Source organism: Entelurus aequoreus, linkage group LG02 (genome assembly GCF_033978785.1).
Source record: "Entelurus aequoreus isolate RoL-2023_Sb linkage group LG02, RoL_Eaeq_v1.1, whole genome shotgun sequence".
In the NCBI taxonomy this organism is placed as follows: Eukaryota; Metazoa; Chordata; class Actinopteri; order Syngnathiformes; family Syngnathidae; genus Entelurus; species Entelurus aequoreus.
The window spans coordinates 14,977,811-15,121,989 of NC_084732.1; the positions used below are offsets into that span (position 1 = coordinate 14,977,811).

At 38.9% G+C, this 144,179-nt stretch overlaps 5 protein-coding genes and 1 non-coding gene across 9 annotated transcripts in view; 3 read left to right on the forward strand and 3 right to left on the reverse strand.

Annotated features, from left to right (window-relative positions):
- The window catches only part of slc9a5 (solute carrier family 9 member A5), a 35,766-nt gene extending 33,776 nt beyond the window's left edge, over positions 1-1,990 (forward strand). Inside the window, exons 15-16 of the mRNA XM_062022822.1 lie at positions 966-1,085; positions 1,144-1,990. Coding sequence (XP_061878806.1) covers positions 966-1,085; positions 1,144-1,685 — 662 coding nt within the window. The 3' untranslated portion in view covers positions 1,686-1,990. The remainder of the gene's footprint in view (positions 1-965; positions 1,086-1,143) is intronic.
- An 18,334-nt stretch (positions 1,991-20,324) lies between these two features.
- Positions 20,325-84,710, forward strand: plekhg4 (pleckstrin homology domain containing, family G (with RhoGef domain) member 4). Of its 3 annotated transcripts, none has more exons than XM_062022848.1 (22): positions 20,325-20,482; positions 32,557-32,754; positions 37,211-40,598; positions 42,585-42,824; positions 45,629-45,752; positions 45,832-45,949; positions 46,041-46,127; positions 49,378-49,494; positions 49,586-49,684; positions 49,878-50,165; positions 53,421-53,543; positions 53,726-53,917; positions 69,952-70,727; positions 70,789-71,038; positions 73,235-73,324; positions 73,404-73,628; positions 73,701-73,871; positions 82,007-82,187; positions 82,267-82,383; positions 82,449-82,718; positions 82,793-82,938; positions 84,424-84,710. In XM_062022848.1, exons 1-22 carry the CDS (start codon positions 20,480-20,482, stop codon positions 84,460-84,462), a joined length of 7,242 nt encoding a protein of 2,413 aa, XP_061878832.1. In that variant the 5' UTR covers positions 20,325-20,479; the 3' UTR covers positions 84,463-84,710. The 3 variants fall into 3 exon arrangements, with proteins under 3 accessions (XP_061878832.1, XP_061878818.1, XP_061878826.1); XM_062022834.1 differs by lacking the exon at positions 20,325-20,482 and adding an exon at positions 29,266-29,374; XM_062022842.1 differs by lacking the exon at positions 20,325-20,482 and adding an exon at positions 29,266-29,374 and having other exon boundaries at positions 42,588-42,824.
- A 193-nt stretch (positions 84,711-84,903) lies between these two features.
- LOC133630962 (isocitrate dehydrogenase [NAD] subunit alpha, mitochondrial-like) lies at positions 84,904-92,790 on the reverse strand. 2 transcript variants are annotated; one of them, XM_062022860.1, is made up of 11 exons: positions 92,514-92,790; positions 91,123-91,185; positions 90,929-91,027; positions 90,748-90,862; positions 88,431-88,618; positions 88,191-88,324; positions 88,018-88,120; positions 87,891-87,955; positions 87,729-87,813; positions 87,510-87,662; positions 84,904-85,247 (listed from the first exon to the last, which is right to left on the reverse strand). In XM_062022860.1, the coding sequence occupies exons 1-11, from the start codon at positions 92,538-92,540 to the stop codon at positions 85,167-85,169; spliced, it is 1,113 nt and encodes a 370-aa protein (XP_061878844.1). In that variant the 5' UTR covers positions 92,541-92,790; the 3' UTR covers positions 84,904-85,166. The 2 variants fall into 2 exon arrangements, with proteins under 2 accessions (XP_061878844.1, XP_061878853.1); XM_062022869.1 differs by having other exon boundaries at positions 90,929-91,012; positions 92,514-92,787.
- Positions 92,791-92,996: 206 nt separating this feature from the next.
- On the forward strand, positions 92,997-93,068 carry trnaq-cug (transfer RNA glutamine (anticodon CUG)). The gene has a single exon. It is a non-coding gene; the product is annotated as a tRNA-Gln (tRNA).
- Positions 93,069-96,311: 3,243 nt separating this feature from the next.
- hsd11b2 (hydroxysteroid (11-beta) dehydrogenase 2) lies at positions 96,312-110,810 on the reverse strand. The gene is made up of 5 exons (XM_062022881.1): positions 110,443-110,810; positions 100,319-100,531; positions 99,986-100,171; positions 99,737-99,874; positions 96,312-97,429 (listed from the first exon to the last, which is right to left on the reverse strand). The coding sequence occupies exons 1-5, from the start codon at positions 110,714-110,716 to the stop codon at positions 97,020-97,022; spliced, it is 1,221 nt and encodes a 406-aa protein (XP_061878865.1). The 5' UTR covers positions 110,717-110,810; the 3' UTR covers positions 96,312-97,019.
- LOC133630980 (myb-binding protein 1A-like protein) lies at positions 97,776-99,728 on the reverse strand. Its single transcript, XM_062022890.1, has 2 exons — positions 98,261-99,728; positions 97,776-98,016 (listed from the first exon to the last, which is right to left on the reverse strand). The coding sequence occupies exons 1-2, from the start codon at positions 98,715-98,717 to the stop codon at positions 97,913-97,915; spliced, it is 561 nt and encodes a 186-aa protein (XP_061878874.1). The 5' UTR covers positions 98,718-99,728; the 3' UTR covers positions 97,776-97,912.
- Positions 110,811-144,179: the final 33,369 nt, after the last annotated feature.

Genomic DNA, 144,179 nt, shown 5'->3' on the forward strand with positions numbered 1-144,179 from the left:
TACAGATATATACTATCATATATACTATCATCATAATACAGTCATCACACAAGATAATCACATTGAATTATTTACATTATTTACAATCAGGAGTGTGGAGGGGGGGTGGGGTGGGGGGGGGGGTGGGGATATGGACATCAAGTAGTGGACATAGAGAGAGAGAGAGAGAGAGAGAGAGATCAGAAGGCATAAGAAAAAGGATCTGCATTTGATTGTTTACATTTGATTATTAGCAATCCGGGGAGGGTGTTAGTTTAGGGTTGTAGCTGCCTGGAGGTGAACTTTTATAGCGGTTTTGAAGGAGGATAGAGATGCCCTTTCTTTTATACCTGTTGGGAGCGCATTCCACATTGATGTGGCATAGAAAGAGAATGAGTTAAGACCTTTGTTAGTTCGGAATCTGGGTTTAACGTGGTTAGTGGAGCACTCCCTGGTGTTGTGGTTATGGCGGTCATTTACGTTAAGGAAGTAGTTTGACATGTACTTCGGTATCAGGGAGGTGTAGCGGATTTTATAGACTAGGCTCAGTGCAAGTTGTTTAACTCTGTCCTCCACCTTGAGCCAGCCCACTTTAGAGAAGTGGGTAGGAGTGAGGTGGGATCTGGGGTGGAGGTCTAGAAGTAACATAACATACAGTTTGAACAGTTACACTGTGCTTGAATATTTAATGAAATGATGTGGATGACCGCAGTTTGAGATTCACTGAGTTAACAGCACAAATGTTTGGGGGTCTGGATGACATCACCAGTCAGAAGATGTATTTTAAAATAACTCAAAAACACTAACGGCAGACACCATTTTTTTACGGCACAAACAAATTCATATTTGCAATGTAAAACTACTGTGTGTGTGTGTGTGTGTGTGTGTGTGTGTGTGTGTGTGTGTGTGTGTGTGTGTGTGTGTGTGTGTGTGTGTGTGTGTGTGTGTGTGTGTGTGTGTGTGTGTGTGTGTGTGTGCGCGCACAGATCCTGTGGTGGTTCCTGTGGAGTCGGAGGAGGAGAAAGGCGAAGCTGACAAGGAGGAAGACGTCGGTATCACCTTCATCGCTGGAAAAGTGGAAACGCCCAAACACCGACCTTTCTCAGGTACGCACACACCACTCGGACTCCATCGTCGTGGAAGATGACGCTTGTCTTTCCTCAGTTTCAATGTCCCCGCCCACCATTGGAGACAGCCATTTGCCGTGGAAAGGGGGCGTGTCCTCGCCCCCTCCCTGCGTGTCCCTGGAGGCCACCAAGGTGATCCCAGTGGACCTCCAGCAGGCTTGGAATCAGAGCATCTCTTCCCTGGAGAGCATCTCCTCCCCGCCCGCCCCCGCCGAGCCCTTCCACCCGCGCATCGCCGCCCTACCCAGGCCGAGAGCCGCCCGTCCCGCCTCCTACACCCCGCCCAGTAGCACATGGGTCGGCCCCGCCTCCAAGGCGCCCACGCTGGCCTCCTTCCGTTTCTCTGACAAAAGCAGAGAGGAGGAGGAAGAGGAGGCCGAAGACGAAGCGTCGCAGGAGATGAAGCCGCTCATGTCACCTCTGAGACCTCCCAGCACCGCGCCGCCCCCGCCGCCCTTACCGGGTCCCGCCTCCGGTTCAGGGAGGCGGAGGAAACCATGTGTGTACCTGAGGAGCCTGGTGACTGCGCCGCCTAGTGGCACCGACGAGCCGCACACCCGAGGCCCCACCCAGCTTTAGGCGCATCAGAACACAGCAACACAAACATAAAGCAGCTTTATCTGTGTGCTTATTCGCTCAAGTAGTCATGTGATCACCTTTACTATGACCACATGTCAGGTATGTGACTGCTGAAACACTACACGAGTCACATCTATAGCCGTATCTATTTTAATATTGTCAAATAAACACTTCAGAGTGTGTGTGAACTCCATTAACATGATGATTGACACCGGATATGCATGGCTCTTTGAAGGTAGCCGTTCCTTTTAAAGGACTGGCTCGTTATTATAGTTCTTTTTTATCCTTCTTAGCAACAAAACAATCATCAGTAGCTATTATAAGATAAGATGTAAATCAGAATAATTTAAATTTACACAAATATTACTGTATTGGAATTAGGGATGTCCGATAATGGCTTTTTTGCCGATATCCGATATTGTCCAACTCTTTAATTACCGATACCGATATCAACCGATATCAATATATACAGTCGTGGAATTAACACATTATTATGCCTAATTTGGACAACCAGGTATGGTGAAGATAAGGTCATTTTTTTTAAATTAATAAAATAAAATAAGATAAATAAAAAATTTTGAATAAAAAAGAAAGTAAAACAATATAAAAACAATTACATAGAAACTAGTAATTAATGAAAATGAGTAAAATAACTGTTAAAGGTTAGTACTATTAGTGGACCAGCAGCACGCACAATCATGTGTGCTTACGGACTGTATCCCTTGCAGACTGTATTGATATATATTGATATGTAATGTAGGAACCAGAATATTAATAACAGAAAGAAACAACCCTTTTGTGTGAATGAGTGTAAATGGGGGAGGGAGGTTTTTTGGGTTGGTGCACTAATTGTAAGTGTATCTTGTGTTTTTTATGTTGATTTAATAAAATAATTTAAAAAAGATGCCGATAATAATAAAAACGATACCGATATATTCCGATATCACATTTTAAAGCATTTATCGGCCGATAACATCTCTAATTGGAATGAATTATTCTGAATGTTGGCTTTTTTATATAATAATAATAATAGATTTTATGTGTATAAAGCTCTTTACATTGAGTAAACAACCTCAAAGTGCTACGGTGTATTAAAAAAAAAAATATATAATAAAAATTAAAACTAGAACAGTCAAATAGCTAGAACTAGTATGCATATATCTAAAAAAAAAAAGGCTTTTTTTAAAAAAAGAATGGTTTTTAAGCCTTTTTTAAAAGCATCCACAGTCTGTGGTGCCCTCAGGTGGTCAGGGAGAGCGGCGGAGCAGAAAGCCCGGTCTCCCATTGTTCGTAGCTTTGGTGGAGGAGGTTAGTCTGTCCGGAGCTGTGCGAATATGTATTATTTTTGTTTTTACTGTAAATAACTTAAGGATGCTTTAATGATGAAATCACTATTTCAAATGTTCCCTAACCCAGTGGTTCCAAGTACCAACATTAAAAATACAGTAGCATAGTAGGCCTTAGTATTCATTAAGAACAAGGCAGAGGTTGTATTAAACAAGTATATTAAAAAATGTTTGGCCACTGTAACATCATACACAGTTTGAACAGTAACGATGTGTTTAAGTATCTAATTACGTGATTATTTGGTACCACAGCTAAGAATCACTGACCTAACCTAATACAGATACAAATACACAAAAAAGTAAGAATAATATGTAAATAAAACTAGAACACAAATCCGGACCTAATAAAAATGTAAATACAAAATTATACTACCCTATCTGGTGTGTGTAAAGAAAAAGAAAAAACAAGGCCAGCAACACGCGTGTCCTTCTTATAATTTTAATATAAACTGCACAATGTGCAATTTTTTAACAGGAAGTGATGCACCTAAATAGACACAGCTGTGATCAATCAATTGATATAATAAATCAAGAACAACTTCAAAAAGGAAAGTGCAGAAATAATAGACATAATGGAAAATTGTACAAAATAAATCAAAGACTCATCATATGAAAATAAAGTAATACAAAAATAAAAAATGTTTTATTATATTGGTTGTCCGCACATTTTTTATTTTTGTATTACTTAATTTTCCTATGATACTGTACTGAGTCTTTGATTTACTTTGTACAATTTTACATTTTGTCTATTATTTGTGCACTTTCATTTTTGAAGTTATTCTTGATTTATTATATCAATTGATTTGACCACAGCTGTGACTATTTAAGTGCATCACTTCCTGTTAAAAAAAATTGCACACTGACAAAGACCTTGTCTAAACCGCTCTGTGTTTGGTAGATTCTGTACAGTTTCTAGTAAAATTATAAGAAGGACACGAGTGTTGCTGGCCTTGCTTTTTCATTAAGCACACTTTTTTTTCCCGTGCACCTCTTTATTTTTAGTTTTATTATGTTTTTTGGAGAGTGTGTGTTTTTCCTGTATTTTGTACGCTTGACCTCCACACCAAAACAATGAACCATAAACGTGAATCCAAATAAAAAATCAAGTAAATAAAAATTAAAAAATACCTATTTCATTTATTTTTTTTATTTTTATTTTTTATTTCAGCTAATGACATAAAGAAGTACAAGTTGACAAAACATAATAATATAAATTAATATAGTGCATGATTGTCCAGTTTTGCCTGAAAGGGAGTGGGAAGAAGATAATTTATTTAATCCCACCCCCAGTTCTCCATTCAGTGATTATCCACATGAGTTTCACTCTTACTTTGTTCAAGGATTATCATCTTGTATCATATTTCAAATAAATAAATATTTCAAAAAGTGTATTTTTAGTCCAGTTGCCAGTCGGGTTACATATTGTATTCACATGTGCATAAAAACAGCTCCCGGACTAACAGCGAATCGATTCTCATCGTTCACTTAAAAAGAACCGTTCAAAAGACTCAACTCGTTCATGAACGTCACATCTTTCATTGACACCTGCATGCGTCCTCCGCTGGTCAACGCAATCCAGTCTCGCGATTCTTGTCGTGAAGGCAAATCGAGGCGCATTAAAAAAAAAAAAGAACAAAAATAAGATGATAATCCTTCTTAACATTCTGGGAGTGAAACGGGTTCTGTTTCACGTATCAGGATTAGCCGGCTCACCCTCCATTTAACCTGGATTGGATTTCAATTGAACGAGACCACCCAAGCCCGGACCAAACTATGTTGCCAAGGTAACCACGTAACATTTAAAAAAATACGTCTTTTAAAAAAACACCACTATTGTGAAATAACACATTAATATTGGGCAATAATTGAAATTGCTTCAGCATGTTAAATAAATGGAACCTTAAAAGTAAGCAAAGGCAACACCCATGTATTAATGTTTATTTTTTATTGATAATTACTATAATTATTAGTCTTATTAGTAATATAATTTTACATGAAACGTATGTTTTGACATCAGCTCAGCTAGCATCTTGTTCGCTAGCTTTAGCTGCTAGCATGGAGCTAAACGCAATGTCTGACAAAAGCTGTAAATTACCCAAAATAGGTGAGGGTGGACCTACGTCACTTCCGCCTACCAATGCCCTAGCAACCGGGAATTCGTTGAAAACAAACCAGCTCACGGCGAACACAGCATTGACAGAAAAAGCATTTAACAAGCGTTGTGGCTTGGAAGTCGGCGTTAAATCCTTCATTTACGCATTTTTACTTATTCGCATATCGTGTGAAAAAACGAAAATGTATCATTTGCGTCAGACTCGTCTCAGTGAACTTTAAAGCTTCTCAGGCTTAGCTTAGCTTGCTAGGTAGCTTAGCCTGCGCGCTACTAAGAAAGAGACGCGGAAGTTATCAACAACAAGTGTTAGTGTATAACATATTGAGAGATTTGAGGGCTACATGTATTGTTTAAGTACAACAAAGAAGAGTTTAAACAGAGAAGGGGGAGGTGGCAAAATAACATAATAAGGAAAGTAATACCAAGATTACGGGTAAATAATACTGGAATGTCCGGCAAAAAACCCCAAAAGAAAGCAGACTGACCCCTAGTAGCCTGGTCCTTGTAAGTTGTAGCCTTATGAAGGCACAGTACAGCAGGCGATTAATGTACAAAATATATGTCTTTGTATTGAAAAGTCTTGCAGACAGCATTTTGCGACTGTCTTGAAAAGTTGATTAAATGGCAACATGAAAATTATAGGGTTTATTGGTTTTTAAAAACCCAACTGTTAAGTGCAAATTTAAACGAAAACGGTTTTCGAAAATAGCTAGCTAGGCTATAGAATATATAGTATATACCGCATGTTATTTTTGTACAACAACAACTTAAGCTGTCGAACGTTATAAGGTACAAATTCAACAAGTACAACATTAGCACGGACGGTATAGCCAAGTTGTGGTTAAGAAGGTGGATTTTTGTTCCTTATATTTACCAGAAACGAAGTGATCCGAACACACAACCCGGGACTTTGGGGGACTCCAGTGAGAACCGTCCTCGTTTTCCCGGTGTAAAGCTGCGAGCCATTTGTCTCGTCTCTGTGGGCTTTTATCACGCTTTGGCAGAACAAAATACAACCTTTGTTTTCCCTGTTTCCAGTTGTGGTTAGCACAACCAAAAACAACACAGTTTTTCGGCATTTTGGAGGCAGAATGACGGGTTTAACCAGCGTAGGTCAACATGTTAAAGAGTAATGGCAACAGTTTGTTTTCAACGGCAGTCTGGTTGCTATGGCTCGAAGAACCCGTATGTAGCTCAGTTGCCCAGATGTCGGCCCTCACCTATTGGATTAATTTGGCGTTAATGCACGCGTTGGTAATTTTACATATCTGTTTGTTTAAACTAAACGCGTCTATTGAGTTTAGATGCGGCTGCTAAGGTTGTAATTAGCGCGCTGGCTCTCTATGTGCTAATGTGAAACATGTCAGGGATGAAATTAGCTTATCTTTGTTGTTTGGAAACATTTAGGAGAAACTATCAGTCAACTGAAGCTAGCAAGTTGTAAGTAAGCTTTCATCTACCATAGTTTTGTCCACTTGAGACTGTGTTGTAGTTTAAAAAGAGCTCAGCATTTTTGTTAAATGAAGTGAATTATATTTATATAGCGCTTTTCTCTAGCGACTCAAAGCGCTTTACATAGTGAAACCCATTATCTAAGTTACAATTAAACCAGTGTGTGTGGCACTGGGAGCAGGTGGGTAAAGTGTCTTGCCCAAGGACACAACGGCAGTGATGAGGATGGCGGAAGCGGGGCTCGAACTTGGAACCTTCCAGTTGCTGGCACAATCGCTCTACCAACCGAACCACGCCGATGAGAGAGACAACGATGTAGGCATGTATGTATTTTTTTATTTGTATTTAATTGATATACATATAAACAGTATTATCGGACATGTCTTATTAAGACGATTCCAATGATGCAAGTATCATTTCCCTGATATAAATAATAACTAGAGATGTTCCGATAATGGCTTTTTTGCCAATATCCGATATTCCAATATTGTCCAACTCTTAATTACAGATTCCGATATCAACCGATACCGATATATACAGTCGTGTAATTAACACATTATTATGCCTAATTTTGTTGTGATGCCCCGCTGGATGCATTAAACAATGTAACAAAATCTTCCAAAATAAATCAACTCAAGTTATGGAAAAAAATGCCAACATGGCACTGCCATATTTATTATTGAAGTCGCAAAGTGCATAATTTTTTTTTAACATGCCTCAAAACAGCAGCTTGGAATTTGGGACATGCTCTCCCTGAGCATGAGGCTGTTGAGTTGGGCGGGTTTGGGGGTGGGGCGGGGTTGAGGCGGGGGGAGGGGTAGGGGGTAGCGGGGGTGTATATTGTAGAGTCCCGGAAGAGTTAGTGCTGCAAGGGATTCTGGGTATTTGTTCTGTTGTGTTTATGTTGTGTTACGGTGCGGATGTTCTCCCGAAATGTGTTTGTCATTCTTGTTTGGTGTGGGTTCACAGTGTGGCGCATATTTGTAACAATGTTAAAGTTGTTTATACGGCTACCCTCAGACCTGTATGGCTGTTGACCAAATATGCATTGCATTCACTTGTGTGTGTGAAAAGCCGTAGGTATTATGTGATTGGGCCGGCACGCAAAGGCAGTGCCTTTAAGGTTTATTGGCGCTCTGTACTTCTCCCTACGTCCGTGTACCACTCCGTACAGCGGCGTTTTAAAAAGTCACACATTTTACTTTTTGAAACCGATACCGATAATTTCCGATATTACATTTTAAAGCATTTATCGGCCGATAATATCAGCATCCCGATATTATCGGACATCTCTAATAATAACAAAGTTATGTATTATTAGAACCGGTGTAAATGCACTCAGTTCTGGTCAACTTCTTCATACAAAGTCAATGGAGCTCAAGATTTTAAGTGTGACATTTTTAAATCCGACTTTCAAAATGTCAAAACTGAATAATGTTAAGCACAGTTGCGGTGTATTTTTATGTGATCCAATCCATGAAATTCGCATTGTAAGTGATGGGAATGATAACTGTGTTATGACATTTTAATATTGTTCCAAAATCTATTTTTGGATTGATTTTCATAGGCATATTCGTTCTGCTTTCACTTGGCTTATTATTATCAATTTACCTAATTGCCCCTCGTATGACGTCACGAAAACCTAACCATACGATATCAAGCATACTGTGAACATACTTGGACAATAATATCCTTATTATTAAAACATTATTTTTTATGCAGCATTCTTGAATCTGAGTGATACAACACTGCCATCTAGTGGCGTAAAGCGGCCATCAGCAAAAATAATTGTTAGTGCTGTTATGGCGGCCTCTGCTGGGCGACTAGTGCAACATTCTCAAGAGTTGATAACACTAAAGGGTGTCCAAGGTTTTGCCCGTTGGCCGTTTGCTGCCCACAGCTATTTTTAAACGGCCTACAGCACATTCTAGAAATAAAATTACAAAAAAAAAATATACGAAGTGGAAAAGAAGGGCGAAAAGGTGTAATTTAAAGATAAAAAGTTGAAATGTTGACACTGATAACACAAAGCTGCCATACAGGCGGTTTTTTCTTTAAAACTGTCATTTCTCAAAAAATAATAATAAATCAAAATCAACGTTGCTAATATTGACTATTCAATGCACCAATTAAATCAAGTATTCCACTTTGAAATAGTTTTTGGGAAAAATATTGCATATTTTGTGTGTTTGCCATATAAAAACAAAGGGTTTCTTTGACCAAAAGGGCATACAACATTAAACAAAATGACAAAGTTGATTTATTAAAATATTACTTAAAAAACTATTTAAAACAATAAGAATAATTATAATCTGGACGATCTAGAGCAGTGGTTCTTAACCTTGTTGAAGGTACCGAACCCCACCAGTTTCATATGCGCATTCACCGAACCCTTCTTTAGTGAAAAATAAAATGTTGTTTTTTGTCAAATTCAAGACAAAGTTATATGTTTTTGGTAACACTTTAGTATGGGGAACATATTCTAAGTAACAAAGACTTAATTTAGAATTTATTTGGTTAGGGTTAGGGCCAGGGTTGGAGGGTTAGGGTTATAATAAGGCCATGCCGAATAAGGCATTAATAAGTACTTAATAATGACTAGTTAAGAGCCAATATGTTACTAATTTGCATGTTAATAAGCAGCTAATTAATGGTGAATATGTTCCCCATACTAAAGTGTTACCATGTTTTTTTACCGGTGCATAAAATGAACCGTGCATGAACATCACCTTGTTCAAACAACAAAACCAACACAGTGCATAAACTCACAACAACTTACACACCTGCAAATCAGTCTGACTTCTGCTGTTGGCATATCCGTAATACGCCGATAGGGAAAAGTTTTTATTTACACGATGAGTCGGGTGTGTTTTGACCTCCGCCGAACCCCTGAGGCCGATTCACCAAACCCCTAGGGTTTGATCGAACCCAGGTTAAAAACCACTGATCTAGAGATTCAAGCATTGAAAGTAAAAAATATACATTTATGTATGACCTTTTTTTTTTAACACTTTTATGAGTGGGCCCTTTTTGAATTCTCGAGACCTTTAAGTGTATTTTATTAAATTTTTTTCATTCGTCATTGCTTAAAAAAAAACCATAAAACAATTAGAATCTGGAAGTTGATCTTGAGATTCAAGCATTGAAAGTTAAAAAAATATATATGTATGACTTATTTTGAACACTTTTATGAGTGGGCCCTTTTTAGATCCTGAGACCGTTTAGCATGATTTTTTTTTAAAAACCTGACATTATTTAAAAAAATAATAATAATTAAAAAAAAAATAAAAAATATATATATATATATATATATATATATATATATATATATATATATATATATATATATATATATATATATATATATATATATATATATATATATATATATAATCTGAAAGTTGATCTCAACATTCAAGCATTGAAGGTAAAAAATATACATATATTACTTATTTTTAACACTTTTATGAGTGGACCGTGTTTGGATCCTTGAGACCATTTAGTGTGATTTTTTTTTTAAAACACATCATTACTTGAAAAATAATAATTAATCAAAATGGATGTTATTAATTATTGACCTATTAAAGGGTCCAATTACTTCATCTCAAATATTGCATATTTTGTTGGTGTTTTTGCCATTAGAAAGAGGGTTTTCATTGACATTTTTATTAAAAAAAAGTTTATATCGAAGGATACATCTGAAGTTGATTAAGAGATTATTTAAGTGTTGAAAGTGAAAAAATAATATAGTTATATGACTTACTTTTAAAACTTTTATGACTGAGACCATTTTGGGTCACCAACCTTGAGGGGAGCTCGAAGGTGTTAAACATCTATATATTGTGTTAGTTTTAAAATAGAAACATATCTAAATGACCCCCGCATCTTTTGATTTATTTTTAGTGAGCGGCCCTCCGTGTAAAAAGTTTGGACACCCCTGTGATAACGTGACAATTTTTGTCTCATTACTTGATGTAAATGTGGATAGATGCTGTTACTGAGGCCGCCCCTCCTTTGCAGAATAAGTAGGTCTAGTTCTGACTATATTCTTTTTCCATTGGGGTTAAAATATGTGTTCCATTTTCCTCTGTCTCTTAGGAATGTTCAGGATCATGTTGATGTTTTGCTAAGGACACACACAAAATAGCCATACTTTAAAAGACGCTTGTCAGCTTCTTGTCATTCTTCTGCTGACCTGCAGGAGTCAGTCTCTGCACTCTGTGTGGCAGTGGCTCCTGATTGGTCCGCTTCAAATGGTCCTGTGAGGTGGAAACATTCTTGTGAGATGAGCCGTGCTTCATCACGCAACAACAGTATATATCCACCTCCGCCTTTTTATAGACGTCATGTCAGCTGGCACAGCAAGTGTCCCAGCAGCGAGGCATGCTGGGTAATGGACCACTCTGAAAAAGGTTACGCAAGCCATGCCATGAAAGGGGGTTTATAGATCATACACACACAGGAGCTCAGCAGTTTCTGAAGGGGGTCTGAAGGTGTCCAGGGTGAGAGGTTCTTCATGACACACTCTGCTAATTGACTTGTATTCTTCTTCATTAGCGTCCGGCCTGTCAATCATCTTGAAAGCCCAAGCTCATTTACATGGCACTTAGCAACTTTGCCACACAAAAAACTACCAATGTGGTGACTTTCCCCATTCGTCAAAAAAACGTAAGTTGATGCGAAAGCTGACGTGCCGCGAGAAAACAAAAAGAAGGAGAAGAAGAAGGCATACGTGCAATTACTGCTATCATTGCCAAAGCTCCAAAAACAACCAAAGAAACGAAAATTTTTGTCTGAGGAGACAAAAAAAGAAAAACAGCACCTACCCGGATGAAAGGACAGTCAGGATCAACATTGCCCCGGCTTTCACTCGCTTGCGTGAGCTCAAAGACGAGGAATTCCAAACCAATGCTGCCTACGGTCTGTTCCTGCTGGACTAGTAAATGGCTTTCGATGCTAAAATCAAAATGATTATGCTAATGTTAGCTATCGGAAATTTGCATGGTAGCATTAAAAAGCCACCAGTGTGATAGTTTCACGACTACTTACTTCGAGAAAAATCTCCCGCCGGTCTTTCTCTGCTTCGGACCTGCATCCGCCCCGATGCATTCTTGGTAGTCGCGTCATGTTTTTAGCGCAATCCAAGATCATTTCTTGATAGTGTCTGCTATTTAACAGCAGCATAGCCATCAGTGACGTAATATTTGTGCCAATATTACAGCGGACATCCGCTATATGTGGTCTTCTTCTGGCAAAACACTATCATTTTGCTCCACTGGTGCCGTCAAAATCAACCAAAACCGAAAGTTCTTAAGTGGGGATTTAAAAGCAGGTACAAGGAACATAGACAAGAAGTCAAATCATGGACTGGGTTTAGGGGTGCAAACGTGGTCCAGGAAGTCAATGATTGGACTGGGTTTAGGAGCAGGAACATAGACAAGAAGTCAAATCATGGACTGGGTTTAGGGGTGCAAACGTGGTCCAGGAAGTCAATGATTGGACTGGGTTTAGGAGCAGGAACATAGACAAGAAGTCAAATCATGGACTGGGCTTAGGGGTGCAAACGTGGTCCAGGAAGTCAAAGATTGGACTTTAGGACCAGGAACCTGGATGCTTGTTGTGTCTATGAGGATGAACAAAAGAATTAGTGTCAGGTTTATTTCTGATGGAACTATTAAAAGATCTGCTCTGCTTTCTAAAGAATGTCCTCTTCACTCCTGCCAACACAGTGCGAGTGCGTGTGTGTGTGTGTGTCTTCTTGTATTTCTACCCTTCTTGAGACATCAAGAAGGAAAAGTACCTTCCATATGAGGACCGGTGAACACGTTAGGTCATAAATCATGGTCCCAATACGGAACACCTTTGCATCTAATAGAGGCTTTGCAGTCACGTGATTTTATCACGTGACTTTGTGTTATGCCGCCATCTTGCCGGTCAACCGGTCAGCTCGTTCCTACGTGTTCGTACAGATTCAGTTTGATTTCTGCGCTACATTTTCACCGATTTCATCCGAATTATGGCTGATTTGCTATCCAATGAAGTTGTGCATTTGGATGAAGAGTCCAAGAAACGTTACCGAGAGAAGTTGAACCTTGTTGGCACAACGGATCCGTACCTTTTACCGAGAAGCATGCTAAAATCACCTGAGCATTTTGCAACAGCCGACCTGCCTGATCTCTCATATCCAGACATTTATAATTACCTCGTCGATTCACCATCTCCGTACACTGGAAAGGACCTTAAGGCATACAAGAGTCTGGATGCCTACAAGTATTTTACAGCAGGTTTTGTGCATGATGGGCTGATATGGCAGATTCCAAACAAGAATCGATTTCTTCTCATGACCAAGGTAAGGAAAAAGCACACACAGAAGAGCCTACTGTCTGTTTACAAATCCGCGTGGCAGTAACAGTGTGATTGTGGTGAATAGTTTGTTTACATACCTGATTTGAAGTGTTCATTGCATATCCTTGTGTAAATCGTAGGTTTCCATTGTTCACAACAAATCGCCGCGATCCATTTATCGCCTTTTTTGATGTTTGCCGGGAATCTATAGAAGCTAAGATTTGGTTTATCGCCTCGTCTATTGCTACATCCAACAGCACAGCAGGTTTCCGGCATTTCCCAGCTCAAATAGCAGCAGATCTAACAAGAAAGCGTGTGTGAGTCGTTGACCGGCACTGAACTGGTGACCGGGAAGATGGCCGCCAAGCTAATGGGCGTGGCTGATGACGTCAGCTGCAAAGCCTCTATAGAGAATGTCTCATTTGCACCCCTGGTGGTGAAATCTATCAAAATGAGGGTGGTCCCAAAAAGGAGGGATTTTTCAAATTGACCGTGTGTCGGTTTTAAAAGTGCTCCCCCTCTTGCCAACATATGAAATAACAAGTGTGTGTAAGAAATTGAAATGCTCCCCCTTTTGCCAAAATTAATTTTAAAAAATTAAATAAATATGTATATAGAGACATACTGTAAAAACAAAGTAAATAATGAAGATTAAAAAACAATTACAAACAAAAAAATTAAAATTAAGTAAAAGCAGTCTTTTTCTCACAATGTGTCGACCTGCTTCTTATAAAATTGGGAATAACTTCTCATGATCTCTGTTTCTGTAATATTGCAATATTTTTTCGTAAAATTATTTCTTTTTTTAATGTAAAATTATTACTTTTTAATGCAAAATGGTGACATTTGTCATATAAAATTCAGACTTTTATCACAATATTGCCATTTTTGTTGTTCTTGTAAAATTGTGACATATTTTGAGTAAAAGTATGACTTTTGTCATAATTTTGTCGAGTAAAATTCCAATTATTATTATAGTAGTGCCAAAATTTCAAAGTTTTCTTATAAAATTGTGACTTTTGTCGAGTAAAATTTGGACTCTTTTCATAAAATTGCCAACATTTTAAGCTTTTCTTGTAAATAGCGACTGTTATTGAGTAAAATTCCAACTTTTATCACAAATGTTCAGTTTTTCTTGTATAATTTTGACTTGCGTTGAGTAAAATGACGACTTTTATTATAATACTGGCAAAATTCTAAGTTTTTCATGTGAAATTGTGACCTTTTTCTTGTGAAATTCCAACAAATTTTTCACAACAAGCGTTTTTATATCTGCATAGTATGTATATATTATTAATGTTGTAAATACAAATCTTTATATATCTAGAAAGGGTGGTCCTAAAGAGGCAGGCATTTTTCAGAGGTCTCAAGAAGGTAACAGATACAAGAATATGTGTGTGTGTGTGTGTGTGTGAGTGTGTGTGTGTGTGTGTGTGTGTGTGTGTGTGTGTTTGCGTGTGTGTGTGTGTGTGTGAGTGAGGGAGAGAGGGAGAAAAAGGGGGCCTCGCTGTCTGAGGGCGCAGACTGATATTTTGTCAAGCAGCTTCTGTGTGAACACATGCTGGATTTTCTCTCTGACCTCTATCTAGGTGTGCGTGTGTCTGTGTGAACTTGGCTGCCTCATGCTCAGATTCATCTTGGAATATCTCTAGTGTGGACCAGTGAGTGCCGTGGGTAAGTTGTTGTTTTTGTCGTTGGTCACAGTGAAGTGTGTAACATCAGTTTTGCACGCTCGCATTCCATGTTTCCACTCGCCGGTCGTGTTTTATGTGGGATTGTTCCAGAAAAGTCCTCAGGAATTCCGGTGCGTGTGAGTCGGTGGAGGTGCTTGTGCTGTTAAACAAAGCTGCTTATCAAGACATGAAGGAATTCCTTCAGCATAACTCACTGATGCTGGAATTCTTATCATTGGTCTTTTTCAGAGCAGTCTGAAGAACCGTTTGAATGTCAGCATCAGACTTGAAGATGAGGATATGTGTGCAGGTTTTCTCCGTGTCAACATGTTATACCTTATATGCTATATCAGTGAAAATATTTCTCACGCTCTCCTGCACACACACACACACACACACACTCACACACACACACACACACACACACACACACACACACACACACACACACACACACACACACACACACACACACACACACACACAGGCATGCTCAGCTAGGTTTGTAAAGAATGCGAGGAGGCCAGTTAGCTGGAGGGGGCGGAACTTGTGCAGGTGGCTGCTTGTCGGTGTGTGTGTGTGTGTGTGTGTGTTTGTGTGTGAGATGACTGAGCGGCAGAGCTGATGGATGTTAACTCACAGAGTTCAAAGGTCAACAGGACATGGTGGATCATTAGAAAAGAGCAGGATGTTCTTCAGGTGTGTCCTCGTTGGAATGTTTGCTTGCTTGGCCGTGTTCTTCTTGGAGAACGTTCCCTCCACCGTTTGCTGCGTGTGTATGTTTTCTCTTCGACAAGGGGCTCCTGAAATGCTCAACATGTCTCAACATTGTCATCAAAATGTCGTCTGAGCGAAGGCGCTTCACTCTGAGCAGTGTTTCAGACACGGAAAACACCTCTTGTCATTTTTATTTAGATCTTAGATCACATTAAACAGTCACGGACTGGGTTTAGGTATAGAAAGATGAACAAGGAAGTCAAATCTGGGTTTAGGAGTACAGTAGAAACATGGACGAGAAAGTCATAACTTGGATTCGGTTTAGTTCAGGACCAGAAGATGAATGCATGCACTGGGTTTAGGAGCAGGAACATAGACCAGGCAAATTATGGACTGGGTTTAGGAGTATAAACATGGATTTAGGAGCAGGAACATAGACCAGAAAGTCAAAATAAGGACTGGGTTTAAGACTAGGAGCATAGACCAGAAGATGAAGGCTTAACCTGGGTTTAGGAGCAGGAACATGGACCATCCATCCATTCATCTTCAACCGCTTATCCGGAATCGGGTCGCGGAGACAACAGCTCCAGCAGGGACCCCCAGACTTCCTTATCCAGAGCAACATTAGCAACTTCCTTCTGGGGGATCCGGAAGCGTTTCCAGGCCAGAGAGGAGATGTAATCCCCCCATCTGGTCCTTGGCCTGCCCCGCGGTCTCCTACCAGTGGGACGTGCAACGTGGACCTGCTTAGGGGGACGCTCGTGAAGCATCCGCACGAGATGCCCGAACCACCTAAGCTGGCTCCTTTCCAAGCGAAGGAGCAGCGGCTCTCTCGGGTGACTGAACTTCTCACCCTATCTGGGGACGGCGTGGCGAAGTTGGTAGAGTGGCCGTGCCAGCAATCGGAGGGTTGCTGGTTACTGGGGTTCAATCCCCACCTTCTACCATCCTAGTCACGTCCGTTGTGTCCTTGGGCAAGACACTTCACCCTTGCTCCTGATGGCTGCTGGTTAGCGCCTTGCATGGCAGCTCCCGCCATCAGTGTGTGAATGTGTGTGTGAATGGGTGAATGTGGAAATACTGTCAAAAGCGCTTTGAGTACCTTGAAGGTAGAAAAGCGCTATACAAGTACAACCCATTTATCATTTATTTATCATCTCTAAGGGAGATGCCAGCCACCCTTCTGAGGAAACTCATTTTGTCCGCTTGTATTTAGGAGCAGGAACATAGACTAGAAAGTCAAAATGAGGACTGGGTTTAGGAATAGGAGCATAGACCAGAAGATGAAGGCTTAACCTGGGTTTAGGGGCAGGAACATGGACCTGCAACTCAAAACTTGGACGAGGTTTAGGAGCAGAAACATCGACCTGCAATTTAAAACTTGGACTGGGTTTAGGAGCAAGAACATGGACAAGGAAGTCAAAAATATAGACTGGGTTTAGGAGTATGAACATGGACAAATAAGTCAAACCTTGGACTAGTTTCAACAGTATGAACATGGACAAATAAGTCAAACCTTGGAATAGTTTCAACAGTAGGAACATGGACAAAGAAGTTCAATCTTGGATTTGTTTTAGGAATATGAACATTGCCTCCGAAGTCCAAGCTTGGACTGGGTTTAGGAATAGGAACATGTACCAGGAAGTCAAAACTTGGACTCTGTTTAGGAGTAGGAACATGGATCAGAAAATCAAAGCTTAGACTGAGTAGGATTAAGAGTAGGAACATGGACCAGGTGGTCAAAGCTTGGACTCGTTTTAAGAGTAGGAAAATGGACATGCAAGTCAAAGCTTGGAGTGGGTGTAGAAGCAGGAACATAGACCAGAAATTCAAAGCTTAGACTGGGTTTAGGTACAGGTACATAGACCAGGAAGTCAACGCTTGGACTGGGATTAATAGTATGAACATGGACCGGGATGTTAAAATGTTTTCAGAAATGTCCTAGAGATTAGTGGGAAGACTTCAAATGATGGATCAAGTCTTGATCCTCTTCATGTACAGCTGCAGAGCCTCCTCCATCGTGAAGATTCTCTTCTGTCAATTGTGTGAATGACCTTGTGTCTCCTGAGCTTTCAGCCTGATTAGACTGTCTTGACCTTTGACCTCATAGTATTAAAGCAGACCCTGTTGAAGAGGAACGGCACAGATCCTACTTAAAGATCAAAGGACATATTGTCTGAAGCTGATTGTGCTCCTCATCCAGGTATGAAATATCAGATGTCAGGTTCATACATGCTAAATGAAGTTAAGCTACTGACATGTTGCAAACTTTCTACACTGAACGGAAACATTGGCCTGCTGGTGGCGTTGTTGAAGAGTTGTAAGGCAGCGCACCAGAATGTTCCTGAAAGAATGCAGTCTGCACTCTGACAGGAAGTGTTCCGAGGGCTGGCGTTGAGAAGGGGCAAAGTGAGGACAAGCGTTTAATACAAAATGTCAGCCATTGAAACGTAAGTACATTGTGACTGTGCCAGTGGCCTCTTTTTTCCTGCTGTGACCGAGTGAAAGCTAGCACCCCTTTTCTTCTAGCACTCATGACTCCCGGAGGCCACACAGCCGGCACTCTCTTCTCGCTCTCATGTTCTGAAATGATTAGAATACCACATGAACTCGACTAGCACTAGCCTTTCAGCTACCAACTAAATGGACATACCATCCATTGCAGTCAGAAGTCATGACTAAGAGGTCATTTCGATAAACCCCATCCAAACTTGAAAGGGTGAGACCCCTGCCAACCTTTGACCTCTACAGGTGGTCTACTTTGAGTAACCCGTTGTCCCTTACAGGACCTGTCCACTGGGCCTTGTTAGACATGCAGTTGAGTCATTGTGTTTGACATCACTGAGTTCTTGTTCCCAGCTTACAACAGAAGGTCACTTTCTGCATTTTGAATACGTAATGCTAATGAACCTCTGTGAAAAAGGGATTTTCTACTGGGGGTCAGAGATCATCTCTCTTGCCCACACGAGCCGTGTTAGTGCGTGGTTTACTTTACTGATACTCACCTCACACACCGCATTGTAATGTTAGCACTAGGGTTGTACGGTATACCGGTAGCAGTATAGTACCGCGATACTAACGAATCATATTCGGTACTATACCGCCTCTGAAAAGTACCGGTCTGCCACCCCCGTCGTCGTCGTCGCTGGTTTAGGAGCAGACGAGCATTTTCGGCGGCGCACAATCACGGAGTACTTACAAACTGACACAGTGTGTACACAGAAAAGGGAGAACGAACACATTTTGGCTTAAAAACTAAAGAGAAAGCTGAAGTTATAACACTGAAACGCCCTCAGGAAGAGGTGCTTTAAGACATGGCTAGCTAGCTAGTGGCTAAAGACCATCCCCAGTCGGCAGTGTTTTAGCTACTTCTAAATCACTTATCCTCGTCTCCATGGTGACAAATAGAGTACGTTTCTTACAAGTATCATCCCTGCAGGACGAGGAATAGCTAAACATGCTTCACTACACTCCGTAGCTCACCGGCGTCCCAATGTAAACAAACGCCATTGGTAGATCTGCACTTAACATCCACTGTAATGATACCAAGTACAGGAGCGTATCTAGTCGATACTAATGTGATTACGTCAATATTTCTTGGCATCACAACTAGATATGTCCAATAATGTTGGCCTGCCGATATTATTGGCCGATAAATGCTTTAAAATGTAATATCGAAAATTATCGGTATCGTTTTTTAAATTATCGGTATCGTTTTATTTATTTATTTATTTAAATTTTTTTTATTAAATCAACATAAAAAACACAAGAGACACTTACAATTAGTGCACCAACCCAAAAAAACCTCCCTCCCACATTCACACTCATTCACACAAAAGGGTTGTTTCTTTCTGTTATTAATATTCTGGTTCCTACATTGTATATCAATATATATCAATACAGTCTGCAAGGGATACAGTCCGTAAGCACACATGATTGTGCGTGCTGCTGGTCCACTAATAGTACTAACCTTTAACAGTTAATTTTACTCATTTTCATTAATTACTAGTTTTTATGTAACTGTTTTTATATTTTTTTACTTAATTTTTTATTCAAGAAAATGTTTTTAATTTATTTATCTTATTTTATTTGATTAATTTTTAAAAAAAGGACCTTATCTTCACCATACCTGGTTGTCCAAATTAGGCATAATAATGTGTTAATTCCACGACTGTATATATCGGTATCGGTTGATATCGGTATTGGTAATTAAGAGTTGGACAATATTGGAATATCGGATATCGGCAAAAAAGCCATTATCGGACATCCCTAATCACAACATCTTCTTTTGGTTTTTTAAAATTTATATTATGTTTATAAACTCAGGAAATATGTCCCTGGACACACGAGGACTTTGAATATGACCAATGTATGATCCTGTAACTACAAATTTGTGGTATCATCCAAAACTAATGTAAAGTATCAAAACAACAGAAGAATAAGTGATTATTACATTTTAACAGAAGTGTAGATAAAACATGTTCAAAGAGAAAGTAAGCAGATATTAACAGTAAATGAACAAGTAGTTTAAATATTTCATAATGTTGACAAAATAATAGAATGATAAATGACACAATATGTTACTGCCTACGTCAGCAGACAAATTAGGAGACTTTTTTTATTTACTTACTACTAAAAGACAATTGTCCTGTATGTTCACTATTTTATTTAAGAACAAACTTGCAATAAGAAACTTATGTTTAATGTACCCTAAGATTTTTTATTAAAATAAAGGCAATATTTGCAATTTTTTGTGGTCCCCTTTATTTACAAAAGTATCGAAAAGTACCGAAAAGTATCGAAATAATTTTGGTACTGGTACCAAAATATTGGTATCGGGACAACACTAGTTAGCACATATAGAAGAGTCCTAGGCAGTAGGCGTGGCTATGAGAAGGGGGTTGTACCAAATAATGACTGACAGCTGGGGGGGCAGAGCTTCCCATGTGAGAGTACAAGGGAACTACAGCAGAGTCAGACATGAATGGACACACACAAGATAAGACATGCTGTTGTCCAAATGGAATACACAACTCCTGACCGGACTATGTAGCTCTTTAATGGAATACACTGGAATGCAGGACTCCTTTGCGGAATACATAACTAGTAACCGGATTACACAACAACCGAGGACATGCTACTTGCACCATGGTATAGGATCTCTTTCTCTCTCACACACACACACATCTGTCACCAACTCCCTCTGGCTTTGACCACATGTAGAGCAGTTGTGTGTGTTTGCTAAAACCATTTGCTGTGTTGGGGGAGGTGCATGCTTCCCACCAAGGGGTAGTCCTCCCAACATTGGTCTACATGTGTGTAAAAATGTGCAGATGTGTGAATTAGTACTGTTGCAGCTTTTTCCATGTTGATATTTGACTTCATGACACGTGATATGAAAATATGTACACTTTGGTCTTTGCAATATTCCCATGGTCTTCATGCTGTCCTCACAGTGGCCTCATCGTCACCCTACTTGTTTGTTTTGCGTCGGTGTGAACACAGGAAGGGATGCTGCTGATTGGCGTCGTTATCAGTTTGTGGGCGAAGCCTTGTAGTAAGTCATTAAGGCTCATGTACATCTGGAACATGTCAGTGGAAGTCGTCGGTGACAGCAAGCAGACGTAAAAAATAAGATAAACTTCCATCAAATTACACAGTGTTGGTAAACAGTGATCGGTAGGTGTGCTGAGCCATGTGCTGGGACTAAATGGGGAGGTATGGACGATACTCATGATACTGAAGGACGATACAGCAATCAAAGCAGAGGACTTTTTCAGCCTTCTCGCCAAAGAGTTATCATGCGGTGTCATCTCCTGGCTTTACTTTGACAAACGAAGTGGCTCGGGTGCTTTCGCTTGGCATGCAGGGTAAAGATCTTGTCCCAACATGTAGACTTTTGTCTTCACAAGCACCTTGTCCACTGCAACCTGCTTTCATGTGCTCCAACATGTTCAAACCTCACACACACGAGGCTTGGAACTCTTTTCCAGCTGTTACTTTTGGACCTTCAGTAACCTAAACACAGTCCTCCGTTTTTTTATAGTCCCGCAGTGGAAACATTCTTATAGATTAGAGCATCACAAGTAGCAGCTCAACAAAATGAAGAAAACACGTGAACGGGACCAGACGGAAACTTTTGAGGGGACTTGAAGGAGCGGAGACATTTGTGTACATCTGTCTCACATTTAACACTTTGTGTGGGCCTAAAGGTCAGGGGACAGAACCTATAGAGTTGTTCATGGCTCCTCAAGACTGGGACTTGTTGAGGACTGGACTCTGTCCATGATCCTGTAAGCTGACACCACCCTTCATTTTCTCCTCCCCCATGCCCCCAGTCTGTCTGGGAAAGCACTCACACCTGAAGGACTCCCTTGGGAGTCCTAAAGTGACTGACCCAGTTCAACCTTGCTGCATGGATTGATGTTGACATTTTGACACAAGGAGTATGTACTGTGGAACCTTGACCACAGTCGCATGACCTCTTGTCAAAGGCCTAATACTGATTTGGTTATTTTGCATCCTCCTGTAGACCGCCAGCAACCCGTCCCCAGATGGACACGTTAGGTTCCACAATGCACAGATGAGCTCTGCCTGGTGGCAATCATCTCTGTCTGTTCACTGAAATCAAATTAGATGTTTTAGCGCGCACTCGCACTATTAGGCCATCTGCATATCGCCCTCCGTCTGTTTGACCCGCACTGAGCATTCAAGCCATGGCCCGTGTGCAATTTCTCTGGCTTTTTGGAATATTATTTACAGTAAGCAGCTCAACATTGTCATTATAGGGTCGCCAGATTGCTGATGTAAGTATTTTCGAGAGGAACGATTGCATTAATTAAATGATATTACACTCAAAAGGAGTGTTAGGTTATTGTAGGTTGTTGTATTTGATTCATATTGTGAATTGTTAATCATTATTAAACCGCAAGAAGCGATCGCATTACAGTCATTCTGTGACTCCGTTTCAGGGAATCGTGCGAGGTCCTCGACCACCGGTTTTAATTGTGCCAAAAAGAGGGGAAATGAATTAATGCACTTACACTGGCTAAAGCAGGCCTGGGCAATTATTTTGATGGGGGGGGGGGGCAAATTTAGAGGAAAACATGTGTCTTGATTTTCAGGAACACAATAATGTCTGATTGAATGCTAAAAACGTTATGACAGACTGCCTTAAAAACGGAATGGAATTTTTTTTTTTTAATTATTGAATGAGACACCCAGAATGTACATGAAAATAAAAAATGTGGGATTTACAATATTAACTATGAAGGATAAAACACTGAATATTGACACGATATGAACGTCGCACCCCCTCTCGATCGACATATTTTACAATCAAGCGAAACCCAACAAAAATGCAACAAACAGCGAAATATAAACGCGAAGGGTAAAAAAAAAACGACAATCTGATGTATCTAATACATCACTAAGCTTTAGAACTTACTAAACCTACTCAGTGGCCTAGTGGTTAGAGTGTCTGCCCTGAGATCGGTATGTTGTGAGTTCAAACCCCGGCCGAGTCATACCAAAGACTATAAAAATGGGACTCATTACCTCCCTGCTTGGCATTCAGCATCAAGGGTTGGAATTGGGGGTTAAATCACCAAAAATGATTCCCGGGCGCGGCCCCATTGCTCCCCTCACCTCCCAGGGGGTGAACAAGGGGATAGGTCAAATGCAGAGGACAAATTTCACCACACCTAGTGTGTGTGTGACAATCATTGGTACTTTAACTTAACTTTAACTTTGTTGTAAAAATCTCCTTCCACATTTCAGGCTGGCCGCTCTGAAAACACTCTGTGGAAACGCTCCACACCCACACTGCTTAGTGCCTCATCTGAGCTGCTGTAACTTAGATTACCACAGTAACTAGTATATCATGCAAAAGCGCAGATTCCAACCATTGAAATATTTTGTATAGTTCAAGACCTACGGTCATTTGAAAACATCACTGCACATCATAATGGCAGCGACAGTTTCAATCTTAAAGATGTAAAAAAAATTTTTGGGAATGTCTGGTGGGCCAGATAGAAAATCTTAACGGGCAACATGCGGCCCCCAGGCCTTAATTTGCCCAGGTCTGGGATAAAGAGTGCCGTACCTAAATTGTTAAATGGGCCCAGTCATGGTACGTTTAGCTTTGTGTGACTACACCCTCAGACAGAATCATCTCCCCACTTTATAGCTTGTTAGCACTAGCGGGGGACAGATGGTGGTCCTCCCCCTGCTGCTGACTTTCTCCCAAAGGTGTGACAACCAAGAAGAAGATGACAAAAAGATGGTGGGTGAAGGCTCTTTGTGGCTTTTGCTGCATTAAAAACACCCCTTGGATCCATTTTGTAGATATTGTGCCACACTTATTTTTATAAAACCCAAAACCAGTAAAGTTGGCACGTTGTGTAAATCGTAAATAAAAACAGAATACAATGATTTGCAAATCCTTTTCAACTTATATTCAATTGAATAGACTGCAAAGACAAGATACTTAACGTTCGAACTGGAAAACTTTATTTTTTTGCAATTATTTGATGCCTGCAACATGTTTCAAAAAAGCTGGCGCAAGTGGCAAAAAAGATTGAGAAAGTTGAGAAATGCTCATCAAACACTTATTTGGAACATCCCACAGGTGAACAGGCTAATTGGGAACAGGTGGTTGCCATGATTGAGTATAAAAGCAACTTCCATGAAATGCTCAGTCATTCACAAACAAGGATGGGGCGAGGGTCACCACTTTGTGAACAAATGCGTTAGCAAATTGTCGAACTGTTTAAGAACAACATTTCTCAACTAGCTATTGCAAGGAATTTAGGGATTTCTCCATCTACGGTCTGTAATATCATCAAAAGGTTCAGTGAATCTGGAGAAATCACTGCACGTAAGCGATGATATTACGGACCTCCGATCCTTCAGGCGGTATTGCATCAAAAAGCGACATCAGTGTGTAAAGGATATCATCAAATGGGCTCAGGAACACATTTTAGAAAACCACTGTCAGTAACTACAGTTGGTCGCTACATCTGTTAGTGCAAGTTAAAACTCTACTATGCAAAGCCAAAGCCATTTATCAACAACACCCAGAAACACAGCCTGCTTCGCTGGGCCCGAGCTTATCTAAGATGGACTGATGCAAAATGGAAAAGAGTTGTGTGGTGTGACGAGTCCACATTTCAAATTGTTTTTGGAAACTGTAGTCGTCTTGTCCTCCGGACCAAAGAGGAAAAGAACCATCCGGATTGTTCTAGGCGCAAAGTTCAAAGCCACCATCTGTGATGGTATGGGGGTGTATTAGTGCCAAAGGCATGGGTAACTTACACATCTGTGAAGGCACCATTAATGCTGAAAGGTACATACAGGTTTTGGAGCAATATATGTTGCCATCCAAGCAACGTTATCATGGACGCCCCTGCTTATTTCAGCAAGACAACGCCAAGCCACATGTTACAACAGCGTGGCTTCATAGTAAAAGAGTGCGGGTACGAGACTGGCCTGCCTGTAGTCCAGACCTGTCTCCCATTGATAATGTGTGGCGCAATATGAAGCCTGAAATACCACAACAGAGACCCCCGGACTGTTGAACAACTTAAGCTGTACATCAAGCAAGAATGGGAAAGAATTCCACCTGAAAAGCTTCAAAAATTGGTCTCGTCAGTTCCCAAACGTTCACTGAGTGTTGTTAAAAGGAAAGGCCATGTAACACAGTGGTAAAAATGCCCCTGTGCCAACTTTTTTGCAATGTGTTGCTGCCATTAAATTCTAAGTTAAGGATTATTTGCTACAAAAAAATAAGTTTCTCAGTTCGAACATTACATATCTTGTCTTTGCAGTCTATTCAATTGAATATAAGTTGAAAAGGATTTGCAAATCATTGTATTCTGTTTTTTATTTACGAATTACACAACGTGCCAACTTCACTGGTTTCGGGTTTTGTATCATCAAGCACGTTCACACTGGCAGGTGTGACCTTCTTGAGGCGCTGCAGCACTTGTTAGGTGTATAAACAGTAAGAACAGGTCTGGTCGAATATGAGAGGACATATTTATTGACACATTCAGAATGCCACATGACTACAGTGACATGAACTTGCTCCCGCTTGCCCTCATCTTTATCTCAGCGTTTGTCAGGGCATGTAAGCTTGTGTTGGACTGAAACAATAACACATTGTCTGCTTCTCTTGGCCCAAAGGTGTCAGGATGTCTTATATTGTTGCCATGGTGATGAGCGGTTACCCAACAGCTGGCTGCTTATGTCACTGGGCCGGGCCGGGCAGGGTCAGAGGTCGTTTATCCTCAAATGACTGGTCAGTGGAAAGGTCTCAACTCCGGTGGCGTAGGTAGGTTAAACATAGCTGACCATCGTGTGTGTGCGCCGACACAGGAAGAGAACTGGTTATTCCGAGAGTCGGTGAATCACGCGTCGTGCGTCTGCTTCCTTTGACTATTCATTCGAAACCAGCTGAACCAGAACAACGGCTCGATGGGATCAGTTTGACGAAAGAACCAAAACATTAGCCTTCACATTTCACACCGCCGCAATTTTTGCCTACGTGACGATTGCTGATAATTATTGACTTTCATGACCATCACGTTTGCATTTTCTGCTCATTGTTAGTCATTTAATGTAGGCTGTCAGGCTGTGTCATCACCGCACACTTTCATAAAAGCCATTTAGCAGGCAGGCTTTTTACCTCACAAAGCGGATACTGACTCCTCATCCATCTCACCCTGCATTACAATGATTAATACTTCATAAACGCACGTTCCTCTTTGGTGACTAAGTAGGTGACAATGGAACTCGTTTAAGCCCTTCAAACTGGCTGACTCTCGCCGACATAAGCGGTTGTCGACATAACCGAAGATGGGCATAGCTTGCACATTTCCTTGTGACTTTGGTCTGAGACATAAGGAGAATGAGAGATTATAAAAGACCCTATGGCAGTTTGTTGCTCCATTTGTTTTCTCTTTTTTTTTTTTTTTAATAATAATTGAAAAAAAAAAATATATATATAAATATATATATATATAAATAAATAAAATGAAAATAAAAATAAAATAAAATAAGTAAATAATAAAAATAAAAATAAATAAATGTTCCATTTGTTTTGATTCTTATGTTTTTAAAGGATATTTTACACAGTTATCTATGGGTGTCTTAGAATAGTCAACTACTCGACAATCCCGTCGGCCCTGTTGGGACACCCAGAATGTACACGAAAATAAAGAATGTGGGTTTCACAATATTAACTATGAACGATGAAACACTGAATATTGACAAGATATGAATGTCACACCCCTCTCGATAGACATGTTTTGCAACCAAGCGAAATGCAACAAAAATGCAACAAACAGCGAAATATGAACGCGAAGGGTAAAAAAACCCCTCAAAAAACACCTACAATCTGATACATCACTAAGCTTTAGAACTTTGTTTTAAACATCTCCTTCCACGTCTGTCCCTGACACCCGCATTTCAGGCTGGCCGCTCTGGAAACACTCTGTGGAAACGCTCCCCACCCACACTGCTTGGTGCCTCGTCTGAGCTGCTGTAACTTAGATGACCATAGTAACTAGTATATCGTGCAAAGGTGCAGATTCCAACCATTGAATTACGGCGTGGCGAAGTTGGTAGAGTGGCTGTGCCAGCAATCGGAGTGTTGCTGGTTACTGGTTACTGGGGTTCAATTCCCACCTTCTACCTTCCTAGTCGCGTCCGTTGTGTCCTTGGGCAAGACACTTCACCCTTTGCCTCTGATGGGTGCTGGTTAGCGCCTTGCATGGCAGCTCCCGCCATCAGTGTGTGAATGCGTGTGTGAATGGGTAAGTGTGGAAATACTGTCAAAGCGCTTTGAGTACCTTGAAGGTAGAAAAGCGCTATACAAGTATAACCCATTTATCATTTATTTATTTACTTACGGTCATTTGAAAACACCACTGCACATCACAATGGCAGCTACAGTTTCCATCCTAAAGATCTAAAAAAAATATTTGGGAATGTCTGGTATACATTCTTTGTTTTTCCTATTTATTTATGTCATGTAATTCTGTGCTACTTAACCAGTTTATTTACTGTGCTGTTAATACCCATCTTGACTAACAGGGTTAATAAAAGTGCCACTGACAAAAATGAATATCTTCATATGTATATATATATATATTGAATATCGAGTTCAAGTAAAAATATATCGAGATATGCCCAGCCCTACCCTCTGGCCACATTTGGTCTGATTGTCTGCTATTAAAACAACATATTTTTGATATGCTGTAATCCTGACATACTGTTGAATATTGATGGATAAATGATGCTTCAGTGATTGTATGGCACACTCACTAGCTGTATTGACACTGCTCTGATACTGTGTTGGTGTTTCATAATGGTCATCTGCCATCCGCTGGTTTTTTAAAAATCACTATACGAAGGTAGTGCTGAGTTCAATCCCGGGCTCGAGATCTTTCTGTGTGGAGTTTGCATGTTCTCCCCGTGACTGCGTGGGTTCCCTCCGGGTACTCCGGCTTCCTCCCACCTCCAAAGACATGCACCTGGGGATAGGTTGATTGGCAACACTAAATTGAATGTCCGCCTTCCGCCCGAATGCAGCTGAGATAGGCTCCAGCACCACCCGGAACCCCAAAAAGGGACAAGCGGTAGAAAATGGATGGATGGATGTCTGATGGGCCAGATAGAAAAGCTCAACGGGCCGCATGCGGCCCCCGGGCCTAAATTTGCCCAGGTCTGGGCTAAAGAGTGCCATACCTAAAATGTTAAGTGAGCCCAGTCACTGTACATTTAGCTTCGTGTGACTACACTCTTAGACAGAATCATTTCTCCACAAGTCCCTTGTTGGGACTTGCCGGATATTAGACCCGGCGTTTGCCGCCGGGGTGTAGCCTCTACTAGTTTGCTCGGGCAGGAAGTCGTTTTTGATTGATTGATTTGATTGATTGATTGTACTCACCTCTTCCCTCTCGCATCGATAATGATCTTTGCTTCTGCTGTTTCAGCCACTGAAACGTTGTTAGTAAGTTTACTTCTTCCAGATAGTCACGTCTAATTGTTTTCTCTGCATTCTGTCAGAGCCGAAGTCGATCCAAGCGAGGCCGATCCAAGGACCGTACTTATATACCCTCCCGTTTTTGACGGAAAATTATGTTTTTTGTCCTTATTTCCGCAAGTCTTACCGGCCCTGTTTTTCCCCGGGATTTTGCTCTTCACAAAAAGTAGCCTACTACCACTAGTGCAGCGATCCGGTCCGCTCGACTTAACCCTTGGCAAAACTTGGGACGGGCTCGTCTAAACAGCATGGAGAGTTGCATTTTACGTGATTCATTCAAATCAACAACACGAGAGAGAGAGAGAAGGATGGACTTAAAGACGGTGGAAAAGACATACAGTATCTACCAAAAATCCTGACTTTGTATGAACGTCTTCACAAAAAGCATATTTGAGGAAGATACAGGCAGCTGCTCACACTGCACCATTCTTTGTTACGTTTGTCATGATCCACTGCCAGGATCATGTTTGTTTAGTTTTCGATTCCCTCACTTCCTGTTTTGAGCACCCCTGGGTTTGTGTTTTAGTTGCCATGACTGCAGATTGTTTTCACCTGCCTCTGATCAGTGTTCGGAACGCTCACCTGCTCCTGGGCACTAATCAGAGAGCTACTTATTCCCGCTGTTCGCCACACTCAGTCTGGCTGCCTTGTTTGCTGTAAGCAACAGTTACGTTGGATGATTTCTTGTTTCCTTGCTCAAGATTCCTGTGCGAAGTTTTTCCCTTAGCTCCCCGTGCGATTGGCACACGTCTCTTTTGTTGGTTTCCTGTATTTTTGTATGATTTATGAGGATAAATCATTGTCTCATCTGCACCTTGCCTCCGGAGTTCCTGCTGCATCTTGGGAGAACAATCCACACAGTAATATGCGACTCAACCGTGACAACGTTAAAGAAGAAACGACGTAACCAAGCTTGAAAAATGTCTATAAGCGCCGTGGTGGAGTCCAGAATTGTTTTTATTTTCATTTATGGAATATTACAATGTTCGCACTCTGTAAGCCTAATATTATACCTGCTACTGTTGGATATGTGTCAGAGTGGATAGCGCTGTGGTTAACGACAGTCTCTTGTGATGCAAGAGACATAGGTCGAGTATGTCTACTCTAGGGTGTATATATCATTTATTTGTTATTTTTGTAACAGCAAATTGTGCTGAAAATGAAAATCATTTATTTTTACCAAGTTTTCTAAGAAATATTTCAGAATTGCAAATATTCACAGGTATGCCAAGGCCCTCACTAAATTAGCCAATATCTATCGTAGTTATTGGATCGGTTCGCAGCCGAGTGTGAAGCAACTGGGATGAGAATAAGCACCTCCAAGTCCGAGTCCATGGTTCTCACCCGGAAAAGGGTGGACTGCCATCTCCGTTGGGGAGGAGACCTTGCCCCATGTGGAGGAGTTCAAGTACCTCGGAGTCTTGTTCACGAGAGAGGGAAGAGTGGATCGTGAGATCGACAGGCGGATCGGTGCGGCGTCTTCAGTAATGCGGACGCTGTATCGATCCGTTGTGGTGAAGAAGGAGCTGAGCCGGAAGGCAAAGCTCTCAATTTACCGGTCGATCTACGTTCCCATCCTCACCTATGGTCATGAGCTTTGGGTTATGACCGAAAGGACAAGATCACGGGTACAAGCGGCCGATGTTGAGTTTCCTCCGCCGGGTGGCGGGACTCTCCCTTAGAGATAGGGTGAGAAGCTCTGCCATCCGGGAGGAGCTCAAAGTAAAGCCGCTGCTCCTCAACATCGAGAGGAGCCAGATGAGGTGGTTCGGGCATCTGGTCAGGATGCCACCCGAACGCCTCCCTAGGGAGGTGTGTAGGGCACATCCGACCGGTAGGAGGCCACGGGGAAGACCCAGAACACGTTGGGAAGGCTATGTCTCCCGGCGGGCCTGGGAATGCCTCAGGATCCCCCGGGAGGAGCTGGACGAAGTGGCTGGGGAGAGGAAATTCTAGGCTTCCCTGCTTAGGCTGCTGCCCACGCGACCCGATCCCGGATAAGCGGAAGAAGATGGATGGATCTATCGTAGTTATTGGTTTATCTGACAGCTTTAGACTTTTTGAGGTGGAAAAAGTCGCAAATTATATCTGTTGACTTGTGCGGTTCTCCATTGTCTGTGCTCTTGCTAAACAACATGTAGCAAACATGCTAAAAAAAATGATTGGTTTGCAATGTCAAAATTAGGTTTGACTATGAAAATCCTTAGTCAAAGACAGCCCCAATCTTATCCGACATGACTACTCTGGTAATTTCGACAATGACAATAAAGCTTTCTTACATAGGCAAATCTAGGTTAACACTGCCATGCTTTTATTTTGAAGCTTACTTGGCCCTGAACAGGAAGTTGCATCTGCTGTTGTTTCATTTACTTTTTCAAATGTTCTTGTAATCAGACCCTGTTTTCGGTATATGTTTTCCAACATACCGAAAATATTTGTACCTCGGTAAAAATTCCATCTAATACACCGAAAATATGGACTGATCAAAAGAAAATTTGAAAAAGTACACTACCGTTCAAAAGTTTGGGGTCACATTGAAATGTCCTTATTTTTGAAGGAAAAGCACTGTACTTTTCAATGAAGATAACTTTAAACTAGTCTTAACTTTAAAGAAATACACTCTATACATTGCTAATGTGGTAAATGACTATTCTAGCTGCAAATGTCTGGTTTTTGGTGCAATATCTACATAGGTGTATAGAGGCCCATTTCCAGCAACTGTCACTCCAGTGTTCTAATGGTACAATGTGTTTGCTCATTGGCTCAGAAGGCTAATTGATGATTAGAAAACCCTTGTGCAATCATGTTTACACATCTGAAAACAGTTTAGCTCGTTACAGAAGCTACAAAACTGACCTTCCTTTGAGCAGATTGAGTTTCTGGAGCATCACATTTGTGGGGTCAATTAAACGCTCAAAATGGCCAGAAAAAGAGAACTTTCATCTGAAACTCGACAGTCTATTCTTGTTCTTAGAAATAAAGGCTATTCCACAAAATTGTTTGGGTGACCCCAAACTTTTGAACGGTAGTGTAGATTAATAATGTGTATTAATAATGAACCTGGTTGTTTCGTGCTGCTTAGTGATAATGATGGTGGATTTTTTCCATAGAAATTATATCTTTGGGTCTAAAATTTGATGTTGACAAAAACGTCCGACCATTTAATGTAGGTTTATTGTATAATAACAGGACTTGATTAGTTGGTCCACATAAACTGACTGCCTTAAACAGTTTGAATGGTGAATGGGTTATACTTGTACAGCGCTTTTCTACCTTCAAGGTACTCATAGCGCTTCGACACAATTTCGACATTCACCCATTCACACACACTGATGGCCGGAGCTGCCATGCAAGGCCCTAACCACGATCTTTCTCAAGGACACAACGGACGTGACTCACATGGCAGAAGCCGGGCATCAAACTAGGAACCCTCCGGTTGGTGGCAAGGCCACTCTACCAACCGAGCCACGCTGTCCCCAAACTACAAGTTCACGAGCCACTATATTTTCAATAAGAGTGCTTTTATTCACTCATGATGTTTGTCACGATCCTCCAGGATTGATTGACTGCTGATTGATGACTCTGTAGAAGAAAAAAAACACGGCTGCACAGACACTGGGCTCATTATAAAAATGTGTCATGTCGAGGCGGGGGAGTGGGGGTCAGGCTGATATTTATACTCAACTGGCCTCCACTGGCTTTAGACCAGTAGATCCGATTACATCCCCGCCCCGTTGTCTCCATGGCTACCGGTCCTCTTGGGGGTCTGCCGGAGCCGTCAAGAGTCCAAACAGGTGTTGGACAACCTAAACGAGAAACGTGATGTCATGGCAGGTTGCAAAGTGTGGCGTCATGCTGCATGCAAGACTCAACAACTGCACGGGTGGCACGCCATAGTACCTAGTCCTAGTCGGAGGTCTGAAATGTCCTCCTTCCCCAACCAAGGCTGACTGGTCAGTGGGATTATGTGGCCTTCTTGAGGTGTGTTTGAATAACAAAGACCAGGCATGGCCAGGTCATGTGACAGTTGTTGATAAAGCACACACTCTAGGTACAGGCGATAGTCCACATGAGCTTAAGTAGCAACACAACTGTGAGGGTCCCGCTCGGCTCATGAACTCAGAGACATAAAAAAATCCACATGCACATGTCTGCCTTCTTTGTCGTCCCCCCGTAGGACTCTGAATCTTTGGACCACTGCATCCAGACTGCTCTGGCCACCCTCTTCCCGCCATTCCAGGCCACGTCTCCGACTGTCCTCGGTCAGGTCCTGAGTGTGGTGGAGAGTTGTTACCGCGGCGACGGCGTCCGCTACCTGATCCACTTCCTGCTCCCTGCCAAGCACTTCCTGCAAAGACTTCAACATGATGCCTGTGTAAGTATTATGCAACGATATCAGCATTTCACATCATAATTGATGTGATCAAAATGATTAAAATCTGATTTAAAACGTACTTATACTCACTCTGAAATCTTTGAACTAGGTTTTATTTTCAAATAAATAAATAAAACAACGGTATAAGTAGAAGAAACATTAAATAACGTTCTGGTTTCTTAAGAGACATATTCTTGTTATTTGAATGTTCAAATTAGAGATAGGATTTATGGCTCTTTGAAGGCCTTAGGAAGTTTAAAGTTAAAGTACCAATGATTGTCACACACACACTAGGTGTGGTGAGATTATCCTCTGCATTTGACCCCATCACCCTCACCCCCTGGGAGGTGAGGGGAGCAGTGAGCAGCAGCGGTGGCCGCACCCGGGAATCATTTTGGTGATTTAACCCCTCAATTCCAACCCTTGATGCTGAGTGCCAAGCAGGGAAGTAATGAGTCCCATTTGTATAGTCCGTGGTAGGACTCGACCGGGGTTTGAACTCACGACCTACCATGAGCAGAACCGTTCAAAAGACCGGCTCGTTATTATTGTTTTTTTTTTTTCAATGGTTTAATTTTTTTTTTTCAATTAAGGAAACAATCACTGGTAGCAGTTGTAGGAAAAGGTGAGAAGAATAATTCTAATTAAAATAATTTACATTTTGACACATATTAATCTATTGGTGGAAATTATTCTAAAATATTGACTGTAATTTTATTTTTGTTTTGTTTTTATTGTAAATATTACTTAAGTTGGTGCAATAATCCCCATGCCTTGACAGTGACATCACTATTTTGAATTTTCCCTCGCCAAAAAAAAAAGTTTTAACAATACACCAAAAATAAACAAATAATAAGTAAGTATATACTGTAGTTAAAGTAAGTAAGAATAATATGCATCTGGGATGTAACGGTATCAAAATCTTAAGGTACGATAAGCCCATGGTACGATATTTTTGTGGTATACGTCCACAAAAAAAGACTTGTTATGTTATAGTGTGTAAAATGAAGTGGCAAGAATGTTTAGGTTAAACACACTTGATGTAATTAAACACAAACATAATGCTCAAATGTTCTACCAAATTTTCTGGCCTATAAAGCGCATCGGTAAATTTTTTTATTTTATTTTTATTTTATTTTTTATTTTTTTATTTTTTTTATTTTTTTTATTTTTTTTATTTTTTATATATTTTTTTAAGAATTTATTAATCAATCCGACAAAACAATACACAACAATACCATAATATAATGCAATCCAATTTCAAAACCAAACCCGACCCAGCAACAATCAGAATAGCAATAAACAGAGCAATTGAGAGGACACACAAACATGACACAAAACAATCTAAAAGTAGTGAAACCAAAATGAATAATATCAACAACTGTATCAATATAAGTAAAAACACAGCAGTGATTAAAAATCCCTCATTGACATTATCATTACAGACATTAATTTAAAAAAAAAAAGAAAAAAAAAGGAACAATAGTGGTAAATTTTAGGGAATTTTTTTTTATTTTACTACAAGGTTGCGGAGTGTGTTTATATAAATTTTCGACCATTCTTCAAAAAGGGCATTGATGGACTCTGTGCAGGCCAGTGTAGATTAACTACGATCAAAGTATTGGACAGGACGTCGGAAATGTGTAAATAAAGTTGTACTTTATATAAGAAAAAAATGGGCTTACAAAACGGTACACAACGATCCTTTTATCTTGTTATCATCTGTCGTTCATTCATTCACCTGTAGGCTCGTAATGCTCAATCTCAACAACCACAATGCACCTGCTCCCGGTCTTTTTTTACATCCGGTTTGCCGCAATGAATTGTGGAACATGCAGTATCTTAGTTAACCTTTTCTTAGGCTATGAAGTAGAAAACAACTCAATTCAGTGTCAGTGTTTCTCAAATAATCAATATCAAATACATGTATAAATCAAATCAATTTCCTTTTAACTCTTTTTAACTGTAAATAATAATAGATTAATTTATCAGCAATTAAATCAAGTATGCAAATTATGAATGATCATCACACATGAGCTATACAACCCATAAGCATAACAGCCAATCAAGTTCATCCACACCAGATTCTGTCATCCATGTCTTTAAGGACCTTGCTTTGTGCACTGGTGCACAGTCATGTTGGAAGAGGAAGGGGCCCGCTCCAAACTGTTCCCACAAGTTTGGGAGCATGGAATTGTCCAAAATGTTTTTGGTATCCTGGAGCATTCAAAGTTCCTTTCACACAAAAACAACCCCACACCATAATTCCTCCTCCTCCTGGAAGGTCACAGGAAATGTGGAGCTCTGTAGCAACTGACTGCGCAGAAAGTCGGCGACCTCTTTGCACTATGCGCTTCAGCATCCGCTGACCCCTCTCTGTCAGTTTACATGGCTTACCACTTTGTGGCTGAGTTGCTGTTGTTCCCAAACTCTTCCATTTTCTTATAATAAAGCCGACAGTTGACTTTGAGACACTTGTGATTTAGGGCTATATAAATAAATATTGATTGATTGATTGACTTTGGAATATTTAGGAGCGAGGAAATTTCACGACTGGATTTGTTGCACAGGTGGCATCCTATGACAGTTCCATGCTGGAAATCACTGAGGTCCTGGGAGCGGCCCATTCTTTCACAAGTGTTTGTAGAAACAGTCTCCATGCCTAAGTGCTTCATTTTATACACCTGTGGCCGGGCCAAGTGATCAGGACACCTGATTCTGATCATTTGAATAGGTTTACCTCTATTATCAACAATACAATTGTTTCAAATGCAACAATACATATATGTAATAATAACTTGAAAAGCAAAAGGAAGCAGATAAATGGGGGGGAAGAAAGAGAAGCAAACTGTATTAACCTTGTAGATTGTTATAGTAACAATAGGTTACGCTTTGTCAGTGTAGTATGTGTAACCCAGTTTCCCCTAGGGGAACAATGTTAATATATGTTTGATGAAACGTAATTATACGGTTTTACCATGATTAAAGTTTGAAAAGGTAACTGTCAGTAACCTACTCAGTGGCCTAGTGGTTAGAGTGTCCGCCCTGAGATCGGTAGGTTGTGAGTTGAAACCCCGGCCGAGTCACACCAAAGACTATAAAAATGGGACCCATTACCTCCCTGCTTGGCATTCAGCATCAAGGGTTGGGATTGGGGGTTAAATCACCAAAAATTATTCCCGGGCGCGGCCACCGCTGCTGCCCACTGCTCCCCTCACCTCCCAGGGGGTGATCAAAGGTGATGGGTCAAATGCAGAGAATAATTTCGCCACACCTAGTGTGTGTGTGTGACAATCATTGGTAATTTAACTTTAACTTTACGGCGGGTTACCATCAATACCTATATTTGTTACATCTGAGTACACACACACACACACACACACACACACACACACACACACACACACACACGAGATTGGAGATGAAGTGTGTAACATGAACAGTGATCATGTTTAGAGATGTCCGATAATATCAGACTGCCGATATTATCGGCCGATAAATGCTTTAAAATGTAACATTGGAAAACAGAGCAGTTGCGTCTCCCAGTCATACTTGCCAACCCTCCCGATTTTCCCGGGAGACTCACGAATTTCAGTGCCCCTCCCGAAAATCTCCTGGGGCAACCATTCTCCCGAATTTCTCCCGATTTCCACTCAGACAAAGGCAATGCATTTGCGTGCCGGCCCAATCACATAATATCTATGGCTTTTCACACACACAAGTGAATGCAAAGCATACTTGGTCAACAGCCATACAGGTCACACTAAGGATGGCCGTATAAACAACTTTAACACTGTTACAAATATGCGCCACACTGTGAACCCACACCAAACAAGAATGACAAACACATTTCGAGAGAACGTCCGCACCGTAACACAACATAAACACAACAGAACAAATACCCAGAACCCCTTCCAGCACTAACTCTTCCGGGACGCTACAATATACACCCCCGCTACCCCCTATCCCCCCCACCTCAACCCTGCCCACCTCAACCTCCTCATGCTCTCTCAGGGAGAGCATGTCCCAAATTCCAAGCTGCTGTTTTGAGGCATGTTAAAAAATATAATGCACTTTGTGACTTCAATAATAAACATGGCAGTGCCATGTTGGCATTTTTTTCCATAACTTGAGTTGATTTATGTTGGAAAACCTTGTAACGTTGTTTAATGCATCCAGTGTGGCATCACAACAAAATTAGGCATAATAATGTGTTAATTCCACGACTGTATATATCGGTATCGGTTGATATCGGAATCGGTAAATAAGAGTTGGACAATATCGGAATATTGGATATCGGCAAAAAAGCCATTATCGGACATCTCTAATCATGTTCATTCATCTTCTGATGTTCCCTCACCTTTCTTCTAGTCATGTGACCAAGTATTGTCAGCTGGTATCAAATGATGTCTTAAAGTCTCATGTTTGACGTTTTTCTAATCTGTCCCTCCCTCAGTCTCAGTTTGGTGGCCTGTTGTTTCGTCACGAGGGCTGGCCTCTGTGCCTCCATGAGAAGATAGTGGTTCAGCTCAGTCCTCTGGATCGCCACCACCTACGCCCGGGAGACTTCTACCTGCAGCTCTCTCCTTCGGCACAAGCCGCCGTCTCCAGCCCCCGCCTGCAGGTGTGCAGCGTGTCTGACGGCGGCCATCATGTGGAGCGACAGGAAGTGCCGGCGCTAAGCCCGCGGTCCGTCTTCAGCATGGCCTGGCTGGACTCCGTCAACAGGGACAGGGAGCAGCGAGGGATGCCCAGACTGGAGCGCTGCCTCCTGTCCACTCAAGGAGACGTCTTCAGGGTCCCCTGGGAGGACGTGGTCCATCCACAGTTCATCCACCGGCCCCGGACCGCCCCGGCCCTGGCCAGAGAGGAGTTCAGCAACCGGTCACGTGACCTCCCAGGACAGCGAGTCGAGCTACAAACGGACCAATCAGCTGCCTCCAGTGAGGGGGAGGAGTCTGAGGGCGAGTATGTGGAGCTTACAGAACTTCAGCTGCCTCGCTTCTCCCCACAAAAAGGTTCCTTGACACAATCCATCAGCCTGCAGCACCAAGCCAGACGCAGCACACGTACACACACCACCAACACAAGTGATCACACACACAAGCACAACGCCACAAGTGATCACAAACACACTACCGACACAAACACACACTCTCCGACAAGTGATTGCACACACAAACACAATGCCACAAGTGATCACACACACACTACCGACACAAACAAACACTCTCCGACAAGTGATTGCACACACAAACACAATGCCACAAGTGATCACACACACACTACCGACACAAACAAACACTCTCCGACAAGTGATCACACACACACTGCCGACACAGACACACACACTCATGCAAGTGATTTCACACACACTGCTATGGTTGGTCACACAAACACACACTCACATACAAGTGATCAAACAAAGACACACACTGCTAAAAGTGCTGACACAAACACATACACAGCTCCAAGGAGTCACAAAAACACACATTCTCCTACAAGTGATCACACAAACACACGCATCGCGGACACACACACAGTCACCAGTGGTCACACAAACGCACCCATTAATACAAATGATCACACAAACACACCTTCTCCTACAAGTGATCACACTTACACAAACACTGCTACAAGTGGACATACACACATTGCTGACACAAACACACACATTGGTACAAGTGATCACACAAATACACACACTGCTACAAGTGGACGTACACACACTTCTGACACAAACGAACACTTTGCTGCAAGTGATCACACAAACACACACACTGCGGAGACAAACAAACACATTTCTACAAGTGATCGCGCAAACACACACGCTGCTACAAGTGGACGTACACACACTGCGGACACAAACATACACACTGCTGCAAGTGATCACGCAGACACACACACTGCTACAAGTGACCACGCTTACACAAACACTGCTACAAGTGGACGTACACACATTGCTGACACAAACACACACTTTTGTACAAGTGATCACACAAATACACACACTGCTACAAGTGGACGTACACACATTGCTGACACAAGCAAACACACTTCTGCAAGTGATCACACATACACACACACTGCGGACACAAACAAACACATTTCTACAAGTGATCACGCAAACACACACGCTGCTACAAGTGGACGTACACACACTGCGGACACAAACAAACACATTGCTGCAAGTGATCACGCAGACACACACACTGCTACAAGTGACCACGCTTACACAAACACTGCTACAAGTGGACGTACACACATTGCTGACACAAACACACACATTAATACAAATGATCCCACAAACACACCTTCTCCTACAAGTGATCACACTTACACACACACTGCGACAAGTGGACGTACAAACATCGCTGACACAGACAAACACATTGCTACGAGTGATCACGCAAACACACACACTGCTACGAGTGGACGTACACACACTGTTGACACAAACAAACACTTTACTGCTAGTGATCACACAAACACACCTTCTCCTACAAGTGATCACACTTACACAGACACCGCTACGGGTGATAACACAAACGCACACTATTCTACAAGTGATCACACAAACACACACACTCCTACCACTGATCACACAAACACAGCTTCTCCTACAAGTGATCATACTTGCATAAATACACACTATTCTTCAGGTGATCACACAAACACTGCTAAAAGTGGACATACACACAATGCTGACACAAACAATTGCATTGCTGCAAGTGATCACACGAACACACACAGTGTGGACACACACTCTGCTACGAGTGATCACACACACACTGCTAAAAGTGGACATACACTCACTGCTGACACAAACAATTGCATTGCTACAAGTGATCACACGCACTTATCCTCCCTGCCGGGTGTTCAAGCCTGCAGTAGAGCAAGCGTGCTCCCGCCCCTCTCCAGCTGTCAATCACAGGATGCGACCCCTGCTCGCCATCCAAACACGGGTGCTCCAACAGGAAGGCGTGGCGAGGGCAGAGAGGCGGAAGCTCAAATGTCAGTTGATGCTGGTAAAGAAGAGCGAGAAGAACGTTCAGTGGCTGCTGGGAAGGAGGAGGAGAAGGTCCCGGAAAGAGAGGAGAGACAAGATGGAGAAGGAGCAGTAATGGTGGAGCTAGAAGAGGAAGTTGAGCTTATAATAGTGCAGCACAATCAAGCAATTACACGCAATGAAGAAGGAAAGCAGGAAGTCAAAGGAGGAGAAGGTACAGAGAGAGCGAGTGGACCAATGTTCTCAACTGAGGAAACTCTTGATGAACACATAACTGGACAGCCCATACATGCTGAGGACTCTTATTCTGAAAAGCTCACAGAACACATACACACCAAGGACTCTTGTTCTGAAAAGGCGACGGAGCAAACACACGCTGAGGAAAAGATTACTGAACCCACGCACACTGAAAAAAATTGTTATTCTGAAAAGAATATAGCGCACATATACCCTAAGCACTCTTATTGTGAAAAGCCAACAGAGCACATAATCACGGGGGGCTCTTATTCTGAAAAGCTTCCAGAACCCCCCCACAACGAGGACTCTGACAGCTGTGTGGAACGCGCAAATGTCGACGGCCCTTATTCTGAAATCCGTTCTTCGCCCATCACGGAACGCGTGCCCACTGGAGACTCTTACACTGAAAAGCTTCAGCACTCTTGTTGTGGAGGGCTCCCCGTACACGTACAGAGTGAGGACTCTTATTCGGAAGATGCGACGGCGGCGTCGACTTTAGAGTCAAACTTGAGCACGTCCCAGACGGTTTCCATGACGACAACACCAGTATCTCCCCAACCTCAGCAACACCGAGAAGAGGTGGTGGAGGGCATTAATGGTACAGTAATATCTACATTATTATCTATCTATTCATTATCTACCTAGAGTGGGGGTGTCCAAACTTTTTCCACCAAGGGCCACATACTAAAAATATCAATATTTTTTTATTAAAACAAAACAAAAAAAAACATGATAAATATGGATATCTATATTGAAAGACACAACTTTTTGTCAGCATTCTGTTATAGGTGACTAAGTATATTATTATGAATTATAAGTTTTAATTTTTTTTAGCTTTTTCTTATTACGTTCCGTTATTTTTTTTCATACATTTTTACAATAGTTTTTTTCCCCTGTAAAATACAATGATGATATTACAATTGTGTAACTGCATAACCTTGTGACTAGTGTGTCAAAAATTCTGCCTGTATGAAAATATTAATGTTTTAATTTGTAAGTCAGTGGAATCAATTTTTTAAATTGATTAACTAAACTTTGTTTATACATTTATTTTCTTTTATTATATTTGAGAGCTTCCAATATTTTAGATCAAGGGCATCTGAACTTTTTCCACCACAGTCTGCATACTTAAAAGTCAAAGTAGGCAGGGGTCATTCTGATATTTTTGTATTTAAAAAAAAAACACCCAGATTTTATACAATATATATTTAAAGGTGCCATATGTAATAATTTCATATCAAGTCATCGTTAAAAGGCCCTGATATGTCAAAAGGCTTTAATAAATAATGTTATTTTCGAATACTTCTATAACTGATCACAGTAGTTCAGCCAGGATATGCTCATTTCAAAATTTGAATTTTTAAATGGCCACATTATTACACATGGCACCTTTTAAAGACAAAACTTTGTCAGCTTTGTGTTATAGGTGAGGGGTTCTCAATCTTTTTGCCCTTGGGTCTCAATTTTTCCACTGCAGAGGGTCCCAGGGCCCACCCACTGAATTGATAATTTTACTCTTGATTTTAATCATATTCAATAGTTCATTGATTGATTGATTGAAACTTTTATTAGTAGATTGCACAGTACAGTACATATTCCGTACAATTGACCACTAAATGGTAACACCCGAATAAGTTTTTCAACTTGTTTAAGTCGGGGTCCACGTTAATCATGGTACAAATATATACTATCAGCATAATACAGTCATCACACAAGTTAATCATCAGAGTATATACATTGAATTATTTACATTGTTTACAATCCAGGGGGTAGGATGTGGAGGGGGTTGGGGCTGGGGGTATACTTGGGTTTTATGGGTTATACTTGTATAGCACTTTTTTACCTAACATCTATATCTAACTATATCTATTTACTGTTTACAACCTTTTCAAATGATATGAAAATATGTTTTAATCACAGTTTATCTAACGTATAAACCTTGGGCTTAGGTCAGACTGATTTGAAAAATAAGTACTTACCAAACATATTGCATAAGATGGGACTCAAAAATAACTCAAGAAAAGTAAATGTACATAGAATTATGTTGTGCTAAAATAAATAAACTAACTTAATAATAAAAATATTTCTTAACTAAGCGGTCAATAAAATTTAAGTGATAAAGAAAATACAGCTTCACCGCTTTAGTCCTAGTTTTTGCACTTAAGAAACATCGCTATGACTTTAGCTCCAGACTTCTTCTGTTTGTTTGAGATTGTCTTTACTGCCACAAGTGGTGGAAAAGTGAATTACAACTGAGTTCCGCTGCGGTCTATACAAACCACAGCTGAGAAGCCTATATCATCTTTTGTCTGCCCTTCAAGGGGTTCAACACTATTATAGGTGACTTAAGTATATTATTATTAATTATTAGTTTGAAAATGTCAGCTCTTTCCTCATTACATTGCGATTTGTTTTGCTCTTTTTTATGACATTTTCACAGTTGTTTTTTTTCCAACTATTGGCTGCGGGCCAACAAAACTTGGTCTGCGGGCGATGAATGACCCCAGGCCGCACTATGGACACCCCTGATCTAGTGTGATGAAATGCTGTGGCAGGACTTTACTAAGAACGTGTTGTCTTTCAGCAGGTTTTCTGTCGACTGATTCCAGTCCAGCAAAACCTCAAGAAACATCCGACTTGTCGGTACCGGACGAGTCAGCTGTTCCCACATCCCACATCAAAGTCAGCCAGACCTCAGAGTCCTCCCAGTCCTCTGGATCCTCCAGCCTGGTTGGGTTCTCTGAGAGTTCATCTTATTCGTGTAGATCCTTCCAGTCTGCCTTCAGCAGGTTGCTGTTAAAGTCTGGAGTTGTTTGTTTGCCTGGTAAGAACACCAGTTCTTATTGTGGAACCAACTCTTGATTAAGGTTGATGTATCTCGCCTGAATTGTCTTAGTTAATCTTCTGTCTTCAGTCTAGGGGGTTATTCCAGGTAGGAGGTTCAACAAAATCTGAGTCTAAACCCGATATCCAAGTTGATTTACTATAGGCGTGGAAACTTGGGTTCCAGAACAGCTGATTTGAATTATTTCAACCAATCCTGAGTATGTTGACTCTGAGTTAAGACCACCATAATCAATAGAGCACTAATTCTACGATACACCATATAAATTGGCCGGACACAAAAGGTGTTAATTTGTGTATATGGTAGGAATTAAAACTTTAAAAAAAAAAAATTATACAGTAAAATAATATTGGAGTGAAGTGAGAGATAATTACTGTCCGACTCAAAGCAAAAGTTTGAATAAAGTAGTTTATTGAAAAGTGTAGGATGGAAATGGAATAAAATATTTTAATTTAGGTGCAATTCCACGGGTAGAAAACGCAAATAGAGGCTGCCGAAAATATCTATTTGCTTTAATTATATTTGACATGTAAAGTTGATGCAAGTGCAAAGTAAATATTGTTTTTTTCTAACTCTGCACTTACTGTTACACCAATTTGCTTATCATGAATATTACGTACTCTTCCAGTCCATATCTTTTTGAAAGTTCTTTTACTTGTAAGTAATAAAGCTCACGGTTTCTTAACCTTTTTGACCTTTGGGCCCAACTTTTCCACTACAGAGAGGCCTGGGGCCTACTCAAATATTAACACTGAATTAGTCATTTTACTGATGATTTTAATCATATTCAATAATTATATCTGACCTACTTACAGTTTACAACCTTGTCAAATGACATGAAACTATGTTTTGATCAAAGATTATTATGTATTTAACACATAAACTTTAGGCTTAGGTCAGACTAATCCAAAAAATAAGTACTGACCAAATATATTGCATAAGAAGGGACTCATAAATAACTGGCAAGAAATATATGTGTATCCAATTATGTAGCGCTGAAATAAATAAACTAAACTAATAATACATATATTTCTTAACTAAACTGTCAACAAATTTAAGTGCTAATGGAATTACAGCTTTACCACTTGAGTCATATTTTTTGCTCTTTTACCTCCAGACTTACTCTGTTTGTTTGATATTATCATTACTGCCACTAGTGGTGGAAAAGTGTATTACAACAGAGGTCCCCTGTGGCCCCTACCGACCACATCTGAGAAACAGATATTTTTTAGGCGGCCCTCTGGGGGGCACTCACGGCCAAACAATGGGTTAAGAAACACTGCTATAACTCATATATATATAAGTTATATTTACAATAATTTAAAAAAAAATTCAAATGTAATATTTTGTCTGTTTTAGTAATCATTACATTTTAAAACTTACAATATTTAGTTTATTTATGTTGTAAAAAAAATATATATATATATACTGTATACATACCGGTATACATATATAGATATTACAATAACAAAACTAAATAATGTAAGTCTAACACATATATATACACTACCGTTCAAAAGTTTGGGGTTACCCAAACAATTTTGTGGAATAGCCTTCATTTCTAAGAACAAGAATAAACTGTCGAGTTTCAGATGAAAGTTCTCTTTTTCTGGCCATTTTGAGCGTTTAATTGACCCCACAAATGTGATGCTCCAGAAACTCAAACTGCTCAAAGGAAGGTCCGTTGTGTAGCTTCTGTAACGAGCTAAACTGTTTTCAGATGTGTGAACATGATTGCACAAGGGTTTTCTAATCATCAATTAGCCTTCTGAGCCAATGAGCAAACACATTGTACCATTAGAACACTGGAGTGATAGTTTCTGGAAATGGGCCTCTATACACCTATGTAGATATTGCACCAAAAACCAGACATTTTCAGCTAGAATAGTCATTTACCACATTAGCAATGTATAGAGTGTATTTCTTTAAAGTTAAGACTAGTTTAAAGTTATCTTCATTGAAAAGTACAGTGTTTTTCCTTAAAAAATAAGGACATTTCAATGTGACCCCAAACTTTTGAACGGTAGTGTATATATATATATATATATATATATATATATATATATATATATATATATATATATATATATATATATATATATATATGTGTATATATATATATATATATATATATATATATATATATATATATATATATATATATATATATATGTGTATATATATATATATATATATATATATATATATATATATATATATATATATATATATATATATATATATATATATATATAATATATATATATTTTTTTTTACAATAATGAAAACACTAAATAATGTAAGTTGTTTTAATTCAAACAAATCCAAATAATAGTGAATATCTAAAATTTATTGATTAACAAGATGTTTTTTTAGCGGTCTTATATAAAGTTGATATAATAGTAGATGATATATTTAACTAACCATGGCCTCAAAATTCTCTCCCGACATGAATCTTATGGAATTAATTTAGTTTTAATATCTTCTGGTTACAAAATAAGACACGTCATGTTCAGCAAGAGGAAAGAGACATAGAAAACTTTTTATATGATTATTTGTTTGTTTGTTTGTTTGTAAGTCACCATGGTAACTAACTCTGAATTTGATTACCTCACGTTCATTTTCCTCTTCTCAGGGTGTACACACTCAGAGTTTTCACTTAACCTGTTTTCTGGAGAACCTCCTGTGTGACCTTTACATGACATGCATGTTCATAAGGCTTCAACTGCTCCCCCTTGTGGCCAAGGCTGGAAACGTCCTCATGAGTTTTTCTGCCCACACAGGAAGCAGAAGTCGGGGTGGCCGCGCTCTGGTGACAGTGTGCGCCGGGGACGCGGTCTGGTCCAAACCGGAATGCGACGGCTTTGAGTTGCTCCGCCTTCTGCGCTACTACACCTCCACGCTCAGGTACCGCTTGAATTCTTTCCGCCTTCGTCGCCGCCGCCGTGACGTGACGCTACGTCTTTTCCCTGCGCCGTCTTGACAGCGACGGCGTACGAGCTTTGGGTCTGACCGTGCTGGTGGACGCCCGGAAGGCCGCGCCTGTGCCCGCGCCTGTGTCCGCGCCTGTGTCCGCCCTCTTCTCTGCCCTCAGGTCCATGCAGGTAAGACGGAGACATGTGAGATAACTTGACTAGATCTGTGTAACAGCTTTTGTGTGTGTGTGTCTGTGTGTGTCTGTGTGTGTGTGTCTAGGAGGACGTCCCAGGCTCTGTCCACACTGTCTTACTGCTCATCAACAAGGACACGTCTCTGCATGTGGACAAAGCTGCAGGCCCACAGGTGACATTTGACGCCCACTTTTGTGCACGCGTAAAACAATGATCATCCCGCACAGTCCAGACCTGCGTAGGCCACGACGAATTGGAGTTAAGGCGGGCTAAAAGCCAGCAGGCTGTCAACTCACTGTCCAGCACAGCTCTTAAGGCACCAGAGAGAACGGTTTACACTACATAATAAGGGTGTGAATCTTTGGGCACCTAACGATTTGATACAATTCCGATTCCTGGTGTGAAGATTCGATTCAGAATCGATTCTCGCAATGTATTATTTGTCCATTAATTGTAATGAAATAAAAACTTTTTAAGGCTACAGGTTAGAAAAGCTCATTTTGGTTGCATGGAGATGGCCTAAAATGTATTTTTAAATACGGATTGTTTTAATTGTGTGAATGCTCCAAAGCATTCTTCTTCTTCTTCTTTTTTAGTCTTCTTCTTCTCCTCCTCCTCCTCCTTCTCCTCCTCCTCTTCCTCCTCGTCCTTTTTTATTCTTCTTCTTCATTCTTCTTCTTCTTTTTTATTCTTCTTCTTCTTCTCCTTCTCTTTCTTCTTCTTCTTCTTTTTTATTTTTCTTCTTCTTCATTCTTCTTATTCTCCTCCTCCTTCTCTTTCTTCTTCTTCTTCTTCTTCTTTTTTATTCTTCTTCTTCTTCATTCTTCTTCATTCTTATTCTTCTTCTTTTTTATTCTTCTTCTTCTTCTTCTTCTTTTTTATTCTTCTTCTTCTTCATTCTTCTTCTTATTCTTCTTCATTCTTCTTCTTCTTCTTTTTTATTCTTCTTCTTCTTCTTCATCTTCTTCTTTTTTCTTCTTCTTCTTCTTCTTCTTCTTCTTCATTATTCTGCTTCTTCTTCATTATTTTTCTTCTTCTTCATTATTCTTCTTCTTCTTCATTATTCTTCTTCATTCTTCTTCTTCTTCTTCTTCTTCTTCTTCTTCATTCTTCTTCTTCTACTTCATTATTATTCTTCATCTTCATTATTCTGCTTCTTCTTCATTCTTCTTCTTCTTCATTGTTCTTCTTCTTTTTCTTCATTCTTCTTCTTCATTCTTCTTCTTCTTCTTCTTCATTCTTCATCTTCTTCTTCTTTTTTATTCTTCTTCTTCTTCTTCATTCTTTGTCTTCTTCTTCATTCTTCTTCATTCTTCTTCTTCTTCTTCTTCTTCTTTTTCATTCTTCTTCATTCTTCTTCTTCTTCATTCTTCTTCTCCTTCTTCTTCTTCATTATTATTCTTCATTATTTTGCTGCGTTCTAACTTCCACAATTTTCACCCGATTCAAACCGTTCCAACTTCAAACTGTTCAACCTATCCAGGAATCGCAGGCTTTCCCTTGACAGATTCCAAAAATTCCCAGATTTTCCAGAATTCCAGGTTTTCCGGGACATTTTTTCCCATTCAAAATGAATTGGCCAGTTTTCAAACTTCCACCATTTCCACATGTTTCAATCTATTCAAACCATTCCACCTTCAACATATTCCACCATTCTGGAAATTCAAACTTCTATTTTTCCAAGTTCAAAAAAATTCCAGGATTTTCCAGAATTCCTGGTTTTCCAAAGCCCTATTTCCACCCTTTTTTCTGGCTACTACTCCTTCCACATTTTTCAACGCATTACAACCGTTCCACCATCCAAACATTCCTTAATCAGGACGAAAAACAAAGTTGTTTTTTGAACTGGAAAAATTCCTGGTTTCTCCCGAAATTCTAGGAATTCCATAATACCATTTCTCAATTCAACATGTTACTACTTCAACATTTCTCCACCGATTTGAAAAATGTCAACACCAACCATTTCAACTCATTCAGACCATTCAAGTTTTTTACCTTTTTCAAAAAAATTCCCGCTTTTCCCGAAATTCCCAAATTTTTGGGAAATTCCAATTGAAATCAATGGGACATTCTTCAAACTTCCACAACTTCCACATTTTTTCATCTGATTCAAACTGTTCCAATGTCAAAATATTCAGCCTGTTCAGGAATTGTGGGCTCTACTTCAACAATTCTAAAAAAAAATTCCTGGATGTCCCATAATTCCTTTTTGTTTTTTTCATTTTCCCCATTTAAAGTTAATTGGCCATTTTTCTAACTTCCACAATTCCCACATTCTGCAAACCATTCAACCTTTAACACATTCCACCATTCTGAAAATTCAAACTACCCTTTTTCCAAGTTAACAAAAATGTACTACTTCAACAATTTTTGCCTGATTTTAACAATTCCAACACTAACCAATTCAGCTCAATCAGGACATTCACGCTAATAATCATTTTCCAAAAATCCCGCTTTTCCCAAAATTCCCAAATTTCCAGGAAGTTCCCATTGAAATTAATGGGACATTTTTCCAAGTTGCACAATTCCCCACATTTTTCAACCTATTCAAACCATTCCAACATTAACACATTCCACTCATCCTAGACATTCAAACTAACACTTTCCCAAGTTCCAAACCAAATTGCGGTTTTCCTGTAAATTCAAGCTCTTCAATATTCAAACCATTTCAGCGTTTAAACGATTTCAACATTTAAACCATTTCTACATTCATCCTACATCCCATTAGCATTTCAGTTCAGCGTCAGCTCTTCAACATTCAAACCATTCCAACATTCAAACCATTCCAACATTCATACTACATTCTGTCAGCATTTCACTTCAACTTCAACCTTGGAGCATTCACACGCAATTCCTTCAGGAATTTCCTCTTCTAGTTTTATTTTTATTTTTTATTTGTGTTAATCAGTCCCAACAAAATAATACACAATAATACAATAATAATACAATTCCAATTCCAAAAACCAACATACTATTCTGCAACATTCAGAATAGCAATCAACAGAGCAATTGAGAGGACACACAAACAAGACACAAAACAATCCAAAAGTAGTCAAACAAAAATGAATAATATCAACAACAGTATCAATATTATAAGAATTCCAACATAGCAGTGATTAGGAATCCCTCATTGATATTATCATCACAGCCATTTATTTAAAAATAAATAAATAAAAACATTTAAAAAATGAACAATTTTTAATTGTTAAAAAATGTTTCCATCCATTTTCTACCGCTTGTCCCTATCGATTTTTGAAAATTATGACTAAGAATTGCAATTCGGATGTGAATCTATGTATTTATTTTTTTACTACGTAGTACCGCATAGTCATCCTCCGTTACACATGTTTGTGAGTAAGTGCACAGCTTGTGTAATCAGTGTGTGTGTGTGTGTGTGTGTGTGTGTGTGTGTGTGTGTGCAGGTAGAGGTGTTAAACTCCCTCAAGGCTCTTCAGAAGCATGTGGACCTCCATCAGCTTCCTGTCCAGTTTGGAGGTTCTTTCTCCTTCAGTCACAGCAGTTGGCTGACCTTCAGATTGGTCAGTAAACACACACACACACACATGCACATGCACCCACACGGAAAGTGCACACTTACGCACAGATTGTGTTGTATTGATTGTCCATCAGAGAGTGGAGCAGCTGACCAATCAGTGTAAAAATGTCATCCGCCTGCTGCAGAAGAACATCAACATCATGGAGGCCACAGCCCTCCCTGCTGCTGCTGAGGTCCTGTGCGCTCGCTCACGCACACACACACACACACACACACACACACACACACACACACACACACACACACACACACACACACACACACACACACACACACACACACACACACACACACACACACACACACACATGTATAGACAAAAACACACACACAAGTTTGTTGTCATACTGATAGTTTTTCTCCCAGGATGCCGAGCAGCTGTTGTCCACCTACAAAGACATGATGTGCACCATCCTCCAAGACAGACAACTGGTCCAGCTGCAGCAAGAGGGCGGAGCCTCATTGTCACGCCTGCGCAGGGACGAGGCAGGCGTCGGCGTGACGAAGGACTACGTGGCGGCTGTGGACGCCGTGTCTCGTTTGTACGAGCAGGTGGACGAGCTGCTCCACCGCCTGGTGACCTTGTCCAACAGCAGGATTCAGGAGCTGCACTTCATTGTGGACTTCAAGGGTCTGGAGGAGGGCTTTGCTGAGGTGACCGCCGTACATGAGCTCGCCTTCTGCGACCTTAGCCCGCTATTTTTCTCTTAAGGCTGCGTTTAAGTTAGCTGCTCAGGTCCAGACCAAAGTAAAAAGACACAAGCCAGGCTGCCCCTCCCTCTTGGCAAAACATGCGCTTTGGGTAGTGCCCCATTTTGGCGCGAAGAAGGTGTGGAATATCAATGAATAAATGACGGGGCGTTTTATATGAAGTTTTTCCTTAAAAGTAGAGATGTCCGATAATATCAGCCTGCCAATATTATCGGCCGATAAATGCTTTAAAATGAAATATCGGAAATTATCGGTATCGTTTTTGTTATTATCAGTATCGTTTTTTAAATTTATTTTAATTTTAAATTTATTAAATCAACATAAAAAACACAAGATACACTTACAATAACAATAGGTTCCTTTGTACCTGTACAAAGGACTCTCTGTGGGAGTCCTTTATACAGGGTACATGCGGACCCTAATTAGTGCACCAACCAAAAAACCTCCCTCCCCCATTTACACTCATTCACACTCATTCACACAAAAGGGTTGTTTCTAGAGATGTCCGATAATATCGGCCGATAAATGCTTTAAAATGTAATATCGGAAATTATCAGTATCGTTTTTTTATTATCGGTATCGTTTTTTGTTTTTTTTAAATTTTTTTGTTTATAATTAAATCAACATAAAAAAAACAAGATACACTTACAATTAGTGCACCAACCCAAAAAAACTCCCTCCCCCATTTACACTCATTCACACAAAAGGGTTGTTTCTTTCTGTTATTAATATTCTGGTTCCTACATTATATATCAATATATATCAATACAGTCTGCAAGGGATACAGTCCATAAGCACACATGATTGTGCGTGCTGCTGCTCCACTAATAGTACTAACCTTTAACAGTTAATTTTACTCATTTTCATTAATTACTAGTTTATATGTAACTGTTTTTATATTGTTTTATTTTCTTTTTTATTCAAGAAAATGTTTTTAATTTGTTTATCTTATTTTATTTTATACTTTTTTTTAAAAAGGACCTTATCTTCACCCTACCTGGTTGTCCAAATTAGGCATAATAATGTGTTAATTCCACGACTGTATATATCGGTATCGGTTTATATCGGTATCGGTAATTAAGAGTTGGACAATATCGGAATATCGGATATCGGCAAAAAGCCATTATCGGACATCCCTACTTAAAAGTATTCCTAGCCCCTTCCTGCTCTGTCACTGATAAGAAAATAATTCCCCTAGTTATACACATTGTCTCCTGATGCACCGTTTTAGCGTTGGGCTGGTAATTTACGCGCAGTGATCAAATCCCAGTCGGGGTTGTGCAACTTTAATGTAAGCGTGCTAACTGCTCGCATGTTTCAAGCACCAAGTCATATTACTTTGAGGTATACGGCAGCAAAATTGGCTAAAAAAGTTAGCATGCTAAATTTAGCATGCCAGCATGCTAACAGCTGGCAAGAGTCAATTATAAAGTCCTACGACTCTGAGGTGTACAGCTGCAAAATTGGCTAAAAAAAGAGTTAGCATGCTAAAAGTTAGCGTGTTTCAAGTACCAAGTTATAGGACTCAGAGGTGTACAGCTGCAAAATTGGCTAAAACGTTAGCATGCTAATAATAAATAATATATGTTGTTTATTGATTATGTCATAGTTAGATCCATATCATACATGTAGTACATACCGTATTTTTCGGACTATAAGTCGCAGTTTTTTTCATAGTTTGGCCGGAGGTGCGACTTATACTCAGGAGCAACTTATGTGTGAAATTATTAACGCATTACCGTAAAATATCAAATAATATTATTTAGCTCATACACGTAAGAGACTAGATGTATAAGATTTCATGGGATTTAGCGATTAGGAGTGACAGATTGTTTGGTAAACGTATAGCATGTTGTATATGTTATAGTTATTTGAATGACTCTTACCATAATATGTTACGTTAACATACCAGGCACGTTCTCAGTTGGTTATTTATGCCTCATATAACGTACACTTATTCAGCCTGTTGTTCACTATTCTTTATTTATTTTAAATTGCCTTTCAAATGTCTATTCTTGGTGTTGGGTTTTATCAAATAAATTTCCCCCAAAAATGCGACTTATACTCTAGTGCGACTTATATGTTTTTTTCCTTCTTTATTGTGCATTTTCGTCCGGTGCGACTTATACTCCGGAGCGACTTATACTCCGAAGAATACGGTAATATACATACATATCTCCAGTAAATAGTCACATGCTCAATGGCAATATTATTATTTAACAAAAAAGAAAATCAAATTGAATCAAGAACATCAAATATAATTGAATTAAACATATCTCAAAAGGGTAATGGGAAGAAGTATACACTTTTTGAATCCCCCCTCTTTTAAATAATTACTTTAACTAATATCCAGTTGGCGTGCTAAAGTTAGCATGCCAGCATGCTAACTAACAGCTGGCATGAGTCAAGTACCAAGTTATATGACTAATGAGGTCCACAGCTGCAAAATTGGCTAAAAAAAATTAGCATGCTAAAAGTTAGCATGTTTCAAGTACCAAGTTATATGACTCTGAGGTGTACAGTGGCAAAATTGGCTTAAAAGCAGCTAACAGCTAGCATTTGTCAAGCACCAAGGTTTTTGACTCTGAAGTGTACGGCTGCAAAATTGGCTAACAAAGTTAGCATGTAAGACCTAGCACCTTTAAAGTACCACGTTTTTTGATTCCGAGGTGCACAGCTGAAAACTTGGCTAAAAAAAAGTTAGCATGCCAAAAGTTAACATGTTTCAAATACCAACTTACCTGTATATGACTCTGAGGTGTAAAGCTGCAAAATCGGCTAAAAAGTTAGCATGCTAAAGTTAGCATGGCCGCATGCTAACAGCTGCTAAAGTTAGCATGGCCGCATGCTAACAGCTTGCATGAGTCAAGTACCAAGTTATATGACTCTAATGAGGTCCACAGCTGCAAAATGGGCTAAAAAAAGTTAGCATACTAAAATTTAGCATGTTTAAAATACCAAGTTATATGACTCTGAGGTGCAAAATTGTCTTAAAAGCAGCTAACAGCTAGCATTTGTCAACTACCAAGGTATTTGAAACTGAAGTGTACGGCCGCAAAATTGGCTAACAAAGTTAAATTACATTTGTGATTTTGCACTAAAACATAAATTGTTGGACAATTTAAAAAGCAATAGAAAATAATGCGACAAGTGAGCAGTCTAATAGATATACTGTATCTCCTTTACGTTTTTTCTCAGGTGAGGTCGTGGATGGAGGAAGTGGGCGAGGTGCAACTCAAGAGTCTGAGCCAATCAGAGGACTCGCTGGACGCTCTGAACCAGAAACAGCTGGAGTTCAAAGACTTCTACTCCTCCGCATACGTACGTTGCTTCTTCTGGTGACTCACTTCACGATCAATAACTTCAAATGTATCGCATCAATGTGACGACTCATCAGAACAGGCGAAGCATAACGCCGTCTCCACCCTCACACGTGTGTGTGTGTGTGTGTGTGTGTGTGTGTGTGTGTGTGTGTGTGTGTGTGTGTGTGTGTGTGTGTGCAGGATCGCTGTAAACAAGGCCAGGTGTTACTGAGTCGTCTGGAGAATTGGGACCACGTCTCCTCAGCTGACCTCCATGTCTACGCCGTTAAAGTTCGCTCCTTCTGGGCTCAGCTTCAGGATTTCTCCCAGCGGGTCAACGCCACCGGCCGCAACATCGATAAGGCTGTCCGATTGTACGGCTTCCTGGACCAGGTACTGCATCCTCTTATTTTACCTGATGTCAGCAAGTAGTTTCTGTGCACAACGACCAGTATTTACAGCGCACAATAAGTCTTCTGCACAGTCTTCAAGTCCAAGCAGCGCAAAGTTGAATGCACACAACACAATTACAGTCGCACACATCAGTGGTTTGTTGGGACACTTTCAACTACAGATGTCCGATAATGGCTTTTTTGCCGATATCCGATATTGTCCAACTCTTAATTACCGATTCCGATATCAACCGATACCGATATATACAGTCGTGGTTTGTTGGGACACTTTCAACTACAGATGTCCGATAATGGCTTTTTTGCCGATATCCGATATTGTCCAACTCTTAATTACCGATTCCGATATCAACCGATACCGATATATACAGTCGTGGTTTGTTGGGACACTTTCAAGTAGAGATGTCCGATAATGGCTTTTTTGCCGATATCCGATATTGTCCAACTCTTAATTACCGATTCCGATATCAACCGATACCGATATATACAGTCGTGGTTTGTTGGGACACTTTCAACTACAGATGTCCGATAATGGCTTTTTTGCCGATATCCGATATTGTCCAACTCTTAATTACCGATTCCGATATCAACCGATACCGATATATACAGTCGTGGTTTGTTGGGACACTTTCAACTACAGATGTCCGATAATGGCTTTTTTGCCGATATCCGATATTGTCCAACTCTTAATTACCGATTCCGATATCAACCGATACCGATATATACAGTCGTGGTTTGTTGGGACACTTTCAAGTAGAGATGTCCGATAATGGCTTTTTTGCCGATATCCGATATTGTCCAACTCTTAATTACCGATTCCGATATCAACCGATACCGATATATACAGTCGTGGTTTGTTGGGACACTTTCAACTACAGATGTCCGATAATGGCTTTTTTGCCGATATCCGATATTGTCCAACTCTTAATTACCGATTCCGATATCAACCGATACCGATATATACAGTCGTGGTTTGTTGGGACACTTTCAACTACAGATGTCCGATAATGGCTTTTTTGCCGATATCCGATATTGTCCAACTCTTAATTACCGATTCCGATATCAACCGATACCGATATATACAGTCGTGGTTTGTTGGGACACTTTCAACTACAGATGTCCGATAATGGCTTTTTTGCCGATATCCGATATTGTCCAACTCTTAATTACCGATTCCGATATCAACCGATACCGATATATACAGTCGTGGTTTGTTGGGACACTTTCAACTACAGATGTCCGATAATGGCTTTTTTGCCGATATCCGATATTGTCCAACTCTTAATTACCGATTCCGATATCAACCGATACCGATATATACAGTCGTGGTTTGTTGGGACACTTTCAACTACAGATGTCCGATAATGGCTTTTTTGCCGATATCCGATATTGTCCAACTCTTAATTACCGATTCCGATATCAACCGATACCGATATATACAGTCGTGGTTTGTTGGGACACTTTCAACTACAGATGTCCGATAATGGCTTTTTTGCCGATATCCGATATTGTCCAACTCTTAATTACCGATTCCGATATCAACCGATACCGATATATACAGTCGTGGTTTGTTGGGACACTTTCAACTACAGATGTCCGATAATGGCTTTTTTGCCGATATCCGATATTGTCCAACTCTTAATTACCGATTCCGATATCAACCGATACCGATATATACAGTCGTGGTTTGTTGGGACACTTTCAAGTAGAGATGTCCGATAATGGCTTTTTTGCCGATATCCGATATTGTCCAACTCTTAATTACCGATTCCGATATCAACCGATACCGATATATACAGTCGTGGTTTGTTGGGACACTTTCAACTACAGATGTCCGATAATGGCTTTTTTGCCGATATCCGATATTGTCCAACTCTTAATTACCGATTCCGATATCAACCGATACCGATATATACAGTCGTGGTTTGTTGGGACACTTTCAACTACAGATGTCCGATAATGGCTTTTTTGCCGATATCCGATATTGTCCAACTCTTAATTACCGATTCCGATATCAACCGATACCGATATATACAGTCGTGGTTTGTTGGGACACTTTCAACTACAGATGTCCGATAATGGCTTTTTTGCCGATATCCGATATTGTCCAACTCTTAATTACCGATTCCGATATCAACCGATACCGATATATACAGTCGTGGTTTGTTGGGACACTTTCAACTACAGATGTCCGATAATGGCTTTTTTGCCGATATCCGATATTGTCCAACTCTTAATTACCGATTCCGATATCAACCGATACCGATATATACAGTCGTGGTTTGTTGGGACACTTTCAACTACAGATGTCCGATAATGGCTTTTTTGCCGATATCCGATATTGTCCAACTCTTAATTACCAATTCCGATATCAACTGATACCGATATATACAGTCGTGGTTTGTTGGGACACTTTCAAGTAGAGATGTCCGATAATGGCTTTTTTGCCGATATCCGATATTGTCCAACTCTTAATTACCAATTCCGATATCAACCGATACCGATATATACAGTCGTGGTTTGTTGGGACACTTTCAACTACAGATGTCCGATAATGGCTTTTTTGCCGATATCCGATATTGTCCAACTCTTAATTACCAATTCCGATATCAACCGATACCGATATATACAGTCATGGTTTGTTGGGACACTTTCAACTACAGATGTCCGATAATGGCTTTTTTGCCGATATCCGATATTGTCCAACTCTTAATTACCGATTCCGATATCAACCGATACCGATATATACAGTCGTGGTTTGTTGGGACACTTTCAACTACAGATGTCCGATAATGGCTTTTTTGCCGATATCCGATATTGTCCAACTCTTAATTACCAATTCCGATATCAACTGATACCGATATATACAGTCGTGGTTTGTTGGGACACTTTCAAGTAGAGATGTCCGATAATGGCTTTTTTGCCGATATCCGATATTGTCCAACTCTTAATTACCAATTCCGATATCAACCGATACCGATATATACAGTCGTGGTTTGTTGGGACACTTTCAACTACAGATGTCCGATAATGGCTTTTTTGCCGATATCCGATATTGTCCAACTCTTAATTACCAATTCCGATATCAACCGATACCGATATATACAGTCATGGTTTGTTGGGACACTTTCAACTACAGATGTCCGATAATGGCTTTTTTGCCGATATCCGATATTGTCCAACTCTTAATTACCAATTCCGATATCAACTGATACCGATATATACAGTCGTGGTTTGTTGGGACACTTTCAAGTAGAGATGTCCGATAATGGCTTTTTTGCCGATATCCGATATTGTCCAACTCTTAATTACCAATTCCGATATCAACCGATACCGATATATACAGTCGTGGTTTGTTGGGACACTTTCAACTACAGATGTCCGATAATGGCTTTTTTGCCGATATCCGATATTGTCCAACTCTTAATTACCAATTCCGATATCAACCGATACCGATATATACAGTCATGGTTTGTTGGGACACTTTCAACTACAGATGTCCGATAATGGCTTTTTTGCCGATATCCGATATTGTCCAACTCTTAATTACCGATTCCGATATCAACCGATACCGATATATACAGTCGTGGTTTGTTGGGACACTTTCAACTACAGATGTCCGATAATGGCTTTTTTGCCGATATCCGATATTGTCCAACTCTTAATTACCAATTCCGATATCAACTGATACCGATATATACAGTCGTGGTTTGTTGGGACACTTTCAACTACAGATGTCCGATAATGGCTTTTTTGCCGATATCCGATATTGTCCAACTCTTAATTACCGATTCCGATATCAACTGATACCGATATATACAGTCGTGGTTTGTTGGGACACTTTCAACTACAGATGTCCGATAATGGCTTTTTTGCCGATATCCGATATTGTCCAACTCTTAATTACCGATTCCGATATCAACCGATACCGATATATACAGTCGTGGTTTGTTGGGACACTTTCAACTAGAGATGTCCGATAATGGCTTTTTTGCCTGATATCCGATATTGTCCAACTCTTAATTACCGATTCCGATATCAACCGATACCGATATTTACAGTCGTGGTTTGTTGGGACACTTTCAACTAGAGATGTCCGATAATGGCTTTTTTGCCTGATATCCGATATTGTCCAACTCTTAATTACCGATTCTTATATCAACCGATACCGATATATACAGTCGTGGTTTGTTGGGACACTTTCAACTAGAGATGTCCGATAATGGCTTTTTTGCCGATATCCGATATTGTCCAACTCTTAATTACCGATTCCGATATCAACCGATACCGATATATACAGTCGTGGTTTGTTGGGACACTTTCAACTCGAGATGTCCGCACATGGCTTTTTTGCCGATATGCGATATTCCGATATTGTCCAACTCTTAATTACCGATTCCGATATCAACCGATAACGATATATATAGTCGTGGTTTGTTGGGACACTTTCAACTAGAGATGTCCGATAATGGCTTTTTTGCCGATATCCGATATTGTCCAACTCTTAATTACCGATTCCGATATCAACCGATATATACAGTCGTGGTTTGTTGGGACACTTTCAACTAGAGATGTCCGCACATGGCTTTTTTGCCGATATTCGATATTCCGATATTGTCCAACTATTAATTACCGATTCCGATATCAACCGATAACGATATATATAGTCGTGGTTTGTAGGGACACTTTCAACTAGAGATGTCCGATAATGGCTTTTTTGCCGATATCCGAAATCCCGATATTGTCCAACTCTTAATTACCGATTCCGATATCAATCGATACCGATATATACAGTCGTGGAATTAACACATTATTATGGCTAATTTTGTTGTGATGCCCCGCTGGATGCATTAAACAATGTAACAAGGTTTTCCAAAATAAATCAACTCAAGTTATGGAAAAAAATGCCAACATGGCACTGCCATATTTATTATTGAAGTCACAAAGTGCTTTTTTTTTTTTTTACATGCCTCAAAACAGCAGCTTGGAATTTGGGACATGCTCTCCCTGAGAGAGCATGAGGAGGTTGAGGTGGGCGGGGTTTCGGAGGTAGCGGGGGGTGTATATTGTAGCGTCCCGGAAGAGTTAGTGCTGCAAGGGGTTCTGGGTATTTGTTCTGTTGTGTTTATGTTGTGTTACGGTGCGGATGTTCTCCCAAAATGTGTTTGTCATTCTTGTTTGGTGTGGGTTCACTGTGTGGCGCATATTTGTAACAGTGTTAAAGTTGTTTATACGGCCACCCTCAGTGTGACCTGTATGGCTGTTGACCAAGTATGCCTTGCATTCACTTGTGTGTGTGATTGGGCCGGCATGCAAAGGCAGTGCCTTTAAGGTTTATTGCCACTTTGTACTTCTCCCTACGTCCGTGTACACAGCGGCGTTTTAAAAGTAATACATTTTACTTTTTGAAACCGATACCGATAATTTTGAAACCGATACCGATAATTTCCGATATTATATTTTCAAGCATTTATCGGTAGGGATGTCCGATAATATCGGACTGCCGATATTATCGGACATCCCTACTTTCAACTCTTAACTTACATAAAAGTGTGTGTGTGTAGTCAAGATGTCGCACCAGGGCCAAGTTTTTCCTTTTACTCCTTGCACAAAGTCTTTGTTGCCGTGGTGACCCTCCCCCTCCTCCAGGACCGCCCATCTGCCTTTCACCCTGTGATGGGGGGAAGGTTTCTTGTGTGGTGGGGGGGTTCAGTGTGTGTGGTCAGGATGCCACTCTGCTAGGTTCAGTCTCACAGCAGCACTGCCAGCAAACACACTCAAGGTATGACACACTTTCTTCCCTTCAACGTGCGCGCGCGTGTGTGTGTGTGTGTTGTTAGTTTTGGCGTCAGTGCGGTGATGCACAACTGTGTTTACTTCCAAGGAAAGACAAAAAAAAGAGTGTGTTAGTGAGTGTGTAGACAAACACAAGCAGTGAGGATGCATCTGTACTTTAATGTTTGACATGCTGAAAGCCACAGCTGTTGTGTGTGACTGTTTGTGTCACATGACTTACGTAAGGTACCTCACCACACTAATGACTGCGAAAAGTTGGAGTATTGTTTCTTTGCATCTACTGCCTGACATTCACCCCCTTCTGTAGGGCGGTGCTTTTGTATGTATGTGTAACTTTTTTGATGATATACCATATTTTCCGGACCATTGGGCGCACCGGATGACACGGCGCACTGCCGGTGAATGGTCTATTTTAAGCGAGTCATAAGGAGTCATATTATAATTTTTTTTTCTAATTTGAAAACAATTCCTTGTGGTCTACATAACATGTAATGGTGGTTCTTTGGTCAAAATGTTGCATAGATTATGTTTCACAGATCATCTTCAAGTCACTTTCTGACAGTCGCTTCCGGATGCGGCGTTCTGTGGGCAGTCTTATTTACGTGGCTCACCTTCGGCAGCGTCTTCTCCCCGTCATCTTTGTTGTAGCGGTGTAGCGTGCAAGGACGGGAGTGGAAGAAGTGTCAAAAGATGGAGCTAACTGTTTTAATCACATTCAGACTTTACTTCAATCAATAACGGAGCAGCATATCCTCATCCGGAAACAACAACACCGGAAATGTGTCCCGTGAAAAAACGTCCGACCGGAACTCTCAAATAACTAATGTTCCTTGGGTGAATTATGTACACTCACTACACCGGTATGTTTTAGCGCTTTCATGGCAGGTTTACTGACAGATATAAGTTAGAACTTTACACTACTTTATATTAGAAATGGCAACAGCGGAAGATGAATGTTCCAGACGAAGAAGACAGAGAAAAAGAAGAAGCTTATCAACTACGGTGTCGGCATGGACTACAAAGGCGGCCACGCGCAATTTTTCAGGACTTATGCAGATCCCAAATACAGATCAGCAGGTACCAGAATGTAAGAAAAGTTGCTTTTCCATAATATTGCGAAACAAAACGCCAGATAATATGTCTTACCTTATACACACACACCATAATAATACTCCTATGTTGAAGCACATCAAGCGGTGCGGCTTCATAGCTTACCAAAGTCGTACTTAAACATTTTGATAGATTTTTGAGCGCCGTGTGTAATGTTCTATATTTTCAATGGAACATATAAAATGTTGGTGTTGTTTACTTGAGTCATATTGCCATCATAGTGCAGCCTACACTTATCTCTTTTGTTCGACTGCCATCTACTGGTCACACTTATCATTACACCATGTACCAAATAAAATAACTTCAAGGAGGGTAAATGCAACCAAACGTATTCCTTACATTAGGCACAGCGGGTTATACACGTGCAATTTTTCAGGATATATGCAGATCCCAAATACAGATCAGCAGGTACCAGAAGGTCAGAAAAGTTGCTTTTCCATAATATTGCGAAACAAAACGCCAGATAATGTCTTACCTTATACACACACACCATAATAATACTCCTATGTTGAAGCACATCAAGCGGTGCGGCTTCATAGCTTACCAAAGTCGTACATTTAAACATTTTGATGGATTTTTGAGTGCCGTGTGTAATGTTCTATATTTTCAATGGAACATATAAAATTTTGGTGTTCTTTACTTGAGTCATATTGCCATCATAGTGCAGCCTACACTTATCTCTTTTGTTCGACTGCCATCTACTGGTCACACTTATCATTACACCATGTACCAAATAAAATAACTTCAAGGAGGGTAAATGCAACCAAACGTATTCCTTACATTAGGCACAGCGGGTTATACACATGCAATTTTTCAGGATATATGCAGATCCCAAATACAGATCAGCAGGTACCAGAAGGTAAGAAAAGTTGCTTTTGCATAATATTGCGAAACAATATTATAATAATACTCGTATGTTTCAATATTGTTACAATATTATAATAATACTCGTATGTTGAAGTACAACATGCGGTGCGGCTTCATAGCTTACCAAAGACGTACTAAAACATTTTGATAGATTTTTGAACGCCGTGTGTAATGTTCTATATTTTCAATGTAGAACATTACACATTTTCACTTTACATATAAAATGTTGGTGTTGTTTACTTGAGTCATATTGCCATCATAGTACACTTATCTCTTATGTTTGACTGCCATCTACTGGTCACACTTATCATTACACCATGAACCAAATAAAATAACTTCAAGGTGGGTAAGCGTAACCAAACTTATTCATTACATTAGGCGCACCGGTTTATAAGGCGCACTGTCGAGTTTTGAGGAAAAAAAAGGATTTTAAGTGCGCCTTATAGTATGGAAAATACGGTATGCATACTTAGTTCCTGAGTGTTTGGATTAAGATTGCGTTCAACTTGTATTGGGGTGTCGGAATTTCCGTGTTCCTAGTTGGAAGTTTCAACTATAAAGCCCCTCGAGGGTTTCCTACTTGGAAAGTCGCAGCATTCTGGTGTGGCTTCAAAGATGGCTTCTGTGAATGTAAACAATAATATACGCTTCTATAATATCCGTTATTTGCACTTCATATTAGTTTTTGTTGCGGGAAATCAACCATAAACGATGTAATAATGTTACTGTATTGTAAACTACACATTTTTTCATGTTTTTTGCGTTCTTCATCGCTAGCTATAGCATCTGTCATGTCTTGAGACTTGACTTAAGACTTTTTTAAAGACTTGGGACTTGCAATACATTGACTTACTCCCTCCTCTGACTCAAAGTGCTTAGTGAAGTGTGCAAATTGAGAGACAGCCTTTTTTTTTACGGCAAAACGGGGTGCACTTGATGTTGGTCAAGGGGGAGGGACAAACTTGAAAAAATGGCGGCTGAGAAGCAACCCGTCGCGGTGGAAAATAGTGATCAAAAGCAAAAGAAGCAGGTAAATAAATGTTGTGATCGTCATTTACGTTAGGTGCCCAACGACAGTAAAGATCAGTAGTAAAATTCTCTTCTTTTACACTGCACACCAAATCTGAATTTTTTTGCCCTCCAGTGACACAGATCTGATTTCTTTTTCCAGTCCAAACACTCCAAAGTGCTTTAAATATGATCTTTTGGCATCATATTCAGGCCACATCAGGAGGTAGTCCTGAATTCGATTGGAATCTCATCTTTTCAAACGCAATGCGACCTGAATGTGACTTTTTTGTCAGCTTTGGGCGAGCTCCGTCACTCGTGTGCGCCGGAAAGACGCAGTCGCCAGCGGAAGTGGATATTTTATCACAACATCCGGTTTTGGTGAGCAAAGTCTATTTAAAACGACCAAAGTTTCGGTGCATCATTTGTCAATAGTGCGCACATAATACACTATATATAATATAAGAGTATATATTTTGATTGACGCTGTGGCGCATTTGTTTACATGTGAAAAATAAAGCTCACGTAGATCCACGCTGATGTCTGTGTCTCTTCTACCTAACAGCCATAAAAAGATTACAACTCTCCCAAATATATTACCAAAATTTTCAGGCTATAAGACGCACTTAAAATCCTTTCATTTTCTCAAAAATGGACAGTGCGCCTTATAACCCGATGCGCGTAATGTACGGCATAATTCTGGTTGTGCTTACCGACCTCAAAGCAATTTTATTTGGTACATGGTGTAATGAGAAGTGTGACCAGTAGATGGCAGTCAGACATAAGAGATGCGTGTAAACTGCAAGATGACGCCAGTAAACAACACCAAAACTTTAAATGTTCCATTGAGAATATAGAACATTACACACGGCGCTCAAAAATCTGTCAAAATGTTTTTAGTACGACTTCGGTAAGCTATGAAGCCGCACCGCTTGATGGATTGACGCCGCATTAAACATACGAGTATTGTTATGGTGCGCGTGTATAAGGACCGCAAAATGGCACCTATTAGCAGACATATTACCTGGCGTTTTGTTTCGCAATATTATGCAAAAGCAACTTTTCTTACCTTCTGGTACCTGCTGATCTGTATTTGGGATCTGCATAAGTCCTGAAAATGCGCACGCGTCTGACACTGTAGTCAAAAGCTTCTTCTTTTCCTCTACCTTCTTATGTGGCATTCATCTTCCGCTGTTGCCATTTCTAATATAAAGTAGCGTAAAGTTCTTACCGTATTTTTCCGAGTATAAGTCGCTCCGGAGTATAAGTCGCACCTGCCGAAAATGCATAATAAAGAAGGAAAAAAACATATATAAGTCGCACTGGAGTATAAGTCGCATTTTTTGGGGAAATGTATTTGATAAAACCCAACACCAAGAATAGACATTTGAAAGGCAATTTAAAATAAATAAAGAATAGTGAACAACAGGCTGAATAAGTGTACGTTATATGACGCATAAATAACCAACTGAGAACGTGCCTGGTATGTTAACGTAACATATTATGGTAAGAGTCATTCAAATAACTATAACATATAGAACATGCTATACGTTTACCAAACAATCTGTGACTCCTAATCGCTAAATCCCATGAAATCTTATACGTCTAGTCTCTTACGTGAATTACCTAAATAATATTATTTGATATTTTACGGTAATGTGTTAATAATTTCAGACATAAGTCGCACCCCCCGCCAAACTATGAAAATAACTGCGACTTATAGTCCGAAAAATACGGTACTTATATCTGTCAGTAGACTAGCTATCAAAGCACTAAAAACTGTAGTGGGTTTACATAATTCACCCACGGAACCTTAGTTATTAGAGGGTTCCGGTCGGACGGTTTTGCAATGTTGACGTTGCATTATTGAGCCACGGATGAGAAGAACCATCCATCCGTCCATTTTGCTGCTCCGTTATTGATTGAAGTAAAGTCTGAATGTCATTAAAACAGTTAGCTCCATCTTTTGACACTTCTTCCACTCCCGTCCTTGCACGCTACACCGCTACAACAAAGATGACAAAGATTTCCTTATGTAGAGAGTCTGCTGGGAAACATGGCGGGGTTCATAAAGGAAACAATCCACTCATGGTGGTGTTTTCAATTTTATGTACCAGAAAAAAGAGATGATATTTTGCAGCAGATAATATGGATGAACTCTAATATTGTAATAGATGGAAAGCCTTTCTTTTGGAAAAATATGCTTGAAAGAGGAATCATTTTTGTCAATGACATTATCAATGAGAATGGTAAAATTCTGAAATATGATGAATTTACAACTATGTATGGTGATGCTTGTTCAAGCTTTTCATTTAATCAACTAACTGGAGTCATTGGGAAAAGATGGAAACAAATTAATTATGGAACTACTAAATTATTAGTTTGTAAACCCTTAATAAGAAATTCTAGTTGGCAAAAAGGAACTAAAATAAATAGGAAAATATATAAGTTTTATTTAATAAAGAAATCTTTGAAGGCTGCCCCATACAACACATATGGAAAATGGGAGGACTTTTTTGACTGCCCGTTGCCGTGGGATGCAATTTTCAAACTAATCTACAAAACCACTATCGATGTGCAAAATCGTTATTTTCAAATTAAAATTATTTATAACTTCCTACCCACGGGAAAAATGTTAAAAATATGGAATATGACAGAGTCAGATGATTGCCGATTTTGTTGTCAGGAGCCTGAATCCACCCTACATTTGTTTTGGTATTGTCATATTGTGTCTTCGTTTTGGGTGGAAGTTGAAAAAATGTGTTTAAAGATTGGTTTGTTTATGAAACTTGATGTGGTTTCTGTTATTTTAGGAGAGTTCGTTGACAGTCATGATTTAGTCAATTTAATTATAGTACTCGGTAAAAGGTTTATTTTTAAGGCCAAAAACAGATATTCACTTAGTATTTCTTTCTTTAAAACATTTATTCAGTATTTTTTAACTTTAGAAAACTATATGGTTGAAAACGATAATGATGCCAAAAAACATAAAAAAAGATGGGAAGTCCTCAAAGGCTTATTTTGAAAATGTAATTTTGTTTATATATGATATGCAATCTGTTGTTGTATTCCCTATTTTAAGTGTACATAAATGAAGGTATGTGTTGCTGAGTTCGACTTGGATGTGATCTGGACTGTACATGGGTGCTTAATTTGAAAGTGTATTTTTGTTTGTGGATTGTATGCAACCTGTTGTGTTCCCTGGTTTTTGGTGTACATGGGTGAAGGTGTGTGTTGCTGAGCCCGATCTGGACGTAATCTGAACTGGACCTGGTTTTAAGAACCCTTTTGAACAATCTGATTTCATTGACAACCCGGTCTGGTGAAGTTAAGGTCCTTTGTTTGTTTTGTTTGAAAGTAAAGCAATATAAAAACAATTACATAAAAAATAGTAATTAATGAAAATGTTAGTGGACCAGCAGCACACACAATCATGTGTGCTCTAAAGACTGTATCCCTTGCAGACTGTATTATTCTATATTGCAGGAACCAGAAGTTTTTTTTAATAACAGAAAGAGACAGCCCCTTTTGTGTAAATGAGTGTGGATGAGTGTGAATGGGGGAGGTAGGGTTTTCTTGGGTTGATGCACTAATGGTAAGTGTATCTTGTGTCTTTTTTTATGTTGTTTAAAATAAAATTAAAAAAAAAAAAATTAAAAAAAAAAAAAAAAAAAAGATGACGGGGAGAAAACGCCGTCAAAGGTGAGCCACGTAAATAAGACCGCCCACAAAACAGCGCGTCCTTAAGAGACGCTCAGAAAGCTACTTGAAATTGGTCTGTAAAACATCATCAATGCAACATTTTGACCAAATAACCACCATTACATGTTATGTGGACCTCAAGATAATGTTTTAAATTTAGAAAAACATCATAATATGACCCCTTTAATGTGCCTTATAGTTCGGTGCGCCTTTTGTATGAAAATAGACCTGACTAGACCCGCTCATCGGCAGTGCACCTTTTACACTGGAGTCTGACAAAAATCACATTTTACTTGCAGTGTAAGAAGTCAGCTGGAAAAAAATCAGATCTCGCAAAAATCCAATTTGGACCACATTGGCCTGCAGTGCAAACATAGTCTTAGTGAAGTGCACTCAGAGGAAGTATTCCACTTGAGACACAGCACGACTTCTAAAGACTTCTTAAAGAGTTTGAGTTCTGTTTTGATCATGAGAAACAAAAATGTTATCGCTCTCTCCATTCTTCCTTTGAAGAATCCTAACATCCCTAATTTGGAAGTCAAACAGGTTGTAAACATCAAAGCTCTAACTATGTTTTATTTCCTCATACAACGCACACACACACACACACACACACGCACACACACACACACACACACACACACACACACACACACACACACACACACACACACACACACACACACACACACACACACACACACACACACACACACACACACACATACCTTCAGCACAAATGAGAGATGCCGCTTTCATGCCGCGCCACCCGACCTTGTAGTACCTTTGCTCCTCCAGGGCTGACTGACATGGAGTCACTGTGGCGCCTCCAGTGAGTTGGGGATGATGTCATTGTGGTTTTTAGTGTCGCAAGCATGTGGAGCTTTCATCAGCGCTACATGAACCACTGCGAGCGTATTGTGTCACTTCTGCATCAGCTGTCAGGACTTGATGTGCATTGTGGGTAACGTGACAATGTAATATTAATGTAATCATGTATTGTTGCATTGTGTGTCTTGGCTGAGTGCTCTTCATACTGATGATTTGGTTGATGTGTCCTGATCACCAGCCGCTCACTTCCCACACACACACACACACACACACACACACATACACACACACACACGCACACACACACAGGCCTTGTGCTACTAACCTTAGTCAAAAGGAGGTCAGTGCACGCACACACACACACACTTCAAAGGCTTGTTGTCGCCAACGAGCTTGTGTTTGAGCTTCAATCCTAACCTTCAGGGTTTACTTTAACGCCCGACATGAAAACAACGCAAACATTGACCGACTTTTAGCCGACAAAAAGTTCACACGAGTTGAAGAAAACCTGTTGCTTCAATGTGTTGTAGTCACACAGTGTGTTTATTTTAAAGAGTGTGTGGAAATGATGTCGTTCCATGTGTGGATTAAAAGCGCCGATTTGAAGCACAGGTGTCAATCTCCCATCCCGGGGATGCGCAAAGACTTAATGAAATGAGAAAAAGGTGAAATGTTGATAGTAATAACCAATAATTAGAGATGTCCGATAATGGCTTTTTTGCCGATATCCGATATTCCGATATCAACCGATACCGATATATACAGTTGTGGAATTAACACATTATTATGCCTAATTTTGTTGTGATGCCCCGCTGGATGCATTAAACAATGTAACTTTACCATGAATTGATTAACGTGGACCCCGACTTAAACAAGTTGAAAAACTTATTTGGGTGTTACCATTTAGTGATACCAAAGTACATGTCAAACTACTTCCTTAACGTAAATGACCACCATAACCACAACACCAGGGGGAGCTCCACTAACCACGTTAAACCCAGATTCCGAACTAACTAAGGTCTTAACTCATTCTCTTTCTATGCCACATCAATGTGGAATGCGCTCCCAACAGGTATAAAAGAAAGGGCATCTCTATCCTCCTTCAAAACCGCATTAAAAGTTCACCTCCAGGCAGCTACAACCCTAAACTAACACCCTCCCCGGATTGTTAATAATCAAATGTAAACAATCAAATGCAGATACTTTTTCTTATGCCTTCTGATCTCTCTCTCTCTCTCTCTCTCTCTCTCTCTCTCTCTCTCTCTCTCTCTCTCTCTCTCTCTCTCTCTCTCTCTCTCTCTCTCTCTCTCTCCGCCCACTACTTGCTGTCCATATCTTACCAAGTCAGACCTACACTGTTCCAATATCCATTTCTCTGTTCTCAATTGTTGATGACTGATGATAACAACCAAACCTAACCCCCCCCCCTCCACACCCCGGATTGTAAATAATGTAAATAATTCAATGTGATTATCTTGTGTGATAACTGTATTATGATGATAGTATATATCTGTATCATGAATCAATTTAAGTGGACCCCGACTTAAACAAGTTGAAAAAGTTATTCGGGTGTTACCATTTAGTGGTCAATTGTACAACCTACTAATAAAAGTCTCAATCAATCAATCAATCAATCAAGTGGTCAATTGTATGGAATATGTACTGTACTGTGCAATCTACTAATACAAGTTTCAATCAATCAATCAAAAACAAGGTTTTCCAAAATATGAGAACAACTTCAACTCAAGTTATGGAAAAAAATGCCAACATGGCACTGCCATATTTATTATTGAAGTCACAAAGTGCTTTTTTTTTTTTAACATGCCTCAAAACAGCAGCCTGGAATTTGGGACATGCTCTCCCTGAGATAATCCTAATACCCACTACAACTATGGGAAATTCTATACTTTGACTTTCACAAAGTGCATTATTATTATTTTTTTTTAAACATGCCTCAAAACAACAGCTACAAAAACAATGAAGGCACACAGCTTCAGTCCAGAGTGTACTAGAGCATACCTGCCAACCTTGAGACCTCCGAATTCGGGAGATGGGGGGAGGGGGGGGGGGGTTGGTGGTAGCGGGGGGTGTATATTGTAGCGTCCCGGAAGAGTTAGTGCTGCAAGGGGTTCTGGGTATTTGTTCTGTTGTGTTGCGGATGTTCTCCCCAAATGTGTTTGTCATTCTTGTTTGGTGTGGGTTCACAGTGTGGCGCATATTTGTAACAGTCTTAAAGTTGTTTATACGGCCACCCTCAGTGTGACCTGTATGGCTGTTGACCAAGTATGCTTGCATTCACTTGTGTGTGTGAAAATCCGTAGATATTGTGTGACTGGGCCGGCACGCAAAGGCAGTGCCTTTAAGGTGTATTGGCCCTCTGTACTTCTCCCTACGTCCGTGTACACAGCGGCGTTTTAAAAAGTCGTACATTTTACTTTTTGAAACCGATACCGATAATTTCCGATATTACATTTTAAAGCATTTATCGGCCGATAATATTGGCAGTCCGATATTATTGGACATCTCTATTAGACACCCCTGATTTAGATGTGCAATGGTGTTTGTTCTCTTTAAAGTCAGCGCACACTTGCACAGAGTCCAGGGAACAACATAAATATTTTTTGAATTGCCTTTTTATCCGACAATCTGAAGTGTGCTTTGAATTTTCACCCCCTTTGTGATTTCCTCTCCGTGTGCGTGCAGGCGTACGGCTGGGCCATCAAGGGGCGCCACCGTCTGGCCGGTATCACCGTGGACAAGAGCATGCTGCCGGAACAATGCCGGGCCGCGACTGGCGCCCTGGAGGAATACCGGCACCAGCATCCGCCGATCCCCGAGGCTCAATTCCAGGAGATGAAGGCGTTGGCGGGCGAGCTTGGGGACGAGCGAGGCGTGCGCCAGTGGAACTTTGCCTGGGCCAAGTGTCAGGAGGCCAAGTCCATGTTCGACAGGAAGATGGCCGAGGCGCTATCGGCTCAAGAGTCCGCTCACATGCGGCACTCGGACTCCGCCGACAACATAAGTCCAACCTCTACAGAGACGGTCTCTAGTGAGACCGCCTCAAGTCCCCCCCAGGAGGACTCCAGTCCCTCCTCGGCCCCCGCCAGTCCTCAGCACACGCCCCTGCTCCAGCGTTTATTTGGCAGCGAGGCGTCCTTCAGCAGGCCCCGCGTCAACTCCTCCGCTTGCCACACCCCCTCCTTCTCCTTCTCCAGCAGACGACAGCTACTCAGGAAGACTCACAGTTTCGACTGTCCCGCCACCCCCGAGGCGACCCGCTACTACTGCCCCTCCCCGCGCACGCTCAGCGAGCCGGCACGCAGAGGCAACACGGGCGTCTTCATCCGCGGTTTGGAGGTCAGCAGCACCGAGGCGTCAGACCGCACCCTCTGTCCCCGGACCCCCGCTCCGGGCTGGGGGTCCCGCAACCCAGGGACACCGGGGAGCCTCCGAGGCTCTGAAACGCAACCCGCGGGAAGGTGAGTTGGCGCTAAAGCGGCGTTACCATGGTAACACAGCTGACGAGGTGTGTCCCTGCAGTAAACTCCGTCACATCGTGGAGGAGATGGTGACCACCGAGCGCGAATACGTGCGCTCTCTCCGTTACATCATCCAGCACTACTTCCCCGAGATGGACCGGGCCGACCTGCCTCAGGACCTGCGGGGGAAACGCTCCGTGGTCTTCGGGAACCTGGAGAAGCTTCTGGACTTCCACAGTCAGTTCTTCCTCAAAGAGCTGGAGGCCTGTTGGAAACATCCGCTGCGAGTGTCCCAGTGCTTCCTCAGACACGTAAGTGCCTCTCCTGGCGCTCACCTGGGGGGCCGTGACAAGATGGCCAGTTTTAGAAGCTGAGTTATAAACACGTCCAGCAAGTAGCACTACTTGATGCTGGGGCTGGGCGATTATTTTGATTGAGTTTGTTATCTAAATTAATTACATGATTATTCATTCATTTGAAAACATGAGTATTTATTGTACCACCAAAACTCAACTTTAAATATAGTTTTAAAAAACCTGGATATAAATTAGATATATGTATGTATGTATGTGTGTGTATATTTATGTATATATATATATATATATATATATATATATATATATATATATATATATATATATATATATATATATATATATATATATATATATATATATATATATATATATATATATAAATATATATATATATATAATATATATATATATATATATATATATATATATATATATATATATATATATATATGTATGTATGTATGTGTATATGTATATATATATATTATATATGTATATATATATAATATGTTTATATATATATATTATACATGTGTATATATATATATGTATATGTACATACATATATGTATATATAAATACATATATACAGTATATAATTATGTACATATACTGTATATCTATTCATATCCATATATATATATATATATATATATATATATATATATATATATATATACATATATATATATATGTATATATATATGTATATATTAGGGCTGCAACAACTAATCGATTAAATGGATTAAAACCGATTATAAAAATAGTTGGCGATTAATTTAGTCATCGATTCGTTGTATCTGCTCTGCGCATGCGCAGAGGCAATTTTTTTTATTTAAAAAAAACAAAAACTTTTTTTTTATAAACCTTTATTTATAAACTGCAACATGTACAAACAGCTGAGAAACAATAATCAAAATAAGTATGGTGCCAGTATGCTGTTTTTTTTCAATAAAATACTGGAGATGATGGAAATGTAGTTTGTCTCTTTTATCCGATTATTAATCGATTAATCGAAGTAATAATCGACAGATTAATCGATTATCAAATTAATCGTTGGTTGCAGCCCTAATATATATATATATATATATATATATATATATATATATATATATATATATATATATATATATATATATATATATATATATATGTGTATGTAAGTATGTATATATGTATATATACATACATATATAAATATATATGTATATATGAGTATACGTATTTATGTACAGTATATGTACATTAATATGTATTCATAGCCATATGTGTATATATATATGTATTTATATATATGTATATATATATATATATATATATATATATATATATATATATATATATATGTGTATATATATGACCCCATACATATATATGTGTACATATTATAATATAATGTATATATAATTATTGAATTGAATATTAAAAGCATGTGAAAGTTGAACTCTTACCTCGTTATCTTAAAATGTTGCAATCAATCAGAAATATCAAGCAGCTAAAATGTACCAAAGTGCACCATAAGTGCGTAGAGAGTATTTTTCAGAAAACATTACACAAGTCTTCAGCTAGGCGGTTGCAACACAGAGTGGTTAATACAGATAAATAAATAAACATTTTCCAGTTCCCAATCCTATTTCAATTTAGGGGGGCGTGAAAATTGTTTTGACTCCTAGAGGGGGCGTGACAGAAAATAATTGAGAACCACTGATCTACGCTGGCTTTGACAGTAGGATTGCTCGTTTGCATCAAACATGGTTGATTTTTACACTTTAATTTTTTTACTTGAGTTAAAAGGTATATTCCCTTAAAGTCTTTGTATTTACACAAAAATGTCCAACATGTTTATACTTGTTAGACCAGTACTTCTTATACAGTATATAGTGGGGAGGACATAAAAGGTGTCAGGATGGGGAGGGTGAGAAAACACAAGTCTTTAGCTCGGTGGCAGCTACTCATAAAGTGGTTTGTAAAAATAAATAAATATCAGGTTTTAAATCGAATTTCACTGAAGGAATGATGTCCCTTAAAGGGGGGTGTGCCAAAAAAACCAGCCCTAGCGCGTTACACCAGTAATGTTAAAGACCCAAACGGGGTCAGACTAAATCCTGTTTAGGGCCACAAAAAGATGGCTTCCTTGGCCATGTGTTGATGTTCAATGGCAGACATCTTGTTGTTGTTTGTGTGCTTCAGCAGGAACAGTTCAGTCTGTACGCTCTGTACAGCAAAAACAAGCCAAAATCGGACGCCCTCCTGGCCAACCACGGACTCGCCTTCTTCAAGGTGACCCTTTACACTTTTTACCTTTGACCCCAGCTGAGCCCACATTCCACACTGAGCCTCGTCTCGTGTCCGTCCACAGAGGAAGCAGCTGCAGCTGGCCGACAAGATGGACTTGTCCTCCTACTTGCTGAAGCCCATCCAGAGGATGAGTAAATACGCCCTGCTGCTCACCGACCTCATCAAGGAGGTGGGCGCCACCCAGGAGGCGGAGCTCCACTCGCTGCAGTCGGCCACCGCCATGGTCAAGTTCCAGCTCCGCCACGGCAACGACCTGCTCGCCATGGACGCCATCTGCAACTGCGACGTGGGTCTGCTTCGCCCGTGCTGGCGCGGAACGGGAAGTGAGTGGCCTGACGGCGTGTGGGCGTGTCCGCAGGTCAACCTGAAGGAGCAAGGCCAGCTGATCCGCCAGGACGAGTTCACCGTGTGGAGCGGGAGGAGGAAAAGCCTGCGTCGCGTCTTCCTGTTTGAGGAGCTGCTCCTCCTGAGCAAGGCCAAGAAGATGGAGGGCGGCCTCGACGTCTTCATCTACAAGCAGTCCTTCAAGGTAACGCCACTTCCTATTCCCACGCCGTGTCCCGTATTTAGTGTTGGGTTAGTTACTGAAAACCAGCAACTAGTTACAGTTACTAGTTACTTTATTTCAAAAGTAACTCATTTACTAACTCAGTTACTTACACCAAAAAGTAATGCGTTACTGTGAAAAGTAACTATTTAGTTACTTCTCCCCCCCCCCTTTTTTTTAAGGCTTAATGCCCTTCTAGCCTTCATTTCAGTACTATTATTGCAGTGGAGAATAATACAATCTGTTGATCAACTTGACATGCATTTGCATCACTGAACTCTGCCAAGCAATGTGGTCTACATACAACACACAAAGACAAAGATATGTTTCAAAGGGCCTATTATTTTCAGGCCAGAACAAATTGACAACATTTTAAATAGCTGCAACATAACATACATAAGTAACAAACAGCATAATAACAACATAGCTGTAAACCTGGCCCCACCCAAGGAAGGCACACATGACATACACAAAGCCTAACCAGACCTTTTTTCTCTCAAGGAATTGTGAAATAAAATCATGTCTTCAGGAGATCAACACTGTACTGAAGCCCAGAACACTCTACGCATTTCCCCACTTTTAGTTTAGAGATAAGGAAAGATTGGCCTGGCCCACTAGTATCCCTCTTTATGTGTGTGAACTTCATTGTCTATACCAGGGGTCGGCAACCCGCGGCTCCGGAGCCGCATGCGGCTCTTTGACCACTCTGATGCGGCTCAGCTGCATACTTGCCGACCCCCCCGATTTTCCCAGGAGACTTATGGATCTCAGTGCCTCTCCAAGATAACTCCCAGGGCAAATATAATTCTATTTTCACTCTAATTACTAAATTAAGGGCGTGCCCTAATTGCACTGCAGTAATTGTTCTCTATAGCATTTACATTCAGCATGCCAGCCCAGCCACATGTTGTGTGTAGCTTTTACTTGCACACGTAGGGGACAGCAAAGCATACTTACTCATCAGCCACACAGCTTACACTGACGGTAGCCGTATAAAACAACTTTAACACTGTTACGTTACAAATATGCGCCACACTGTGAACCCCCCCCCCCCCCCCCCGTGCGTCGGCTGAGCGGAAGAGTTAGGGCTGCATGGGATTCTGGGTATTTGTTGTGTTGTGTTTATGTTGTGTTACAGTGCAGATGTTCTCTCTTTTTTGGTGTGGGTTCAAAGTGTGGCGCTTATTTGTTACGTAACAGTGTTAAAGTTGTTTTTGTACGGCTACCGTCAGTGTAAGCTGTGTGGCTGTTGAACTAGTACGCCTTGCTGTCACTTACGTGAGCAAGCTGAAGCTGCATTCTACATGTGGTCGAGCAGGTACACTGTTTGGGCAGGCTGTAGAGGGCGCCAAAAGCAGTGCTATCACGCCCTTATATTCGGGAGTCTCCCGGAAATAATGAGAGGGTTGACAAGTATGACGCTATCAAGCGACATTCATTCAAATCTCGCGGGCCACACTAACATCAAATTTCCATATTAAAGTGCGTGCCGGTGCGTGTGTCAGAGACCCGTGGTTAACATAGTAGCAATTTAAGCTTTGTACGCGGTGTTTTTCATTTAAAAAATTTTTTCGTGGCTCCCATTATTTTCTTTAATTTGTGAAACTTGCCAAAATGGCTCTTTGAGTGGTAAAGGTTGCCGACCCCTGGTGTATACCTTTAGAGTGATGTGATAATCAAACACTCTATAAGTCTAGAATGAAAGAGTATATAAGAGAATTGACAGAGTGTGTGTACCTCCAGTGCTGAATGATGAGCAGAGGCAGAGTTTGGTGTGTTTTCTTTAGCTCGCTTTCCATTTTTATGTACTCACTGTCCAGGTACTTGGAAAATGTTTTCCGTGCCGTTTGACGCCCGGTATCATGCTAATTAGCTGCCTGAAAGCGGGTGACTCCACTGTAGAAATAGCCTGCATGTCTTCTAGCACATACGCTGCAATGGCTCTATCAATGTTGTCCTGGCTAGCAGTCCCTCCGTTAAAATCCAGCCGCTGTTGCTTAGGTGGTGGTGGAGGTGAAGGTGAAGTGTGTCTGTCTTTACTACATGTTGCTTTTGTAGGTGTTTCAGCAGATTTTAATTGCTGTTTTGGGCAGTAGAAAGGATCTTCGATCCAAGACACAACTTACATTTAACTAAAATGTTCTTTTCTTTGTGCTCGACAAAAGAAAAGTAGTGAGAATATCTCCATCTTAAGAAACTCGACATCGGCTCCGCCATGATGTCCTGTTAGTAAACACAGACCCCCCCCCCCACACACACACAGCGCGCCTCTTCTCCCCCTTGTGACACGGGAAAATTCAGAAGGACGACACTGCAGCTCTCCAATAAAACACACTCAGATCTTCTCAGTTTCTAGCCGATACTACATAAAAATAATGTAAAATAACGCATCATGTAGTAACGGTAACTGAGTCACTGAATATGAAATATAACGTGTTAGACTACCAGTTACCGCCGAAAATAACGGCGTTACAGTAATGCATTACTTTGTAACGCGTTAGTCCCAACACTGCCCGTAATGCAGTGTTTTTCAACCACTGTGCCACGGCACCCTAGTGTACCATGAGATAATGAATGAATGAATTGATATATTCCGGCAGACATATATAGCAACACTTCATCACTCTTTGTAATTTGACAGACATGCAACGGCACCCGCCGAAAAGTGATACGGGAAAAAAAGCAAGAATGCTTATCCATGTCCCGCCCCTAATTTACAATCAACTTATATGTTGGTTATATATGTTGGTTATATAGTCCAAGTTTCAACAGCAGATTTGATGGATACATGACAATTTCAAAACAAGAATAACATATGCTGGAAAACACTTTGTCAACAGCATTGGGCGACCATGAGATTAGCTCCATCTTGCCTGGGTGTGTCTGGTGTGTTATGTCCCTTATTCCACAGTGAGTTCTTTTGCACCTGTGTCCCACAGTTGAGATAGTCCAAACAACTAGTCATGTTTTTGATGGTTTCCCAACAACACATTTTTTACCGCAAGGTTGAACACTCTTAGGCTAGAAGACAGTTTCATTTCTCCGCTCACATTGTCCCACAGTTTCACCCCCCCCCCGCTATAGATAACGTTTGAGCCTTGAATGTGGAATTCACCATGTTATGTTTGAATTTCAGGACACCCCTGAGTTCATGTGGCTCCTCTCTGAGTGAAAACAGACTCTGTATATTTGCAGGTAGAGCCCTTTGTGAGGCCATAAACATAACTTGAAGGCTACTGTATTGGATTATATCATGTAGTTTAAGAAAATTACTCCTTATGAACAGATCATTGGTATGTGCTCTATATACAGTCTGGTGTGCCGTGGGAGGTTATGTCATTTCACCTATTTCGGTTAAAAATATTGTTTTGCAAACCAGTAATTATAATCCGCAAATAATGTGCCGTTGTTGAGTGTCTGTGCTGTGTAGAGATCGACAGAGTAACCGTGTAATACTCTTCCATATCAGTAGGTGGCAGCAGGTAGCTAATTGCTTTGTAGAACATGGTTTGTCGTGATCACAATGAGCAGGTAAAAAGGTATCTAATGCTTTAAACAAAAATAAACAGAAGGCGAGTGCCCCTAAGAAAGGGCATTGAAGCTTAGGGTGTCAAGCAATGATAAGCGGTGCGCCATAGGAGACGCCGGAGGTTGTGGTAATTTTAGGGATGCACATGAACGAGGTAGCAGCGTAAAGTAAAAAAAGGGTATTTATTAATGAAACAAGCAAAAACAAAAGGCTAGAGCAGAAGGGAAGTGCTCTAACCGGCCAGACTATGACAGACGCAAAACAAAATGCTGGAACGCAGCAAAAACCACTTACCGTATTTTCCGCACCATAAGCCGCCCCGTGTTGTAAGCCGCACCTTCAATGAATGGCATATTTCAAAACTTTGTTTACCTATTAGCCGCCCCGTGTTATTAGCCGCACCTACGCTACGCTAAAGGGAATGTCAAAAAAACAGTCAGATAGGTCAGTCAAACTTTAATAATATATTACAAACCAGCGTTCTAACAACTCTGTTCACTCCCAAAATGTAATGTGCAAAATTGCAATCACAAAAATAGTAACACTCAAAATAGTGCAGAGCAATAGCAACATCAATAACTCAACGTAGCTCATACGTTAATGTCACATACCACACAAAATAGACATTTAAAGCTCACTTTCTGAAGTTATTACTCATCCACAAATCCCTCTAATTATTCTTCTTCGGTGTGCTTCACTTGTTTTTTTGACACCATCTATGATGTGGACGCGCATGAAGTCGTAGATCAACAGGGACGGAGCTGCGTGAAAAAAGTCACCAGGTCTCTTCGCTCATTTTTTCTTCATCCATCCATCCCTTCGAGTTAGCTTTTATGATGACGCCGGCTGGAAAGTTCTCTTTTGGCAAGGTCTTCCTTTTGAATATCACCGTGGGTGGAAGTTTCTGGCCGTTAGCATGGCAAGCTAACAGTGAAGGACGACTTCTCATTCCCTGTGGTGCGAATATTCACCGTACGTGTTCCCGTTGTATCCACAGTGCGGTTCACATGAATATCAAAAGTCAGTGGAGCCTTGTACGCGTGTCTCTTAGTAGGAGCCATTTTGTGGTCTTTACAGAAACACACAAATGAAATGAAACGTAATATCCGCGCGCTTCTTCTTCTACGGGGGCGGGTGCTCACCTTGGCGGTTGCTTACAGTAGAAGAAGAAGCGCTTCCTCTTCTATGGGGGCGGTTGCTTACCGTAGAAGAAGAAGCGCTTCCTCTTCTACGGGGAAAAAAGATGGCGGCTGTTTACCGTAGTTGCGAGACCTAAACTTTATGAAAATAAATATTAATATTAATCCATATATAAGGCGCACCAGGTTATTAGCCGCACTGTCTGCTTTTGAGAAAAATTGTGGTTTTTAGGTGCGGCTTATGGTGCGGAAAATACGGTACTATGAAATGTGGAGCAGACGGCGTCCACAAAGTAGGAGCATACTAGAGCACAGCATGAAAAAAATCGTCTGTAGTCACCAAATAAAGTTAAAATTAAAGTACTAATGATTGTCACACACACACTAGGTGTGGCGAAATTATTTTAAAACCCTTGATCACCCCCTGAGAGGTGAGGGGAGCAGTGAGCAGCAGCGGTCGCCGCGCCCGGGAATCATTTTTGGTGATTTAACCCACAATTCCAACCCTTAATGCTGAGTGCCAAGCAGGGAGGTAATGGCTCCCATTTTTATAGTCTTTGGTATGACTCGGCTGGGGTTTGAACTCACGACCTCCACAGCATCAACAAACAATGTCACGACTTCAAGGTAGTAAAAGGATCCACTTATCTTACTCATCCGTAAACTTAAAGGACTATACGTTGCACCTCACCTCCTGTTATTACTTTACCAAAGCATTGTTCAACCCATCCTTATGTACTGTTCCACGTTTTTTCACTATGCTTACTGTGACCAACCGGACCAAACTCACACGCATTACAAACATAGCCGCTAAAATCATCGGCCTACCCACACCCAACATTTCAGATTCAAACCACAAGTCCATCATTCGACTGGCAAACACAATAGTCCAGGATATCACTCACCCACTACACCAATACATCATCCCACTACCATCAGGGCGCAGGTACAGAACCATCAAATTCCAGAGGGCCCGCCTCAGGAAAAGCCTTATCCCTGCAGCTATAGCCGCCCTTAACAGCAGCTGACCTGTCTGACAAGCCTGTAAATGTGTGTTGGTCATGTATGATGTCTTTTTGTTATTTTTGTTTCGGGATGTGTAATGTCTGTTGTTCAAATGTAAGGCAGTGAAAATGAATTTCCCCAACAGGGACCAATAAATCTAAATCTAAAAATCTTAAATAGTCTCAACAGGTGAGGTGAAATGCGCTGGGACAAAAGTGAAGTGGCCACGGGAAAAACACCAACAAAACTGGAAGAGCCACCAAAATAAAAGCACAGGACAGGAACTAACACCAGAGAACACTAACAAAACTCAACATAAAGGCACGGCCTGGTGTAACCAGCCGTGACGTAGGGATGGCTATGGAAAATGAAACTAAAACTGAACCGGCTGCACAGTAAACAAAAACAGAATGCTGGACAACAGCAAAGACTTACAGCGAGTGGCGCGGCAGACGGCGTCCACAAAGTACATCCGAACATGACATGACACTCAACAATGTCCACACAAAGAAGGATAGCAACAACTGAAATGGTCTTGATTGCTAAAACAAAGCAGGTGCTTGGGAATAGCGCTCAAAGGAAGACATGCTATAGGAAAATACCAACAAAACAGAAAAAGACACTAAAATAGGAGTGCAAGACAAGATCTAAAACACATACGCACAGGAAAACAGCAAAAAACTCCAAATAAGTCACGGCGTGATGTGACAGGTGGTGACAGTGCACCTACTTTGAGACAAGAGCTATAGTGATGCATGCTTGGTTATGGTTTGAATTCATATCCAACAATTGCGACAACAACTTTTCACTGTCAATATAGGATAGGATAGGACTTTATTGTCATTGCACAAACGCTGGGGAAGAAGATGAGTAAAAAAATACAATCTAGACTGGGCTCCTAAGGGGGCCTAGTCTGGAGTGGGAAAAACCCTCCATGTAATGCACACATAAACACGTTACAGTTAATCATGACAACTCGCAACAGAGGGGCGGGGAGTTGGGCCCCTGGAGGTCGACTGCTGCTATGAAGCAAACAAGCGGTGGTGGAGGCGTAATATCAAGATTCAAGATTCAAGATTGTTTATTGTCATATGCACAGTTAAACAGACAGTTTGCTGTACAATGAAAATCTTACTTTGCTAGTCCACCCTTCAACAAGTCACACGGTACTTAGCTAAAATTAATATTGAAAATTTTAAAAAAAATTAAAATTAAAAAATTAAATAAAATAATAATTTAAAAAAATAAAAATAAAAAATTTAAAAAAATAAATAAAAATAAAAATGTATATACAAGGCACAGTAAGTAACATAACATTATTGCACATTCTGATTGACAGTCCACAGTATAAATATGGAGGTGACATTTGGTCACAGCAGCAGTTAAAGTGTCTTTAGTGATCAAAGGTGAAAAGTGTCTACAGGGGTGGTGCAACCTTCCCATCAACCTGGTTGAAAAACTTCACTCTGGAATTCACAAGACGGACAAAAAGATCCTGGTTTGTCCAATGCTATATCGCAGCGGGTGCCCAAACTACGACCCGCTGGCCAAGTGCGGCACGAGTTCAATAAACAATTTGACCGGGAGTGGTTTATCCATTTTATAAACGTAACTCTGCCATTAACTGTGCTTTTTAAGTAGATGTAACACAGTAATTACTGATATGACCCAATCCAAACAACCTTCCCTAGTCACCGTGCAGAAAAAGAGAATCAGGGTAAAAAATAAATGAAAATGTACTAGAAACAAGTAAAAACAGGGAAAAAATTAATAAGAAACATGCTTAAAACAAGTAATAACAGGGTAAAAATAAACAAGAAACATGCTAAAAACAATTAAAAACAGGGTAAAAGAAATTAATGAAAATGTACTAAAAACAAGTAAAAACAGGATAAAAATAAATAAGAAACATGCTTAAAACAAGTAATAACAGGGTAAAAATAAATAGGAAACATGCTAAAAACAAGTAAAACAGGGTAAAAATAATTAAGAAAAATGCTTAAAACAGGTTAAAAAAAAAGGGTAAAAGTAAATAGGAAACACGCTAAAATCTAGTAAAAACAGGGTAAAAAAAATAAAAATGTGCTAAAAACAAGATCAGAGTAAAAATAAATGAAAATTTACTAAAAACAAGTAAAAACATAGTAAAAATATAAATAAGACACCTGCTGTTCGGGGGTGGTCATGGTAGCTGTCTTTTGTTCAAAAAAGATAAAAGTAAAACGGGGGGGGGGGGGGGGGGGCTAGCATTCACAAGTTAGAATTCACAAGCCTGATGGCCTGTGGGTAGAAACTGTTTGTCAGTCTTGTAGTCCCGAGTTTAATTTTTTAATGTTTTCTCCTGGTGGTGTGACTCTGGATTTTTTCATTGAAAAAAGTGTGCCTCGGCTCAAAAAAGATTTAAAAAAAACCACTGCCGTAACGCCTCGCTTTTGACCAATAAGACGGCGGACTTGGGCCTGACCGAGTCGGCGGGAGACAATGGGCTGCGCTTTGAGATCTGGTTCCGAAGGAGGACCACCAAGAACCAGGCGCTGACGCTGCAGGCCGCCGCCGCCGAGGTCAAGCACGTGTGGACCGGCGACATCACCCGGATCCTGTGGACGCAGGCCACCAGGAACAAAGGTCACCTGGACTTTCTCTTTCCGTTTCAAAATAAAAGCCTTCACTAATGCTACCTTTTGTGGCGACCGCATGTGTGCAGAGGTGCGCCTGAAGGAGATGGTGTCCATGGGCGTTGGCAACAAACCTTTCCTGGACATCCAGCCCAGCGCCGCCGCCATCAGCGACCGCGCCGTGCACTACATCACCAAGACCCGAGGTAAGGGACTCGAACACCACTCACCAAGTCCATCTGGTGCTGAGTCCCCCACCCCACCCCCGCAGGAGCCAGAACGCGAGCGTCCATCGCCGTGTCCGTCTTCGACCACTCCAACCCTTTCAAACGTGCAGCGGTGACCTCCAACCCCTCGTCGTCCAGCCTGCTGGGCTCACTCAACCTGCACGTCTTCAGGTACGAGGCGCCGGGCGGAGAGCAAGTCGCCGCGTCGTCCTCCTTCGGCAGCAGCACGTCGTCGTCGGCGACGGGCGACGCCTCTTTCGTGGCGCCGTGCGTGGAGGAAGACGAGCAAGAGACCGCCAGTCAGCCCTCCATGAGTACGCACCGCCGCGGTCTTCCCCGCCATCTTGACCACAGGCCGTCTTTAACCACCCATTCCTCTGTCTCGTAGCCACGGAAAGTTCCGGCTCGTCCTCTCGCTGTCTCTCAGGATCCACCGGCTCGGACTCCGGCTGTGTCTCCTCCAACCTCCACGAGGCGCTGCACGAGGAGCCCAGCGCCGCCTCTTCTTGCTCCTCCCACAAACGCGTCGCACCTGTGAGTCAGTGTGCACGCACACCTGTTCCTATTCAATTGTCATGTCCTGAAAGCAGTGCTTCTCAGATAGTGGGGCGCCCCCTAGGGTCCTGAGAGTCAATAAAATTTCAGTATTAGCGCCAATACACAAGCCTTCAGCTAGGTGGCAGCACTGATCCATTTCAGCAACACGCTCAACCAGGAAATATGATCATGTATGTTGGCCGCCCCCTATTGGTTGTGCTAAAACATGCGAGCATACATGAAACACAAAAATATAAAGGGTATGTATTTATATACAATGAATATAATAAATATTTAATATGTATATATACTGTATGTGTGTTTATATATTATGTACATTTATGTGTGTATATACACAAGTATATACACGTGTGTCTGTATACACATGTATGTACTTGTGTATATATACGCACACATGTATGTACTTGTGTATATATACGCACACATGTATATACTTGTGTATATTTACACATACGTGTGTGTATATACACATGTATATACGTGTTTATATACATATGTATATACACGTGTTTATTTACACATGTATGTACTTGTGTATATATACGCACACATGTACTGTATATACTTGTGTATATTTACACATACGTGTGTATATACACATGTATATATGTGTGTATATTTACACATACGTGTGTGTATGTACATGTTTATAAACACATACGTTTATACGTGTGTATATATACACGTGTGTATATATATACACACACATACGTGTATATATACACGTGTGTATATACACACATACGTGTATATATACACGTGTGTATATACACACATACGTGTATATATACACGTGTGTATATACACACATACGTGTATATATACACGTGTGTGTATATACACATGTGTATACCTGTGTGTGTATATACACATGTATATACACACACACGTATATACCTGTGTGTGTGTATATACACGTATATACGTGTATAATATACATGTGTCACATGTATATACACACACATATATACGTGTATACACGTGCGTGTGTATATACACACGTGTATACCTGTGTGTGTGTGTGTATATACACACATGTATATACACACTTATATACGTGTGTATACACGTGCGTGTGTGTATATACACATGTATATACGTCTATATATACACACGTAAATACGTGTATATATACACGTGTGTGTACATACACATGTGTATATGCATTTATTTGTGTATATATACACACGTGTGTATATATATATATACAGTATATATATATATACACACGTGTGTATATATATATATATACAGTATATATACACATGTATTTATGTGCGTATACCGTATATACATACATGTGTACATATACACAAGTATTTGTGTGTATGTATATATACACATATATTTATGTGTGTATATATACATGTGTGACTATATAAATATAAAAACATAAAAAAATGTCCCCATGGTGGGGCATGACAAAAAATTATAGAGACGCACTGACTGACTTCTCCTCAGGGGGCAGCGCCCGTCATCGGACCGGCAACCATGGTGTGACCTGCTCACCAACTCTCCTTGACCAGAGGCGCCCCAATCACTTCCTGTAACCACCTCTCTTGCCGTGGCGACCACCAATCAGCGTGCCAGCTCCCTCTGGTGGGGGAACATTGACAGGTCCGTTTCTCTCTCCCACAATTAAAGCTGGTCCCTGAACGCACCACTTCTGTGTTTGGGCGGCGTCGCGTGTATTGTACATAATGCTGCCACTTTTCTTACTTGAAATTTCAACAACAAAAAAAAGTTTGTTAGAAACCAACAGACCATGTGTTTGTCTTTTCTGACACACACACACACACACACACACACACACACACACACACACACACACACACACACACACACACACACACACACACACACACACACACACACACACACACACACACACACTCACACACACACACACTTGCAAAGTAAACAAATGATCATGTAACGACCTGGAGACAAAAAGACCTTTTTAATGAAGCAAAGCCGTGATGAAGAAGAATCAATAAATAAGTTCATTAGAGACTGATATAAAAATTAAGCTCCTCCTACTTAGCATCATCATCCTGCTTTCAGTCAGAAACATCTTGGTCATGTGATAGTTGTGCGCATGTTTGCTGTGAGCGTTCACTGGTGCCAACATCTGAGGTTAGAGAAGCCCCGCCCAACCCCTCAGAGGAGGAGGCGGAGTCAGCAGGCACGTCACGGCCACCTCACTACAGGTCCTGAATGCGGTGACAAATTTCTGCCGTGAACTCTGAACATTTGGAATTTCCTCCCAAGTCCTTAGTCAGCACCTAAGAGACAGACATGTGTCAAAAAGGACTTGATATGCTTCATCACAGAAGAATTGTGCTATGCAGATGACCCATCCTCTAAAACAGGGGCCCAAACTTTTTCTAGTGAGGGCCACAGACTGACAAATCAAAGGATGCAGCGGCCTTTTGGTAGTTTTCACTTTCAAAACCAGTACAATTTATAGATCTTTTTTCAAACAACTTAGAAAATGTGATTTTTCTACAAATTTAGTTTGAATGGTGAAGTGCCAAAGCTGAACTGAAATGCTAACAGTTAGCACACTGGCCAAATAGCAAAGTAAGTGACAGAAAATGTAAGCAAAAGAGCAAAAAAAAAAACAGTACTATGTTAACACACTGTCAATTGCATGTTTACAGTTAGCATTAGTGAAATAACAAACATGTTTGACACTGCTAAATTAGCCAACAAAACCTAGCATGCTAAATTAGCCAACAAAACCTAGCATGCTAATGTTAGCATGCTAAAATGCTAACTGTAACATGTGCCAGGTACCAAAATGTATTACTCTTGAGGTGTGTACCTGAAAAATGTGTTTAAATTGCTAGTCTGCTAACGTTAACGTGCATCAAGAATCAAAATATGACTTGGGTGTATACCTACAAAATCAGCTAAAAAAAAGCCAGCATGCAAACAATACTAAGTTAACTTGCTAACAATAACATGCTTACGGTTAGCATTAGTGAATTACCAACATTTTTTGACACTGCGGTGTATATATGCTAAATTAGCTAAAACATCTAGCATGTTAAAATACTAACTGTAACGTACATCAAGTATCTAAATATATTACTCCAAAGTTTGGACCTGAAAAATGTGTTGAAATTCCACCCGGCTTCAAGTACCAAAATATGACTTAGATGTATGCCTACAAAATTAGCTAAAAAGAGCGAGCATGCTAACATGTATCAGTTGTCGCCGATGTGTATACATCAAATATATATAAAGTTAACAACAAAATGCTAGCATGCTAATATCAGAATGCTAGTGGAGCCATACTTGCCAACCTTGAGACCTCTGAATTCGGGAGATGGGGGGATGTGGTTGAGGTGGGCGGGGGCGGGGTTGGGTGGTCGCGGGGGGTGTATATTGTAGCGCCCCAGAAGAGTTAGTGCTGCAAGGGGTTCTGGGTATTTTTAACAATACGTCAACTTTCCCTCTATAGGTGCGTGCCTGCGCAATTGTGCACTGCTCAAGCGTCCTCTGCGCACAGCAAATATATGCCGCGCACCAAATAAAACCCATCTGAATTCTAAACAAAATAAACACATTTATTCTGTGTAATTTTGCAATGCAACTCTGAGTGACAGTGATAACAAGCGGCCCTAACGGTGTTCGTCAACACCGTTCAAGTGAACACTGTTCAATTATTGTAACGTCTATCGAGATGCTTCAAGGCCAGGAATTATATTGCTCACTTTATTGAGCAAAACTGTTTATATTCGGCCATAACCACACCAAAAACATGAGTAAAAAACTTCTATCTCGAAAAACTAGTCATTTTGTGCCGTACAAACCAGGCCAAAACCAACTTGTCATCTGTCACCAACACGCATAGCACTAAGCCACTGGTGCGTTTATGGCCACACAAAAAGTCGGACAACTCAAACACCACACAAAGTTACACTATGACTCCTCAGTCATACGTGTGCTTATTCTACCCTGGCAATGGACCCTGTGTGTATATGTATGTTATAATTATCCAAAATGTATATTTTGTTGTTTTCTTACTGTACCGGAAATTAACCGAACCGTGACCTCTAAACCAAGGTGCGTATCGAACCGAAATGTTTGTGTACCGTTACACCCCTAGTTACGGTGCGGATGTTCTCCCGAAATGTGTTTGTCATTCTTGTTTGGTGTGGGTTCACAGTGTGGCGCATATTTGTAACAGTGTTAAAGTTGTTTATACATCCACCCTCAGTGTGCCCTGTATGGCTGTTGACCAAGTATGCATTGCATTCACTTGTGTGTGTGAAAAGCCGCATATATTATGTGATTGGGCCGGCACGCTGTTTGTATGGAGGAAAAGTGGACGTGACGACAGGTTGTAGAGGACACTAAAGGCAGTGCCTTTAAGGCACGCCCCCAATATTGTTGTCCGGGTGGGAATCGGGAGAAATTGGGGAGAATGGTTGCCCCGGGAGATTTTCGGGAGGGGCACTGAAATTGGGGAGTCTCCCGGGAAAATGGTGAGGGTTGGCAAGTATGAGTGGAGCGTCTTCATGCAGACAAGCGCTGACCTTCTTGTCTCTGATGGTGTCGAAGCAAGCCGTCTGGATCTTGTTGCCGTGGTCGTGCAGGCCCATGTGACGCAGCATCATGACGGCGCTGAGCAGCAAGGCGGTGGGGTTGGCGAGGTCCAGGCCGGCGATGTCGGGGGCGGTGCCGTGGACCTGCGGGAATGTCAACGTTTAAAGAAAAGCAAAAAAAAAAAAAAAAGTCTGACTCGAACAACTCACAGATTCAAAAATGGCTACTCCGTTGGCGCCGATGTTGCCGCTGGGCGTGACGCCGAGTCCGCCGATGAGGCCGGCGCACAGGTCGCTGAAACACAAAAGGGCGGAAGGTCACGCGCAACGCCGCTCTCGGTGGTGAACGTCATCGCCGAGATGCACGCCGACCTGAGGATGTCTCCGTACAAGTTGGGCATCACCAGGACGTCAAACTGAGAGGGGTCCTGCACCATCTGAAAGGCGGCGGCGACAAGTCAGGGCAGGCAACCTCGGGACTCGAACCCGCGGAACTCACGTTGAGGCACACGGTGTCCAGGTACATCTCCGTGAACTTGACGTCTTTGAAGTTCTCCGCCACCTCGCGACATTTCCTCAGGAAGAGCCCGTCCGACATCCGCCTGCTCCCCAAACAGGAAGTTAAATCCGGCACGGGCAAGAAGCGCCTCGCCAAAACAGGAAGTGGCTCACATGATGTTGGCCTTGTGGACGGCGGTGACGCTGTTGCGTTTGTTGTTCCTGGCGTACTCGAAGGCGTACTCGGCGATGCGTCGGCTGGCGTCTTCCGTGATCAGTTTGATGCTCTGGACCACGCCGTCCACAATCTGCGACCACACGGGAGAACTTCCCTCAGCTCACACGCCGTGGTTACCCCCCCGCCGCATGTTCAATCATCCAACCATCAATCAATCAACGCTCGACGCCACAGACCACGTGTTCGATGCCGCTGTACTCGCCCTCCGTGTTCTCGCGGATGGTGACCAGGTCCACGTCGGTGTACGGCGTCTTGTAACCCTCGATGGAGACGCACGGCCGGACGTTGGCGTAGAGGTCGAAGGTCTTCCTGAGCAGGAGGTTCATGGAGGGGTGGCCCGCGGCGATGGGCGTCTTCAGAGGTCCTGCACGAGACCAGGTGTCACTCTTTGTTAGGGTTGCACGGCATACTGGTATTAAGTGAAGTGAATTATATTTATATAGCGCTTTTTCTCTGGTGACTCAAAGCGCTTTGCATAGTGAAACCCAATATCTAAGTTACATTTAAACCAGAGTGGGTGGCACTGGGAGCAGGTGGGTAAAGTGTCTTGCCCAAGGACACAACGGCAGTGACTAGGATGGCGGAAGCGGGGATCGAACCTGGAACCCTAAAGTTGCTGGCGCGGCCACTCTACCAACCGAGCTATACCGCCCCTATATTAGTATAGTACCGCGATACTAATGAATCATATTCGGTACTATACCGCCTCTGAAAAGTACCGGTCCCGCACCACCCCCGTCGTCAAGTCGTGTCATTGCTGGTTTACGAGCAGAGGAGCATGTTCGGCAGCGCACAATCACAGAGTACTTGCAAGCAGACACAGTGTGTAGACAAAAAAGGGAGAACGGATGCATTTTGGCTTAAAAACTAACGATAAAGGTGAAGTTATAACACTGAAACGCCCTCAGGAAGAGGTGCTTTAAAAAAGTCCATCCGCAGTCTGCAGTGTTGTAGCTACATATAAATCACTAATCCTCGTCTCCATGGCGACAAATAAAGCGTGTTTCTTACAAGTATCATCCCTGCAGGACGAGGAATAGCTAAACATGCTTCACTACACACCGTAGTTCACCGGCGTCACAATGTAAACAAACGCCATTGGTGGATCTACACCTGACATCCACTGTAATGATACCAAGTACAATAGTGTATCTAGTCGATACTACTTGGTATTTTCTGGCATCACAACATCTTTCGTTTAAAAAAAAAAAAATCATATGTTATACTCAGGAAATATGTCCCTTTGAATATGACCAATATGAATATAGTATATGAAGTCAGACTTATCTTCATTGAGTGCACGCAGATACACACATTGGCTGACTTTAATTTATAAGGCTCTTTTAGGTTTAATACCTCCATACTTGTGTACTCTGTTACAAAGAAAAAGCAGCTCTTACGCATTACGTTCTAACAATTTGTATGTTTTAACTGTTCCTCATGTACGGACTGAATTTGGCAAAAGAGCTTTTGGCATTGCTGCCCCTATGGCATGGAATGAATTGCAGACGAAACTGAAACTTACAGAACTACTTCCATTTGGAGCCTTCCGTTCTGTCCTGAGGGACAAACAGCGAGAGACGTTTGCACAGTGCCTGTGTTTTTAAAGATGTAAATCTCTGTTGTTTTACACTTCTCTTATGTATTTTAAAATGTATGTCTTAATGTATTTATTTTGAAACTGCTCTGTGACATGTGCTGTTGACCTCTTGGCCAGGTCACCCTTGTGAAAGACATCTTGATCTCAATGGGTTTTCTTATCTGGTTAAATAAAGGTTCTATATCAACCAATGTATGATCCTGTAACTATTTGGTATCGGATCGATACCCACATTTGTGGTATCATCCAAAACTAATGTAAAGTATCCAAACAACAGAAGAATAAGTGCTTATTACATTTGAACAGAAGTGTACATAGAACATGTTAAAAGAGAAAGTAAGCAGATATTAACAGTAAATGAACAAGTAGATGAATAATTAATTTTCTACCGCTTGTCCTTAATAATGTTAACAAAATAGAATGATAAATAGGTTGATTGGCAACACTAAATTGGCCCTAGTGTGTGAATGTGAGTGTAAATGTTGTCTGTGTATCTGTGTTGGCCCTGTGATGAGGTGGCGACTTGTCCAGGGTGTACCCCGCCTTCCGCCCGATTGTAGCTGAGATAGGCTCCAGCGACCCCAAAAGGGATAAGCGGTAGAAAATGGATGGATGACAGCTAAATTAGGAGCCTTTGTATGTTTACTTACTAATAAAAGACAAGTTGTCTAGTATGTTCACTATTTTATTTAAGGACAAACTTGCAATAATAAACATATGTTTAATGTCTAAGAGTTTTTGTTAAAATAAAGCCAATAATGCAATTTTCTGTGGTCCCCTTTCTTTAGAAAAGTGCCGAATAGTATCGAAAATGTTTTGGTACCGGTACCAAAATATTGGTATTGGGACAACACTACTTTGTTGTTTTTAAGGACGGGGAAAGGACGAATCACCTTTCAGGCCGATCTTGCTGCGGTCCATGGACTCTTTGGCGTCGGGCGGGATCATCCACTTGCCGCCGGGACCTTTGATGGCCGTCACGTTCCTCTCCTCCCAGCGGATTGGAGCCTAGGGAAGAGGGGTCAAAAGGTTAACAGCGACTTTGAGCTCCTCCCCGACCGTTAACCGTCTTACTTTGGCCGTCTCAAAGATCTTCATGACGGCGCTGGAGATCTCCGGTCCGATGCCGTCGCCGGGAATCAGCGTGACTGTCTGCATCTTAAAAACACCCAACTTTGAATATTTTCCTACATTGCGTCAGGTGGCTGAGCTAAACTCGGCTAATCCGAGCTAAATTAAGCTGAGCTGTGCCCAGAAAAAGTACTCACTCCTCTGGAAGAGAAAGACCACAAGGCGGGTCGCTTGGTGGCGCCGACGACCACCTGGGACAACTGTGGAACAACAAGAAGGTCAAAACAACTACCAGTTGACATGTTAGTTAGCTACATGCTAACTCCTTCATTAGCTACATGCTAAATAGTTAGTTACATGCTAAACAGTTAGTTAACTACATATTAACTGGTTAGTTAGCTACATTCTAAATACTTAGTTAGCTTTACGCTAAATAGTTAGTTACATGCTAAATGGTTAATTAACTACATACTAACTGGTTACTTACTTACTGGCTACATGCTGAATAGCTAGTTAGCTACATGCTAACTAGTTAGTTAGCTCCATGCTAACTTGTTCATTATCTACATGCTAAGTAGTTAGCTAAATGCTAACTCGTTCCTTATCTACACGCTAAGTAGTAAGTTAGCTACATGCTAACTCGTTCGTGAGCTACATGCTAACTCGTTCGTTAGCTACATGATAACTAGTTCGTTAGCTACATGCTAACTACTTAGTTAGCTACATGCTAACTAGTTAGTTATCTACATGCTAAGTAGTTTGTTAGCTACACGCTAACTTGTTCCTTATCTACACGCTAACTAAATAGTTAGCTACATGCTAACTCGTTCGTTAGCTACATGCTAACTAGTTAGTTAGCTATATGCTAACTAGTTAGTTAGCTACATGCTAAATAGTTAGTTAGCTACATGCTAAATAGTTAGTTAGCTACATACTAACTGTGCTATTAACTAAGAGCACACAACAATAACACATTAATGCCTATTTTAATATGATTACGTCGTTTTAAAATACATTAATTACCATAATGTTGACACAATAGCGCAATCAAAAAATGTCCAATGTTTCAGTTCGATTTGAAAAATAAATATCCACGTCCAGTCATGTTTGTTTAATTTATTTACATGCATACGACACGCCAAATTGTGTATTGCGCTTTGAGTTCATTTTTAAACTTAACAACAAGGTCAAATCAAAGTGGTGTGATCGAGTTACGAGCCAAACTCTTTAAATCGGAAGAGTTTGTCAACGGACTCTGGTGTACCGTCCACAGAGCGAACGTGCATCTTGTATGGGATTGATCAGCAACGATGTCGTCCTGCGGAGATTAGCAGGCTAAAGTGGCTTTACAGGCCAGAAGAGACAATGTCCGTGACAGAGGACAAGTGAGCTAATTGAAGAAGCTGAAGGACACACACACATTCTAAGCATACACCGGAAGCTAACCGGCTAACGTGCTATATTCACATACAAATGCCTTTAAAAAAAGAATAACAAAACAACGGCTGGGCTCAGTCAAAGATTCAGTTTTAGCCATTAACACTCTTGGTCACCAACGGTGAATGTTTTCTGACATATTTTTGCTTACCATTGACCTCCACGCGTTACCGGCCATTCTGGAGAGGAGCCGAGTCAAAGATTGTGGCAAAGAAAGATGACGAAGATGCCCCACTCGCTTGAAAAAAAAAAACACGACTTCTGGGACCAGCCGGATTTGTTTTGGAACGAGTCGGGAACCAGAGCACCGAGTATGGAGCAGTAGGATAAACTCGGCACCGGGAGGGCTGAGTCTGGACCAGAAGGACGTGGTCTGTCTCACAGGACCGTGGTCAACTAGCGGAGCATCTTCACTTCCAGTTGTCTTGGGATAGGACCTACAGCGCCATCTGCTGTCTCGGCGGACACCTGAAGGTATTTTTTTCCTGCAATGCACGTCAGTGCTACATTGATAATGTATTAAATCCGGGATAATGAAGTGTAATTTGATGTCATCTGAAAAAAGACAATAATATTTGATCACATTTAATAATATCATTAGTCATAATGTAAACAGAAGTCGGTCTCGTCATGTGGTTCTATGGTGTAATGGTTAGCACTCTGGACTCTGAATCCAGCGATCCGAGTTCAAATCTCGGTAGAACCTATCTTTTGCTTTTTCTCGTAACTTTGTTTGGTGCCTCATTAAATTCAGCGGCAACTTGGCCTCATTTACAATATTAACATAATGTCTGCTCAATACATTCTTTCGTAAAATAAACATGTTATTTTTGTTACTGACAGTTCCGCTTTCCGCCACCAAGTGTCGCTGCCTCGCAGTCTGAAAGCGTCAAAAATAAATGTCATTATTGGTAATACCAACGCAAAAATACATAGCAGAAATATAAAATGACCGTAGAAAAATATATTATTTTTGTATTTTCAGACTTTGTATATGAATACAAATATATAGTTTATTCAACTATCGTGATGTTGACCACCGGGGACGGGGGTCAGCAACCCGTGGCTCTAGAGCCACATGCGACTCTTTAGCGGCGCCCTGGTGGCTCCATGGAGCTTTTTCAAAAATGTATGGAAATGGAAAAAAAATGGGGTGAAAAATATATTTTTTGTTGTAAAATGGTTTCTGTATTAGGAAAAACACAACACAAACCTTCCTAATTGTTAGAAAGCCCACATTTTAATATGTTTGTGTTTATGCTTCACCGATGAGAGTATTTGGCGAGCGCCGTTTTGTCCTACTAATTTCAGTGGCCATTGAACTCACCGCTGTGTGGACTGTGACTCAACAGTTTGTTTACAAGTACAACTTCCTCCGACGCTGCCACAGAAAGACGTGTTTTATACCACTCCTTTTTTTGTCTCATTTTGGCCACCAAACGTTTTATACTGTGCGTGAATGCACACAGGTGAGCTTTGTTGTGCTAATCAGGCATATTTACATCATGTGTTGCCATCATTATAACACTTATATAAGTCTTTTAATTTTCTTTGCGGTTCCAGACAGATTACTTTTTGTATTTTTGGTCCAATATGGCTCTTTCTGACCCCTGACCTGGGGGAAGCTTTGACTCCGCCCCCTTTCAAAACGTCCAAACAAGATGTAACGCTGGCCTCGATCAAATATTGGAAATAGTCCTAATTAAATGTTGAAAGCAACAAAAAAAGACAGCTTTTTTTGACGAGTTTGCAAGGGTATGTAATGTAAAAAGAATGTTTAGATGTTTCAATGTGACTCCATAAAGAAGTAGCATCAACACATTTGGAAAAGATCACATCCATGAAGGGAATTTATCAGATTTACTGCTCTTTAATGAGCAATATCACTATTTTTAAAATGGGTCTTGTTTCACTTCCAAGCACTTGTGGCCGTGTTTCTTCCAAGGTGAAGAACTTTGAAGAACGGTCATCTCCATCTTTTGACACTTCTTCCACACGTTGGCCATAAAGTCATCCAGCATGTCGGCTTTGTCCATCTGAATATTAGCTGGCAATGAGAGCTCACTTACGTAACAACCCCCACTAACATTTGTGCACACACACACACACACACACACACACACACACACACACACACACACACACACACACACACACACACACACACACACACACACACACACACACACACACACACACACACGCACGCACACATTCTTGTATTTGTTACCTTCTTGAGACCTGAGAAAAATGCCTATCTCTTTAGGACCACCCTTTCTAGACATATAAAGATTTGTGTTTACAACATGAATATTATATACATACTATATAGATATAAAAAAGCTTGTTGTGAAAAATGAGTTGGAATTTCACAGGAAAAAGGTCACAATTTCACAAGAAAAACGTAGAATTTTGGCAGTGTTATAGTAAAAGTCATAATTTTACTCAACGCAAGTCAAAATTTTACAAGAAAAACTGAACATTTGGGTAATAAAAAATAAAAATAAAAATAAATAAATAAATTTTTTTTTTTACTCAATAACAGTCACAATTTTACAAGAAAAGCTTAAAATGTTGGCAATTTCATGAAAAGGCTCGTAACTTTACTCGAAAAAAGTCACAATGTTATAAGAAAACTTCAAAATGTTGGCAGTATTATAATGACAATCTGTATTTTACTTGGCAAAATTATGACAAGAGTCATCATTTTACTCAAAAAATGTCACTGTTTTACAAGAACAACAAAAAAATTGGCAATATTGTGATAAAAGTTAGAATTTTATATGACAAATGTCACCATTTTGCATTAAAACGTGAAAACTCGACATAAAAAAGTAACAATTTTACGAGAAAATATTGCAACATTTCAAAAACAGAAAGAATATGAGAAATTGTTCCCAATTTTATAAGAAAGAAGTCGAGTAGTGAGAAAAACACTGCTTTTAGTTAATTTTTAATTTTTTGTTTGTAATTGGTTTTTCATTTTCATGATTTGCTTCAAGCTATTACAGTATGTCTGTAAATACATTTTTATTTTATTTTTTTAATTTAATTTTGGCCAAAGGGGGCGCATTTCAATTTCTTACCCACACTTGTTATTTCATATGTTGGCCAGAGGGGGAACACTTCAAATTTCTTACACACACTTGTTATTTCATTTATTGACCAGAGGGGGAGCACTTTTAAAACAGTCAACTTGAATAATCCCTCCTTTTTGGGACCACCCTAATTTTGATAGATTTCACCACCAGGTGTGCAAAGGAGATCTCCATTTTTTGTTTTTTGTAATGTGCTTAAGGCCGATGACAAAGGAGTCACGGACCACAGATGGCCCCTGTGCCGCACTTTGGGCAACCCAGCTGTAGAAGCTTACTGTTAATGGCCACTATAGTCTTAGTACCGTAGTGTTTTTGTTCATCCTATGGTCACATTTGGGTTGTCTTACGTCAGCACCGGAAGTCGTAAAATCAGCTGTTCACCTGGCGGGTTTTTTCGGGGATGAATAGGGAAGTCCTTCTTTAGCTGCCGTCTTGTTTTATCATATATTGCTGCCTTTGCACCTGTCAATGTTTACTTTTGTATGCACATTAAATCAACAACAAATCCTGACTTTGGAGCAATGTTCACGGACTCTAGTATTTGGCTCTCTATTAGATGCAATGGTTTTCCGTATTGGGACCATGATTTTGGTCCTTACATGGAAGATACTTTTCCTTGTTGATGTCTCAAGAAGGGTAGAAATACAAGAACACACACACACACACACACACACACACACACACACACACACACACACACACACACACACACACACACACACACACACACACACACACACACACACACACACTTTTTTATGGTTGTCAGGATCCTCTAAGACAACATTACAACACTGCCCTCCCACACCCTCACACACACTTGAACTACACACCAGCTGAACAGACACACAAACCGAAGAAAAATGTATTTTTATTCAAAATACTTTTATATAAAATTCACAGTGTGAGTGACAGTTCTCATGAAGTGATGAGGTTGCCGAATGGAATATAAAAAAAACAACAACACACACAGAGCACATTTTAAGACACTTTTGTGTGTGTAGTATGTGTGTATGTGTGTAAGTATGTGCACAATAAATACAAGTTGCTTAAACACCATAAGCATCAGCCATGAGAAAAAGGTTTGGGTTCACATTTTGACAGGAAGTGATTGATGGAATAATACAATCATGATAAAAAGTGATATTATTACTATTTCTTATACATTACTTACTACACATACTTTTGAAGTAGTGGTGTGTGGAAGAGCGGCTAACTACTTCCTGTTTGTCGCAACGCTTTTATTGTGGTGGTGTGACGTCCAGACGGGGGGGGTGGGGGGGGGGAGTTTGATGTCACATGTGGAGAATGTTGTGATGCCATCGGACAGGAAGTCGCATCTACAGCGCCACCTTCCTTCCGCCTGGCGGAGCCCCCCCTTTAAGGGCGGAGCTAGTCTGAGCCAATCAGTGAAGGATGACTTGTTGACTGTGCCGTCTTCCTGTGCTCGTCTTTGGTTGGTCGCTAAGCCCCGCCCCTGTTTTACGCTTGCAACGCGTGCGTGTCTAAAGCTCTATCGAGTGAGTCGTGAGCTTCCGGGTGATTCTACAAGATGGCGGCTACTTGACCATCTCCTCCTCTTTGTTGTTGTTGTTGTTGTTGTCGTCGTGGGAGACGAGGTCAAAGGCCGCCCGCTTCCTGAGCGCCCGCGGCGCCACCGTCTTCTTGACGAAGAGGCTCTGCAGGAAGCGGTTGCTGATGCCGAAGGGACAGTAGCTGTGGATGAAGTACATGAGGCCCACGCCCGGCCCCGCCAAATAGCGCGCCTCTGGCCGCGGCGAGAGGAGCGCGTGCACGATGGCGTCCACCACGGGGCTGAGGTCGGTGTTGGCCTGCCGGGCGTAGCTGTGGAACAGTTCCTTGGTCTCGCTCACGTAGTCCTCGCCGTAGTCCTCCAGCAGCTCCTGTGGCAACGACCGCAGCAGCTGCTGGTGTTGGTCCTCCCAGTAGGCGTAGTTACTGCAGTGACCTGGGGTCACATGACCATCTTCATCATCATCATCATCACCGTCATCATCGCCACCATCATCATCATCATCATCGCCACCATCCTCATCATCATCATCATCATCCCCATCACCATCACCATCACCATCACCATCATCATCCTCATCACCATCATCATCCTCATCACCATCATCATCTCCGTCATCGTCATCATCATCATCATCATCATCATCATAATCTTCATCATTACCACCATCATCATCATCACCAACATCTTCATCCTCATCCATCATCATCATCATCATCTTCATCATAATCTTCATCACCACCACCATCATCATCACCACCACCATCATCATCATCCCCATCACCATCTCCGTCATCATCATCATCATCATCAACACAATCTTCATCACCATCACCATCATCATCACCACCATCATCATCATCATCCTCATCACCATCATCATCTCCGTCATCGTCATCATCATCATCATCTTCATCTTCATCTATCATCATCATCATCCCCATCACCATCATCATCACCATCATCATCATCATCATCACCATCATCATCATCATCACCACCGCCACCATCATCATCATCACCATCATCATCATCATCACCATCATCATCATCATCATCACCATCATCATCATCATCACCACCGCCACCATCATCATCATCATCATCATCATCATCATCATCATAATCTTCTTCATCATCACCATCATCTTCATCTATCATCATCATCATCCCCATCACCATCACCATTATCACCATCATCATCATCATCACCATCACCATCATCATCCTCATCACCATCATCATCTCCGTCATCGTCATCATCATCATCATCATCATCATAATCTTCATCATTACCACCATCATCATCATCATCACCAACATCTTCATCCTCATCCATCATCATCATCATCATCTTCATCATAATCTTCATCACCACCACCATCATCATCACCACCACCATCATCATCATCCCCATCACCATCACCATCATCATCTCCGTCATCATCATCATCATCATCAACATAATCTTCATCACCATCACCATCATCATCACCACCATCATCATCATCATCCTCATCACCATCATCATCCTCATCATCATCATCTCTGTCATCGTCATCATCATCATCATCATAATCATCATCATCATCATCATAATCTTCATCACCACCACCACCATCATCACATCATCTTCATCTTCATCTATCATCATCAGCATCATCATCCCCATCACCATCATCATCTTCATCATCTCCGTTATCATCATCACCATCATCTTCATCCATCATCATCATAATCTTCATCACCACCATCATCATCATCATCTCCGTCATCATCATCATCATCATAATCTTCATCATTACCACCATCATCATCATCATAATCTTCATCATCAACATCTTCATCCTCATCTATCATCATCATCATCTTCATCATCACCATCACCATTACCAAAATTATCCTCATCATCCTTGTCATCACCATTATCATACTCATCATCATCATCATAATCTTCATCACCACCACCATCATCATCACCATCATCTTCATCCTCATCTATCATCATCATCATCATCATATTCATCACCACCACCATCATCATCATCACATCAACATCACCATCATCATCATCACCATCATCATCATTATCACTATCATCATCATCATCCTCCTCCACATCATCATCCTCCTCTTCATCGTCATCATCATCATCATCATCATCATCATAATCATCTTCCTCCTCATCGTCTCCCTCATCATCATCATCATCCTCATCATCCTCATCCTCATCATCCTCATCATCAATATTGTCATCACGCTCCTCATCACCATCTTCACCTTCCTCATCATCACCATCTTCATATTCATCAACCTCACCTTCATCCTACTACCCCTTCTAATCCTCCTCATCCTCACCACGATCATCCTCATTGTCACATCCTCACAACCTCAAGTTTCATCTTCATCGTTCTAATCCTCATCCTCATCATGCTCGTCCTAATCACCATCACCATCATCATCATCATCATCATCATCATCATCGTCGTCGTCCTCATTAACACCCTAATCATTCTTATCACCTTGACTATTGTCCTTTACATCATCATCATCATCATCATCATCACCATCATCCTCATCTTCATCATCATCATCATCATCATCAACCTCATCATCACGGACGTCATCGTCAAAATGCTTTGACCATCCTCATCACTATATCCTCATCCTCATCCTCATCCTCATCATTGCTCTGCTTCTCCTCCTCGTCATGTGACCTGTATGACAGGTGTGGCATGTTACCTGTCTTGTAGGAGGAGGGCAAGATGGTGGACACTTGCACGCCCCAAGGTGCGAGCTCATGTCTCAGCGTGTTGGTGAGAAGGTTGAGGGCCGCCTTGGACGCTCCGTACGCCGCCAGGCAGGGAAAGGGTTGGTCACCTGATCAGACATGATGGCAGGAAGTGACGTCTTTGTTGGCCCCAAAGTTGTGTGTCTGTGTGTGTGTGTGTGTGTGTGTGTGTGTGTGTGTGTGTGTGTGTGTGCACGCACCAGCAGGACTTGAGATGGTGACAAGGCGACCTTTGGCCTGTCGCAGCAGCGACAGGAAACACTTAGTGACGTTGAGCGTTCCAAAGAAGTTGACCTCCATGCAGCCGCGGAAGTTTGACATCTGGGACAACTCGATGTCGCCAAAGTTGACGCACACTCCGGCATTGTTGACCAGACCCCACAGACCTGACACACACACACACACACACACACACACACACACACACACACACACACACACACACACACACACACACACACACACACACACACAGGGTCAGTGTGCCGCGTGTCTCAGTGTCGAGGATGGCTAACGGCGGTGCTACTCGGTACCTCTGAGGCCGAGGCGGGCCCGGACGTCCATCAGCGCCTGTTGGAGCTGCTGTGGCTGCGTGATGTCCACCTGCAGGAGGGTGAGTTGTGACGAGCATGTCCTCTGCAGCTCACGCGCCCCCTCCCCCGACACATCCAACACTGTGGCGAACACCTGGAAGCCCAGAGCATCGAGACGCCTTGCTGTCGCCTTCCCGAAGCCCGAGTCACATCCTGCAGGGAGACAGCATCATGTGACATCATCAGTTTACAGCATCATGTGACATCATGCTGCATCATGTGACATCCTCAGTTTATAGCATCATGTGACATCATCAGTTTAAATCATCATGCGAAATCCTCAGTTTACAGCATCATGTGACATCCTCAGTTTACATCTTTGTGTGACATAATCAGTTTACAGCATCATGTGACATCATCAGTTTACATCATTGTGTGACATAATCAGTTTACAGCATCATGTGACATCATCAGTTTACACTGTAAATTGATGATGTCACATGATGCTGTAAACTGATGATGTCACATGATGCTGTAAACTTTCACATGATGCTGTAATCTTTACAGCATCATGTGATATCATCAGTTTACATAATCAGTTTATAGCATCATATGGAATCTTTATTTTACAGTATCATGTGTCATCATCAGTTTACATCATTGTGTGACATAATCAGTTTACAGCATCATGTGACATCATCAGTTTACATAATCAGTTTATAGCATCATATGAAATCTTTATTTTACAGTATCATGTGTCATCATCAGTTTACATCATCATGTGGCATCATCAGTTTACATCATCATGTGACAGCATCATGTGACATAATCCGTTTACAGCATCATGTGACATCATCAGTTTACATCATCATGTGGCATCATCAGTTTACATCATCATGTGACAGCATCATGTGACATAATCCGTTTACAGCATCATGTGACATCATCAGTTTATAGCATCATGTGACATTATCAGTTTACATCATCATGTGACCGCATCATGTGACATCGTCAATTTACAGCATCATGTGACATCATCATTTTACAGCAGGGGTGTCAAAGTCAAATGGACGGAGGGCCAAATAAAAAATTTAGCTACAAGCCGAGGGCCGGACTGTTCGAATGTTCATTGAAAAATTTTTAAATGACGCATATAGTCTAGTGAACCTAATTGAACCTACTGAAAACCTAACAAATATATTCCAATATGATCAGATAAATAAAGCAATATTTTCTTATGGCTCTGTCAGTAATCTTTAATTTTCAACAGACACAAAAGACAAATTTCCTTTATATAAAAATCCCCATAACATGAACATTAAATGAAAGAAACCGGTATTCAAGGCACCATCAGTAGCCTATATTTTCTATTTTAGCAAAAGTGGGCTAAATTTACTTCAAAGAAAAAAACAATAATAGCAATTTTCTATCATCCACTCAACTGAAATATTTTAAAAATATAATTAAATTGAAATACAATAAAATAAAGTGCAAAAATCTATAAATCAAAAACAACACTTTGTTTAAGGAGAAGTAACATGCAGTGAAAACAAATATTAAACTTTAACTTTTAAACTTGAATTGAGTAAAAACTCTAAATATGTGATTGCACAGTAATGTTCACATTAAACCCCCCTCCTCCCTCCGTGGGAGGGAGGCGAGTTGGGTGCCCGAAACCCCCCGCTGGTTTCGGCCCGCCCCTTGGCGCGCGTGGCACGGCGGGCTCCGCGACCCGACGGCTGGCCCTCGTGGCTTGACGGCGGGCGCGTCCCGACGGGCCGCGTGTAGGGGTCAAACGCAGAAGTCTCAGGGCCTCGTGGTGAGGGGGTGGCCTGCGGGTTTCGGCCCGCTTGACCCCCCCGCTCCGCTTGGCGCGCGCGGCACATGACGGGTTCCGCCACCGACGCTCGGGCTGCAGCCCGACGGTGGTGCGGGCCCGGCGGTGACGCGCGGTTTGGGGAAACAAAGCAGAAGTCTCAGGGCCTCGGGGCCGGGTTTCGGCCCGCCCCCTTGGCGCGCGTGGCACGGCGGGCTCCGCGACTGACGGCCGGGCTGCAGCCCTTCGGCCGGCAGGCGCGTCCCGGCGGGCCGCTCGCCCCCTTTCGGAACCTTGGACCGGCATCCGCTTGGTGCGTGTAAAAGATCTGCGGTCTAAAAAAAAAAAAAAAAAAAAAAAAAAAAAGATCTGCGGTCTGCGGGCCGGTTCTAATAATAAATCAAGATCATCCCAAGGGCCGTAAAAAACCTTCTCGCGGGCCGGATATGGCCCGCGGGCCTTGACTCTGACATATGTGTTTTACAGCATCATGTGACAGCCTCAGGTGACATCATCATTTTACAGTATCATGTGATATCATCATTTTACAGCATCAGGTGACATCATCATGTCACATTACCATGTGATAAAATGTGACATCTATCATCATGTGATATCATTTGACATCATCATGCGTCATCATTAGACTTAATGTGTCAATCATTATGTGATATAATTTGACATTATTATACGACAGCATCATGTGACATCGTCATGCGATATCGTCATCTGACATCACCATGTGACATCATCAGACATCATCTGCCAACATCAGACATCATCTGCCAACATCATGTGGCAATATAAGGTGACAGCGTTATGTGACATCATCAACTGACATAAACGTGTGACATTACGTGATATCATTTGACATCATCATGTGAGTGTTATCTGACATTACCATGTGACATCATCTGACATCCTCATGTGCCAACATGTGACATCATCGACTGACATAATCAAGTGACATTATGTGATATCACTTGACATCATCATGTGTCACCATTGTGTGACATCATCATGGGACAGCATCACGTGTCATCATCGACTGACAAAATCAAGTGACATCATGAGATATCATTTGCCATCATCATGTGTCATTTTTATGCGACATCATCATGTGCCATCCTCACCATTAGAGATAATGTCACTTGATGGTATAATCATCAAGTGACAATATAATGTAACAGCGTTATGCGATATCATCAACTGACATAATGATGTGACATCATGTGATATCATCTGACATCATCATCATCATCACGTGACATCATAGGACATCACCATTAGAGATAATGTGCCAATTATCATGTGACATCATTAGTGACAATATAATGTGACAGCGTTATGCGATATCATCAACTGACATAATGATGTGACATCATGTGATATCATCTGACATCATCAAGTGACAATATAATGTGACAGAGTTATGTGACATCATCGACTGATATAATAATGTGATATCATGTAATATCATCTGACATCATCAAGTGACAGTATAATGTGACAGTGTTATGCGATATCATCGACTGACATAATGATGTGACATCATGCGATATCATCTGACATCATCAAGTGACAGTATAATGTGACAGCGTTATGCAATATCATCGACTGACATAATGATGTGACATCATGCCATATCATCTGACATCATCAAGTGACAGTATAATGTGACAGCGTTATGCGATATCATCGACTGACATAATGATGTGACATCATGCAATATCATGTGACATAATCAAGTGACAGTATAATGTGACAGCGTTATGCGACATCATCGACTGACAATGATGTGACATCATGCGATATCATGTGACATCATCAAGTGACAGTATAATGTGACAGCGTTATGCAACATCATCGACTGATATAATGATGTGATATCATCTGACATCACCAAGTGAGAATATAATGTGACAGCGTTATGCGATATCATCGACTGACAAAATGATGTGACATCACGCGATATCATCTGACATCATCAAGTGACAGTATAATGTGACAGCGTTATGCGACATCATCGACTGACATAATGATAAGACATCATGCGATATCATCTGACATCATCAAGTGACAATATAATGTGACAGCGTTATGCGATATCATCGACTGACATAATGATGTGACATCTTGCGATATCATCTGACATCATTAAGTGACAGTATAAAGTGACAGCGTTATGCGACATCATCGACTGATATAATGATGTGACATCACGCGATATCATCTGACATCACCAAGTGACAATATAATGTGACAGCGTTATGCGACATCACCGACTGACGTAATGATGTGACATCATGCGATATCATCTGACATCACCAAGTGACAGTATATTGTGACAGCGTTATGCGACATCATCGACTGACATAATGATGTGACATCATGCGATATCATCTGACATCAAGTGACAATATAATGTGACAGCGTTATGCGACATCATCGACTGATATAATGATGTGACATCTTGCGATATCATCTGACATCATTAGGTGACAGTATAAAGTGACAGCGTTATGCGACATCATCGACTGATATAATGATGTGACATCACGCGATAACTGACATAATGATGTGACATCATGCGATATCATCTGACATCATCAAGTGACAGTATAATGTGACAGCGTTATGAGACATTATTGACTGACATAATGATGTGACATCATGCGATATCATGTGACATCATCAAGTGACAGTATAATGTGACAGCGTTATGCAACATCATCGACTGATATAATGATGTGATATCATCTGACATCACCAAGTGAGAGTATAATGTGACAGCGTTATGCGACATCATCGACTGACATAATGATGTGACATCACGCGATATAATCTAACATCATCAAGTGACAGTATAATGTGACAGCGTTATGCGACATCATCGACTGACATAATGATGTGACATCATGCGATATCATCTGACATCATCAAGTGACAGTATAATGTGACAGCGTTATGCGACATTATCGACTGACATAATGATGTGATATCATGCGACATCATCGACTGACATAATGATGTGACATCATGCGATATCGTCTGACATCATCAAGTGACAGTATAATGTGACAGAGTTATGCGATATCATCGACTGACATAATGATGTGACATCATGCGGTATCATGTGACATCATCATGTGACGTCTAATAATTCAAATCAGTTTTAAGTGAACGAAAGTTGAGTGGAATCTGCTGGGGGGCGTGGCCAGACGTTCAGCTCTGCCCTGATTGGCTGATCTCCTGAGCCTGTAAGCGGTGAGAGAGAAAGATGGCGGATGTGTCCTTCTTCACGCTTCTCGTGCCTTCCAGGAATGGAAGCGGAGCGGCAGCCGGATTTCCAAGAAGAATCTGCCGCAGGACTGACTGTTCTCTTGGCGCTTTGTGAGAGGGCGGCCATGTTGGCACGGCGTCCTTGAAGGCCTGCCAGGAGCACATCCCAGAGGAAAGCTGCCTCCTGACACAAATACCGCCACGCCACGCTGCACGTTGTGCACCAGCGCGCGTGCGATCCACACTTTTCACGCCGCTATCCGATATCGTGGTAGAAGTCAAGATGGCAGCGTGCGGGAATACTTTGAGCCGTGACATGTGACGTTCTGATGTCCCGAGCTGACCTCCTGTCGCGCCTTGTTGGACTTTGGCTCACAAACACATACAAAAGATTGCGAGGAGAGTTGTAGTTAAGCCCCGCCCACTTGCAGGAGTCCTGTCAATGAGCGCTGAGCGAGGCAGCGTGGGAGCCGTGCAGTCATGTCAACATGGCGACAGGATGTCAGGCCATGCACCCCGGACATGTCACGCCTCCTCCCACAAAGAATGTTCCTCTTTGTCCTCAGGCGCCTTTTGCTCCTTCCACTGAGCCTTGCAGACCGCCTGCAGGGCCACGCTGAGTCCTCACCCTGAGTCACATCATCAACTACTAGAGATGCACAACTAAATCGCCTAAACTCCACAAAAACACAACGGTTCGCGAGTAAAACAATGTTTTATTCAACTAAAAAATTATTTGCAAATAAAAAAAAGTTTTATTCCATTAAAAAAATATTTGAAAATAAAAAACTATTTTCTTTAATTAAAAAAACGAATCAGAAGTAAAAGTTTATTTATTTATTTATTTATTTTTTTAAACGATTTGCAAGGAAAAAAAAATTCATTCAATTAAAAAAAAATTGCAAGGAAAAAAAGTATTTTTCTCAATTGAAAAACGATTTGCTAATTAAAAAAACGATTCACAAGTATTTAATATATGTTCTGCAAGTAAAAAAAACAATGAGTAAGTATAAATAACATTTTCTTCAAATATTTTTTTTTCTTTAAATACAAAAAAACTTCTGCAAGTTTTAAAAAAAAATGTATTCGGATAAAACACGCTTCACATGTATGAATACAATTTTCTTCAGTTAAAAAAAACATATTTTCTTTAATTAAAAAAACGATTCAGTATAAAAAATAATGTTATATGCAACAAAAAAAACGAATTGCAAATAAAAAACTATTTTCTGCAAGTAAAAAAACGATTAGCAAGTTTAAATACAATTTTCTTCAAACATATATTTTTTTTAAATAAAAAAAAAACATTTGCAAGTAAAAAAAAAAGGTATTCGGATTAAAAAACTATTCACAAGCATAAATACAATGTTCTTAAATTAAAACAAAAAAAACGATTCAGTATAAAAAACAATTTTAAATAAAAAAATATTTTCTGCAAGTATTTTTTTTTTTCTTGGACTTAGACTTAGACAAACTTTAATGATCCACAAGGGAGATTGTTCCAATTGCAAGTATAAAAATTATTAAGAAGTATAAACACACATTTCTGCAAGTAAAAAAAATATTAACAAGTTTAAAAACATTTTTCTTCAATTAAAACTATTTTCTTCATTTAAAATACCGATTTGCAAATAAAAACAATTTTCTGCAAGTCATTTTTTCCCTGTAGGCTAAAAAACGATTTGCAACGATTTTTTTTTATGTTTCATTTTTTACTGTCTGCCTTTTAATTTAAATTTTAATTTTGCTTTTATTTTCTTTCATTTCACTTTGTTGTCCCACATGTTGTGCTGTGAAGCACTTTGAGTCTGCCTTGTGTATGAAAAGTGCTATACAAATAAAGTTGCCTTGCCTTGCCAAGTATAAAAACTTTTTTTTTTTTAATGAACAAAAAAAAATTTGCAGGTATAAAAACAATTTATTTTCAATGAAGAAAACACTTTTCTTCAATTAAAAAAGTGGATTTTTTTTTCTGTAAAAAAAAAAAGTTAAACGCAAGTAGAAAAACAAATTTCTTTAAGTTAAAACTTTTGGCATCAATTGCACTCAAAGCTCCTGTAATTCACACTCTACATCTACAGGTGGTGCTCCCGAGTCAATTCCAGGCTGTCACAACAACTGTTATGTGTAGGGATGTCCGATAATGGCTTTTTGCCGATATCCGATATTCCGATATTGTCCAACTCTTTAATTACCGATACCGACATCAACTGATACCGATATCAACCGATACCGATATATACAGTCGTGGAATTAACACATTATTTTTGCCTAATTTGGACAACCAGGTATGGTGAAGATAAGATCCTTTTTAAAAAAAAAATTAATAAAATAAAATAAGATAAATTAATTAAAAACATTTTCTTAAATAAAAAAGAAAGTAAAACAATATAAAAACAGTTACATAGAAACTAGTAGTTAATGAAAATGAGTAAAATTAACTGTTAAAGGTTAGTACTATTAGTGGACCAGCAGCACGCACAATCATGTGTGCTTACGGACTGTATCCCTTGCAGACTGTATTGATATATATTGATATATAATGTAGGAACCAGAATATTAATAACAGAAAGAAACAACCCTTTTGTGTGAATGAGTGTGAATGGGGGAGGGAGGTTTTTTGGGTTGGTGCACTAATTGTAAGTGTATCTTGTGTTTTTTTTATGTTGATTTAATTTAAAAAAAACAAAAAAAAAACAAAAAACAAAAAAACGATACAGATAATTAAAAAAACGATACCGATAATTTCCGATGTTATCTTTTAAAGCATTTATCGGACATCTCTAGTTATGTGCCGTCCACACAGAAGAAGAAGGAGCGCGAGGGGAAGTTACAGGTGAACTTACAGGTTGAGCTTGTTTTGCAAAAACTTGCGGAAAATTGTTTCGGCAGTAAATTCACTCCATAAATCACGATTCTCTTTCATCCCGATGCATTTTTTTTTTTTTATAAGAATTAATTTGAAAAAAGACGTTTTTAGGCCATCTGCTTGCAACCAGAAGGAGCTTTTCAAGCCTGTTTTTGAAGAAGTTTTATTATAAAGTTATCATACCAAATAATACAACTCCGCTTCCCATCATACATTGCTGCCTTCAAGCAGGACCTTCGCAGTGACCACTCCAGACCCCCCCCCCCCCCCTTCCCCCCCCCCCCCACACACACACACAGTTGTTCAAAAAATTGTAAGCATGCATGTGTGTGTTGGCTGGACGACTTGGTCAAAGATCAAAGGTCAATTCAAAGTTAATAATTCTAACCAGAAGACATCATAAAGCTGGTGTGTTGCCATGGCGATGACTTGAAAAAAAAAAACAACGTTTTTTTTTTGTGTCCAAACTTGTTGGACATTCCACACGGCGTTCTGCATCTGATTAGCTCATCAACCCCCACCTACACACACACACACACACACACACACACACACACACACACACACACACACACACACACACACACACACACACACACACACACACACACACACACACACATGCTTGTATTCCTCATCTTCTTGAGACCTCTGAAAAATGCCTACCTCTTTAGGACCACCCTTTCTAGATATATAAAGATTTGTATTTGCAACATTAACAATATATACATACTATGCAAATATAAAAACGCTTTTTGTGAAAAATGAGTTGGAATTTTACAAAAAAAAGGTCACAATTTTACAAGAAAAACTTCGAATTTTGGCAGTGTTATATCAAGTCTTAATTTTACTCAACGCAAGTCAAAATTCTACAAGACAAACTGAACATTGGTGCAATAAAAGTTGGAATTTTACAAGAGAAGCTAAAAAATTTGGGCGATTTTATGAAAAGAGTTGTAATTTTACTCGACAAAAGTCACGATGTTATAAGAAAACTTAAAAATGTTGGCAATTTTATAATGATAATCGGAATTTTACTTGGCAAAATTATGACAAAAGTCATAATTTTACTCAAAAAATGTCACTGTTTTACAAGAACAACAACAAAAAAGGCAACATTGTGATAAAAATCAGACTTTTACATGACAAATGTCACCATTTTGCATTAAAAAGTCATAATTTTACATTTAAAAAAGTCTTAATTTTACGAGAAAATATTGCAATATCACAGAAACAGAAAGAACATGAAAAATTGTTCCCAATTTTACAACAAAAAAGTCGACACATTGTGAGAAAAAGACTGCTTTTAGTTTATTTATTTATTTATTTATTTTTGTTTGTAATTGGTTTTTAATCTTCATTATTTACTTCAAGTTATTACAGTATGTCTCTATATACATTTTTCATTTATTTTTTTTATTCAATTTTGGCCAAAAGGGGGCGCATTTCAATTTCTTACACACACTTGTTATTTCATATGTTGGCCAGAGGGGGAGCACTTTTAAAACAGTCGATTTGAAAAATCCCTCCTTTTTGGGACCACCCTAATTTTGATAGATTTCACCACCAGGGGTGCAAATGAGATCTCTATTTTTTGTTTTTTTGTAACGTGCTTAAGGCCGATGACAAACGAGTACAATCAGCTGATCACCTGGCAGGGTTTTTTCGGGGATGAATAGGGAAGTCCTTCTTTAGCTGCCGTCTTCTTTGATCATGTATTGCTGCCTTTGCGCCTGTCAATGTTTACTTTTGTATGCACATTAAATCAACAACAAATCCTGACTTTGGAGCAATGTTCACGGACTCTAGTATTTGGCTCTCTATTAGATGCAATGGTTTTCCGTATTGGGACCATGATTTTGGTCCTTATATGGAAGGTACTTTTCCTTGTTGATGCCTCAATAAGGGTAGAAATACAAGAACACACACACACACACACACACACACACACACACGCTGCCACTGATAAGATTAAGTGGGACAAAGAGTCTTGGCGAAGACCTTTAACCTCCAGAAGATACTTTCTTGACTGCTTTGCTCTAAAGTTGAACACACACACACACACACACACACACACACACACACACACACACACACACACACATACACATTTCGGGCCCCGTAAGGTAAGTGGAGCGGGTGGAGCCTCCTCCCTACCTGTAATGACGACGGCCTTCCCCAGGGCGGGCAAGGTGGCGTGCGGCGTGCGGGCCCTGGCGCACAGGAAGTAGGCGAGTCCCAGCAGCGCCATCAGCAGCCCGACGGGCACGCACAGCGCCCACACGCGCTCCATCAGCACGGTGGCCCCCAGCCACGCCGCCACGGTGGAGGCGGGGCTCAGGTGGGTCGCCAGGATCCTCTTCATGATGCCGTACGCAAACATGGCCACCACCAGGATGCGGAGCCACGACGGAAGAGCCAAGTCGTCCATGTTGAGCTCTTCGACACTTCAGCGTGCGTGTGTGTGCAAGCGTGCGATTGTGTGTGTGTGTGTGTGTGTGTGTGGGTGTGTGTGCTGACTGTGCGACCGCTGCTGGACTGAACACTTCTCACTCTCTCTGTGTTTATATAGTGGAGCTGGGGGGGAGGGCGAGCAGGAGTGGGTGTCTAATCACACACACACACACACACACACCCACACACGCGGACACACAAACATAAGTTGACACTCCACGCCAGCAGGGGGCAGCCTGCAAGCAATGAAGAAGACCTGGAGTCCCATTGAATTGTTGTTGTGAAAAAACGGGGGCGGGGCCTGACACGATTACCTGCACACTCGTGACCTGCTGACCTTTAATCCGACCCACAAGTCGCTCCTCGCGTGACGCAGGGATCGGCTTTAAGCGGGGAACATCGAAGATTAAGGAGGCACAACGCCGCAGGGGGTGGACAAGACAGCACGCCACGGCGCACGCCAGGTGCTCCACTGACCTGGACCGCCGCCGCCATATGTACTTATAGCTTACGATGACTCAGCGATTTCCTGCGTGCGCAACATGACCCGGCATTAGCACGATGGCTAACGTCACGCTAACTCTAAAAATTTTTCCACCAAGGGCCACACACTGAGAAATCCAAGCAAGCGGTGGCCAATTTTTTATATTTTTGACTTACAAAACTAAAAAATAAATAAATAAATAAATATATATAATAATATTAGGGCTGAGAATCTTTGGGTGTCCCACGATTCGATTCAGAATTGATTCATGGGGTCACGATTCGATTCAGAATCGATTTTTTTTTTCAATTCAACACGATTCTCGATTCAAAAACGATTTTTTTTTTTTTTTTAAATTTTTCTTTTTTTAATTTTTTTTCATGAAAACAATACACAACAATACCATAATAATGCAATACAATTTCAAAACAAAACCCGACCCAGCAACATTCAGAATAGCAATAAACAGAGCAATTGAGAGCAATTGAGGACACACAAACATGACACGGCACAATCTAAAAGTAGTGAGACAAAAATGAATATTATCAACAACAGTATCAATATTAGTAACAATTTCAACATAGCAGTGATTAAAAATCCCTCATTGATATTATCATTACAAACATTAATAAATAAAAAAAATACAAAAAATGAACAATAGTGTCACAGTGGCTTACACTTGCATCGCATCTCATAAAGTAAATGTCTAATGATAATGTCAATGAGGGATTTTTAATCACTGTTATGTTGAAATTGTAACTAATATTGATACTGTTGTTGATAATATTCATTTTTGTTTCACTACTTTTGGTTTGTTCTGTGTCGTGTTTGTGTCTCCTCTCAATTGCTCTGTTTATTGCAGTTCTGAGTGTTGCTGGGTCGGGTTTGGTTTTGGAATTGGATTGCATTGTTATGGTATTGCTGTGTATTGTTTTGTTGGATTGATTAATTAAAAAAAAAAAAAAAAAAAAAAAAAAATTAATCAAAAAAAAATATAAAAAAAATAAAAATCGATTTTTAAAAAATGAGAATCGATTCTGAATCGCACAACGTGAGAATCGCAATTCGAATTCGAATCGATTTTTTTCCCACACCCCTAATATATATATATTTTTTATTTTTTATTTTTTTATTTTAATTTAAGTTAATTTTAAAAAAAACATTTTTATGACTCAGACCCTTCTGGGACCCCGGAACTAAAATGTAATATATTAAATATATATTATATTAAAAAAAAAAAAAAAAAAAAAAAAATATATATATATATATATATATATATATATATATATATATATATATATATATATATATATATATATATATATATATATACACACAGTATATACGTTAGGTCAGGAAAAAACGCAGAGGCTATATCATCCCTACAAGCCTGTTTTCAGGTTTCCCTGCAACGAACAGAAGCAAGGCACTACTGTGTAACAATGACCACACCCCCATGTAATGTACTCTAAATATTTGTAACAACCACAGACACTTCAACAAAATCCCCCGAAGAGCAGAGAAACCTGCGAAACAGCCTTGTAGGGATGATATAGCCTCTGTGTTTTTTCTGACCTAACGTATATTCCGCTCTACCCCGGTATTGAGCACTGTATAGTATATATAACATATATTATTTGTATGCCTTTTTTTCCCCAAAAAATATTAGTTTTTATACGGCGGACACAAACCATACAATATTTTACCTCAAAAATATTTCAAAGTGGAATTTTTGATGTGAACAATTGGACCCTAAATAGGTCAATAAATCATAACAACATTGATTTTGATTCATTAATGTTTTTTTTTTTTTATCAATGACAGCTTTAAAAAAAAAAATCTCACTAAAATGATTGTGGCTCCGAAAGGGTCCACTCATAAAAGTGCTGAAAATAAGTCATCCTTTTTATTTTTATTTTTTTACTTCCAATGCTTAAGTTTTTAATTCAACTTCACATCGATTCGACGATGACAATTTTAAAAATCATTTTTTAAATGTTTTTTTTTATTTGTTTGTAAATTTTACGTCTTTTTGCGTCAAAGAATAATTGTTTTTTATGGCAAACACAAAAATATACAATATTTTACCCCAAAACTATTTCAATGGGAAGTAATTAGATCCTTAAATAAGTCAATAAATCATAACAACATTGATTTTAATTCATTATTTTTTAATTTTTTTTTAGCAATGACAGTTTTAAAGAAAAAAATCTCACTAAAATTATTGTGGCTCCAAAAAGGTCCCCCGCTCATAAAAGTGTTAAAAATAAGTCATCCATCTTAATAATTTTTTTACTTCCAATGCTTAAGTCTCTAGATCAGCTTCAGTTTTGTTGGTCGATTATAATTTGGAAAATATTTTTGTTTATGTTTTTTTATGCCCTTTTTTCCTCAAAAAATATTAGTTTTTTATATGGCGGACACAAACCATACAATATTTTACCCCAAATTATTTCAAAGTGGAATATTTGATGTGAAGTAATTGAAGCCTTAAATAGGTCAATAAATCATAACAACATCTATTTTGATTCATTATTATTTTTGTAGAAATGACAGTTTAAAAGAAAAAAAACACCACTAAAATTATTGTGGCTCCAAAAGGGTCCACTCAAAGAAGAGTTTAAAATAACTCATCCATTTTTTTTAAACTTCCAACGCTTAGGTCTTTTGATCAACTTCAGATGTATTCGTCGATGATAATTTTGAAAATACTTTTTTTAATGTTTTTTTTTGTTTGTTATTTTGATGCTTTTTTTCCCTCAAAGAATAGTAGTTTTTTATGGCAATCACAAAATATAAAATATTTTACCCCTAAACTATTTCAAAGTGAAGTAATTAGATCTTTAAATAGGTCAATGAATCATAACAACATTGATTTTGATTCATTATTATTATTATTATTATTTTTAGCAATGACAGCTTTAAAGAAAAAAATCTCACTAAAATGATTGTGGCTCCAAAATGGTCCACTCTTAAAAGTGCTAAAAATAACTCATCCATTTAAATTGATTTTTTTTACTTCCAATGCTTAAGTCTCTCGATCAACTTCACATCTATTCGTCGATGACAATTTAAAAAATAATTTTATAAATGTTTTTTTTTGTTTTGTTTGTTATTTTTATGTCTTTTTGCCTCAAAGAATAATTGTTTTTTATGGCAAACACAAAAATATACAATATTTTACCCCAAAACAATAGCTCAATAAATCATAACAACATTGATTTCAATTTTTTATTTTTTTATTTTTTATTTTTTTTAGCAATGACAGTTATAAAGAAAAAATCCCATTAAAATTATTGTGGCTCCAAAAAGGCCACACTCATAAAAGTTTTAAAAATAAGTCATCCATTTTTTTTACTTCCAATACTTAAGTCTCTAGATCAACTTCAGTTTTGTTGGTCGATTATAATTTGCAAAATATTATGCCCTTTTTTCCTAAAAAAATACTAGTTTTTTTACGGCGGACACAAACCATACAATATTTTACCCCAAAAATATTTCAAAGTGGAATTTTTGATGTGAACAATTGGACCCTTAAATAGGTCAATGTTTCATAACAACATTGATTGTGATTCATTATTATTTATTTATTTTTTTAGCAATGACAGCTTTAAATAAAAAAATCCCACTAAAATTATTGTGGCTCCAAAAGTGCACAACTCATAAAAGTGTTAAAAATAAGTCATCCATTTTAATTTTTTTTTACTTCCAATGCTTAAGTCTCTAGATCAACGTCACATTGCAATTTTTTAAATGTTTTTTTGTTTTGTTTTGTTATTTTTATGTCTTTTTGCCTCAAAGAATAATTGTTATTTATGGCAAACACAAAAATATACAATCTTTTACCCCAAAACTATTTCAAAGGGAAGTAATTAGATCCTTAAATAGCTCAATAAATCATAACAACATTGATTTTAATTCATTAATTATTTTTTTTTAGCAATGACAGCTTTAAATAAAAAAATCACACTAAAATTATTGTGGTTCATAAAAGTGTTAAAAATAAGTTATCCATTTTAATTTTTTTTACTTCCAATGAAAGTCTCTTGATCAACGTCACATCTGTTTGTCAAAGACAATTAAACATTATTTTTTTTTAATGTTTTCTTTTTATTTTTTTGTTATTTTAATGTCTTTTTGCCTCAAATAATAATTGTTTTTTTATGGCAAAAACAAAAATATACAATATTTTACCCCAAAACAATTTCAAAGGGAAGTAATTAGATCCTTAAATAGGTCAATAAATTATAACAACATTGATTTTAATTTATTATTATTTTTTTTTAGCAATGACAGTTTTAAAGAAAAAAATCTCACTAAAATGATTGTGGCTCCAAAAGGGCCCCGCTCATAAAAGTGGTAAAAATAAGTCATCCATCTTAATAATTTTTTTTACTTCCAATGCTTAAGTCGCTAGATCATATTCACATCTATTCGTCGATGATAATTTAAAAAATTTTTTTTTAATGTTTTTTGTATTTGTTTGTAAATTTTATGTCTTTTTGCCTCAAAGAATAATTGTTATTTATGGCAAACACAAAAATATACAATATTTTACCCCAAAACTATTTCAAAGGGAAGTAATTAGATCCTTAAATAGCTCAATAAATCATAACAACATTGATTTTATTCATTATTTTTTTTTTTTTTTTAGCAATGACAGCTTTAAATAAAAAAATCACACTGAAATTATTGTGGCTCATAAAAGTGTTAAAAATAAGTTATCCATTTTAATTTTTTTTTACTTCCAATGATTAAGTCTTTTGATCAACGTCACATCTGTTCGTCAAAGACAATTAAAAATTAATTTTTTTTAAATGTTTTTTTTAATTTTTTTGTTATTTTTATGTCTTTTTGCCTAAAACAATACTTGTTATTTACGGCAAACACAAAATATACAATATTTTACCCCAAAACAATTTCAAAGGGAAGTAATTAGATCCTTAAATAGGTCAATAAATTATAACAACATTGATTTTAATTTATTATAAATTTTTTTTTAACAATGACAGTTTTAAAGAAAAAAATCTCACTAAAATGATTGTGGCTCCAAAAGGGCCCCGCTCATAAACGTGTTAAAAATAAGTCATCCATCTTAATAATTTTTTTTACTTCCAATGCTTAAGTCTCTAGATCATCTTCACATCTATTCGTCAATGATAATTTAAAAAAATAATTTTTTAATGTTTTTTGTATTTGTTTGTAAATTTTATGTCTTTTTGCCTCAAAGAATAATTGTTATTTATGGCAAACACAAAAATATACAATATTTTACCCCAAAAATATTTCAAAGGGAAGTAATTAGATCCTTAAATAGCTCAATAAATCATAACAACATTGATTTTAATTCATTAATTTTTTTTTTTTTTAGCAATGACAGCTTTAAATAAAAAAATCACACTAAAATTATTGTGGCTCATAAAAGTGTTAAAAATAAGTTATCCATTTAAATTTTTTTTTACTTCCAATGATTAAGTCTTTTGATCAACGTCACATCTGTTTGTCAAAGACAATTAAAAATTTATTTTTTTTAAATGTTTTTTTAAATTTTTTTGTTATTTTTATGTCTTTTTGCCTCAAAAATACTTGTTATTTATGGCAAACACAAAATATACAATATTTTACCCCAAAACAATTTCAAAGGGAAGTAATTAGATCCTTAAATAGCTCAATAAATCATAACAACATTAATTTTAATTCATTATTATTATTATTTTTTTTAGCAATGACATCTTTAAATAAAAAAATCACACTAAAATTATTGTGGCTCATAAAAGTGTTAAAAATAAGTTATCCATTTAAATTTTTTTTACTTCCAATAATTAAGTCTCTTGATCAACGTCACATCTGTTCGTCAAAGACAATTAAAAATTTATTTTTTTAAAATGTTTTTTTTTTTTTTTTTTGTTATTTTAATGTGTTTTTGCCTCAAATAATAATTGTTTTTTATGGCAAAAACAAAAATATACAATATTTTACCCCAAAACAATTTCAAAGGGAAGTAATTAGATCCTTAAATAGGTCAATAAATTATAACAACATTGATTTTAATTTATTATCATTTTTTTTTAGCAATGACAGTTTTAAAGAAAAAAATCTCACTAAAATGATTGTGGCTCCAAAAGGGCCCCGCTCATAAAAGTGTTCAAAATAAGTCATCCATCTTAATAATTTTTTTTACTTCCAATGCTTAAGTCGCTAGATCATCTTCACATCTATTCGTCAATGATAATTTTTAAAAATAATTTTTTTAATGTTTTTTGTATTTGTTTGTAAATTTTATGTCTTTTTGCCTCAAAGAATAATTGTTATTTATGGCAAACACAAAAATATACAATATTTTACCCCAAAACTATTTCAAAGGGAAGTAATTAGATCCTTAAATAGCTCAATAAATCATAACAACATTGATTTTAATTCATTAATTTTTTTTTTTTTTTTTAGCAATGACAGCTTTAAATTAAAAAAATCACACTAAAATTATTGTGGCTCATAAAAGTGTTAAAAATAAGTTATCCATTTTAATTTTTTTTACTTCCAATGATTAAGTCTCCTGATCAACATCACATCTGTTCGTCAATGACAATTACAAATGTATTTATTTTTTATGTTTTTTTTTAATTTTTTTGTTATTTTTATGTCTTTTTGCCTCAAATAATAATTGTTTTATATGGCAAAAACTAAAATATACAATATTTTACCGCAAAACAATTTCAAAGGGAAGTAATTAGATCCTTAAACAGGTCAATAAATTATAACAACATTGATTTTAATTTTTTTTTAAATTTTTTTTAGCAATGACAGTTTTAAAGAAAAAAATCTCACTAAAATGATTGTGGCTCATAAAAGTGTTAAAAATAAGTCATCCATCTTAATATTTTTTTTTACTTCCAATGCTTAAGTCTCTAGATCATCTTCACATCTATTCGTCAATGATAATTTAAAAAATAATTTTTTAATGTTTTTTGTATTTGTTTGTAAATGTTATGTCTTTTTGCCTCAAAGAATAATTGTTATTTATGGCAAACACAAAAATATACAATCTATCACCCCAAAACTATTTCAAAGGGAAGTAATTAGATCCTTAAAAAGCTCAATAAATCATAACAACATTGATTTTAATTCATTAATTTTTTTTTTTTTTAGCAATGACAGCTTTAAATAAAAAAAATCACACTAAAATTATTGTGGTTCATAAAAGTGTTAAAAATAAGTTATCCATTTTAATTTGTTTTACTTCCAATGATTAAGTCTCTTGATCAACGTCACATCTGTTCGTCAATGACAATTAAAAATGTATTTTTGTTTAATGTTTTTTGTTGTTGTTGTTGTTATTTTTATGTCTTTTTGCCTCAATTAATAATTGTTTTTTATGGCAAAAACAAAAATATACAATATTTTACCACAAAACAATTTCAAAGGGAAGTAATTAGATCCTTAAATAGGTCAATAAATTATAACAACATTGATTTTAATTTATTTTATTTATTTTTTTTAGCAATGACAGTTTTAAAGAAAAAAATCTCACTAAAATGATTGTGGCTCCAAAAGGGCCCCGCTCATAAGTGTTAAAAATAAGTCATCCATCTTAATAATTTTTTCTACTTCCAATGCTTAAGTGTCTAGATCATCTTCACATCTATTCGTCAATGATGATTTAAAAAATAATTTTTTAACGTTTTTTATATTTGTTTGTAAATATTATGTCTTTTTGCCTCAAAACTATTTAAAAGGGAAGTAATTAGATCCTTAAATAGCTCAATAAACCATAACAACATTGATTTTAATTCATTAATATTTTTTTTTTTAGCAATGACAGCTTTAAATAAAAAAATCACACTAAAATTATTGTGGCTCATAAAAGTGTTAAAAATAAGTCATCCATTTTAATTTTTTTTACTTCTAATGATTTAGTCTCTCGATCAACGTCACATCTGTTCGTCAATGACAATTAAAAATTTATTTTTTTAAAATGTTTTTTTTAATTTTTTTTGTTAATTTTATGTCTTTTTGCCTCAAAAAATACTTGTTATTTACGGCAAACACAAAATATACAATATTTTATCCCAAAAAGTGAAGTAATTAGAGCCTTAAATGGGTGAATAATTCATAACAACATTGGTTTTGATTCATTATTATTTTTTGAGCAATGAGAGCTTTAAAGAAAAAAAGAGTCAACATTGCAACTTTTTCTCGTCACATTTCACCCGTTCTTTTTTACGTGTTTTTACGTTTTTTTTATTTTTTAAATAGCATTTTTAAGGCCATAAAACCCTAGCTGCAGATCAACAAATAGCCCCGAGGCCACACTTTGGACACTTCTGTTACAACAGCCACGGCAAAGAGGAAAGGTGTGATGACAACCATAGAATAAGTAACCATTTTTTGGGGGTTTTACTGCTTCACTTCTTTGTTTACACTTGCTAAGTGTGATCAAGGTCACGTTTGGTCAAGGAGACTTCATCTGACATGTTCAAGACTGGGCTGGCCAAGGTCTTTAACGCAAGCATAAACATATAGATGCCTGGTGGGATACGTCGTTAGGGGCGCGTGCTAATAAACATAACGTTGGCAGTGCCGAAAAACGTTGATAAATGCAAAAGTGTGCGCTGGTAAAAAAAAAAAATTCTTCACGTTAGCTTAATTGGGAACACACTAGCGTGGTAATTATGTGCTTTCAAGTCTGTTAGTCCTGCAGCTCGCTAACATGAGACGCGCAACAGCTGGACTTTTTTTTTTCTCTCTCCCCCTCTTTCTGCGCGCCAAGGTTGTGCGCCAAGACTGGGCTGGCAGCGACATGCAGAACCTCCAGTGGGCCAGGAGTCTCTCAGAATGTTCTACATTTCACAGAACCCAAGAAGACCCACGCGGCTATTTTGGGGCCTCGGCGGCGCACCTGGCCCGGTCACGTGACCTCCACGTAGGAAGTCGGACGGGCGCCGCTCTCTGTCCTAATCAGTGGAGCTGGGAATCTTTAAGGCTTCTCACCACTGGATTCCATTCTTGAGGTGATGACTCGATTCAGAATCGATTCTCGATTCAACACGATTCTAAAGTTAAAAAAAACAAACTTTTTATTTACAAAAATCACACAATGTTAATCAGTATAATCAAATTCAATAGAGCCAAGTCCAACCTAAACCCAGTTTTACAATACGTAGGATGCACTTCACAAAGCAAAAAAAGAAAACCATCCGTCTATCCTGCATCCTCTTCCGCTTATCCGAAGTCGGATGAATTGAAATACTCAAAAATTATGAATTGATTTATACCCGGAATAAATACAAATCATGATTTTTTTGATCACCCCTACTAATTGGTGTTACAGCTGTATTTTTTTTGGTTTAAAAATAGCAATATATTCAATGCCAAATAAATACAAATTTTTCAGGATAATATTTTTACATTAGAATGTTTTTACACGTATTTTAAATCAAAGTAAGCAAAAAAAACAAAAACTTTAGCCCTAACCTTACTATGCTAAAAGGAAAACCAAACATTCATAAAAGCAACCATATCAAGAAATATTATAACACAAAGAAATAGTTTTTAATCAAAAAAAATATTTTTTTAAAATACAGAAAATTAGCAAAAAATAAATAAAACATTTGCAAAGATAAAAACATTTTAAATCCTCAAATTATGATTCGATTTAGAATCAGAATAATGGAAATTGAGAGTTGTATGTGAATAGATCTGTTTGAGCACCCTTGCTAATTGGTGCTAAAGCTGTTGTTTTGCAATCTTTTCCATGCCAAACAAAAAAAAACATGTTATAATAATATTTTTACATAAAAATATTTTTTATATGTATTTTAGTTCAATTCGAGCAACAAAAACCTAACCATCTAACCCTTTAAAGCAAAAAGGAAAATCATACATGTATAAAAAGAAACCGCATGAATCACATTACCAAAATCAATAAATAGTTTTTAATCCAAAAATTGATTCTTAAAAAAATAAAAAAAATAAAAAAATGAAATCCTCAAAAATTTTGAATCGATTTAGAACCGAGAAAAAAATAAATTGTGATTTGGATGTAAATACCTTTTTTTGATCACCCCTACTAATTGGTGATAGAGCTGGGGGTTTTTTTGGTTAAAAAATAGCAATATATTCAATGCCAAATAAAAAAACATTTTCATGATAATATTTTTACATTAGAATGTTTTTACACGTATTTTGAATCGATGTAAGCAACAAAAAAAAAACCTTAACTTTAGCCCTAACCTTACAATTCAAAAAGGAAAACCAAAAATTCATAAAAGCAACTGCATCAAGAAATATTATAACATAAAGAAATAGTTTTTTATCCCAAAAAATATTTTTTTTGAATACAGAAAATTTGCAAAAATAATGTTAAAAATTCACAAAAATAAAAAAGTTTTAAATCATCAAATTTATGATTCGATTTAGAATCAGAATAATGGAAATTGCGAGTTGTACGTGAATAGATCTTTTTGAGCACCCTTGCTAATTGGTGCTAAACTGTTGTTTTGCAATCTTTTCCATGCCAAACAAAAAAAACACATTTTTTATAATATTTTTACATAAAAATAGTTTGTATATGTATTTTAGTTCAATTAGAGCAACAAAAACCTAACCATCTAACCCTTTAAAGCAAAAAAGAAAATCATACATGTATAAAAAGCAACCGTATCAATCACATTACCAAAATCAATAAATAGTTTTTAATCAAAAAATTGATTCTTAAAAAAATAAAAATAAAATAAAATGAAATCCTCAAAAATTTTGAATCGATTTAGAACCGAGAATTTTTTTTATAAATTGTGATTTGGATGTGAATCCGTTTTTTTGATCACCCCTACTAATTGGTGTTACAGCTGTATTTTTTTTGGTTAAAAAATAGCAATATATTCAATGCCAAATAAAAAAACAATTTTCATGATATTTTTACATTAGAATGTTTTTGCACGTATTTTAAATTGATGTAAGCAGAAAAAAACCTTGACTTTAGCCCTAACCCTACAACGCAAAAAGGAAAACCAAAAATTCATCAAATAAACCGTATCGAGAAATATTATAACATAAAGAAATAGTTTTTAATCAAAAAAATATTTTTTTTAAATACAGGAAATTTGCAAAAACAATATAAAAAATTCACAAAAATAAAAACATTTTAAATCCTCATTATGATTCGATTTAGAATCAGAATAATGAAAATTGCGAGTTGTATGTGAATAGATTTTTTTGAGCACCCTTGCTAATTGGGGCTAAAGCTGTTGTTTTGCAATCTTTTCCATGCCAAACAAAAAAAAAACATTTTCTATAATACTTTTACATAAAAATAGTTTTTATATGTATTTTCGTTCAATTCGAGCAACAAAAACCTAACCATCTAACCCTTTGAAGCAAAAAGGAAAATCATACATGTATAAAAAGCAACCGTATCAATCACATTACCAAAATCAATAAATAGTTTTTAATCAAAAAATTGATTTAAAAAAAAATAAAAATAAAATGAAATCCTCAAAAATTTTGAATCGATTTAGAACCGAGAAAAAAATTCATAAATTGTGATTTGGATGTGAATCAATTTTATTGATCACCCCTACTAATTGGTGTTACAGCTGTATTTTTTTGGTTAAAAAATAGCAATATATTCAATGCCAAATTAAAAAAAAAAAATGTTCATGATAATATTTTTACATTAGAATGTTTTTACACGTATTTTAAATCGATGTAAGCAACAACAAAAAAAACCTTACCTTTAGCCCTAACCTTACAATGCAAAAAGGAAAACCCAAAATTCATAAAAGCAACTGTATCAAGAAATATTATAACATAAATAGTTTTTAATCAAAAAAAAGTATTTTTTTTAAATACAGAAAATTTGCCAAAAAAATATTTTTTTTAAATACAGAAAATTTGCAAAAAAAAAATATAAAAAATTTGCTAAAATAAAAACATTTTAAATCCTCAAATTATGATTCGATTTAGAATCAGAATAATGTAAGTTGCGAGTTGTACGTGAATAGATCTTTTTGAGCACCCTTGCTAATTGGTGCTAAAGCTGTTGTTTTGCAATCTTTTTCATGCCAAACAAAAAAAAACATTTTATATAATATTTTTACATAAAAATATTTTTTAAATGTATTTTAGTTCAATTCGAGCAACAAAAAAACCTACCCACCTAACCCTTTAAAGCAAAAAGGACATTCATGTATAAAAAGCAACCGCATCAATCACATTACCAAAATTTATAAATAGTTTTTAATCAAAAAATGGATTCTTAAAAAAAATGAATTAAAAAAAATTAAATCCTCAAACATTTTGAATCGATTTAGAACTGAGAAAAAATTTGATAAATTGTGATTTGGATGTGAATCAATTTTTTTGATCACCCCTACTAATTGGTGTTACAGGTGTATTTTTTTTGTTAAAAAATAGCAATATATTCAATGCCAAATAAATAAAACATTTTCATGATAATATTTTTACATTAGAATGTTTTTACACGTATTTTAAATTGATGTAAGCAAAAAAAAACTTGACTTTAGCCCTAACCCTACGACGCAAAAAGGAAAACCAAAAATTCATCAAATAAACCGTATCAAGAAATATTATAACATAAATAAATAGTTTTTAATCCAAAAAAATATTTTTTTTAAGTACATAAAGTTTGCAAAAACAATATAAAAAATTCGCTAAAATAAAAACATTTTAAATCCTCATTATGATTCCATTTAGAATCAGAATAATGAACATTGCGAGTTTTATGTGAATAGATCTTTTGAGCACCCTTGCTAATTGGTGCTAAAGCTGTTGTTTTGCAATCTTTTCCATGCAAAACAAAACAAAAGTTCTATATATTTTTACATAAAAATAGTTTTTATATGTATTTTAGTTCAATTCGAGCAACAAAAAACCTAACCTTCTAACCCTTTAAAGCAAAAAGGAAAACCATACCAAAATCAATAGATAGTTTTTAATCAAAAAATTGATTCTTAAAAAAATAAATAAATGAAAAATAAAAATGAAATCCTCAAAAATGTTGAATCGATTTAGAACCGAGAAAAAAATTAATAAATAGTGATTTGGATGTGAATCCATTTTTTTGATCACCCCTACTAATTGGTGATAGAGCTGGGGTTTTTTTTGTTAAAAAATAACAATATATTCAATGCAAAATAAAAAATAAAATTCATGATAATATTTTTACATTAGAATGTTTTTACACGTATTTTAAATTGATGTAAGCAACAACATAAAAACCTTAACTTTAGCCCTAACCTTACAATGCAAAAAGGAAACCCAAAAATTCATAAAAGCAACTGTATCAAGAAATATTATAACATAAGGAAATATTTTTTTATCCAAAAAAATATTTTTTTAAAATACAGAAAATTTGCAAAAATAATGTAAAAAATTCACAAAAATAAAAAAGTTTTAAATCCTCAAATTATAATTCGATTTAGAATCAGAATAATGGAAATTGCGAGTTGTACGTGAATAGATATTTTTGAGTACCCTTGCTAATTGGTGCTAAAGCTGTTGTTTTGCAATCTTTTCCATGCCAAACAATACAAAACAAAAGTTCTATAATATTTTTACATAAAAATAGTTTTTATATGTATTTTAGTTCAATTCGAGCAACAAAAAACCTAACCATCTAACCCTTTAAAGCAAAAAGGAAAATCATACATGTATAAAAAGCAACCGTATCAATCACATTACCAAAATCAATAGTTTTTAATCAAAAAATTGATACTTAAAAAAAAAAAAAAAAAAAAAAAAAAGGAAATCCTCAATTTTTGAATCGATTTAGAACCGAGAATTTTTTTTTTTATCGTGATTTGATGTGAATTAATTTTTTTGATCACCCCTACTAATTAGTAATAGAGCTGTGTTTTTTGTTGCAAAAAAATGTTCCATTCTGGACTGGAGCCTGCAGTGCCTCAGACTGGAAGTCTCTCCAGAGAGTGGTGAGGACGGCGGAAAAGATCATCAGGACTCCTCTTCCTCCTATCCAGGAGATCGCAAAAAGCCGCTGCCTGACCAGGGCTCAGAAAATCTGCAAAGACTCCTCCCACCCCCACCAAGGACTGTTTTCACTGCTGGACTCTAGAAAGAGGTTCCGCAGCCTCCGAAGCAGAACCTCCAGGTTCTGTAACAGCTTCTTCCCTCAGGCCGTAAGACTCTTGAACGCATCATAATAATCCCCTCAAGTCCCCCCAAAATGGATTAACTCACTGGAATAAAAAAGACAATATAACATACATCCATAAACGTGGATGCATGTGAAAAAGTGCAATATATTTATCTGTACAGTAATCTATTTATTTATTTATTTATATATGCACCTTTTTGCTTTTTTATCCTGCACTACCATGAGCTAATGTAACGAAATTTTGTTCTTATCTGTACTGTAAAGTTCAATTTTGAATGACAATAAAAAGGAAGTCTAAGTCTAGTCTAAATCTAAATAACCAAAATTTTATTTTGATAATATTTTTACATTGCAAATTGTTTCAAACCAAATTCAATTCAAGCAAGAACAACCCTAACTCTAACATTCACCTTAAACCTACAAAGTAAAAACGAAAATAAAAAAATTCTAAAACCAACCTTACCAGTAAAATTAATATCAATAAAATAGTTTTTGATTAAAAAAAAAAAAAAATTCTAAAAAAATGTAAAATGTTTGCAAAAAATAAATAAATAAATAAATTAGCAGAATAAAAAATACAAACATTTTAAACAATCGAAAAATGAATACAAATTATTTAGATTTTTTTCGAGCACCCTTACTAATTGTCAAATTATAGCAATCTGTTCCATGCCAAAAAAAAAATTCACATTTTATATTTGTACATTAAAAACTATTTTATATATATTTGAGCAACAAAAACCCTAACTTTCATTTTGAGACCAGAAAAAATCATCAAGCAGCATAAGCGCATATTATGACACACACAACTCGGCATTTGCAACGGTGGCATCCTGCCTGAAGCTGCAGACACCTGGGGGCGCTGTTATGTTATGCGGGATGGAGTTGGAGCAAATGTGTGCATATCAGTATAGTAGTAGTAGTAGTCCATGTGTCCATTTGCCTCATATCAGTATAGTAGTAGTAGTAGTCCATGTGTCCATTTGCCTCATTCCGCAGAGTGACATCACGATAAAACAGCTGGTTGCTATGGAGGCGTCCGAGATCTAGTCCGACAGAGTCACAACATCCCAGGTGCCCTTGAAGGAAGAGTGGGAGGGATTTCAGAGGGTATTTTCCTTCGATGGTCTCACTGGGTGTGTTTACGGCATGACCTAGTGCAGATGGAGCCGAATTGTAAGGATTGTTTTGGTAAGTGCGAACAGACACATTCAAATAGGGTTTTCTGCTCTAGTTATACGTCCTGGCTCTCAGGTTGATCGTAATTTCGCCTTGCAGAGTGGAAAGTTTCTCCACAATGTTGTCCAGTTTGCGATTTTGTTCAGAAATCGCCAAAGTCTGAGCGCCCCCAGCTGTGCTAAACCCATCCATCACGTCATGCAGCCTCTGGGCTCTTTGAACGGCTGCCGTTGTCTTCCGAATTTGTCGACCAGACCGGAGAAACAGTCAATCCAATTGGCCGATGACCTTTTGCTTTGCTTAGCGGAAAGCTTTTCCGAGATTTTATCCAGTTTCCGAATTAATTCAGAAATCGCCAAAGTCTGAGCACCCCCAGCTGTGCTCAACCCATCCATCCTTGAACGGCTGCCATCGTCTTCCGAATTTGTCAACCAGACCAGAGAAAGAGTCGATCCAATCGCCAGATGACCTTTCACCTTGCATAGGGGAAACCTTTTCCGAGATGTTATCCGGTTTGTTGATTTAATTCGGAAATTGCTAAAGTCTGAGCGCCCCCAGCTGTGTTCAACCCATCCATCTCGACATGCAGCCTCTGGGCTCCTTGAACGGCTGCCGTCGTCTTCCGAATTTGTCGACCAGACAAGAGAAACTGTCAATCCAATCGGCAGACGACTTTTCGCCTCGCATAGCGGAAAGCTTCTCCGAGATGTTATCCAATTTGCGATTTAATTCAGGAATCTGCAAAGTTTGAGCGCCCCCAGCTGTGCTCAACCCATCCATCTCGATGTACAACCTCTGGGCTCCTTGAACGGCTGCTATCGTCTTCCTAATTTGTCAACCAGACCAGAGAAACTGTCAATCCAATCGGCAGATGACTTTTCGCCTTGCATAGCGGAAAGCTTCTCCGAGATTTAATTCAGGAATCGCCAAAGTTTGAGCACCCTCAGCTGTGCTCAACCCATCCATTTCGACATGCAGCCTCTGGGCTCCTTGAACGGCTGCCATCGTCTTCCGAATTTGTCGACCAGACCAGAGAAAGAGTCGATCCAATCGCCAGAGGACCTTTCGCCTTACATAGGGGAAACCTTTTCCGAGATGTTATCCAGTTTGTTGATTTAATTCGGAAATCGCCAAAGTCTGAGCGCCCCCAGTTGTGCTCAACCCATCCATTACGACATGCAGCCTCTGGGCTCCTTGAACGGCTGCCATCGTCTTCCGAATTTGTCGACCAGACGAGAGAGTCGATCCAATCGCCAGATTACCTTTCGCCTTGCATAGCGGAAAGCTTCTCCGAGATGTTATCACAGTTCCAAATAGATTGCCATTTTCAATCTCTTTGACAGAAACAGTTGCCAGGCACAGGAACCCTCCGCTTCTCCCATGAGTCCATCGTGTATCTGGCGGCAAACGTTCCGTCAGGACAGGCAGGCTCCCCGAACTTGAGCTTCTCGTCGAGAAGATCTTGTCAGTTGCATCGAGGGTCATTTTTTGTAAAAAAAACAAAAAACTAACTTAAAAAGAAAACTAACCCCAACCGTTGTGTATGGGGCCCAGAACTCTAGTCGGTGTGCTTTTGCTCGTTAGTTCCCGCCCAAGTAGGTGTGTGAATAGTTTGTCATCGCCAACTAGTGGCCCGGCAGGCACATTACACCCTTCCATCCTCTTGGAAGCGAGAACGCGAAGGTTTCCCTCGGGAGGACTTTGTCCGACGCTGAACGTCACCCCCAACAGAGCCCAGGAGATCCGTGGCCCACTGACCTCAATCAGCGGCCCCATTGTCCTAAGGGTCCTGCTAAGTGGACCGCGGCCGAGGCTTGCGTGCAGACCCTCTCCGGACGCTTTGTCCTCACGCTACCCAGGTGGTCAAATGACCCCACGCGCTTCCTGTCATTCCTGTCCTGCGTCGGACGCAACGTGAAGCCTCATTAGCGACGATGATGTAAGATTCTATGGATGATGTCATCACTAGCTGCTAGGACTAGTGAGAGTGTGTGTGTGGTCAGAGCCGAACAATGAGCCGCCGAGCAAAGTCAAGTCTTTCTGGTTCGCTGATGGCGTGAGGACGGCGAGGCTGTCAAAACATCACATGATCACGCCGGAGCGGGACATGGACAATGGAGGGTTCTGCTGGATCATTGAACAATTAGTGGCGAGCAGTAAACAACACACACATTGTCCGCGGGCCTCGTTAGAATCGGTTCTTGGAAAGGGTCGGGGTCAGTGGGTGTCACAACCAGGAAGTAGAAGGCGTTATTTCACCAGGGACATTTTACTATGGGCAGTCCTTGACTGACCTGTGGAAGTACACATCCTGTCAGTCCGAAATGAGGGACGCTCGTCCCCAAACGGTTCACAGGCCTTTTGGCAGCAGACGTGTCCCAAAACAAACACGCCACTCGGTGCCAGCCGCCCACTCGTCTATTTACGTCATCGTTATCAATTGATTATTGATATTAATTGGAGTGCAACAATTATAAAGTCACGGTTCGGTATGTTGGGTATAAATAATAAGTATAAAAAAAAAATTAAGGAAGTGGGCGGGGTTTTCTGGCATGATATTTTGTGGCAATAACGATGCTGAAAGCTTAAAAACAATCAAATGTAAACAGGTAACAGAGCGAGCTAATGTCATATTTGATAATAGAGCCAATTATTTTCATTTTTGGACAATGGCGAATGCAAATAAGACACTTTGGACAGCCCGAGTCGGCAGCGTTTCTTAAGTGAGTGAAATGAAGCGGGCAAGTGCAAAAGTTACAGAAAAAGTCTGAAATATTAAATTATTTCATGAATTGTATTAGTTGTAATTATCATATCAGTTTTGTTCATTGTATGTATTTTGTTTTAGTTATTTTGTTTATTATATTTTAAGTGTACCAATTTTTTTTAATCAAGGTTCTGTAGCTTGTTTATTCTATGTATTCTATTTGTTTTACTTATTTTGGTAATTTTATTTGAGTTGTCCAATTATTTTATTTATTTTGTTTATTTGGTTAATATTGATATGTATTTAATTTATTTGTTATATACCATGAATTTCATTTATTTTTCCGCATTGTTTATTTTTCATTTGTTTTATTTGAAGTACTTTATTTGTTTCATGTAATTATTTTGTTTTGTTTTATTTGTTTTAGTTATTTTGTCTATTGTATTAATTGCATGTTATTTAAAAAAATCTGTTATGTATTTTGTTTATTGTTTATCATTTAATGTATTTTATTTGTTTGAGTTATTTTGGTAATTTTATTTATTGTGTTGTCAATAATATTTTCATGCATTTTTTTCATCATTTTTTTATTTATTTGGGTGTCTTAGTTTTAAGTATGTTATTTTTTGATTTGTGTTTTTTTTAAATTGTGTTTAATTTGTTAATTTTAATATTTATATGTATTTGGTTGTACTTATACTATGTATTTTAATTATTTGTTCTATTTAATCTATTTAATTTTTGTTTGTTTATTTTCCGCATTGTAATTATTTTTCATTTGTTTTATTAAATGTATTTTTTATTTGTTCATCATTTATATGTATTTTATTTGTTTTAGTTATTTCTATTTATCGTGTTGTCAATATTATTTTCATGCATTTTTTTACCATCATTTGTTTATTTATTTGGGTGTCTTTATTTTATGTATTTTTTTTTTTGCTTTCTTTTTTATTTTCTTGCATTTACTTACTAGTTTAGTTTAATATTAGTATTTTAGTTTAGAATTTAATTTTTTTTAGTTTATTTTAAGTATTTTTTAAATTTATTTTGTGTTTATTTATTGTGTTAAATTTGTTAATTTTAATATTTATATGTATTTGGTTGTTCTTATACTATATTTTATTTATTTGTTCTATGTAATCCATTTAATTTGTTTGTCTATTTTCCGCATTGTAATTATTTTTAATTAGTTTTTTTTAATTTGTTTATCATTTATAAGTATGTTATTTATTTTACTAAGTTTGGTAATTTTATGTATTTAGTTTTCAATATTTAATGCATTTTTTCATCTGTTAATTTATTTGGGTGTCTTTATTTTATGTATTTTTTTGCTTTCTTTATTATATTCTGTGTGTTTAATTAGTTTAGCTTACTATTAGTATTTTAGTTTAGAATTTAATTTGTGTACTTGATTTTAAGTATTTTATTTTTGATTTTGTGTTTTTTTATTGTTTAATTTGTTAATTTTAATATTTATATGTATATGGTTGTATTTATACTATGTATTTTATTTGTTCTATTTAATCTTTCATTTGTTTGTTTATTTTCCGCATTGTAAATTTTCATTTGTTTTGTCAAATGTTGTCAATTGTTTTAGTAATTGTATTTATCTGCTGTGCTTTCTTTTAACTGAACCAAAGCAAAGGTTCCATACTGTAAACCCATGTGATGTACATGTACTGTAATAGTGTACTATAATACTGTATTGTAAAACTTCACTATAATACTGTGCTGTAACACTGTACTGTTTGCCAGATGGTGCAGACCTCCACCAATGCCAGAAGCCTTTTTGTCATTATGTGAAATCAGTCAAAGATTAAAAGAGTCTGTGTTTGGTCCAAGGTCTGGTTCTGGTTGGTTCTTTTCCAGTCAAGGACAGACGAGACTAAAGTCTCACAATGGACATGAAAACCTTGGAAATGTTCATCGAGTCCATAAGATTTATAAAGAGCAGGACAAGAATGTCATTTTGTTTGTTTTCACTACTTGACCTTGTTGTTGTCTCACGTTCAGATAATCAGGTGGGAATCTGAGCGTTCCCAAACAGGAAGTGCAGGATTAGAGCGCTGGGACAGTGTGGAGGTTACATAAAGTCGCTGCTTTGTACATAACGTAACGTTCCTGCAGAGAAGCAGAGGGTGATCCCATAAGAAGATTTAAAAGAAGTGTTCTCAGCGAGGTGACAGCTTTAGCGGGATGGACCGCGACTTTGCTAACCTGAAAGTCTTGTGACCTATTGACCCTGACTTTTCTTCTTCTACACCTTGCGGGAGAAGAACTTCAGCAGGCATGGAAGACCAGGAGAAAGAAAAGTTCTTTACGGCCTCACCAGCCATGATGGTCATAATGTGGGCTTTATGGAGCAGACCGTTTGAGTGCCTCAATAAACCCAGCAGGTTCTGGTCTCTTACATAGTCCTGTTCACTGTTCCGTGAACTGGTTCTGCTTATACTGGGCGGTACCTAGAAAAACCTACAGCTTCTCCATCTTTACTACTGACGAACCCTTTGCATCATACCTAGTACGTTTAATTTGAACATTTTAAAGTTTGCTCGTTTGAATTCAAGAGAAGACCTTGCAGTTACGGAGGAAAGAAAAAGGGGAAGAAAATGTGTTGAATAAATGAAATACTAATAGAAAATATGACAAATAAATCAAAAATGTATAAAAAGCAAGTATAATTATTTATAAAAAAGTAAATGAAGGTAAGTTAGAATAGGTAAAGATAATATAGGATAAATGAATCTAAAAATCAACGACATTAACACAAACGCTCAATCCACAAAAAATAAATAAGATAAAAATAAAACTACAAAAAAATAGTAAATAAATGCATAAATTACATTACAAAAAAAGCATAAAAAAACCCCTAAAAAATAATAATACAAAATAAAAATAAATGGACAAATAGAAGTTTAAAAAAAGACAGTACAATATGTATTATGGTTGTTGTGCAGGTTTGAGGAAAAATAAGAATTAAACTAGTTTGAAATAAGGTAAATATTAAAATGTATAAAAAGTAAGAAATATAGGAATACACAGTTAATACAAATAAATAGACATGTATAATGCAGATTAATAAATGAACACACTGACAGAAAAAAAAAACATGAAAAAATAAAAATGTATAAAGAGCAAGTATAATTATTGATAAAAAGTAAATTAGGATAAGTTAGAATAGGTAAAGATAATATAGGACAGATGACTCTAAAAATCAGTAATGCGGACGCTGTATCGGTCCGTTGTGGTGAAGAAGGAGCTGCTGAGCCGGAAGGCAAAGCTCTCAATTTACCGGTCGATCTACGTTCCCATCCTCACCTATGGTCATGAGCTTTGGGTTATGACCGAAAGGACAAGATCACGGGTACAAGCGGCCCGAAATGAGTTTCCTCCGCCGGGTGGCGGGTCTCTCCCTTAGAGATAGGGTGAGAAGCTCTGTCATCCGGGGGGAGCTCAAAGTAAAGCCACTGCTCCTCCACATCGAGAGGAGCCAGATGAGGTGGTTCGGGCATCTGGTCAGGATGCCACCCGAACGCCTCCCTAGGGAGGTGTTTAGGGCACGTCCGACCGGTAGGAGGCCACAGGGAAGACCCAGGACACGTTGGGAAGACTATGTCTCCCGGCTGGCCTGGGAACGCTTCGGGATCCCCCGGGAAGAGCTAGACGAAGTGGCTGGGGAGAGGGAAGTCTGGGCTTCCCTGCTTAGGCTGCTGCCCCCGCGACCCGACCTCGGATAAGCGGAAGAAGATGGATGGATGGATGGACTCTAAAAATCAACAACAAGCGCACAATTCACCAAAAATGTATAAAATAAAAATAAGACTAGGAAAAAATTATATTAAATAAATGCATGAATCAATACAAATTATAAATAAATAAATACATAAAATAAAAAATACAAAATAATAATGCAATAAAAAATAAATACAATTAATACATAGAAGTTAAAAAAATAAGAATTAAAATGGTTTAAAATAAGGTAAAAAAAACAACCTTATAAATACGTGTAATTAATAAAAAGTACGAAATATAGGACTACATAGTTAATACAAATAGATGAATATAATAAAGATTAATAAATGAACACTGACAAAAAAACAAACATGAAAAAATAAAAATATAAAAAAATGAATGTTATGATGGCTCATGTCAGGATGGACTTGTGTGTGTTGTTTCACTTTGTTTTGGAATTTAATTCCTGGCCGGTGCTCTTAATTTTTATTCCACTTTCTGTTTGCCTTATTGTCAGCCACTTGAGGCTTGAGCACTGATCCGTCTTCACACCTGCTTTTACGATCGCCCTTTGGACAAGTTATTGTCCGTTTGTTGGTTTGCACTTTCGCTTGTGCTTTGCCTTGTTTTTGACATTTCCGTCCGTCTCCCACTCTCCATACGTCAAAGATGCCGATCCCACGCTGTGCGAAGGGCCCTGCGATTCTTCGGGGGCCCCGTTTTGTCAAAGTCAATGAATGAATGATAGGGCGCCTCATGTATTTTATTTGTTTTGTGTTTTTTTTATTTATTGTGTTTAATTTGTTAATTTTAATATGTTTAGGTATTTAGTTGTATTATGTATTTTATTTATTTGTTATATTTCATGAATTTCATTTGTTTTATTTGAAGTATTTTATTTGTTTCATGTATTCATTTTGATTTGTTTTATTTGTTTTAGTTATTTTGTCAATGAATGAATGACAGATTGCCTCATATGAGATGTTATTGGAAACATATTCCTAGCCCCTTCCTGCTCAGTCACCAAAATTAATATAATGGTAAATTTCCCCAGCGAGCCCAGTTGTCCACAGTGGTGCGCAGCGTTAGTGTTGGGCTTGTAAATAATCATATTGGGTTTGAATCCTGACTGGAGATGTGCCAATACAGTATGTAAATATATGTTTCAATTACATAAAATGTGTTATCTTGCACAAAAAGAAAATTCCCCTGTATTTGTTTTAGTAGTAAGCATGCGTCAAATTAAATTCAAGATGGTTTAAAAAGTATGATAAATTACCTTCTTATACTTTCTACTGTACTTACCTTCTTAAACCTTCTATTTTCTTTTATTGACCACATTTTACCTTCTTTTTTTACCTTATTATAAATTTTACTTACCTTCTTTATACTTCCAAAATACTTTTTTTTACCTTGTAGTCACCTTCTTTTACCGTACCTTTTCCCCCCCTTTTTTATTTACCTTATTTTGCCCTTTTGACCTTCAATTTACCTTAATTTACCTTGTTATACCTTCTATTTACCTTCTTTTACTTTCTTTTCACCTTATATCCATCTTATATGCCTTCTATTTAATTTCTACTAACCTTCTTTTACCTTCTTGTACATTCTATTGACCTTTTATTTACATTACTATACCTTCTAATTGTTTCGGTATACTTTCTATTTACATTTATTTACCTAATTTTACCTTGTTTTACTCGTCTATTTACCTTTTAATTTACATTATTTTACATTTTATTTACTATACTCTCTATTTACCTTCTATTTTCCTCATTTTACCTTCTATTCACCTTATTTTACTTTGCACTTACCCATTTTAACCTTGTATCTACCTTATTTTGTCTTTGTTTACTTTCTTTTACCTCTCGTTTACCCTATTTTACCTTCTACTTAACTTGTTATACCATTCATTTGCTTTGGTTTACTTTATTTTATATTTCATCTACCGTCTTTTACATTTTAGCCACCTCATTTCACATTCTTTACCTTCTCGTCACCTTTTATTTACCTTATTTGACCTTTTATATACCTCGTTATACCTTCTATTGACCTTCTTTTACCTTTTTACACTTTTTATTTACCTTCTTTTACCTTCTTATTACTTTATTCTACCTTCTTTTACATTAATTTACTTTCCATTATCATATTTTACCTTTATTTAACTTACATTTACCCTATTTTATCTTCTATTTACCTTATTTTACCTTCTTAAACCTCATATTTAGCTTCTTTTGCCGTATATTTACCTTATTTAACCTTCTATTTGTTTTTGAGGGCTTTAATTATGTTAAAAAAAAACGTATTTGGAAGGTCTTGGAGTTTTTTTTAAAACTCTAACTAGCAACATATTTGATCTATCAATAATAATTCTACTTTGCGGAAATCCGTTACCCGTGGTGAGGCCTGTAACCAATTAGCCAAAGAAAGTACTTTGTGTGGTAATTAAATAAACTTATCCCTGCCAGTCTCGCCTCAATCAGAGCCCACAGACGGCACAACATCATGAAATAACAGCAACTGACATGTTACTTAGAAATTATCTTTTTTTCCATCTCACATTTTGCTTGACATTGTTGGCACAATCAGGGATTATTGTCGTGTTGCTATTGTCCATAGTTGATGACTTCAACAATTAAGTATTTGCATGTCGTTAAAAGCGAGGAACAACAAGTCTGGCCCACAGACTTTGGCCATGTTTGTCATTTGCATCGATGCAAAATAGACACACTGCATCCTACATACAGCTTTCTGCTCTAATTTACTGTGTGTGTGTGTGTGTGTGTGTGTGTGTGTGTGTGTGTGTGTGTGTGTGTGTGTGTGTGTGGCACGGAGGTCAAAAACCTCCTGGTGCTGCCGGGGGCCTGGCGAGGGGTGAATTGAGAACATGTGTCTCCAAGGGTTGAAGTAAACATGTTGTAGTTACGGAAGTGCAGAAAGGAGAAGTGATACCAAGAGGATGCCGTTATGAACAAACTCTCGTTATTTACACTTTAGCGCAGAAGGGAACGCACACTGCCAGAACACGCTGTTCTGGGAAATGGAAGCCGGCCCCTCCCTGGCCTGCCCGGGAGGGTGGCGCGCCGCACAAAACAAACCCGGCCTTTGTCTCAGAGTCGGGATTACCATTAACCGACACCTGCTGCTGTCGGGGATGCACTAAAGAGCGCGGCGGTACGACGGTCACGTGGCCGCGGCACAAAGCGCCGTGTCAGCATGTTCCGAGACGGAACATCGCAGGAGCTCGGCGGGGAACTCACTGTCTAACTGATGAAGTAGTTAATTACCTACTCGCTGTGTCGGAGTGTTGCAGTGTTCAAAACACCTGCTCTCAAATTTAACCTAGATTGAAACGTCAGTGAAAGGTAGATAATTGATGAGCCTTTTGTCTGCTCATGCTGCACCGTGTTGGGGACACTCTGGAGTGCAATTGTTTGGGGCTCCATGACAACATATGCCTTATTTCAGTGGTCCCCAACCACCGGTCCGTGGACCGATTGGTACCGGGCCGCGGCCTCACAAGAAGTTAAAAAAAATAAAAAAATAAATAATAATATTTTATTTTATTTTATTTTTTATTGAATCAACATAAAAAACACAATATATACATTATATATCAATACAAATCAATACAATCTGCAGGGATACAGTCCGTAAGCACACATGATTGTATTTCTTTATGACAAAAAAAAATTAAAAAAAATAAAAAAAATTTTACTACCCCCAATCAAAAAACATAAATAACGACGAATAAATGATTAACCGCAACATGTAAGTGTAAAAAAAAAACCTAACAACATTATAATTTGTACATTTGGGCTAACCATATTATTTTATTATTTAAATACATCCGCTCATTATCAAAGTTTTTTTTTTTTTATCATGAAAACAAACAAAAAAAAGACACAAAACTTCACAACATTAGAAAGTATAGCTAATAAGTATTAATTGCTAATTGTGTGAATGCTCCAAAGCATTCCCACATATGGTTTTCTACACCAAATTCATCTATTTATTCTTTTACTTCTTCTTCTCCCGATTTTGGCGCGCTCTACCTTCCACACTTTTCACCCGATTCCAACCGTTTTTCCCAGATTTCCCAGAATTCCAGGTTTTCTGGGACATTTTTCCCATTCAAAATGAATTGGCCATTTTTCAAATGTTCACCACTTCCACATTTTTCAACCGATTCAAACCGTTCCACCTTCAACATTCCCACTCATCCTGGACATTCAAACTATCATTTTTCCAAGTTCAAAAATATTCCAGGAATTAAATATTCCAGGAATTCCCAGAAATCCCTTTTTTTCTAACCCTTTTTTCTGGCGGCTACTCCTTCCACATTTTTCAACCCACTTTAACCATTCCACCGTCCAACTAGTCCTCTTAATCAGGACAAAAAAATGAAGTTATTTTTTGAACTGAAAAAAATTCCAGAAATTCCTGGAACTCTTTAATACCATATCTCAATTAAAAATGTTTCTACTTCCATATTTCTCGACTGATTTGAAGAATTCCAACACCAACCATTTCAACTCATTCAGAACATTCAAGTCTTTTAACATTTTCCCAAAAATTCCCGCTTTTCCCGAAATTCCCTAATTTCTGTGAAATTCCTATTGAATTTGGGACATTTTTCAAAGTTCCACAATTCCAACATTTTTCATCCGATTCAAACAGTTCCAACTCAAAAATATTCAACCTGTTCAAAATGTTGTGCTCTCTTTCAACAATTTAAAAACATTCCCGGATTTCCCAGAATTCCAGGTTTTCCTGGACATTTTTCACATTCAAAATGAATTGGCCATTTTTCAAACGTCCACCAATTCCACATTTTTCAACCCATTCAAACCACTCCACCTTCAACATATTCCACTCATCCTGGACATTCAAACTATCATTTTTCCAAGTTCCATAAAATTCCAGGAATTCCCTTTTTTTCAAATCCTTTTTTGACCCTTTTTTCTGGCGACTAGTCCTTCCACATTTTTCAAGCCGCTTTAACTGTTCCACTGTCCAAATATTCCTCTTAATCGGAACAAAAAACAAAAATGTTTTTTGAACTGGAAATATTTCCCAAAATTCCCGGAATTCCTTAATACCATTTCTCAATCAAAAATGTTACTACTTCAACATCAGAACGTTCAAGTCTTTTAAGCTTTTCCAAAAAATTCCCGCTTTTCCCGAAATTCCCATATTTCCATGAAATTCCCATTGAAATGAATGGGACATTTTTTAAAGTTCCACAATTCCCACATTTTTCATCCGATTCAAACCGTTCCAACTCCAAAATATTCAGCTGGTTCAAAATGTTGTGCTCTTCTTCAACAATTAAAAAAAAAATTCCCGGATTTCCAAGAATTCCCAGTTTTCTGGGATATTTTCCCCATTCAAAATGAATCTTACATTTTTTAAACTTCCACAATTCGCACATTTTTCAACATTTTCCCCTTTTTTCCCAAATCCTTTTTTGACCCTTTTTTCTGGCAACTAGTCCTTCCACATTTTTCAACCCACTTTAACCATTTCACAGCCCTTAATCAGGACAAAAAAAATGAAGTTGTTTTGTGAACTGAAAACAATTCCAGAAATTCCTGGCACTCTTTAATACCATTTCTCAAATAAAAATGTTACTACTTCAACATTTCTCGACCGATTTGAAAAATTCCAACATCAACCATTTCAACTCATTCGGAACATTCAAGTCTTTTAACATTTTCCAAAAAAATTCCAGATTTCCCAGTTTTCCGGGATATTTTCCCCATTCAAAATGAATTGTCCATTTTTTAAACTTCCACAATTCGCACATTTTTCAACCTATTCAAACCATTACACCTTCAACACATTCCGCTCATCCAACTAACACTTTCCCAAGTTCTAAACCAAATTCCGTTTTTCCTGGAAATTCAAACTCTTCAACATTCAAACTATTCTTACATTCATACTACAGTCTGTCAGCATTTCAGTTCAACCTCAGCAATGGAGCATTCCTTCAGGAATTGCCTCTTCTAGTTTCAAGATCAATTTAAAGTTTTTTAAAAGTTATTTTTATTACATATTTCAAGAAATATGATAGATAACAATTTTGACTTGTTCCATTGGCAGATTATTTTGTTCATTACAAGCAATAACTATTTTTTTCAAACTTTTCTCCAGTGTAAAAGAGTCATTCAAAAGACACTGTCCGTTTGCGAGTGCTGGACTGTGAGTGTCACTTTTAAGGCGAGAAGAGAGGTGAGGGCCCCAAAAAAGAAGTGTTATAAAAAGAAAAGACTTCAACCTAACAAAAAAACCCCACAATTGTAGCTTGTGTGCCTGTTGGGCCTGCTAATACACCTTCATTTTAGGCAGCGGGCCAGCAGGGGGTCCAACGAGGGCAGACCAGAAGGTGGACAGATGTGCGTTCCCTGTGTGGCATCACTTCTTGCTGGGTGGACACATCAGGTTCCAATCATATTTAGGGAATACAGACAAATAAAACACATTTACACTTGTGTAAGTGTGTGTGTGACTTGCCAGGGACCCCCCCCACACACACACACCCGCCCCCCACACACAGCTAAGTGGCTACAGATGTGTGTCCTCTGGCTGCTCTCACACTTCAGCAGGTTGTTAGAAACACACCAGTATGTGTGTGTGTGTGTGTGTGTGAGTGTGTGTGTGTACAAGAACGAAATGTGTTGACGATACGCACGCTTGACGTGCGCTTGTCACGTTCCACGCGCCAACACGCTAACGAGCCGCTAACTCTTGTTTGTTCGCTTGCTCGAGGTGTAAAATGAAGACGAAATAAAAGTACACACTAAAAAAATGTTGGGTTTAAAAATAACCCAATTTTAACCCAACTGCTGGTTCAGAAAAGGACGAACTCCTTATTTAAATTATTTGAACTCAACATTTTGGGTTAATTTTTTCAACCCAACTTTTGCGTTGAATTATTCAACCAAAAAGTTGAGTTATGATAACTTAAATGTGGGCTCTGTACCGAGGATGTCGTTGTGGCTTGTACAGCCCTTTGAGACACTTGTGATTTAGGGCTATATAAATAAACTTTGATTGATTGATTGATTCATGTTGGGTTATTCCCAACCAAACCACTGGGTTGAATTGTTTAACCTAAAAGTTGAGTTATGCTAACTCAATGTTGGTTGATTCATAACCCAACTATTGGGTTGAATTTATTTAACACAAAAGCTGAGTTATGCTCACTACAATGTTGGGTTATTCCAAACCTAACTATTGGGTTGAATTATTTAACTCAAAAGTTGAGTTATGCTAACTCAATGTTGGTTGATTCATAACCCAACTTTTGGGTTGAATTTATTCCACACAAATGCTGCGTTATGCTCACTACAATGTTGGGTTATTCCAAACCCAACTATTGGGTTGAATTATTTAACTCAAAAGTTGAGTTATGCTAACTCAATGTTGGTTGATTCATAACCCAACTATTGGGTTGAATTTATTTAACACAAAAGCTGAGTTATGCTCACTACAATGTTGGGTTATTCCAAACCCAACTATTGGGTTGAATTATTTAACTCAAACGTTGAGTTATGCTAACTCAATGTTGGTTGATTCATAACCCAACTTTTGGGTTGAATTTATTCCACACAAATGCTGCGTTATGCTCACTACAATGTTGGGTTATTCCAAACCCAACTATTGGGTTGAATTATTTAACCCAAAAGTTGAGTTATGCTGACTCAATGTTGGTTGATTCATAACCCAACTTTTGGGTTGAATTTATTCCACACAAATGCTGAGTTATGCTCACTACAATGTTGGGTTATTCCAAACCCAACTATTGGGTTGAATTATTTAACTCAAAAGTTGAGTTATGCTAACTCAATGTTGGTTGATTTATAACCCAACTATTGGGTTGAATTTATTTAACACAAAAGCTGAGTTATGCTCACTACAATGTTGGGTTATTCCAAACCCAACCATTGGGTTGAATTATTTAACCCAAAAGTTGAGTTATGCTAACTCAATGTTGGTTGATTCATAACCCAGCTATTGGGTTGAATTTATTTAACACAAAAGCTGAGTTATGCTCACTACAATTTTGGGTTATTCCAAACCCAACTATTGGGTTGAATTATTTAACCCAAAAGTTGAGTTATGCTGACTCAATGTTGGTTGATTCATAACCCAACTTTTGGGTTGAATTTGTTTAACACAAAAGCTGAGTTATGCTCACTACAATTTTGGGTTATTCCAAACCCAACTATTGGGTTGAATAATATTTAACCCAAAAGTTGAGTTATGCTGACTCAATGTTGGTTGATTCATAACCCAACTTTTGGGTTGAATTTATTTCACACAAATGCTGAGTTATGCTCACTCCAATGTTGGGTTATTCCAAACCTAACTATTGGGTTGAATTATTTAACCCAAAAGTTGAGTTATGCTAACTCAATGTTGGTTGATTCATAACCCAACTTTTGGGTTGAATTTATTTAACACAAATGCTGCGTTATGCTCACTACAATGTTGGGTTAAATCGAAACCTAACTATTGGGTTGAATTATTTAACCCAAAAGTTGAGTTATGCTAACTCAATGTTGGTTGATTCATAACCCAACTTTTGGGTTGAATTTATTTAACACAAAAGCTGAGTTATGCTCACTACAATGTTGGGTTATTCCAAACCCAACTATTGGGTTGAATTATTTAACTCAAAAGTTGAGTTATGCTAACTCAATGTTGGTTGATTCATAACCCAACTATTGGGTTGAATTTATTTAACACAAAAGCTGAGTTATGCTCACTACAATGTTGGGTTATTCCAAACCCAACTATTGGGTTGAATTATTTAACCCAAAAGTTGAGTTATGCTAACTCAATGTTGGTTGATTCATAACCCAACTTTTGGGTTGAATTTATTCCACACAAATGCTGCGTTATGCTCACTACAATGTTGGGTTATTCCAAACCCAACTATTGGGTTGAATTATTTAACCCAAAAGTTGAGTTATGCTAACTCAATGTTGGTTGATTCATAACCCAACTATTGGGTTGAATTTATTTCACACAAATGCTGCGTTATGCTCACTACAATGTTGGGTTATTCCAAACCTAACTATTGGGTTGAATTATTTAACCCAAAAGTTGAGTTATGCTAACTCAATGTTGGTTGATTCATAACCCAACTTTTGGGTTGAATTTATTCCACACAAATGCTGCGTTATGCTCACTACAATGTTGGGTTATTCCAAACCCAACTATTGGGTTGAATTATTTAACTCAAAAGTTGAGTTATGCTAACTCAATGTTGGTTGATTCATAACCCAACTATTGGGTTGAATTTATTTAACACAAAAGCTGAGTTATGCTCACTACAATGTTGGGTTATTCCAAACCCAACTATTGGGTTGTGCAATTTAGCGCTCGCTCCTTGACCCAATAGTTGGTTAAGAATTATACATTTTACTGCTAGTTTGTCCTACTCCTTTTTCAAAATAATTTTTATTCCATTAAAATATACTCAAAAGCAAGATATGAGTGACCTTTTTTTTTTTTTTTTTTTTTTTACAAGAATTGCTGTGTATGGTCGTAGTAGTTTTATATAGCATATTCCAATATTTTCATGTACATAAGATGTGTGATTGTAAATAATGTTAATGAGATTAATCCATGATTGATAATTACAAATCAGTGGGCGGTCAAGTTACAGTATTTTAGCAGCTTCATTTAAAGTGCAGAAGTATATAAAGTACAACAGTTTTTACCAAAGTCCACATAACTCAGCATACAGTGCAGTAGCCATCAGATGTATATTTGCCTTTTAAAAATCTTTATTATTGTAGAAATGTGGTTGCTATAAAGTTAAGGATTTTTGTGATTTCTGATCGTTTGTGAGGGAACTAAAGGGACTGTGCAGAGCAGCGCATACAGGACAGCTCAGCTTGTCGCTGTTGTAGTTTTGGCTTTGTTATTAATTAGAAAGTTCATCCATCACCCCCTTGTTATGTTTGTTTCATAAACAGTATTGTATAGCACTTTATTTTGTGTCTAAAGTGTACAAACCTTCACTAATACAGTGTGGAAAAACATGCCAAAGCGGACTTATGTGCCTCTTCCAAGGCACACTCACGCACGCATGGCCCCTTCCCCCCGCTTTTTTTGCTTGTTTCCGCTCCTTGCCGACGTTAATGTATTGCAGGTGGATTTTACTTAATAAAATGTCACTATTTTGTTTTGTAATGTGGTTGTTAAAGTTATGGATTTTTGTGCTTTCTGATCGTTTGTGAGGGCCCCAAAGGGACTTCCCCGCTTTCCGTGTTGGCAGAGCAGCGCATGCAGAACAGTTGGGCTTGTTTGTTGTTCTGGATTGTTAATAAAGAGACATCATATTTCTCTTTGTTATGATTGTTTGTGCTTTATAGCAATTTCTATTGTGTTCAAAGTGTACAAACCTTAACTAAAATATGACTTTTTGTCAAGTCTGAAACTCACATATTTTTTCATTGTTGCTTATGGAAAAATTTGCTTCACTGTTTGAACTTTTCGATTTACGAACCAATGAAGTTCTTAAAAAAAGGTTACACTGAACCTGCCTGTTGCCTACGTCTCTGCATCCTGGGTTCACGTTGCAGGCCTCTATGCCGCGTTGTAACAGCATTAACCGAGTATTCCCAATTTACAGGTTTTTGTTTAGTCTTTTTTTTTCTCTCAAACGAGCTGCGGCCTGCACTTTGTCCTTCATCGCCAATCAATAAAAAAAAATGCACATGATCACTTTTTTTACGTCCGATGCCATGAGATGTGTACCTAATGAAGTGTCTTTGGTTCTCGTTTCTGACGATCGCCTTTTAGACAAGTCAGAACGCTGCGTGTTTTGAGGTGAAAGGTCACTGAGGCGAAGTTCCTGGAGTCTTCCTCACACGACCTCTGACCTTCTTCCCCCCCACCCCCCGCCGCCCCCACACGTGACATGACTGATGAAGTCGTTGCAGGACGCCGGCCGAGCCCGTTGTAATCCGATTGCGCTTGCCCCTGACGGAATGGGAACGATTGATGGGTTCTGCGCGAACATTCCTTTTGGGCCCTTCCAGAACTGTCTGTGCCGAGAGGTTCCGTGCGGTCCGGTCAGCGGGTTGAGGCTTCTTGTGTGATGGAAGCAGCAGATGACCCCACGCTGCACTGTGGGCCTGCGGGGGTGGGCTCGCTGGCAGCGCAGCTCCCGAGGAGATCCAGATTGT

What these genes read in the sequence shown, in the direction of transcription:
- LOC133630980 (XM_062022890.1), bottom strand. Translation starts at nt 98,717, where the DNA reads ATGAAGATGATGGTGATGATGATAACGGAGATGATGAAGATGATGATG. An exon ending in AGATTATGATGATGATGATG is followed by an intron (nt 98,017 to 98,260) that starts ATGATGATGACG and finishes ATGATGATGATG; the next exon opens with GTGATGATGATGATGGTGGC.
- plekhg4 (XM_062022834.1), top strand. Translation starts at nt 29,300, where the DNA reads ATGTCTATAAGCGCCGTGGTGGAGTCCAGAATTGTTTTTATTTTCATT. An exon ending in CTGCCCTCAGGTCCATGCAG is followed by an intron (nt 45,950 to 46,040) that starts GTAAGACGGAGA and finishes GTGTGTGTCTAG; the next exon opens with GAGGACGTCCCAGGCTCTGT. An exon ending in TGTACGGCTTCCTGGACCAG is followed by an intron (nt 53,918 to 69,951) that starts GTACTGCATCCT and finishes GTGTGCGTGCAG; the next exon opens with GCGTACGGCTGGGCCATCAA.
- LOC133630962 (XM_062022860.1), bottom strand. Translation starts at nt 92,540, where the DNA reads ATGGCCGGTAACGCGTGGAGGTCAATG. An exon ending in GGTCTTTCTCTTCCAGAGGA is followed by an intron (nt 91,028 to 91,122) that starts GTGAGTACTTTT and finishes AAATATTCAAAG; the next exon opens with TTGGGTGTTTTTAAGATGCA. An exon ending in ACACCATCAGAGACAAGAAG is followed by an intron (nt 85,248 to 87,509) that starts GTCAGCGCTTGT and finishes TCTGTCTCTTAG; the next exon opens with GTGCTGACTAAGGACTTGGG.
- hsd11b2 (XM_062022881.1), bottom strand. Translation starts at nt 110,716, where the DNA reads ATGGACGACTTGGCTCTTCCGTCGTGGCTCCGCATCCTGGTGGTGGCC. An exon ending in GAAGGCCGTCGTCATTACAG is followed by an intron (nt 100,532 to 110,442) that starts GTAGGGAGGAGG and finishes GTCTCCCTGCAG; the next exon opens with GATGTGACTCGGGCTTCGGG. An exon ending in CACCATCTCAAGTCCTGCTG is followed by an intron (nt 99,875 to 99,985) that starts GTGCGTGCACAC and finishes ATGTCTGATCAG; the next exon opens with GTGACCAACCCTTTCCCTGC.